At 34.9% G+C, this 114,488-nt stretch overlaps 6 protein-coding genes and 2 pseudogenes across 7 annotated transcripts; 2 read left to right on the top strand and 6 right to left on the bottom strand.

Moving 5' to 3' along the window:
• Positions 1 to 13,060: 13,060 nt before the first annotated feature.
• Positions 13,061 to 28,475, bottom strand: LOC133325265 (probable cytochrome P450 9f2). The gene is made up of 4 exons (XM_061534054.1): positions 28,273 to 28,475; positions 14,010 to 14,517; positions 13,289 to 13,949; positions 13,061 to 13,230 (listed from the first exon to the last, which is right to left on the bottom strand). Exons 1-4 carry the CDS (start codon positions 28,473 to 28,475, stop codon positions 13,061 to 13,063), a joined length of 1,542 nt encoding a protein of 513 aa, XP_061390038.1.
• A 4,942-nt stretch (positions 28,476 to 33,417) lies between these two features.
• LOC133325275 (probable cytochrome P450 9f2) lies at positions 33,418 to 34,302 on the bottom strand. The gene is made up of 2 exons (XM_061534062.1): positions 33,641 to 34,302; positions 33,418 to 33,581 (listed from the first exon to the last, which is right to left on the bottom strand). Exons 1-2 carry the CDS (start codon positions 34,254 to 34,256, stop codon positions 33,418 to 33,420), a joined length of 780 nt encoding a protein of 259 aa, XP_061390046.1. The 5' UTR covers positions 34,257 to 34,302.
• A 4,619-nt stretch (positions 34,303 to 38,921) lies between these two features.
• Positions 38,922 to 42,790, bottom strand: LOC133325274 (probable cytochrome P450 9f2; annotated as a pseudogene).
• Positions 42,791 to 47,410: 4,620 nt separating this feature from the next.
• On the bottom strand, positions 47,411 to 50,548 carry LOC133325273 (probable cytochrome P450 9f2; annotated as a pseudogene).
• Positions 50,549 to 52,784: 2,236 nt separating this feature from the next.
• LOC133325272 (cytochrome P450 3A18-like) lies at positions 52,785 to 60,995 on the bottom strand. The gene is made up of 7 exons (XM_061534060.1): positions 60,501 to 60,995; positions 57,120 to 57,780; positions 56,888 to 57,051; positions 55,557 to 55,570; positions 54,993 to 55,488; positions 53,024 to 53,684; positions 52,785 to 52,954 (listed from the first exon to the last, which is right to left on the bottom strand). The coding sequence occupies exons 1-7, from the start codon at positions 60,978 to 60,980 to the stop codon at positions 52,785 to 52,787; spliced, it is 2,646 nt and encodes an 881-aa protein (XP_061390044.1). The 5' UTR covers positions 60,981 to 60,995.
• A 3,386-nt stretch (positions 60,996 to 64,381) lies between these two features.
• On the bottom strand, positions 64,382 to 68,086 carry LOC133325271 (DNA ligase 3-like). The gene is made up of 7 exons (XM_061534059.1): positions 67,807 to 68,086; positions 67,536 to 67,729; positions 66,725 to 66,919; positions 66,483 to 66,646; positions 66,349 to 66,418; positions 66,115 to 66,296; positions 64,382 to 65,822 (listed from the first exon to the last, which is right to left on the bottom strand). Exons 1-7 carry the CDS (start codon positions 68,084 to 68,086, stop codon positions 64,382 to 64,384), a joined length of 2,526 nt encoding a protein of 841 aa, XP_061390043.1.
• A 1,122-nt stretch (positions 68,087 to 69,208) lies between these two features.
• LOC133325269 (suppressor of lurcher protein 1-like) lies at positions 69,209 to 71,404 on the top strand. Its single transcript, XM_061534058.1, has 4 exons — positions 69,209 to 69,437; positions 70,302 to 70,748; positions 70,809 to 71,013; positions 71,089 to 71,404. Exons 1-4 carry the CDS (start codon positions 69,209 to 69,211, stop codon positions 71,402 to 71,404), a joined length of 1,197 nt encoding a protein of 398 aa, XP_061390042.1.
• Positions 71,405 to 76,630: 5,226 nt separating this feature from the next.
• On the top strand, positions 76,631 to 110,902 carry LOC133325278 (NADP-dependent malic enzyme-like). Of its 2 annotated transcripts, none has more exons than XM_061534065.1 (9): positions 76,631 to 76,682; positions 103,381 to 103,582; positions 103,812 to 104,152; positions 104,339 to 104,894; positions 104,967 to 105,119; positions 105,555 to 105,707; positions 108,462 to 108,756; positions 108,827 to 108,991; positions 110,832 to 110,902. In XM_061534065.1, exons 1-9 carry the CDS (start codon positions 76,666 to 76,668, stop codon positions 110,846 to 110,848), a joined length of 1,899 nt encoding a protein of 632 aa, XP_061390049.1. In that variant the 5' UTR covers positions 76,631 to 76,665; the 3' UTR covers positions 110,849 to 110,902. The 2 variants fall into 2 exon arrangements, with proteins under 2 accessions (XP_061390049.1, XP_061390050.1); XM_061534066.1 differs by lacking the exon at positions 110,832 to 110,902 and adding an exon at positions 109,050 to 109,165 and having other exon boundaries at positions 108,827 to 108,955.
• The last annotated feature ends 3,586 nt before the right edge of the window (positions 110,903 to 114,488 follow it).

The following is a 114,488-nucleotide window of genomic DNA, read 5'->3' as shown; positions in this document are numbered from 1 at the left end:
GTATCTACCGGGGATTTTAATATGTTATTGAAACGATCGGTTATCTCCTGCCCAGCTTTGCGCCGTAACAACACATAAATACACTTAACCTCGGTGCAGCTTAATATTTTTTCAAGTAGTACTGCAAAATAAGTAAAATTGAATGAAAAATTATAAAACAAATTTTAAATCAAGTATTAAAGTAGAAAGGTAATGCTTTATGATAACCTTACCGAAATTCTTGCAATTTTCAACTAGGACGATACCATAGGAGAATCCAAAATCACAGAATAGTAGAAAACAGACTGACATAAAGGTTAAAAAGAGCTGATTTCTTCAAAATAACAATTTTCGTAATTTTCCCAAAAATGTACTGGGCTGTTTGTTCCTCCAATACATTACCCAGAACCAGTTCGATGTTTGAATTATATGTTTATTCGTATCAAGAAAAAAATTCCATATTTGGTACATTTCACTGACGTCATTGGTCGGGACGTTTAAAACGTGTCACATTCAAATATTAGAGTTACAGCCCAAACATCTTGGTGGAGCTTTAAAACTTATGGCTTAGGCGGGTTTTATTTTTATACACTCCACCATAGTATGGAAGGTAGGTGTTTTTTAGCGCATGACCAAATTCGCTGCATTTTAGTATTTCGAGCTCTTATTGGGTAGCAAATTTCCGTTTGCACCGTTTATTGCATAATCGCTTGGTGCCAAGTTCGGATTGTATGGCGGATGCATTAAAATTTCTCAACCAATCTCCCGACGTTTCTGGCGAGTCACTGTAGATGTGTGTGGCCTAGCGTTCTGGTCGTTTCTGGCTATCTTCAAACGGTCCAGTTATCTTCAAAGTTCAAAGTTGTTGGCAGTAGAGATCAGAATTTTACGTTTGGCTATATGGAAATAATATATAATCCCCTTCCAGTCCCACCAAATGCATAGCATGTCCTGGTTTGGCCACCGCTTTTTGCCCAAGATCGTTTTCGCACATGGTTATCGCATGTGATCCATTTCTCATCTGCAGTCACCATCCCTTAAGAAATGGGTCTGTCTCATTCCGTTTGGCTTCGTAAATGGAAATTCGTTCCATCCTATTTTTTTCTGTTAATTGGTGTGGCACCCAAACATCGAGCTTCTTTCTGAATCCAGCTTTTTGTAAATGATTTAAAACAATTTTATGGGCGTTGTAACGAATGACAATATTCCGGTCGACTTCGATCATTTCCTCCCATTTTATCGATTTTTTATACCCTACACAACTATGTTCTCAGGGTATTATAGCTTTGTGCAGCCCCAAGAGTTTGTAACGCCGCGAAATATGGCGCCCCATTAAGTATACCGATCGTCATATCTCGACTAGCTGAGTCGATCTAGACATGTGTGTCCGTCCGTCCGTCTGTCCGCCTGTCCATTATAATTTGTAAACACAATATAGGTCACAGTTATGGACCAATCTTCACGAAATTTTCATGTACAATGGGTTCTCGCCAATGAAGACCCCTATTGTTTTTGAAAAAGATCGGTTAATATTTAGGGGATGAAATGGACCAAAAACTTTATTTTTGTCGGTTTTTCTGGTCGCTCCAGAGGCCGCAATTATGGCCCAAACACTGCGAATTTTTGCATGGAGAAGGGGATCGGGCCAGAGAATAAGCATGCATGTTTTGATAAAGATCGGTCAATATTTAGCGGGTCAAATGGACCCTGACCTTTGTGTGAAAAATTACAAAATTTGTATTCTACACATTTTTCATATGTTATTCAAAACATTTCAATTGCAATTCGAGAATTTCATTTGTAATTCGAAAACTCAATTTGCAATTCATAACATTTCACTTGTAATTCGAGTATGTAATTTGTAATTCACAACGTTGCATTTGTAATTTTAAATTTTTCGTATGAAATTCAAAAAATTCCATTTGAAATTTAAAAAAATTCATTTGTAATTCGAATATTTCCATTTGAATTTCGTAGAGTTTCATTTGAAATTCAAAGAAATGCATTTGAAATTCAAAGAATCCAATTTAAAATTAATAATATTTCACTTGTAATTCATAAAATTTCAGTTGTAATTCATAACAATTCATTTCAACTTCATACATATTCCTTGTGTGTTACCAATAATATTTTTCGAATTTTAAATTTAATGTTATGAAAAACAAATGAAATGTTATGTATTTCAAATCAAGTTTTAAGAATTTCAAAGGGAATTATTTAAATTTCAAATGGAATTTTATTAATTTCAAGTAGAATTTTAAAAATTTCAGATGCAAATCTTAGAATTTCAAATGGAAGTTTATGAATTTCAAATGAAATTCTATGAATTTCGAAAGGTATTTTATGAATTACAAATGAAATTCTCGAATTTCTACCGATATGTTATGAATTACAAATGGAATTCTCGAATTACAAATTGTTTGTTGTGAATTACAAATGGAATTCTCGAATTACATTTGATATGTTTTGAATAACATGTGAAAAAGGTGTATAGCGTATAGGTTTACTCCTGAAGGACCTAGACGCGAGAAGTTGACAACATATTCACGAGGAGTGGTTGGCCATCAAATTGATACCAATTACTTTGTCGTATGTACTCGGATGTGGGGGTTACACTTAAATGTTTACAGGTACTTACGTAATCAGATACTATTTAGCAACCCATTACCACACTAGAGGTCGGAAATATAGCGCTGATCGCTTTGAAATTTTCCATGAGGATCCAGGTATGGTCAAGGACAACTCCTTTAATTTCGACGATGATCAGATAATAATATTGGAATGAAGTGGACCGAAAACTTAATTTTTTGTGTTTTTTCGAGTCGATCTATAGGCCGCAATTGAAAGCCGAACATTACAACACAACTCACGGTGAAGAGCATCTGGACAAGTAATTAAAGGAGCTGTACTGAATATTAGTAATATTTGTTGACCTCTAGTCGGTCAAAATGGTGTAAATATCGCGAAATATTGCCCAAGCTCAGAACATAGAACAACAGAAAGTTAGATTTTCGTGGAAGTTGTGTAGGGTATCATATGGTCGGCCCCGTCCGACTGTACTGCTCCGCTCACTGGTTCATAATGGATTTCTTTTTCCCCAACCTAATATTAGCCCAAGTTTCCGGCACCATTAACCCAGCGAATTTTATCATAGAAGTAGCTATAGTTTGGCATATTGGTTTTCCGGTGAATAAAAAATTCTTTAACAATTATTCAATATAAAATTTATGTTTCGGTCAAGCCGAACTTAACGACGTTTTACTTGTTTTTTGAACTTTAAAACATATTTTTCGTGGGCTCCTATTTCTTTTACTTCATTGGATGCCACGTCTGGGTTGTACATAGGATGACCAATCAATACCTCGTTTTCACTGTGTTGAAAAGGCTATTGTGTCGATGGCTGTGAGCTTGCGTTACTCGTTCTTCGAATTCCTCTGATTACTTTAGATCCAAATATTTGTGGTATACCAATCAGAATTGACCATTCTATTTTGCTCAAGCGGAACAGGTCGCCACATAGATCTATGATCATTTTCAATATCGAATATATTCTAATGGTAGCACAAGGACAACACAATCTCACGGTACGTCACATGATTATCTAGTTTTACCAGTTCATCTACGGAGTAAACCACATTTTCTCTGCTATTACATGCTTCATCACCATAAAACAATTTATTTTCACTCATATCGTAGAATAATATCATTTTTAACTGTATTGAGTGTGTTTATGCTACAAAAAAAGAAATTCGATCGTATTGGCCCCGATTGACAATCCATCCAAAACATTCCACATAGTTCTCTTTATCCGGCCAATTAAAAGTTAAAATTTAAATGCGAATTACCTCTGCCAAGGAATCCTGAGCCGCCAGTAATAAAAATTGTTTTATTACGAAAAAATCTTTGAATGGGACCGCAAATAAGCAAAATTGCCGTTTTTACGCCACTGAAAATCCTCAGGAGATTCAAGAAGTGCCTCTTCATGACGAAAAAGTCACAGTTTGGTGAGGCGTTAGTGCGAAATTATGTCATGCTTTTTCTTCCAAAATGAAAATGGCCATGCTGTTACCATCAATCAGGAGCGTTATCGCGACATGATGACCAATTTTGTGATGCCAATTATTCGTCGAAAGCGTATGAGGCAGTTTTGGTTTCAACAAACCTGTATCTCGACACTAAATCCAATACACGTTATTCTAGGTTCGATTTGGTACGTTGTGCACATTTTATAGCGGACAAACTTTAGTTATTTGGTACATCATTTTGATGAAATCGAATGAAGCTAACTAAACGTCACAATCCTCCTCCTTTTGCATAAAATCGGACTATAGTATGTATGTGAGCTATATTTAAATCTGAACCGATTTCAACCAAACTTAGCATACATCAATTTAGACCTAATTCAATACTCTCTGCAAAATGTTGCCTCAATCGTACCAATATTAGGAGTTTGATGCACCAATTCATTCTAGACTAAATTCAATACACGCTGCAAAATTTCGTGAATATAGAACATTGACTCCTCAGTGCGCCATTTACATAAAATCGGACGAAAATATATATGAGAGCTATATCTAAATCTGAACCGATTTCAACAAAACATCGCATACATCAATCTGGACCTAATTCAGCACTCTGTGCAAAATGTGTCTCAATCGGACAAATATTGGGAGTTTGTTGCACCATTTACCTAAAATCGGACGAAACTATATATGGAAGCTATATCTAAATCTGAACCGATTTCAACCAAACTTATCTTACATCAATCTACACCTTTTTCACATGTTATTCAAAACATATCAAATGTAATTCGAGAATTCCATTTGTAATTCACAACAAATAATTTGCAATTCGAGAATTACATTTGCAATTCATAACATATCAGTTGTAATTCGAGAATTTCATTTGTAATTAACAGAATACCTTTCGAAATGCATAGAATTCCATTTGAAATTCATAAACTTTCATTTGAAATTCCAAGTATTGCATTCGAAATTCATAAAATTCCATTAGAAATTAATAAAATTCCATTTGAAATTCTTAACATTTGATTTGAAATACATAACATTTCATTTGTTTTTCATAACATTTAATTTTAAATTCGAAAAATATTATTGGTAACACAAAAGGAATATGTATGAATTTGAAATGAATTGTTACGAATTACAACTGAAACATTTTGAATTACAAGTGAATTGTTATAAATTTCAAGTTGAATTATTTTAATTTTAAAAGGATTTCTTTGAATTTCAAATGAAACTCTACAAATTTCATATGGAAATATACCAATTACAAATTAATTTTTTTTAATTTCAAATAGAGTTTTTTAAATTTCATATGAACAGTTTAAAATTACAAATGAAAAGTTGTGAATTACGAGTTAAATACTCGAATTACAAGTGAAATGTTATGAATTGCAAATTGAGTTTTCGAATTACAAATGAAATTCTCAAATTGCAATTGAAAGGTTTTGATTAACATTTGAAAAAGATGTAGACCTAATTCAATACTCTATGCAAAATTTTGTATCAATCGGACCAATATTGGGAGTTTGGTGCACTATTTACCTAAAATCGGACGAAACTACATATGGGAGCTATATCTAAATCTGAACCGATTTTCTCCAATTTCAATAGGGTGCGTCCTTGGGCCAAATAAGTGACATGTACCAATATTCATTCAAGTCGGATCATAAATGCGACCTGCACTTTGTTCACAAAAATACATGGACGGACAGACGACCATCCATAAATCGACTCAGAAAGTGATTCTATGCATATTCTCAAAAGGAACCATGTATATATCTCGTTTCCTTTTGCCTGCTACAAACATATGCACAAAGACATAATACCCTGTACCACAGAGTGGTGATGGCTAAAAAAAGTGCAGTTCAAAATCTGGGATGAAACCGCTTGGCCTATATATTAGGAATCCAGATCGACAAATTCCTCATATGCCTAGTATTTGATCCAATTTTTGTACCAATTTTAATCAAACGCCTAAAAAGTGTGTTGCCCAATGTTACTACTATGTAAAATAGGAAACTATTAAAGGACCTAGTTATACCCTACACAACTATGTTGTCAGGGTATTAAGTATACCGATCGTTATATCTCGACTAGCTGAGTCGATCTAGACATGTGTGTCCGTCCATTATAATTTTTAAACAGGTACAGGCCACAGTTATGGACCAATCTTCACGAAATTTTGCAAGTAGGATGGTTTCTGGTCAATGAAGATCCTTATTGTTTTTGGTAAAGATCGGTTAATATTTAGGGGAAGAAATGGACCAAATACAACATTTTTTGCCAGTTTTTCTGGTCGATCCAGAGGCCGCAATTATGGCGCGAACATCGTGAAATTTTACATGGAGAAGGGGATCGGACCAAAGAATAATCATGCCTGTAATCGGCCAAATTCTAGCGGGTCAAATGGACCCTGACTTTTGTGTGACAAATTACAAAATTTGGATTATATGCCGTATATATTTACTCCTAGTTGACATAGACCCGAGAAGTTGATAGTATATCCAAGAGGAGTGGCTGTCCTTTAAATTAATACCAATTGTATGGATGTATGTACTCTGATGTGGGAGTTATACGTAATTTGGTAAAAGTGACTATGTGCATAGTATTACTATTATTCCATTAGAGGACGGAAATATCGCGCTGATCGCTTTGAAATTGTACATGAATTTTCGATTATGGTCAAGGACGACGCCAATAGTTTTCGGTGAAGTTAAGATTTCATTCAGGGATCTGACCAAATACTTAGGGCGGCTGTTTAGATGATGATCGGTCAACTTTTCGAGGGTCAAATCAACCAAAACCAAAAGAGGTCAATTTTTTTATTTTATGGCGTAAAAACTCACTTCAAGAAAAAACATTTTGGAAAATATGCGAGACATAGAAAGTGGAGTTTTTGATCTATAATCGGTAAAAAGGTGCAAATATCACGAAATATTGCCCAGGCTCAGAATGTAGAACCGCCGAAAATTTGCTTTTCGTGGTAGTTGTGTAGGGTATCATATGGTCGGCCCCGTCCGTTTGATATTATTGTTGCAATAATTACATTGTTTGCGGGGTATTTCTCACCACAGTGTGATTTAATATATTACATAAACCAGTAAGGAAAGTAGTAAAGTCGGACGATGATACCCTTCACCAATATGGGTATATTAAACAGGACTATTAACATGAAATTGAATGAAATAATATATCTGATAATGTGAATCTACCTGGATATATCCATAAAGTATGTAAATCGACTTCAAACAAATATAAATAGGTCATACGTTGGGCTATGTCTGTACTTCTAGAAAACGCAACTACAATCTGACTAACATGAGGAGTTTGATGCCCAATTTATTTGAAATCGGGCGAAAATATATATGGAAGCTCTATCCAAATATTAAGCGATTTCAAGCAAACTTGTCACAGCTTAGGTTATACTAATTTCAGAACGTTTTGTTCCTATTGGTTCCTTAAAATATGTGAGCTATATATGTGGGAGCTATTTAGAAATCTGGACCGATTTTCTTGGCAGACATCACTCTAGGCTCAATTCAGTGCGTTATGCCAAATTTCGTGCAAATCGAAGGATATATAGGGACTTAGGTGCACAATTTAAATGAAATCGGACGAAACTATATATGGGAACTATATCTAGATCAGGACGGATTTTCATGAAACTTGGCAGACATCATTCCAGGCTAAATTAAGTACGTTATGCCAAATTTCGTGCAAATCAAAAGCTACATAGGGACTTTGGGGCACCATTACATGAAATCGGACGAAACTATATATGGGAGCTATATCTAAATCTGGACCGATTTTCTCGAAACTTGCCAAATTTCGTGCAAATCGGATTTTCATGAAACTTGGCAGACATCATTCCAGGCTAAATTAAGTACGTTATGCCAAATTTCGTGCAAATCAAAAGCTACATAGGGACTTTGGGGCACCATTACATGAAATCGGACGAAACTATATATGGGAGCTATATCTAAATCTGGACCGATTTTCTCGAAACTTGGCAGACATCATTCTAGGCTCAATTCAGTATGTTATGCCAAATTTCGTGCAAATCGAAAGATATATAGGGACTTTGGAGCACCATTTACATAAAATCGGACAAAACTATATATGGAAGCTATATCTAAATCTGAACCGATTTCAACAAAACTTCGCATATGCCAGTACTCTGTGCAAAATTTTGTCTCAATAGACCAATATTGGGAGTTTGGTGCACCATTTACATAAAGTCGGACCAAACTATATATGGGAGCTATATCTAAATCTGACCCGATTTCAACAAAACTTGGCATACATCAATCTGGACCTATTCCAGTACTCTGTGCAATATTTTGTTTCAATCGGACCAATATTGGGAGTTTGGTGCACCATTTACATAAAGTCGGACCAAACTATATATGGGAGCTATATCTAAATCTGACCCGATTTCAACAAAACTTCGCATACATCAATCCGGACCTATGCCAGTACTCTGTGCAAAATGTTGTATCCATCGGACCAATATTGAGAGTTTGATGTACCATTTACATAAAATCGGACAAAACTATATATGGGAGATATATCTAAATCTGACCCGATTTCAACAAAACTTCGCATACATCAATCCGGACCTATGCCAGTACTCTGTGCAAAATGTTGTATCCATCGGACCAATATTGAGAGTTTGATGTACCATTTACATAAAATCGGACAAAACTATATATGGGAGCTATATCTAAATCTGACCCGATTTCAACAAAACTTGGCATACATCAATCTGGACCTATTCCAGTACTCTGTGCAATATTTTGTTTCAATCGGACCAATATTGGGAGTTTGGTGCACCATTTACATAAAGTCGGACCAAACTATACATGGGAACTATATCTAAATCTTAACCGATTTCAAGAAAACTTGGCATACATCAATCCGGGCCTTTTCCAATACTCTGTGCAAAATTTTATTTCAATCGGACCAATATTGGGAGTTTGTTGCACCATTTACCTAAAATCGGACGAAACTATATATGGGAGCTATATCTAAATCTGAACCGATTTCAACAAAACTTGGCATACATCAATCCGGACCTATGCCAGTACTCTGTGCAAAATTTTGTCTCCATCGGACCAATATTGGGAGTTTGGTGCACCATTTACATAAAATCGGACGAATATATATATGGGAGCTATATCTAAATCTGAACCGATTTTTCCCAATTTCAATAGGGTTCGTCCTTGGGCCAAATAAGTGACATGTGCCAAATTTCATGCAAATCGGATCATAAATGCGACCTGCAATTTGTTCACAAAAATACATGGACGTCCGTCCATGTATTTTTGTGAACAGACGGACAGACGGACGGACGGACAGACGGACATGCATAAATCGACTCAGAAAGTGATTCTATGTATATTCTCAAAAGGAACCATGTGTCTATCTCGTTTCCTTTTGCCTGTTACAAACATATGCACAAAGACATAATACCCTGTACCACAGTGTGGTGAAGGGTATAATTACGTGTGATAAATATAGGGGTTTTGCATAAAAGTTATCTCATATGCATTTGGTGATAAATCAAACGATTTACGTAATAATTGATACATTGTATCATTTTGAAAAATAATTGCAACTAATTTTTTATCAGTCGGTTAATATATGACTTAATATCAGTCCTTCCGTATAGAACATTTATTATAACGATTGTGAATCGAGTAATAATCATTAACCCTGATTTGAGCTTTGTGAAGATATTATCGGCAGGCAAAAAAAACAACAACAATTCAGAAGTCCTATATGTAGTTTTCAAAATGCTTTGAACAGTAATTTAGTTTGTCAGCTCTTCTTGCCAGTCGTCAGCATATTCAAAATACTTTGAACAGAATTTTATGTCACCGAAGATTTGATCGTTGGAGTGTTGTACGACAAGAGTCTAAAATCCCACATGCAACCCTGATGAGACTGTTGGTGTTGAGATTTTATGACCCACACGATGGGAAACTCTCCACAGATCAAATTCTATTATTAGAACAAATAGTTTATTGATAAGTATTTTGTGTTTGAGAATAGGCTCGACAAGAGTTGTTTAAGTAGAACCTAAGGATAAATATTTTAAAATAAAATCAGTGCTTTACAACCACTGGCAAAGAACGGTCGGAGTCACCGTGTCTTCTTATTTGTTAGAGTACAGACGAACTGAGGCTGTCTGCACCGAGTCGTGTCTTACTTTATTTTATTTTAATACTCTCAGAATTTGGTATGTGGTAATCAGAATACGTAGAGCCCCTTAGCTATTTAGATATACCACCCATATTTGAGTATATATATCAACATAATTGGTACTGTCAAATTTTCCGATCTATGCCCTTCAAAAGTCGAAACTTATTGTCATTTTTCACATAAAAGTCTGGGTAAAAATATTGGCCGATCCTAATGAAAAAATCTTGTAATTCCGCTTTCGAGCAAAGAAGTTCTCTATATTATTTTTGGACCACATGGACCAATTTTATTTTGTCTGTTTTCTGGTCATAGTTATAATATCTATGGTAGCTGAGGGCCATTTACACTAGTGGCCAAAACTAATGTAGCTAAAAATGCAAGGTTAATAAATACCGCATAACTGTTTCACAAATAAAGATATCGCTTTGGGGTTTTCAGTTTAAATAAAAAAAACAATTGATACAACTTCATTATGAAATAAATAATTTATGGATAATGAAATTGTCCCAGTTTTATCTTGGAGAAAACTACAGTAGAAACATATGAGCTCTAAAATTGTAGATAGTTTTATAATTACTATGATTTGGTTTCTATAAACATTGCGATTCTCATTGATAATTTGGATTTTATTGCATTGCAGACATGTGTCTGGTTTTCAATTTTGACTTTCATACTGTCGAAAAAACGGGGCCGGCTATATTAAACCCTTTCACCACTTTGCATACATACATGAGATGCTAATATATGCAATATCCTGTAGATAGAACAGACATATAATTTTTAGAGGACCATTGGAATGGAGTCGGGTGAAAATAAATGTGTGATCTACGTAGATATTTGATCCATTTAAAAAAAAAAAAAACATACACATACCATAATGAAATCTATGAAAAATTGCATGTCAATCGGATTCTTTTTTGTATCATTTGTATAAAATCGAGCAAAATAATCTATGTGGAAATATGTATGAATCTGGAACTAATTGAGCAACAGTGGCATATACAATTAGGTATGCTGCAGTACAGTATCCACTCCTCGGTGCACCATTTACATAAAATTAGACGAAAATATATATGGAAGCTATATCTAAATCTGATCAGATTTCAACAAAACTTCGCATACGTCTATCTTGACTCAACTCCGTATATAGAGCAAGATTTCGTCTCAATCGGGCAATTCTTAAGAGTTTTAGATCAAATCGGACGAAACTATATATAATAGCTATATCTAAATCTGAACCAATTTCAACAAAACATAACAAACATTTAAACCGGACTTAATTTAGTACGCTGTGCCAAATTGCCTCTCAATCGGAAAATATATAGGGTTTGGTGCACCACTTCCATAAAAACGGACGAATATATATATATATATGGGAGCTATATTTAAATCTGAACCGATTTCAACAAACTTGGCATACATCATTCTGGACCCAATTCAGTACGCTATGCCAAATTTTGTTTCAATCGGACAAATAATGTGAGTTTGCTGCATTATTCACATAAAATCGGATGAAACTATATATGGAAGCTATATCTAAATCTGAAGCGATTTTAACAAAACTTCGTAAGCATCAGTCTGGACATAATTCAGTACGCAGCAAAATTTTATCTCAATCGGACCAATATTGACAGTATGGTGTTCCATTTAAATAAAATCGTACGAAACTATATATTTTACCTATATCTGAATCTAATATAGCTAATCGAATAATAAATGCGACCTGTACTTTGTTCACAAAAATACAAGAACAGACGGACGGACATGCATAAATCGACACCGAAAGTGATTCTATGCATACTCTCAAAAGGAATATCTATCACTTTTATTTTGCCTGTTACAAACATATGCACAGACATAATACCCTGTACCACTGTGTGGTGATGTGTATAAAAACTATGAATGAAATTATGAAAATATTTATTAATTTTGTTCTTTGTACTTGGAGTCTCCGCTATTTATGTTTATAAATCCCAAATCCTTCAAAATTTTCTTAAATACGTCGTTAAATTCGTTCGGGCCACAATTTTTATACAGTCCACCTTGTGTTGGACATTCGAAATACCTAAAATCAATCGGAGCCTTCAGAAAAAACTCATGTTGGATTTTATATTCGAACCCAATTTGTTAAAAAAAAACATGCTCCAAATCCCTACAAAATATTTAGTAATGGGGGGAGCTACAGCAACATGTAGGCTACCCAGAAACAATTCGAACCCAAAAACCAAATTACATGCAAGCATGTAAAAATAATGTCAATGTCTATGTAAAAGTTCAGAGCTCTAAAATATAGTGATCTATATTGTCACTTCAGACGTATGAACGCCCTTAGCAAGTATAGAAGGACAAATCCGCCATAGGTCAAGTTTTTGAGTTATGCCTTGACACATTTTTGTTCTGGTAACTCTAAACTTCATGAAGAATATGTTTTTATCTCTGTTTGCGGCTATTGCAGTTGATATTTCTTCAGTAAAATGAACTGTGTCTTTTCCAGTCCTTGTGTGCCTTTCGGTCCCTATTTTCTTGAAGTATAAACTAAAAACAGATAGGATATCAATATACGTATGTTTTAATATCTTTTTCCACTTTTAAACAATCCTTCCTCTAATAAATATTACTTCAAAAATACATGAAAAAATAGGTCATGATTATTTTAATATTCCACACCTTCGGACCGCCCAACTTTCTTCCTAATCCCCGACTGTCATTTCCATTGTACGAAAACAAAACATTTTATTTATAATCAATAAAAACATTTGATAAAAAATAAAATAACAAACTAAAATAATTATATAATTTCATATAACATACACGATAATAAAATAACACATTTTTACGAATCGCCCAACCCTCTATTTTGTTCTGCTTATAAATTTAATCCAAAAGCCATCTTTGGGTGCCAATTGGAAACCGGCCGGATTCAATTTCATGGGAATGCAACTCTTTTTGGCTGGTTCAAATTTGAATTCACTTAACAAATAATAAATCAGAACTTTCGTTTCCAACAAAGCAAAACGGGAGCCTAAAATAAAAAATGTATTAAAAATCATATTTAACACTTGATAAAAATATGGTCTTACCAATACAATTCCTGGGACCCACACCAAATGGCAAATATGCAAACGGATGGATTTTATCCTTATTCTCTTCACTAAATCTCTCGGGATCGAATTTTTCGGGATTTTCAAAGTACTTCGGATCATGATGGAAACCAACAACGGGTATCCAAATACCATCACCTTTTTTCAATTCCAACTTTGTGCCATCATCCAAATCGTAGGTAATATCCTTATTACAGATACGATCTATGGCAATGGCACCAGGCCATTTGCGTAGACATTCTTGCACCACCATATCCATATAACGCATACCCATAAGAGCCTCATAGCTAAGTTGTTTACCCTCCAGTTGTTGTTCTACCTCTTGAATTTCTTCATAGAGCTTTTCTTGTACATCGGGATTTTCCATTAACTCATGGGATGTTAAACATGTCAAAGCGGCAGATGTTTCAAATCCAGCGAAAAAGAAAAGGAAACATTGTCCCACAATATCAACATCAGTCCATTCACGATTTGTGGGCTTAAAATTATCATGAGATTTCAACATGCCCCGAGATTCCATCAACATATTGATCATATCGGGACGTATAATATTGTGTTCCTGGCGATATTTCATGGCATCCAAGACGAGGCGCATAAAATAGTCGGTGTCTTTTTTGTCGAATAAATCAATGTCCAATAACTAGAAATTCGGAAAAAAGAGGTTAATATTGTTTGTATGTATGTCAAATATCACCCTTACCTTCATAATTTTCTTAAAATTGGCATACATCACAAATTTTAAATTCTGCACAAATGTAAACGTTGTGACCTTTTTGCCCATTTTATAAAATTCATTATCCATATCCTTATACGAATCGACTTGTAGTCCAAAGGCCGTCGAGGCAATAATATCATTTGTGAAGCGTGTTATAAAATCTTTGACCTCCAATTCTAACCCCTGTTCGGTAAAAACTGTTGGCTGTTTCTTCACATGAGCCAAGGTATGTTGGGCCACTTCATTCATCAGCTGGAACATTGAACGCATTTTACTACCCGTAAATGCAGGACTCAACGTACTACGCATATCCTTCCACTTCGAATCTTTCATCATGAACAGCGAAGCGGCGAACAAGTTTTTTCCTTCCTCTTCACCAAATATCGAACGATGATTAACGAAATGATCGAAATCCTTAATGGCAATTTGCTTCACCAAATCGGGATCACGTACCAGGAACATGGGCTGGCGTTGATCGAAGATGCCATAAATTCTGTAAATATTAAAAAAAATTAAAGAATATTTTTTCCAAGGACTAAATAAAGGTGTGAATTTAAAAAAAAAATATTTTTTTAAGGACTAAATGAAGGGGTGGATTTCAAGGCGCGGATTTTTTAAAGAATAGTTTTTCAAGGACTAAATTAAGGGTTGGATTTTTAAAGAATACATTTTCAAGGACTATATGAAGGCGTGGATTTTTAAAGAATACTTTTTCAACGACTATTACAAGGCGGGGATTTTTAAAGAAATATTTGAAAAAGAAATCCATTATGAAAATGTCGATAAAATCGGAAAAATTATCGAAGTTGACCGGCATGCTAGCAGCCGTAATATCGCCCAGGAGCTAAAATCTACCAAAAAACGGTTTTTAACCGTTTACACAAAACTGCATTCAAAAAGAAGCTCGATGTTTGGGTGCCACATCATTTAACAAAAAAAAAACAGTGAGCGGAGCAGTATAGTCGGACGAGGCCGACCATTTGATACCTTACACAACTTCCACGAAAATCTAACTTTCTGTGGTACTACATTCTGACCTTGGGCAATACTTCGCGATATTTGCACCCTCTTGACGACTAGAGGTCAACAAATATAATTATTACCAATATTCAGTACATGCTTTCTAATTACTTGTCCTGATTTCCATCACCGCGGCCTATTGATCGACTCGAAAAAACACAAAAGATTAAGTTTTCTGTCCACTTCATCCCAAAATTATTATCTGATCATCACCGAAAATTATAGGCGTTGTCCTTTACCATACCTGGATCCTCAGAGAAATTTTCAAAGCGATCCGCGCTATATTTTCGCCATCTAATGTGGAAATGGTTTACTAAATAATATATGAATACGTAAGCACCTGTAAATATTGAAGTATAACTCCTATATCCGAGAACATACGACCTTTAAATTGATACCAATTAAAAGATCAACCACTCCTCTTGTATATACTATCAACCTCTTGGGTCTACATCCTTCAGGGGAAAATATATACGCTATAGAATAAAATTTTTGTCATTTTTTCACACAAAAATCGGGGTCCATTTGGCCCAATTCCCTTCTTCATGTAAAAATTCGCAAAGTTTTGGGCCATAATTGCGGCCTCTAGAGCGACCAGAAAAACCGACAAAAATTAAGAATTTGGTCCATTTCATCTCCTAAATATTAACCGATCTTTACCAAAAACAATAGGGGTCTTCATTGAGCCGAACCCATCCTACATGCAAAATTTCTTGAAGATTGGTCCATAACTGTGGCCTGTATCGTGTTTACAAATTATAATGGACAGAGGGACGGACGGACACACATGTCTAGATCGACTCAGCTAGTCGAGATATGACGATTGGTATACTTAAAGGTGGGTCTAGGACCAATATTTCGCGGCGTTACAAACTCTTGGAGCTGCACAAAGCTATAATACCCTGACAACATAGTTGTGTAGGGTATAAAAAGGATAGATCGAATTTCCTGCGAATCTGCGAAGCCTTGGCCAAACAGAATGAGATAGACCAATTTCTTAAACTATAACCCTGTGCGAAAACAATCGTGGTCAAAGAGTGGTGAAACACCTAAGACGGTGGCCAAACCAGAACTAACGGACAGGAAGGTTCTGCTATGCATTTGGTGGGACTGGAATTGGATTATTTATTATGAGTTGCTTCCATATGGTCAAACACTAAATTCCCGATGTTGACAGTAGAGATCAGAATTGGCCAACAGTAGAGGTGTCGTGTTCCACCAGGACGCTAGGCCACACACATCTATAGTGATTTGCCAGAAACTTCGGTAGCTTGGATGGAAAATTTTAACGCATCCGCCATACAATCCGTACTGGCACCAAGCGATTATCATATTTTTCTTGTATTGCAAAATTTCTTTAGTGAAAAAAAATGATATCTAGGAAGGATTTGTAAATAGAGAGCAGGACTTCCACGAGAGAGGCATTATGAAGTTATCTTTAAAATGGTAACAAATCATACAACAAAACGATGCATTTTTGGCCCAAATCGGTCATTCCGAAGCATGTTAAATAAAGTCATATAGTTCATATAAAAATAATGGATATCTTTTCCCCAACCTAATATAATACTAAAACTATTTCCACTGCGGAATGTATTTTTGACGGCGATAAACCCCAGATAAAACTACTTTGTTTAATTATAACGTTCAAACCCACTTTTTTCAAGCTTTCCTTTTATTTGTTTTAACGATTTTAATAAAATGCGATTTATTTAATTCAATACAATTTCATGGAAAAAGCTTTTGCTAGATAGAGAATGGTACAGCTTTTAAAAAATATATATGGGAGCTATATCTAAATCTGAACCGATTTTCACGAAACTTGGCACACATCACTATAGGCTCAATTCAGTACGCTATGCCAAATTTCGTGCAAATCGAATGATATATAGGGCCTTAGGTGCACCATTTACCTTAAATCAGACGAAAATATATATGGGAGCTATATCTAAATCTGAACCGATGTTTCCCAATTTCAATAGGGTTCGTCCTTGGGCCAAACAAGTGACCTATGCCAATTTTCAATGCAATTCGGATCATAAATGTGACCTGTACTTTGTTTACAATTTAACATGGATCGACTTAGAGAGTGATTCTATGCATATTCTTAAAAGGAACCATGTGTCTATCTCGTCTCCTTTTGCCTGTTACAAACATATACACAAAGACATAATACCATGTACCACAGTGTGGTGAAGGGTATAAAAACTTTGATATAAAATCGGTCATTTACATTCTTTATATAAATATTTAGATGTGTAAAACATAGACCTAAATTAAATTTGACCTAAATCAAATTATTTTTGTTAAGTTAATTATCTTTGTTTTGGTGGTGCTTTAAACGATAAACAAGAAACAATAACAAATTACAACTGGCGTACTTCTGATGTTATACATATATATATATATATATATACGCGACACAAATGCAAACTGTAATCTTTGTATATATGCATGAATAGATGTCCTCACGAATGGTAACATATTAGTATGGGGAAAAAGAAATCCATTATTTTTGTATGAACTATAGGACTTTATTTAACATGCTTCGGAATGTCCGTTTTGTTGTAAGATTTTTTGCCATTTAAATATAACTTCATAATGACTGTCTCATAGAAGTCCTGCTCTCTGTTTGCAAAAAATCTCTAGTAGTCGATTTTCTCAATCCTCCCTAGATATCAATTTTTTATCAATTAAAGACATTTTGCAATGTATGGCGGATGCATTAAAACCTTGAAAATCCTGAACGGTATCTACAAAACCAAAATTACATATAAGTGGCTGTTACAGTATCGGAACCATAAACACCATTCACAATTTTCACCCTAGCAATGAGCATAAATCTGAAGCTGCTTGATCGATACTTTACGGAAATCTATCAGTGCAGCCATCTGCCGGAAAAATAATGGATTTCTTTTTCCCCTATATAATATATTTTGGAATTTAGAATGTACTGCAGGTCCTGCTACAGTAACTAGAAATACTTTTTTTTATAAATTTAATACACTAAACTTTATCAAAATTAGTGGAAATCGGTTCACGTATTTAAATTTTCTAAAATGAATTTTCAATGAAACTAACAGGAGTAATGTTTAAAAATTCAAATCTAGATATGCTCGGTCATATACCTTATACGTAAAGTAACAATCAATAAATATATAAACGTGTAGACCCACTTGTTCAGTGGATCTAATCGAAATTGTTGTTAAATTTGTTATCTTTGTTCTGTTTCTTGGTGCTTTAAACGATAAATGAACAAAATAAATTATGACAAGTGCACTTCTGGGGGATTTCCTTCCTATACATACAAGGGGCAAATATAACGTGTAATCTGTGTAAATATAAATGTTTTTATACCCTACACAACTATGTTGTCAGGGTATTATAGCTTTGTGCAGCCCCAAAAGTTTGTAACGCCGCGAAATATTGGTCCTTGACCCACCTTTAAGTATATACGATCGTCATATCTCGACTAGCTGAGTCAATCTAGACATGTGTGTCCGTCCGTCTGTCCATTATAATTTTTAAACACGATACAGGCCACAGTTATGGAGCAATATTCACGAAATTTTGCATGTAGGATGGGTTCTGGCCAATGAAGACCCCCCATGGTATAGATCGGTTAATATTTAGGGGATGAAATGGACCAAATACTTAATTTTTGTCAGTTTTTGTGGTTGTTCTAGAGGCCGCAATTATGGCCCAAACATCGCGAATTTTTACATGGAGAAGGGGATCGGACCAAAGAATAAGCATACCTGTTTTGATAAAGATCGGTCAATATTTAGCGGGTCAAATGGGCCCTGACTTTTGTGGGGAAAATTACAAAATTTGTATTCTATGGCCAGGGTTACCGTTGTGCGACTAAAGTCGCAATTTGCAACCTTTTTGATGCTCTGTAACTCTGTTTGCAACTTTTTTCAACTTTGTGCGACTTTTCTTTCCTGTTCTTCTTAAGTTTTATTTTCCTTTTTATGTGTAAATTCAAACTTGTTTTCATTCGTCTACTTTGTTTTTGAGGTCCAAGGGAATCTGACATATTCTAGGAAAAGTTTTATTGACGATTTTACTTATCTGTGCGACTTTTTTTCAAGGGAACGACTTTTTGTGCAACTTTTTTAAAATTCCCAACGGTAACACTGTCTATGGCGTATATATTTGCCCATGAAGGACATAGACCCGAACAGTTGATAATATATTCAAGAGGAGTCGTATGTTCCCGGATGTGGGAGTTACGCTTAAATATTTACAGGTGCTTATCAACTCAGATATTATTTAGTAACCCATTACCACACTAGAAGGCGGAAATACGGCGCTGATCGCTTTGCAATTTTCCATGAGGTTCCAGTTAAGGTCAAGGACAACGCCTATAACTTTCGGTGATGATCAGATTATAATTATGGGATGAAGTGGACCGAATACTATTTTTTTTTTTTGTATTTTTTCGAGTCGATGCCAATAATAGGCCGAAAATCACAACACAACCCACGGTGAACGGAATCTGTACTAAATATGAATAGTAATATTCGGAAAATATGTCAGATGCTGTTGACCTGGGCTGTTGATGCTGGGCTAGAGGGAGCAAATATCACGAAATATTGCCCAGGTTCAACATAAATCCACACAAAGATAGAGTTCCATGGTAGTTGTGTAGGGTATCGTATGGTCGGCTCCGTCCGTCTATACTGCTCCGCTCACTGGTTACAAATATGCTAATCATCCTTGCGTATATTGTTTTACATAGTAATAATGTAAACACTTCGGGTTAATAACAATTAAACAAGTTTTTTTTTTTTTTTTTGAACGAGAAATTGATAAAATTATATTAGAAAATGCAATAGATAAAGGGTGCACAACTTCGTACCATTTGCAATTCATTCCCATTGTTGGTAGGAAAAAAAGTAGATATAAAATCGGTCATTTACTTTATGCATATAAATATGTAGATGTGTACACCGATATATACCATTGTTCAATAGACCTAATCAGCATTTTTTATTAATTTAATTATTATCTTTGTTCTGTAGCCTTTCGATAAAACAGCAACAATAATAAATTATGAGCAATGCACTTTTTATTTTTTTATATTATATATGCACGGGACACTTACAATATTCACACAAGACAAACTATATATTTAGAAATTTAGAATTTGCTGTGGCACCTACTCCAATACTTCGAAATAATAGGCATCAAATAGAATGATGTAATAATGAAACTAACAAGAATAATGCCTATAAATTTTAATGATGTCGTAATCTCCCATACATATTGGTCTTTTTATTTATATGACTACCTATAATCTATGTAGACCAATAGATACCATTGTTCGATTGACTTAATCAAAATTATTTTGAATTTTGTTATCTTGGTTCTTTTTGTTTGGTCTTTGTATCGATAAAATCAAGAAACAATATAATAAATTACGAGAAGTGTGCTACTAGGGATTTCGTATGGAAACACGAAACAAATATAACCCGTAACAAGTATATAATTGTGCGAATATATCACTCACGATTTGCTGCAAGACTGACATAAATCTAACAATCGATTTTGCAGTAAATGTGTTTTCAGTTTTCAATTGTCTCACACCTTACGGAAAACAGAGGAACTTATACAGCTTCTCAATCAGAATGTGTAAAAGATATTTATCGGCATTCTTTCCACAACATGATGTCTAAAATGACGAACAATTTTGCATTATTAACTCAAAAATCACGATTTGTAATTAAAGAAAAAATGTCAAAATAAAACCAGTAAGGAAAGTAATAAAGTCGGACGGGGCCGACAATATGATACCCTTCACCACTTTGGGTATATTCAACAGATGAATCCCAATAGACGTCGCATTTTTAAAGGACCAGTAAAATGAAATTGAATCCATAAAAATGACATTCTGCAACCGATACTAAATGTTTCATTTAGTCATATATAGAAGCTATATCCAAATCTGAACCGATTTCAGGAAACCTAACACGTCATTCTAGACCTAACTCAGTACCCTATGCCGAATTTCGTGCAAATCGAAAGTTATATAAAGACTTTGGTGCACCATTTACCTTAAATCGGACGAAAATGTATATGGGAGCTATATCTAAATCTGAACCGATTTTCACGAAACTTAACACACATCTTTCTAGACCTAATTCATTACGCTGTGCCAAATTTCGAGCAAATCGAAAGATATATAGAAGACTTTGGTGCACCATTTACCTTAAATCGGACGAAAATGTATATGGGAGATATATCTTAATCTGAACCGATTTTCACGAAACTTAACACACATCATTCTAGACATTATTCATTACGCTGTTCCAAATTTCGTCGAAATCGAAAGATATATAGGGACTATGGTGCACCATTTACATAAAATCGGACGAAAATATATATGGGAGCTATATCTAAATTTGAACTGACTTTCACGAAACTTTGCACACATCATTCTAGTCCTTATTCATTAAGCTGAGCCAAATTTCGTGCAAATCGAAAGATATATAGGGACTTTGGCGCACCATTTACATTAAATCGGACGAAAATATATAAATCTGAACCGATTTTCAGGAAACTTAACTTAACCGAATAGGCAGTAATTTCGCATACATAATAGATAAATTTTTTCAAATATTCGCCATATAAAGGTATCGCCAAATGTTCGTTATTTTGAGTATATTAATTTAGCATTTATGGATTTTGGAGGCTGGCTAGTTGAAATTTACATTCAACAGAAGAAGTCAATTGTGAAAACTCAACGTGCTTTTAAAACATTAAAAAATGTGAGAAGTGCGCCTTCTAAGAACACCATTAAGCGTTTATACGAAAAATTGTCAACTGGTAAGGCTCTTTCTAATCCGAAGAGGCCATATAAAAGTCGACCAAGGCGATCGGCCGAGAATATCGCTGCCGTACGAGCCAGTGTTGAGAGGTCCCCAAGAACATCCCAAAAACTCCGTTCTCAGCAGTTGGGCATGGCTCGGTCCACTTTACAACGGATTATTCGCATTGATTTGCACTTGTTCCCGTACAAAATTCAATTGACGCAAAGAATGTTGCCTGCGGACAAGCCTCGTCGATTGGAATGGGCCCAAAGAGTCATCGAAATGGCCGAAGATGACGAGCAATTTTGGAACATGTCCGATGAAGCCCATTTCACATTGAATGGGACCGTAAATAAGCAAAATTGGTGTTTTTACGTCACTGAAAATCCTTAGGAGATTCAAAAAGTGCCTCTTCATGACGAAAAGTCACAGTTTGGTGCGGGGTTAGTGCGAAAACGGTCATTGGGCCGTTTTTCTTCCAAAATGAAAATGGTCATGCTGTTACCATCAATCAGGAGCGTTATCGCGACATGATGACCAATTTTGTGATGCCAATTATTCGTCGAAAGCGTATGAGGCAGTTCTGGTTTCAACAAGACGGCGCTCCACCGCACACAAGTAACAATGGATTTTCTGAAGAATTTGTTTCCGGGCCGTTTGATGTCGAAAAGTGGTGATTTGGACTGGCCACCGCGTTCGCCCGATTTGAGGCCACCTGACTTCTTCTTGTGGGATATTTGAAGTCAAAGGTCTACGTTAACAAGCCAAGGACCGTAGAAGAGCTCAAGGACAGCATTCGTGAAGAAATAGCCGCTATTCCGGCCGAAATGTTGGCAAAAACGATGGAAAAAGCAGCAAAAAGGGCACAATACGACATCAACTCCAGAGGCAGGCCATTTGAGAGATATCATATTCAAAAATTGATGTAAACAAATATACTTGAAACAAATTAAGGGGACCCCCCCCCCCCATTCTCGGGGTCAAAAATTTGGTTGATATAATTCGAATCTACACTAATTAAAGAATGTCCCTACAAATTTTCAAATGAAAATCTCAAGAAGTCTTGAAGATATAGCCGATTTATTGTGTGAGCATCAAGTGACGGCTGAAGGGCTTCTCAAACTTTAAACGCGTTTTTCTCTAAACATTTGTTTGCGAATGGCGGGCACGATAACTCAAAAACTAATAACCCAATCGACTTCAAATTTTTACACGTTTCTCTGTGAGTGTGTAGCTATCGTACAACTAGGATAAAGCCAATCGGTGAAGATCTTCCTTATTTTTTGACTTGGGTTTTGGTAAAAAATCGGCGATTTTCCAAAAATATTTTTTAAAGGTCCACCATTTTGTTAATTTTAGAGCGAAGTCAATAATACTAGTTCATACGAGAGCCAGACATGTACTCTTTCTAACACCGTTGGAATTTTCGGATTCCGATGTTCCAGTGAGGAGTTATCGTGCCCGCCATCGAAAAGGACTTTTCTTTAATTACAAAAAACAACAACAAAACAATAACAAAATTTTTTTGTAAATTATTTTTCTTCTCTTTTAAATCTTCAATTATATATGTGTAAAGTTACAAACCTTAACCGTATTGATTTACCAGCCCATTGAAAATATTTAAAAATTAAAATCGAGAATGGGTGGGGTTCCCTTAAATGATTAAAATTGCCAACCGCCGAATTTTTAAAATCATTGAGTGTACGACAGAACAGGTGCCACGAAGTCCTTCATTTAGCACATAAGTGTATAATAGTATTCGTACTGTCTTGGTTGTGGCCTGACACTGTGCGCTACACTGTGCGACCACGACCAAAAACGGTCAAAACCAATTACCTCGGAGGACAAATTTATTGATGAGAATTTTTAGAAAACACTCCAATTAGAATAAATATGAAATTTAATATTGATACGTCAAGTAGGTTTATCTCTATATAGGTTCAAATCTGATAATTGGTTGCAAACATATTTTCACCTCATTTTCGAAAAATGGATATACATATATTTTTTATTCTCAAATATTTAAATTACAGTTTATTATAAAATTGCTTATTTTATTTTGTTTTTCTACATATAAAAAAATTCAGATACGGAGAATTTCGGCCCTAACAGTTAGTTAAAGTTTTGATAATATGGTCATCAAAACTTTAACTAACTGTTAATTAAAAAAATACATACAGACCAACATCCTAATTGCACCATTTATAAGAAGTAAACTGCCAATTATATGTAAATTATAGGCCAAAACTATTTTACAAGACCCATTGTATGTATGGGAGGTATACTAAATGTTGTCCTAAATCTTGGTCCGATCTATCCAATTTTCATTCATTAAATTATAAATAAATTCAAGAGAGTGAAAATTTCAAGATCCCTTATATGGAAGGTATTCCAAATATATATTCAATCTACCTAGTTTTTTGCGACTTGCTTTATAGACCTAAGTAGATGTAATCTTTACCAAATCTTGACCCGAATTTTGGTTACATGCTTTCTGGGCCAACCATAAGCAAATGTACAAAATTTCATCCACCTACCATAACTCCTTCCATTTGTGGCAGCTGTTAATATGAACTCGCGACATAGTGTGGTGTAGCGTATCGAATTGTCGGCACAATATATATATATATATATATATATATATTTTTATTTTTTTCTATAAATAACATTTATATATTTGGGAATTTCATGTCCAATTAGTGCTGCTTACCTATTGATTTGTTATTATAATTTTACAATTCAATGAACCTATCTATCTAACTCATTACTGTGAAACACATGCCTAATTTCAGAATAAATTATATTGTAGGTGCTTCCATATATATTTTTAAAACAAACAGTAATTTGCTCATTTACATAGAACTGATTAAAGTTGGTTGAAGTCATTCGGTGAAGTGTGCCAGGTGCCAATTCAATTACACATTTTCATAATTCTCTAACTGAATAAATTATATTTTTTAAATATCCCTATAAAAATCTATTAGTATATCAAACAAAAAACAACAACTACAGCATCAACGAAATTATTCAATTGTCTTCAAACTAGATTCCGCGGTGCAAAGCGACATACATAGAACTCAAAAACACATTATGATTTTTAACGGTTGTTTGTATTTTTATTAGTTGTCTTGAAATTGTTTTTAATAAATTTGTTATTGAATATACGTATTGCTGCGTAGTATGTTTGTTTGTGTGTGTGTGCACATACAGATGTGTGGACATGGGCCACTGTCTTGCAAACATTTTAAGATGTGCTTAGAAATAATCTAATATGCGATAGCAGAACAAACACTGTACGTACATTATTACAAAGTTCATGATCAAGGTCGTTAATTTGTTTATAAGTAAATATTTATATGTATGATGTGTGAAATGTAATTGACAATAGTTTAAGTGGGGTATCGCAACGTTTTCCATACAAAAAAAAACAATTTTCAATTTGTTTAAAACGCTAGTGATTTTTTATTTCTTTGCCACTACTAAGTTTGAATTTTATGTGAGGCACACTTAATCGTTATGAGATAAGAAATTTTTAATTGTGTTTTAATAAACAATATAAAACATCTGAAGACCACATGAGGTCTTACCCCAATGGTGATTATACAAATAATCTATCCCATGAGACATTACAATGAAAACTATAAACAATTTTTTGGGACACCAGGAGAACAACGATTATAGATAAGAATTTCTCAGAGACAATAAAATTATATACTCTTCTGTAGAAGATCGGACATTGATTCTTCTGAATAAATATTCTGTAGAAGGCCTACTCCAATAGAATGAGTCCATTCTTTTATTCTATAAAATCCCGTTCTTCTATTCTATAGAAATAAGTTCGTATATTTTACAGATTCTATGGAAGGCCAGTACTTCTATTCTTTAAAAAGCCAACTCTATTATTGATAACCAGATCATCTATTCTATTGAAGAACACTATTATTTTGTGTGGAAAATCGGTCTTATATTCCATATCAGATCAGTCTTCTATTTTATAGAAAATCTATAGAAGACTTTTTCTATTCTATAAAAGATCGATCTTCTATTCTATTGAAGATCAATTTCTTGTATAGTAAGATCGGTGATTGAAGAAGAGCTATTATATTCTGTTGAAGATCAATCTTTTATCGGTCTTCTATTCTATAGAAGATCGATCTTCTATTCTATAGAAGATCGGTCTTCTATTCTATAGAAGATCGGTCTTCTATTCTATAGAAGATCGGTCTTCTATTCTATAGAAGATCGGTCTTCTATTCTATAGAAGATCGGTCTTCTATTCTATAGAAGATCGGTCTTCTATTCTATAGAAGATCGGTCTTCTATTCTATAGAAGATCTCTTCTATTCTATAAAGATCGGTCTTCTATTTCTATAGAAGATCGGTTTTATTCATGCGGTCTTCATAGAAGATCGGTCTTCTGTTCTGTTTTGGGTACTTGAAAAAATATTCTTAAAAAAATCCACGCCTGTTTTGGGTACTTGAAAAAATATTCTTAAAAAAATCCACGCCTGTTTTGGGTACTTGAAAAAATATTCTTAAAAAAATCCACGCCTGTTTTGGGTACTTGAAAAAATATTCTTAAAAAAATACACGCCTGTTTTGGGTACTTGAAAAAATATTCTTAAAAAAATCCACGCCTGTTTTGGGTACTTGAAAAAATATTCTTTAAAAAATCCACGCCTGTTTTAGGTACATGAAAAAATATTCTTTAAAAAATCCACGCCAGTTTTGGGTTCTAGAAAAAATCTATATATATATATTAAAAAAAAAAAAGTTGTTTGTTTGTATGTTACCGATAGACGCAAAAACCGCTGAACAGATCTTAATGAGATTTACACTGTATGTCGGGGCATGCCCTGAAAGTAACATAGGCTATATAAACTTCTAAAATTCCGCGTGGATGCAGAGTTATAGCATCAATAGTAAACATACCTCAAAATTTCTGAACATGTAATATGCGTATATTTTAAGAACCGTTACATGTACCGCCTTTAAAATTTGTCTGAATGACGTAGGTGTTAATACACATCATCCATACAAAATTGAGCGTGGAACGATTGGGGGAAAATGCACCCTCCGTTGCACTTAAATAATTTACATGAAGGAAATAAAAACTGTTTCGCTTCTAGACTCAAAACCCGTTAAAATTCCGCGTGGATATAGAGTTATAGCATCGAAAGTAATCGTACATCTGAAATAATATTACATTTTTATGCTTATATATTAAGAAGTGTTACAGATTCCAACTTCAAAATTTGTCTGAGTAACTTGGTGACAAATACGCATCATCCATATAAAAATTGGCGTAACACAATGGGGGGGGGGGGGGGGGGGGTTAATTTATAGCATCAAAAGTAATCATACCTCTGAACTAATATATAGTTTCAATGCATATCTTAAATAAATTGGTTCATATTATACTCAGATAATTACACATCCAATCTTAAATGACCAGGATTTAAAAAATTAATTCAAATCAAGAATTTTCGACTGATAATTTTTGGTCATATTATGTCATTATCAGTAATAACAATAACCAACAGTTAAATAATTCCGTTAACGTCTGCTGATTTTCATCTCTTTATTATCATCGTATAATGGATAAAAATTTGTGTAAAATGAAAAAATATTGACATTATATATTTTTTTTTTCATTTTGTCAGTTTGAAAAAAAAAATTTAATTTTTAGATTTTGTTTTGTTTTTAGGTTTCAAAAAATTTACATCTATTGGTGAAAACGCGTATTAATTCTATAAAAGTATGTATCAACAGTATAAGTGAGATATACAAATGCAAAAAGTCGGATTTTGGATAAAAAGTTATAAGATTCAAAAATCTCTGATGGATTATCATCACAGCTGACTTGAAATGATTATGAGTAACTTAATTGTCACTCCATCTTCGGAATTGATCTTAGTTTCTTAAAAATACCATGGAATTACCATGTAAGTCCAGTTATAAATCTAGGTTCGGTAAAAATATAAAGTTGTGATGTATTCTTTTTGAAACCCTTTTTTGGCAATAAAACAAAAATACAAAATTTCAAGCTAGCAAGGATTATACAGCAAGGATCATTGTGATATTAATCGGAGCGAGAAAGGGATCCAAACCATATTATGGGCAAACTGCTGAAAATACAGAAATAAAAGTAGGTGGTAATGGGAATGAAGGGTACTGCAGTAGGTTTTGCATAAGGGTAAATTCCATCAAATGGTAGGTTCTTTAAAAAAAAAAAAAAACATTGCATTTACGTGGACTATCCTATGTTAATACTTAAGTAGGGGCAGCGAAGCGCCACGGGTTCAGCTAGTATTCTATAAAAATGTCTTAAATTTATATAAAACCACAATTTTGTATTTTTCAAAATTTTTGTATTTTTTTTTTGATTTTCAATACTGTTTTACCCCACTTACTTTCCATCGTATTTATTGTAGATTTCAATGAATATATCAAACATTGATTTGCGACGTAACACCATTTCCATAAAATTGCCAAACATTGGAACGGGTTTGGCATAGGGAATACCACGCTTCTCAAAGAAGTCATAATTCGCAGTGGACCAACGATAGATCAGATACACAACCACCGATAATAATATTGCGAATTCGACCCACATTGTTGTTGTTCTTTATTTTAATTTTTTTCACAAATTTTTCGTTACAACTGCTATTGTTTTGCTATTTATCACATTCGTTGTAGCGATCGCTTGCCCGTTGTCTCTGAAACTGAAACTGGGAATTGTGTGTGGAGAATATTTATTCACAAGCTTGCTGGGTGGCTGACTAGCTCGCTCTCTGTTAAGCGTGTTTTTTGTTTTGATAATAGCCAGTTGAATTTAATCAGCTTGAGGCGAGTGCTAGCCGTTGTCGTCGTCTCGTGAATTGCAGCAGCACTCTCCTCGTACTCGTGAAATGCGTTTATCTTTAGTGGGCGCCAAACAAGTGCACAAAAGCCTAAAGCTTTTTGTACCGATTTCATGTTCTTTCTTTTGTTTTTTAATTATTTATCAATTTTGCACAATGATGATGAAGTTCCTGATGAAAATATTGAAATTCAAAAGTTGTAACGAAATAATATTGACCACTTGTTGAGAATAGATAAGTTGAAAAATAAACAATTGAATTTTTTTATTTCTATAAGGGAGTGCAAATGTTTTGTTTATATGCAAGACATAAATAAAATTAATTTTTTTAAATATTTTATATAAAATAATTAAAAATTTTTGGGCAATTGCAATCGAGTGTGAGCTACTACGCCACAAAAATGCAAATTTATCTACACATATTTTTCGATAACTGTGTGAGGTTCGAAATTAAAACTGTGCAGCATCGGGAAATTTCAACGGATAATGATTGAATTGGTAATAGTTTACGTCGGGATTTAACATAAAAAGGGAGGTTAATATTTCCCCATTTCAAGAAATTCAAACATATTTGGATTAGGATTTCTCTTAATTTTGATACAACATTTTTATCGAATATGTGTAAACCACAATCGACACGCTGCAGGGGTCTTTTCGTCCCTTTTTCCAAAAATTATTGAAAATTCTTAAAAAACGGCGTTTTAGCAGGTCAGAATATTTTACAAAAATGTTCCCCATACAGTTTTACTATAAGTCTCAGAATAGACCAAAAACTTAAAAATCATCGTATACGACAGAAATCTTAAAAATACGGAAACTCATTTTAATCGGTTAAAACCGTGTACACTACGCCAAAAAAAATTCAAATTTAACTATCATTTTCGATAACTGTGCGAACTTCGAATATAACACTGTGCAACATATTCGGATTAGGTTTTCTTTAAATCCTTACATTTTAGGTGTATGGTGCATTTGACTATAATACTGATACAAATATGCCGAATATATTAAAACCTCCATCGAAACGCTGAAGGGGTCTTTATCAGAATATTCTACAAAACTGTTCCCCATAAACTTTTACTATAAGTCTCAGAAGAGACCAAAACTTGTATATCAGTCTAAACGTCAGAAATCCTAAAAATATGAGCACTCATTTTATTCGGTTAAAACCGATCTTATTCCGAATTTGTGGCAATTTATCCCACTAGATTACGTTTTCGAAGGATGATATAAAATACCAAAATATTCTCCATAAAATTTCATTATAAGTCACTGAACAATAGAAATCGGTACATACATATATATTAGGTTGGTGAAAAAGAAATGGGGAAAGAAAAAGAGAGTCGTCGAAAATGTCGATAAAATTGGAGAAATTATCTAAGTTGACCGGCATGTTATCAGTCGTAACATCGCCCAGAAGCTAAAAATCGGTCATAAAACTGTTTTTTACCATTTACACAAAGCTAGATTCAAAAAGAAGTTCGATATTTAGGTGCCACACCAATTAATAAAAAAACAAATAGGATCGAATTTCCATCTGCGAAGCCTTGGCCAAACGGAATGAGATAGACCCATTTCTTAAAAGGATGGTGACTGGAGATATGCAATGGATCAAAGAGCGTTGAAGCACCTCAAACGGAGGCCAACTCAGGATTAACGGCCAGGAAGGTTGCAAATATAGAGCAGGACTTCTATGAGGGAGGCATTATGAATTACTTACTTAGCTGGCTTGTGACATAACTTTCGTTCCATAAGCCGAGCTTAAAAAAAGAATTCCAGGCGCGTCGGTCTTTTGCGCAGTTTTTCCCGTTTAAATGATCGTATTCGGCAATGTTGTCGTCCACTTGATCTATCCATCTTTTTCGTGGCCTTCCCCTTCTGGGTGAGCCATCAGCTGGTTCGCTTTTATATGCCTTTTGGGCTGGGGTATCTTCATCCATTCTCACAACATGACCTGGCGAGATGTGACCTTGCTTTTGAGATGCTTACTCAGACCATAGCAGCATCTGTTGGCCAACACTATTCTCCTCCGGATTTCAAAGCTGATGTTATAAGTTTTGTTTATGGCGGTACCGAGCTATATAAAATCATTGACTACCTCGAAGCTGGAGTTCTCAAGTTCCACAGTTGGTCCGAGTCTACTGGACGTCTTGCGCGTTGATATCATCAACTTGGTCTTTTCGCCATTTACTGCCAGTCCCACTTTGGCAGACTTCTTCTCAATTCGTTCAAAGATGGCTGTTACCGCTCGCAATGTTCGACCCATTATATCGATGTCATCGGCTTAGGCGAGTAACATGTGTTGTTTGGTGTACAGAGTACCATTTCTGTTCATCTTTGCCTCTCGTATGACCTTTTCCAGCTGGATGTTAAATAGTCACATGACATACTGTCGCCTTGTCTGAATCCTCGTTCGGTATTGAACGGGTTCCGAGAGGTCCTTTCCGACTTTAACTGCTGACATAGTACCAGTTAAAGTTATTCTGCATAGCCGCAATTTTGCAGGAATACTAAACGCAGACATTTAAACACCTTTGAACAGATAGGGCTGTCGAATGTGGCTTTATAGTCGACGAATATGTGGAATTTGTCGATGTGTTTTTCGTGTGTCTTTTCCAGGATTTGCGCAGGGTAAAAATCTGGTCAATGGTGGATTTGTCAGGTCTGAATTCGCATTGGTATGGTCTAATAGTGCCATTGACCATTGGCTTTAGTCGTTCACACAGTACGCTGGATAGCACTTTATATGCGATAGGAAGAAGACTTATTACTCTGTAGTTTACACATATCATATTGCTTCCTTTTTTGTGCACGGGGCACAGGATGCTGAGGTTCCAATCGTTGGGCATGCATTCCTCTAGCCAAATTGTACAAATGAGCTGATGCGTGCTCCTGACCAGCATCTGACCACAGATTTTAAATAGTTCCGCTGGTAATCCATCGTCACCTGCTGCTTTATTGTTCTTCAGTCGATTAATTGCTACACTGGCCTCATCTTGGTTAGGGTTTATACACTCTATACCGTCATCTCTTATTGATTCTGGGGTATCCTCTTCACCGCAACTATTTCATACCAGAAGCTTTTCAAAGTGCTCCTTCCAGATCCTCAAGACGCTGTCTGTATCTGTCGCCAGGTTTCCTTCTTCATCTTTACGGGAAGATGTGCCTGCTCCACACTCGTTGGTAAAACTTCTGAACTTCATTCTGACTCCTGTACATCTCGATTTGCTCCCGCTCACTTTCTTCATGTTCTTTCTTTTTTCTGAAAATACGTTTCTCCTCTCTCCTTTTCTCCCGATAATTTTTTATCGCATTACGTGTTGCTACTGCCCGCAGGGTTGCCCTATACGCTGCGTTTTTCATATCAGAAGCATTACGACACTCCTGATCATACCATGGGTTTCTTGGGTGGTTTTTTGTAACCAAGTGTTGATTTTGCCACAGTTTGTAGGGAGTAGGCAATTTGTTGCCATTGTGCTTCTATGTTATTATCGGGACAAGACGTGCTTTCGTCAAGCAAGTGGGTAAGTTGAGCGGAGTAGGCTTCTTCTATATGTTGAGATTGCAGCTTTTCGATGTCGAGTTTACGTGTTGTAATATATGACACCTTTGCTGCTACATTAAGACGCGTCCGAACCTTGACTGCCACAAGGTAATGGGCCGATTCGATATTGGCTCCTCGTCTAAAACACAACATGATCAATTTGATTTCTCGTTGATTGGTCAGGAGAAATCCAGGTGGGATTGTGTATATCGAGATGCTTGAATCTGGTGCTACTAACTACCATGTTTTTTGCTGCAGCGAAGTCACTCAACCTCATGCCATTGTCTGGTGTTTCTTCATGGAGACTGAATTTTCCGAGGGTGGGGCCAAAAACATTTTCCCTTTCGATTTTAGCATTAACATCTCCTAATGTCATGGCCAGGGAAGCACTTATATGTTGTTTCCAGACGATCGTAAAATATGTCTTTGGCATGCTCATCTTTGTCGGAGCATGGAGAAAAATACGACTGATGTGGAAGAACTTCGCTTTTATACGGATTATAGCAATTCGCTCTTCTACTGGAGTGAATTGGGGACGAGGTCTTTCGTGGCAGCTGATCTGATCATCTGATTTACTTACGCCAGTCCCTTTCCATTGCATTTCTTGTAAGGCAATAATATTGACTGTGTACATCCGCCAAAACGAAAACTGCGCCTGTTTTGTACAACGTGCACCCATTCCTAGTGCAGATTCGCAGATCATGGTCCTTTATACAATTGCGGGTGCCGTTGGGTAATTGCTTTCTAATACTAGGAGGGGTTTTCCGAATGTGGGTAACTAACCCTACGCCTCAACTCTTTTTTATAGTTTTTATGGGCGAACTCGCTACACATATCAGCGCACAATGATGAAAGTAGCTAACCCAGGTGACACCGCGGGGTCAGTGTCCACAATTGAGATCTAAGAGGGACCAAGATAAGCCTGGACTTCGCCATTTTAAAGCCACTCAGAGCCGTTGCTTGATATCTCTCACCCCTACGTCACCCATTGCAATAGTTTTTTTCTGAATAAAAACAACTCAGGAATGATTCCTTAATGTTTGATGCAAATATTTTTTTTATTATTTCAAAATAAATAACAAATAAGACTCGAATTTAAATACGGTAACATTTAAAATACAACATGTAACACATTTTTCATTTCACATCCCCCTATTTTGTTGGGCTTATAAATTTCATCCAGAATTTGGGTGCCAATTGCACCCTGGCCGGATTCAATTGCATGGGAATACAACTCTTTTTGGCCGGTTCAAATTTGAATTCTCTCAACAAATAGTAAATTAAAACCTTCGTTTCCAACATGGCAAAACGAGAACCTAAAAAGAATGGTGAATTGAAAAACCTATTCAAAACTTTCATATAAATAACCTCTTACCAATACAATTACGCGGACCCACACCAAACGGCAAATAGGTACATGGTTGTATTTTATCCTTATTATCTTCACTAAATCTCTCCGGATCGAATTTATCGGGATTTTCAAAGTACTTCGGATCACGATGGATACCAACTATGGGTATCCCAATACAATCACCTTTCTTTAATTCCAACTTCGTGCCATCATCCAAATCGTAGGTGATATCCTTACTGCAGACACGATCAGTTGCAATGGCACCGGGCCATTTGCGTAGACATTCCTGCACAACCATATCCATATAACGCATACCCATAAGAGCCTCATAGCTGAGTTGTTTACCCTCCAGTTGTTGTTCTACCTCTTGAATTTCTTCATAGAGCTTCTCTTGTACATCGGGATTTTCCATGAGTTCATGCGATGTGAGACAGGTCAGGGCGGCGGATGCTTCAAATCCAGCGACAAAGAAAACGAAGCATTGGCCGACCATATCATAATCAGTCCATTCACGATTTGTTGGTTTAAAATGATCTAGGGATTTTATCATGCCTCGAGATTCCATCAGCATACTGATCATATCGGGACGTATAATATTATGTTCCTGGCGATATTTCATGGCATCCAAGACGAGGCGCATAAAATAGTCGGTGTCTTTTTTGTCGAATAAATCAATGTCCAATAACTAGAAATTCGGAAAAAAAGGTTAATATTTTTTGTATGTATGTCAAATATGTATTTGTATGTATGTCAAATATGTCAAATTCATAATTTTCTTAAAATTGGCATACATCATAAATTTTAAATTCTGCACAAATGTAAAGTTTGTGACTTTTTTGCCCATTTTATAGAATTCATTATCCAAGTCCTTATACGAATCGACCTGCAGACCAAAGGCCGTCGAGGCAATAATATCATTTGTAAATCGTGTTATAAAATCTTTCACCTCCAATTACCCTCAGTACGTTGTGTCAATCGGTCTACCTATGGATCTTAAGTGCACCATTTACTTTAAATCGAACGAAAATATTGATAGGAGGTGTATGTAAATCTGAACCAAAATTCGTGCAAATCTAAGGATATATAGGCACTTTGGTGCACTATTTACCTCAAATAGGGCGAACCTATATCTATATCTGAACCGATTTTCACGAAACTTAACACACGTCATTGTAGACTTAATTCAGTACGCTATGCCAAAATTCGCGCAAATCGAATGATTTTCAGGGACTTTGATGCACTATTTACCTAAAATCGGACGAGAATATATATGTGAGCTATATCTAAGTCTGAACCGATTTTCACGAAACTTAGCACACTTCATTCTAGACTTAATTCCGTACGCTATGCCAAAATCAAACTATTGTAGGGACTTTGGTGCACCATTTACCTAAAATCGGGCGAAGCTATATATGGGACCTATATCTAAATCTGAACCGATTTTATCAAATTTCTATAGGGTTCGTCCTTAGGCCAAATAAGTGTCTTGTGCCAAATTTCATCCAAATCGTACTATAAATGCGACCTGTATTTTGTTTACAATTTAACATCAACAGACGGACGGACATGCAAAAAATTATTCTATGCATATTCTAAGAAGGAATCATGGGTCTACCTCGATTCCTTTTGCCTGTTACAAACATATGCACAAAGACATAATATCCTGTACCACAGTGTGGTGAAGGGTATAAAAATAAGTGGCTAATTGTCAGAAAACAATGTCCTCCCAAGACAAAATTAAGAATTTGGGTATATATCGCAGGTCATCCTCCAATACCTTGAAAAATATTCTTCAAATAAAATGATGCAATATTGAAACTAACAGGAGTAATACGTATAAATTTGAATGAATTCGTTATCTTCCACACATATCGGTCATTTACTTTAATACTAATAATCTATATTTACCGATAGATATCACTGATAACGGATCAGTAGCCCAACAAAGCCAGACGTTGAAGACTTTAAGATTTTAAGTATATGGAATGTTTATATTTATTTGTAAATAATCACACAAAACGAAATATATTTTTCAGGAATCGAGAATATACTGCAGGTTCTATCCTCAATAACTTGAGAAATTTTTCATCGAAAAAAAAAGATGCAATAATGAAACTAATAAGAATAATGCCTATACATTTGAATGAAATCGTTGCCGATATTGATTATCTGTATGTAGAACGATAGATACCATTGTTCGATAGACTTAATCAAACAAAATTTTGAATTTTATTATCTTTGTTCTGTTTTTCCATTGATAAAAGCATGAAACAATAATAAATTATAAAAAGTTTGCTTCTGGGTGTTTCGGATACATAGACGGACCAATTACAACCAACAATTATGTATGTATTAACTTATATAGAAACTGCTAAGATTGTATCATAAATGTTCTGATAAAATATATATATATATATATATGGAGGAAATTCGAATTTGTCCCAAGTCCTAGTCCAGCATTTTTTTTTTTTTGAAATATATTTTACTAAATCCTAATTCAGTTCTCTCCTTCATTCAGTCCTAAAACTTAGCCTTATTGCTAATGAGGGTTATCGTGATTTAAAATCCATGTGTTTTTAGACCAATTCCGTTTCACACAATTTGGAGTCGATTTAGATTTGTTCGTCCGTCTGTCTAACAGCCTGACTGACAGACGGACGCCCAAAAAATTGTAAGTGTATATATTAATTGATTTAGCCATGTCTGTCTGTTCAAATCATATTTAAGAACTTTGAATATTTGCAAGGAGTAAATATAGGTCCAAGTTTTGATATAGCTTCCATAAAACGATAACGCCCAATTATCAGTATTTTTAAGGTTTCAGGCGCATTATCCCACGGAAAGGGTTATATTTCATCGTATCAGGTTTTTGAAAGTTTACATTAATCTATATAGAAAATTGTCAATACAGGGTCAATATTTTGACATGGCCCCCATATAAACGTCTCTTGCAATTTTCGGTATTTGGAGGGCTTTAGTCGTAATTTGTAACCGAAAAGACTCTAATTTTGGATCTCGGTGTTTTAGAGCTTAACAAATATCAGGCACAGAAAATTATTATTGGTCTATGTTTTGACATAGACCCCTCCCCGTACAAATGTCCCGCCTAATTATACCCTACACAACTCTGTTGTCAGGGTATTATAGCTTTGTGCAGCCCCAAAAGTTTGTAAAGCCGCGAAATATTTTTTTGGACCAATCTTCACGAAATTTTGCATGTGCATGGGTTCTGGCCAATGAAGACCCCTATTGTTTTTGGAAAAGATCGGTTAATATTTAGGGGATGAAATGGACCAAAATCTTTATTTTTGTCGGTTTTTCTGGTCGCTCCAGAGGCCGCAATTATGGTTCAAACAACGCCTTTATGCATGGAGAAGGGGATGGGCCCAAAGAATAAGCATGCATGTTTTGATAAAGATCGGTCAATATTTACCGGGTCAAATGGACCCTATTTTTTGTGTGAAAAATTACAAAATTTGTATTTTATAGCGTATATATTTACCACTGAAGGACATAGACCCGAGAAGTGGATAGTATATCCAAGAGGAGTGGTTGACCTTTAAATTGATACCAATCATATCGTCGTAGGTACTCGGATGCGGCAGTTACAGTTAAATATTTACAGGTACTTACGTATTCATATATTATTTAGTAACCTATTACCACACTGGAGGGCGGAAATATAGCGATGACCGCTTTGAGATGTTCCACGAGGTTCCAGTTATAGTCAAGGACAACGCCTAAAATGTTAGGTTATGATCAGATAATAATTTTTCGGATGAAGTGGACCGAAAACTTAATTATTTGTGCTTTTCGAGTCGAAAGCCGAACATCACAACACAACCCACGGTGAAGGGAATCTGGACAAGTAATTAGAGGGGCTGTACTGATTATTAGTAACATTTGCTGACCTCTAGCCAGTCAAAAGTGTGCAAATATCGCGAAATATTGCCCATTCTCAGAATATGGTACCACAGAAAATAAGATTTTCATGGAAGTTGTGTAGGGTATAGTATGGTCGGCCCCGTCCGACTATACTACTCCGCTCACTGGTTTCCGTTATTTTGTGGGGTTTTGCCACATTTTTTCTACCGATAAAGGCTGTATTTTGGCATTCCGGGGTTTTGAAGCCTGGCATTCAATTTGTTTTCAATATTTTGTGGGGTTAGGTTGAATTTTCAAGCCGAAAAGGCTCAAATTGGTTTTTGCAGGCTGGCATAAATCAGTGCAGAAATTTGATAGATGCATATTTTGAAATGGCTCCCATAAAAATGTCCCGCTAATTTTCTGTATTTTAAGGGGTTTTTTTATTCGCATTTCCCAATCGAAAGGGCTGTAACTTGGCTTTTCGAGTTTCCATTCATTTGCATTCAAATATACAGAAAATTATCATTATAGGTCGTTTGCCTTAATCCAAAGAAAAGTAATTTAAACTAAATCGAAATAAAGAAAATATTTCCTACACCAGAAAAGCTTCTATTCTATTGGAATTAATTGTTTCATTCTATAAAATACCGTTTTTCTATTCTATATAAATAAGGTCGTATATTTCATAGAAAAGCGGTCTCGACTCCATAGAAGACCAGCACTTCTATTCTTTAAAAATCCAACACTTCTATTGAAGAACAGCTATTATATTCTGTTGAAGATCGATATTGTATTTGAGAAAAATATTCTTTAAAAAATCCACGTCTCTTCTGTGGATGCTTGAGAAAAATATTCTTTAAAAAATCCACGTCTCTTCTGTGGATGCTTGAGAAAAATATTCTTTAAAAAATCCACGTCTCTTCTGTGGATGCTTGAGAAAAATATTCTTTAAAAAATCCACGTCTCTTCTGTGGATGCTTGAGAAAAATATTCTTTAAAAAATCCTCGTCTCTTCTGTGGATGCTTGAGAAAAATATTCTTTAAAAAATCCACGCCTCTTCTGTGGATGCTTGAGAAAAATATTCTTTAAAAAATCCACGCCTCTTCTGTGGATGCTTGAGAAAAATATTCTTTAAAAAATCCACGCCTCTTCTGTGGATGCTTGAGAAAACTATTCTTTAAAGAATCCACGCCTCTTCTGTGGATGCTTGAGAAAACTATTCTTTAAAGAATCCACGCCTCTTCTGTGGTGGCTTGAGAAAAATATTCTTTAAAAAATCCACGCCTCTTCTGTGGTGGCTTGAGAAAAATATTCTTTAAAAAATTCAGGCCTGCAGAAAATATTCGTTAAAAAAATTCTCGGTTCCCGGTTTTGGTCCTTAAAAATCCAATTATTAATCAACCGATATATTTATTTTTTTATTCTCCAAATATTTATTTATTTTTCTCTTGGTACCAATTTCAACCAAAATCCTCCTTCCGGTACAAACTCAAAGGACTTGGCGCTTATCCTAAAGGGATTGGACATTTTAGCGGAACGCTCGATACGAAATTGTCTCACCAAGTGGAAGAGAAAGGCTTTGGCTTCCAAAATAGCTAGCCGAGATCCTGTAATCATAATAAAAAAATATTAGTCCCATTTCATTCTTCAAATATCCTCCATGGACTTACCTATACAATTTCTTGGACCCACACCGAATGGCATATAGGTGAATGGTATCTGATTGTATCTGATCCTTATTCTCTGCACTAAATCTCTCGGGTATAAATTTCTCTGGCTCAGGCCAATATTTCTCATCCATGTGCAGAGCAATTATGGGGAACCACACCGAATCGCCAGCTTTTAATTCCAATATTTTACCATCACCCAATTCATAACTAATATCTTTCGTACAAACACGATCTGTGGCCAGAGTGGAGGGCCACTTGCGCAATACTTCCGATGTTATCATATCTAAATAGGGCATTTTGTTTTGTAATTCCTCATAAGACAATTCTTCGCCTTCATTTAGCCCGCCCAAAACTTCTGTGATTTCTTCAAAAACTTTTCCCTGGACCTCAGGATTTTCCATTAATTCATAGGCAGCAAAACTTAGCAGCGATGCAACCGATTCAAACCCGGCAAAGAAAAATAGTAGACATTGAGCGGCAAGTTCTGTATCATCCCATTGATATTTTACAGATTTTTTCATCGAATCTGAATCCCTAGCCTCCATTAGCATATTTATCATATCGGGCCGTAGGATATTGTGCTCTTTGCGATACTGCATTGTCTTGATAACCAAGTCCATATAATAATTGGTTAATCTCGAATTGAAGAGATCAATTTTTAAAATCTAAAATAAAATCCCAATTATTTTATTTTGTATCCATAAATCGTCCTTAGGATTTCCTTACCTTACACAACCATCGAAAATTGGTAACCAAAACAAATTTAATATTTTGCCAAAATGAAATCTTTTAAATCCCAATTATTTTATTTTGTATCCATAAATCGTCCTTAGGATTTCCTTACCTTACACAACCATCGAAAATTGGTAACCAAAACAAATTTAATATTTTGCCAAAATGAAAAATTCGTTATCTTCTTGCCCATCACATAGAATTCGTTATCCTCCTGATCAAAGGAATTCACCTGAATCCCAAAGGCCACCGTGGCAATAATGTCGGTGGTAAAACGTTTGGCAAAATCTTTTAAATCCACCTCAATACCTTCCTTGGAGGTTTTGCGCTCTTCCTCAATCATATAGTTGCATGCCTGTTCCGCCACCTGATTCATCAATATAAAAGTGTTACGTAATTTACTACCCGTAAATGCTGGCGACAATGTCGTTCGCATATCCTTCCACTTGCCATCCCGCATAAATATCAACGATGATCCGAAAATATGACTCTCTTCAGTTTCATCCTTCCGAAAGGTATTCCGATGATTTAGAAAATGATCGAAGTCACGTATGGCCATGTTTTTAATAAGCTCTGGATCACGAACCAGGAGCAGCGGTTGTCGTTGATCGAAAATTCCATAGACTCTGAAAGATAGAAATGGAAAGAGGGTCAATGTTGTTAATTGTGTTCTTAAGGAAATCCGATGGTTCAACAATTAACAACTCTGTTCCCTTTTTATGAGGTGATCTGGCCGAACCGAAGGTTCCAACGATCAACATCGTTGTTTATTAAATGGTCCTTCATGTATAAGTAGACAAACAACCAGTGATATTGGCTGATAGGTTCAGCTTGATACATGATCGCCACTCGCATATCTTCCGATACGCCTGGATGAGCAGCAGGGTCACTAGGCGCCGGTTTTGGCTTCTGAGCTTCTTAAATCGAGGCGGCGGGTTTACCTCTCTTGGCAGTATTCTTTATCGACGTGACCGACGCATACGATCCAGTTTAGCGTGAATCTAGCGACAGCGTGAGTCTCTTTGCAATAGGTGGCTGCTCATTCGAGGAACTCATTTTCTTTACAGCCATATGTTGTGTTCGAGATTCGGTCCCCAGAGTTGCAGCTTTCGAGAGCACTTTTGGCAATTCAGAGGGAGGTTGTCTGGAAGTTATTCTAAGGGCTCAGCTTCGGCCGGCTTTGAACTTCTAGGAGCTTCTACACACTCAGTGATATTTTAGAAAATGCTGAGTGATCGGAAGTGTCAGCCATCATCATCCTGGTTGTGCTCAGACTACTCAGAGTTTTTTTTTCCTCCTTTGATTGACTTCACATGTGAAGTAGGATTTTTTTCAATTAAGAAATCATTCGCAGTGTCATTCGTATAGTTCCAAGAGAACTAGGAATTCTGGATGAATTAGGGATTCCGCTTAATCAGTTGAAATTCCTTGTCAGTAATTGAGTCCTTATCCCGACCGGTTGCAGAAGTTATCTGCTCTCGGGTAAACCTTCTTGTAAGGGGTCTCTTTTGCATTGAGACTTTTGGTAGTTTGATAGGTGGGCTGATGATTCATCCATCATTTCGATGAGAGGGTTATCTGCACCAGCCTCTACTTTAACGGCCAGCTGCCGTGGAAATTGAGTTGAAATCTTTATCCTCGCCAGGTATTGCATCCTTTCTTACCTTCGGGGAATACTCAAGGGTGCGTGATCCCACAGATGAGTCGGCATACTCCACTGACTAAGGCGGAATTAGCCGGTTTCCTCAATAATTTGGAATAGAAGGCCCGTATGGTGTTTGTAGATACAAAAGATTCGGTACATAGACTTTGGTCACCATCGTTTGTGTAAGCTGATTGGAATCTGTCCTTGTAGAGTTTGCCAAGGCTGACACACCAACCTCTGTCGAAAAATCGTATTCCACAACATTTTTATTCTTTGAAGAAGGCTGGATCCATAAAATATTTTTGAAGTGAGGACTTGAGGCCAGCCATTGCATAGCCTCTTAGCATGGTAAGAGGCTTTTGGGCAGCTAAGCTTGAAGGAACTTGATTAAGGCGCCCAGGTATCAACAAGGTTCCGTTTAAATACATTCGGTGTCCTGACTTCAAACCTTCAATTAACTGGCGAAGAAAATTGTTGACCAAGACATTTTCTCTTAAAAAAGTCATTGGATACTACATCAGGGATTTATTAAATGCGATCCATTATTTCGATGTTTTAGCCGATCTAAAAGGTCTTACATTGAACAGATTTGTTAGAGTTTACATTGTCAGGTCTCTCAATGATTCATCTTCTGATGTTTGTTCTTCGAATTTCTTTGAAGACTTCAATCAAACAAATAATGGTGCACACTCAAAATTGACCTATGTTGTCCATGCGGAACAATCACTATCACTCGTTCGTTCAATAACGTTTATCAACCGAACCAATTAGAAGTAATTTTGCATTTTAATATCTCATTGTGTAGAATTTTTTCCTAACAAAATTATCAATTAAGGTCGGTCTTAATTATCGCTATTTTGAGGATCACAGAACATGTTAAAAGGCCACGCGTCGTTTTCGAGCGGTTCAATGTCTTTGACCAATTATCTAACTCGAGTGTTTGTTGATTGGTACTTCGATTTCCCCATGCCGCAATTTACCATATCATAGCCTTCATATGAAAGTTCTGATCATTTCACACTTTTTAGGTCTTAAAATATCAAAATGTATCCTTACTTTCCATCATGTTGGCTGTACAAATCCAATAAAACATTATACAGTGGTTTCTTTCGTCGCAGCAGTTCCACAAAACTACCCATCAAAAATACCGGCTTATCATAGGGTATACCACGCTTGTCAAAATAATCATTGTTTGCTGTTACCCAGCGATAAATAGCAACAACGCCAGCTATTAATAATATTATTAACTCAATCCACATGTTTGGCCATTAATATTTAATAAACGAAACAGAAAAAAACTCAGATATCTCTACGGTTCTACGACTAAACAAATACTAAAATGTTTGAAAACAAACGTTCTTGTTATAGATCAGTTATAATTATTTTTATGACAAGATAACAAGCTACCAGTAAACACAACAAATATTGCTATTGTATCTCTTTACTCACTATCAAATATATAAACAAATTCGTCTTTTTTATTTTGGGAGAGCGATTACTCTCTTATCTATTTTCATATTCTCAGATAATTATCAAAGAGCTTTCACATTAGTTGTATACAACGTTATCTTCCATCTATTTTCACACCATACACCATAAGGTGGAGTGCATATATTGAATTTGTCATTCCGTTTGCAACACCTTGAAATATTCCGCAGAGATCACATAAAGTATATATTCGTGATCAGTATAAAATTCTATTATATATAGCTCGTCTGTTTGTCTTTCGAAATCGTGATAGAGATGTCAGTATCTAACATCCTGATACCCCTAGAAAATGGGATATATATTGAAAATGGGATATATGGATCCACGTTTTGATATAAACCCCATATAACGATACCCTCAAATATTCGATTATTTTGATCGATTTTTTAAACAAATTGGCAGTAAATGGGTATTTTGTGTTCTCTTTGGGTATCACTTTTTATGCTAGGCCCGGAACATTTTTCAATCGAATTGGCTGTAGTCAGCTATTTTGAATTATCGTTGGGGAGTAAATGTTCCTACCAAAAATTAATCAATAATAATCTACATACATTACCTTACCACATGCATTACCTTACCTTCGGAAGGGAATTATGACCATGTTTTTCCACCGAATTGCCTATAGTTTGATATTTCATAGTTCCATTGAGTGCCAAATCGACCTACCAAAAATGTACTTGTCAAAGACACCATATAAAAGTCCCGATGTATTTTAAGTATTTTAGGCATCATGATGGAGGGTGTAAAAAATTCCACCGAAAATAACGATTTTTTATGAATATTTTCATAATTTCATTCATAGCTAATTTTTTTCGTATTGCGCATGTACATATTCTCTTTTTCTTTATTTCAGACACTCGCACTAGTGTTGCAAAATTCACATATGTATTTTCCAATATATTTCGATATGAATGCTAAATTCAAAATAGAAAAATTTAAACGACCAAGAATTTCTCTCTCTCTCTCTCTCTCTCTGACAAGAAACCAGTATTTAAAGTTTTATGAATTGCATTCGTAAAATACAGAAATCCCGACAGTGGCAACACTTTCTGAATACTATTTCTAAAATATGCGAAATATTTTTTCTATGTACGTGATCACCTTTTCGATAACACTTTTCCCGCAATCCGTTCACCTCATTCAGACCTCATTTTACTACTTACTTAGCTGACTTTTGACAGAACGGTTGTTCCATAAGCTAAGCTTAAAAAAGATTTCCTAGCGCGTCGGTCTTGTGCGAATTTCATCCAATTTGAAAGACCGTGCACCGATATGTTGTCTTCTACTTGATCTTTCCTTCGGATTTGTGGCCTTCCTCTTCTGCGTGAAACATTCCTTAGCTCGCTTTTATATGCCCTTTGAGTAGAGGAGTTCTTAACCATTCTCACAACATGTCCTAGCCAACGTAGTCGCTGCAGCTCAATCCGTTTGACTAAGTTGATGTCCGAGAATAGATGGTATAGCTCATGGTTCATTCGACGACGATATTCACCGTCGACGCAGATCGGCCCATAGATCTTCCGGATAATTTTTTTTTCAAACTCTCCACGAGATGTCTCATCTGCTTGCGCTAGTGCCCATGTTGTCTCTCGTATGACCTTTTCAACATGATGTCTGAATCCTCGTTCGGTATTAAAAGGCTCCGAGTGGACCTCTGAGGCTTTAACTACTGACCTTGTGCCAGTTAAAGTTATCCTGAATAACCGTATTAATTTTGCAGGAATGGCGAACGTAGACATGGCTTTAAACACCTCTGACGAAGTTAACAGCCAACGACATTATTGGACCATACCAATGCAGCTTCAGAACTGACAAATCCACCATTGACCAGATTTTCACTCTGCGCCAAATCCTGGAAAAGACCCACGAAAATCACATTGACACATACATAGTGTTTTGTCTTTTCTAGGATTTGGCGCAGAGTGAAAATCTGGTCAGTGGTGGCTTCAATCGTTCACACAGCACCCTGGATAACATTTTATATGCGATGGGAAGGAAACTAATTCTTCTATAGTTGGCATATATCTTCTTGTCTCCTTTTTTATGCACGGGACACAGCATTCCTCCAGCAAAATGGTACGTATCCGCTGGTGTATGCTCCCGACCAGCATCTAACCACCGGTCTTGAATAGTTCGGCTGTTAACTTGAGATACGTAGTCTAGTGCAAAAGTCGACTTTTAGGCATTTCGATTTTTTAGTTTGACTAAAAAGTCGACTTTTCGATCTTATCACACCTGTTCAAAATCGATTTCCGATTAATCGATTAACTGAAAGACAATTTACTTATCCCTGTTACTGTTAACCCATCAACACCAGCTGCCTTATTATTCTTCAGCCAATTAATTGCTATTCTGACCCCATCTCTGCTAGGTGGTGTACACTCTATACAGTCATCTCTTATTGGTTCTGGCTCCTTCCAGATCCTCAATATGCTATATATTAAACTGTTCCCGTATTACAAGAATCTGCTAGATTTTGCTATTTTCTTCGATATCATAAAGGAAAATTCGTTATCGCAGTAAAAAGGTTTCCATCTTCAGGAGGATGTGCCTGCACCTAAGCCTTCGGTTTGGTGGCTTACGGCGTGGATTTCTAAAAAATATTTTTGAAGGCCTACCAAAGGCGTGGATTTCTAAAGAATATTTTTGAAGGCCTACCAGAGGCGTGGATTTTTTAAAGAATTTTTTTGAAGATCTACCAAAGGCGTGGATTTTTTAAAGAATATTTTGACTATCTACCAAATGCGCGGATTTAAATAAAATTCATCATATTTTTCATTTCCCCTTTATGGGATTTTTTTTATTTTCTTGGTACAAATTTCAACCAAAAACCACCCTTGGGTTCAAAATGAAGATTCGATGTCGAAATTGTTGCGATTGCCCCTGAATTAAATAAATTTTAATAAATAAAATACAACCAACCGCATCTCTGTGCGACCGGATATACCGGCCGCAGATAAAACTGATGAGTTTCGGTGTTGCCACTGCGAATGGTAATTAGTGGAGACGGACCGCAAAATACAACCTTGGGAGGGTTTGCAGGTTGGCTAAGTGGGGTAGAGACAAATGAACAATAAATGTCGCAAACCAAAAAAAGAGGGAAAATCGTGCGTCTTTAGGAGGTTATAAAAGGGACTGAAAGGAAAAAACCCTTTCAATTCTAAACCGTGTTTTATAACCTTCCACATTAAAAATCGAAAAAGCGACCAAAAACCAAAAGTACAAAAGGATTACCAAAAAATAAAACAAAGTTTTTTTTTATATTTTATATTTCAATTTTATTTGTATGTGTGTGTGCGGGAATTTGTTTATATCTACGTAAGTGGTAATTTCAACAATAACGTATGTGGACGTAGAGTTAATGTTGTGTTTTTTATGTTCTTTTATGTGTTTAGAAAACCGAAGGCACACTGCTAAAAATTTGATGTCTGGCCTCCTCATTCCATTGCAAAAAAAGGGGGCCAGTGAAAATTATTTTGGGATATAATTGTCGGATCCCCAAAATACCGCCAAAGAAGGTCCACAAAAAAGCCTAAAATCCCCTGGTGCACCAACTGCCAACATTCCACCAAGCAGAGAATTTCGGGATGGTTAAATAAGGCAAGCCTTAGACCAAGTTAAAAAAGAACAATCGTATTTTAATTCCATTTGGTCCATTTTTGTGTGTGGAACACAGCATTTAAGCCGCAAGAACACCGGTTTTACCTAAAATGAAACAAAGAAAATAAGTTACTTTTTTTTAAATATTTGAAGTTTCAAGATATATATAACTATTATAACAAATTAATTTTATTATGAATATTTTAAGTGTTTAGTTTAAGTTGTGTTGTATTGTTTGTATGTGTTCAATTCTTATGTTGTAAGGATTATTAATGCTAAAAGAAAGCGTTAGAGTAGGGTTGCCCTAAAATACCCAAAAGTTTAAAGTGTACAAAAAAAGGCTGTAATAAGTCTTATAATAATCCCACTAACGGAGCTCTCTTAGGCAGGGTGTAATAAATAGTCTAATTACCAATAGGTGAAACTAAGAGGTAAAATCAGGGTAATCTGAGAGATTTGTCTCATGAAATTAGTGTTAGTAATCTAAGGTTTATGTTTGATTGTTTTCTTTTTTTTTTTTGTTAGAATTTTAAGTCAACTATGTTAATAAATGTAGCGTAAATGTTAACTATTTAAAAATGAAGTGCTAAATTTATTAGAAAGAGGGGGAAATTAGTGCAAGTCATCATGTGGTAAGTGTGGAGGATCAGGGGCCCTTATGAATGATATAAATTTTGGATTTTAAGGGTCAAGGTTGGGTGGGCCATGTGTGGAAGCATAAACACCAAGCTTCCTTGTTGATGGTGTATCGTGTTTCTTTTTGTAAGTGTAGTGTTTCTATGTTTTGTGTATCAATTCCAAATGTTTACTTGTTTGTCCCCTCGGGCTGATGGAAAAGGGTTGAGAACCTCCCCAAAGATGGCTGCTGAGCTAGCTGGCCTTAAAACCACAGCGCCACAGTAGGTGGTACATAACAAAATTTCCATGGGTAGGCTTGTGTTATTTGTATTATTTGATAAGGGATTATCCAAGCGATAATCCCTTATCAAATAATACAAAAATGCCTTAACTTCCAATAGGGCAAAACGTAAACCTTTAAAAAAAATCGATTTTGATTTATTTCTTTTTTTTCATATAGAAAATAAGAACTCACCAATACAACTTCTGGGACCCAAACGAATGGTAAATATGCTCCAGCATTTTTGTTTTTCTTATTTTCCTCGTTAAAACGTTCCGGGTCGAAAACCTCGGGATTTTCGTAATATTTTGGATCCCGGTGTAAACCAGACATTATAATACGAACAGCATCTCCTTTGCGAATCTCAATGCTAGCACCAATTCCATCCTCTGTCGTTAGCTCATATGAAAAATCTTTCGGTAAATACATTTACCGGCCATTTACGTAGAACTTCGGATACCACCATATCCATATAGGTCATTTTATGTAATATTTCCGGTGTTATCGTCTCATCAGCTTCCATTTGATTTTCAACATTTTGAATTTCCTCCAATAGTTTCTCTTGTACCTCAGGATATTCCATTAGTTCGTGTGCTGCAAAACTCATCACCAATGAGGATGTTTCGAGGGCGGCAAAAAAGAAAGCAAAACACTGGGCCACCAAATCTAAATCTGACCATTTTCGATTATGGGTTTTGGGTGAATCCGAGGCAATCATACCCCTTGCCTCCATTAGCAGATGAATTATATCGGGACGCTGGATATTATTATCCTTACGATATTGCATGGCATCCATAACGAGACTGGTGAAATAATCGGCATATTTACCAAATATTTTAACATTTAAAAGCTAAAATGAAATAAAATCTAGAAGTGGAACCACAAATTCCATACTCTCTTACTTACATTTGCAGCCGTGGAAATATCATGGTAAACATCAGCTTCATTTGTATCCTAAATGGAAAACTCATTATATACATTGCCTTTGTATAGAATTCATTATCCTTTTCACGAAATGAATTAATTTTCAAACCAAATGCCGTCGATGCAATTATATCATTTGTTAGACGTGTTGTAAAATCCTTTACATCCACCTCTATCCCCTCATCTTGTTTTTGTTCGCTCAAATACCCCATTGCCTCGTGTACCGAATCCAATATTAATTGAAACATTTGTCGCAATTTACTGCCGGTAAATGCTGGACTCAACGTATTCCGCATATCCCGCCATTTATCATTTTTCATAAGAAATAATGAGTTGCCAAACATGTTATCACTACCCTCGGCAAATACACCACGACGATTTACGAAATGATCGAAATCTTTAATGAGAATGCGTTTTACCAGTCCGGGGTCGCGTATTACCAAAATCGGTTCACGATGTTCGAAACTGCCATAAACTCTGAAAAGAAAATGAAAATATATGTTGATTTATATACCCTACACAACTATGTTGTTAGGGTATTATAGCTTTGTGCAGCCACAAGAATTTGTATCGCCGCGAAATATTAGTTCTAGACCATTATAATTTTTAAACACGATACAGGCCACATTTATGGATCAAAATTTCGATATGTAGGATGGACCAAAGAAGATCCCTATTGATTTTATAAAAATCCGTTAATATTTAGGGGATGAAATGGACCAAAAACTGTTTTTTGACTGTTTTTCTGGTAGCTCTAGAGGCCACAATTATGATCCGAACGCCACGAAATTTTACACTGGGAACGGAATGTGGCCAAATAATAAGCATAACAGTCGGGTCAACGACGACGCCTACAGTTTTCGGTTTTCTAGTCGCTCTAGATGTCATTATGATATGCAGAACATCACATATTTTACACGGTGAAGGTGATCTGACCAAATACTTAGAACGGTTGTTTAGATGATTCCGAGGGGCACATCAACCATAACCTAAAGTGATCAAATTTTTATTTTATGGCATAAACATTTACCTCGAAAAATAAGATATGGAAAATATGCCAGCGTTAGAAATTTTAGCTGCTGACCTATAATAGGTCTAGAGGGAAATATTGCAGAGGCTCAATTTTTTCGTACAAAGCCAGTTTTGCATTTCATTAGTAGCGCGATTTTGATCATACTTCTAAATAAGTTAACATAAATCCAATTTGTATCAAATTTAGTACACATAAGTACAAATTTCCAAACCTACATCCACACCCCAATCCTACACTCCAACTGTGATCCTAACTATAATCTATAATGCAGTAGTAATCTTATTTTTAAATTTCAGAGTTCCATCCCTATCGATTCACGTAAATCCAAATTGTTTTGAATATAGTACAATTTCAGGATTCCAGCTCCATATCCGTTCCTCCAAATTCAAATTGTACTAAATTTTGTACCGTTTAGTACTTTTCGTATACATGAGGACACAGTTCCAAAACCACATCCTTATATCGACCCTACTTCTCAACCTTGATTGGCATTCCAAATTTGAAGTTTTTAGCTCTATTCGTTCACATGCTACGAAATTGTACCAAATTTAGTACATTTTAGTACTTTCCGGATACTTATAGTTCAAATTTCCAAAAACCCCAACATCAATCCTACACTCCATCATTAACCCTCATCCGAAATTTAAGAGTTCTAGCTCTACCAGTTAGCCATGAATTTCTTAAAACCCAGCCTTATCTGACACCTTCGGACAAAGAGTGACGACCCTCACCCAAAATTTCAAGATTCTAGCTTCAGTTGATGAAGCTAGAATAAACTTAAATACTCTATAAATGTTTATTATTGAATATTTTCTATCGAACACACCTATTACATTATTCTCTATCGATTAGATACAAACAAAGTACTTACGGCCCGCTATGTTGATTATAGAATTCACACATGGCATCAAATCGGCTCTTCTTATTCAATGTAATTTCCTTAACCGTACCAAAGAGAAACGCCGGCTCGGCATAGGGTATATTACGTCTTTTAAAGAAATCATTATTTTTGATCGCCCAACGATAGAAGAGTATTAAACCGACAAAGGCAATGGCCAAGAATTCTAATAACATTTTGTGGAACACAGAACGCGTGGCAGTGTTTGTCGTTCGACGATCAACGTTTCAAAAAACACTAATCGAATATTGGGAATGCCGCAGAGAGTGATGACTAATTTGCTGTTTACGAAGCACTGCAAACGTTTGGGTGGTTCGTTAAGATATGAAACTAAACACGAAGTACGTATGTATGTTAATATGTACATTATTGTTTAGCGAAGCACTTCAAAAAAAATTAAAATTCATAGTGCCAAATTATTAGCTTTGTAGATAAGGTGTCAGTGATTGAGGACGGATTTTTTCTAGAGAAAAAATCACATACTAATGACATATACTTTTCTGTAGATACTATCACAGACTAAGGCGTGAATTTTTAAAATAATTTATTTCAAGGACTATCACAGCGGTAGGCGTGGATTTTTTTAAATAATTTATTTCAAGGACTGCTACAGGCGAGAATTTTTTAAATAATTTATTTCAAGGACTATCACAGCTACAAGCGTGGATTTTTTAAATAATTTATTTCAAGGACTATCACAGCTACAGGCGTGGATTTTTTAAATAATTTATTTCAAGGACTATCACAGCTACTGGCGTGGATTTTTTAAATAATTTATTTCAAGGACTATCTCAGCTACAGGCGTGGATTTTTTAAATAATTTATTTCAAGGACTATCACAGCTACAGGCGTGGATTTTTTAAATAATTTATTTCAAGGACTATCACACCAACAGGCGTGGATTTTTTAAATAATTGAAGCGGATCAACTTAATTTTTATTCAATTTTAATTTCAATAGTGTAAACACGTTTTAATGATCTTATGATTTCCATATTTAAATGCAACTCTGTTTTAAACATTTGAAATTAACGGTTAACTATGTAAATATTTTGTAAATAGTACTAAAAACTACATCTGTGAATCTACTACATTATTACACAACCAATACTAGACGATGATCTTGCTTCTCATAATTAGTACCTAAGCTCAATCAAATTTCAATAAAATCAGCTTCACTCCGAGTCCTGGACCACCCGGCTCTAATTCGTTTAGCGGACACTGAAGGCTTAAGATCATTACCCACGCTTGCCCAAGTTGATGGACTAGATCATAAGCTGGAAGTAGTTCCTAAACAAGGAGTAGCCAACATTATTTCAAATCTTGGTGTTTCGAGTTGCTTTATTGACGCCCAACGTGGGGCAAGCATCATTGAAACCCAAGGAGTTGCTTTATTGACGCCCAACGTGGGGCCAGCCTCATTGAAACCCAAGGAGTTTCTTTATAATTTATTTTAAGGACTAACACAACTACAGGCGTGGATTTTTTAAATAATCTTTTTCAAGGACTATTAGAGCATTAGGCCTGGATTTTTTAAATAATTTTTTTCAAGGACTATTAGAGCATTAGGCCTGGATTTTTTAAATAATTTTTTTCAAGGACTATTAGAGCATTAGGCGTGGATTTTTTAAATAATTTTTTTCAAGGACTATTAGAGCATTAGGCGTGGATTTTTTAAATAATTTATTTCAAGGACTATTAGAGCATTAGGCCTGGATTTTTTAAATAATTTTTTTCAAGGACTATTAGAGCATTAGGCCTGGATTTTTTAAATAATTTTTTTCAAGGACTATTAGAGCATTAGGCCTGGATTTTTTAAATAATTTTTTTCAAGGACTATTAGAGCATTAGGCCTGGATTTTTTAAATAATTTTTTTCAAGGACTATTAGAGCATTAGGCGTGGATTTTTTAAATAATTTTTTTCAAGGACTATTAGAGCATTAGGCCTGGATTTTTTAAATAATTTATTTCAAGGACTATCACAGCTACAGGCGTGGATTTTTTAAATAATTTATTTCAAGGACTATCACAGCTACAGGCGTGGATTTTTTAAATAATTTATTTCAAGGACTATCACAGCTACGGGCGTGGATTTTTTAAATAATTTATTTCAAGGACTATATCACAGCTACAGGCGTGGATTTTTTAAATAATTTATTTCAAGGACTATCACAGCTACAGGCGTGGATTTTTTAAATAATTTATTTCAAGGACTATCACAGCTACAGGCGTGGATTTTTTAAATAATTTATTTCAAGGACTATCACAGCTACAGGCGTGAATTTTTTAAATAATTTATTTCAAGGACTATCACAGTTACGGGCGTGGATTTTTTAAATATTTTTAAGGGAAAAGTTTACTGAAGAAGTTTTTGTTTATAAAATTTTATTGAAGTAAATTATGAACCTAATATTTAACATTTCCTTGGTATACATTTAAGCCAAAATCCACCTTTAGGAAGCAATTGTATATTGGCAGGATCTAATGTCAGAGGTTGAGAAGTCTTGGGGCTCACTTCCAGACGATAATCACGCAATAGATAGTAGAGGAAAGCCTTCACCTCCAACAATGCAAAACGATTTCCTAGAAATAAAACGTAAATAATTTTGAAAATATTTTTTAAAATTATTTTTAAAATATTCACCAACTCACCAATACAATTACGTGGTCCCAAACCAAATGGTAGATATGTACCAATTTCGATTTTCCCCCTATTCTCCACACTAAATCGCTCCGGATTAAATTGATCAGGATTTTCAAAATATTTCGGATCACGTTGAAGACCACACAGTGACACACGTATTTTTTCACCTTTCTTAATGACAATATTTTCTCCACTCTCAGGTGATTTATATTCAAAATCTTTAGTACAAGTACGATCGGTTACCAAAGTGACAGGCCATTTTCGTAGAACTTCTGATATGACCATATCCATATAGGGCATTTTTTGCAACAGCTCATATGTGACCGATTTACCCTGTAGATCTTTATCAATTCCACGAATTTCTTCATAAAGTTTTTCTTGAACCTGAGGATTTTCCATTAGCTCATGAGCGGCAAAACTCATTACTCCCGATGATGGTTCGAAGCCAGCAAATAAGAAAAGCAAACATTGAGCAACAATTTCAATATCAGACCATTGACGGAAATGTGTTTTCTGTATATCGGTGGGTATCATTCCGCTAGCTTCCATCAGCAGATTTATCATGTCGGGACGATGTATGTTATGTTCCTGACGATATTTCATAGTGTCTAACACCAAATGCATAAAATACTCGGTAAATGATTTTTCAAAAATATCAATAGATAACATCTAGAAAAATGGAAAAAGGTAAACATTTGAATATCGGAAAACAAAATATTTATTTAAAAATCCATGTCTATAACTGTGTTGGCCCTTAAAATAAATTATTTAATAAATCCATGTCTATAACCGTGTTGGTCCTTAACGTAAATTATTTTAAAAATCCATGCCTATAGCTGTGTTGGTCCTTAAAATAAATTATTTAAAAATCCAAGCCTATAGCTGTGTTGGTCCTTAAAGTAAATTATTTTAAAAATCCAAGCCTATAGCTAAGATGGTACTTAAAGTAAATTATTTAAAAAATCGACGTCTATTGCTGTGTTGGTCCTTAATATAAATTATTTAAAAAATCCACGCGTATAGCTGTGTTGGTCCTTAAAATAAATTATTTAATAAATCCATGTCTATAACCGTGTTGGTCCTTAAAATAAATTATTTAAAAAATCAACGCCTATAGCTGTGTTGGTCCTTAAAAAAATTTAAAAATCCACGCCTATAGCTGTGTTGGTCCTTAAAATAAATTATTTAAAAATCCAAGCCTATAGCTAAGATGGTACTTAAAGTAAATTATTTAAAAAATCGACGTCTATTGCTGTGTTGGTCCTTAATATAAATTATTTAAAAAATCCACGCCTATAGCTGTGTTGGTCCTTAAAATAACATTTTTAAATAACCCACGCCTATAGCTTTGTTGGTCCTTAGAATAAATTATTTAAAAAATCCAAGCCCATAGCTGTGTTGGTCCTTAAAGTAAATTATTTTAAAAATCCACGTCTATAGCTGTGTTGGTCCTTAAAATAAATTATTTAAAAAATCAACGCCTATAGTTGTGTTGGTCCTTAAAAAAAAATATTTAAAAAATCCACGCCTATAGCTGTGTTGGTCCTTAACATAAATGTTGGTCTTTAAAATAAATTATTTAAAAACCCACGCCTATAACTGTGTTGGTCCTTAAAATAAATGTTGGTCCCTAAAATAAATTATTTAAAAAATCCATGCCTATAGCTGTGTTGGTCTTTAAAATAAATTATTTAAAAAATCCACGCCTATAGCTGTGTTGGTCCTTAAAATAAATTATTTAAAAAAAAACACGACTGTAGCTGTGTTGGCCCTTCAAATAAATTATTTAAAAAATCCTCGTCTATATCTAAGATGGTCCTTAAAATAAAGTATTTAAAAAATCGACGTCTATTGCTGTGTTGGTCCTTAAAATAAGTTATTTTAAAAATCCACGCCTATAGATGTGGTAGTCCTTCAGAAAACTTCTTGCTTATATAGCCCTCGAAATAAATTATTTTGCTGGTATTATTTACTCACCTCGGCCAATTTCGGAAATATCATAATAAAAATCATTTTCAATTGTTGCAGTCCCGAAAAATTCACAGCATTTTTGGCCTTAATATAAAATTCATTATCTTTGTCACGAAATGAATTGACTTGCAGACCAAATGCCGTTGAGGCAATGATGTCATTTGTCAGCCTAGTAGACAAATCTTTAATATCGACATCGAAACCATGCACCGAATTTTGTTGCACCTTCAAATACGACATTGCCTCATCCACCGTTTGTAACATCAACTGGAACATTTGACGCATTTTACTGCCGGTAAAAGCTGGACTCAAAGTACTTCTCATATCACGCCATTTATCATTTTCCAACATGAATAGGGAATTGGCAAAGAAATTTTCACTGCTGCCCGGAAATGTCTGACGATTGACAAAGTGATCGAAATCTTTAATCATAATTTGTTTAATTAATTCCGGATCTCGGATCATAAGCAGTGGTTGGCGATTATCAAAGGCTCCATAGACCCTGTAATTCGTTTTTTATATAAATTTTTTGGGTGTTGATATGATGTATGTATGTCTCTATGTACTTACATTCCCTTATGCCGCTGATGCATTTCACACAGAACATCAAATCCCGTTTTACGCCGCAATATTATATCCAAACCATTGCCGAATAAAAATATTGGTTTTTCATAGTCCAAATTACGTTTTGCGAAATAGTTATTATTTTTGGTGGCCCAATAATAAAAATATGCGCCGCCAATTAAAATAAATATAAGAAATTCTAATAACATTTTGCTTGTGTGTTGTGTTGTTTGTTCTCCGATTATGTCCGCTCGCTTCAAGCTTCTAACTGAGAATGAAATTCATTTTTTGTCCGGATCACTAGGTTTTGTTAATTACATTTCATTGAAAATAATTGTGAGAGCAATATGGAGGTTGGAGAGATCTATCTCTATTGTAGATTTTTTTGCTCTTGTTTATTCTACACTGAGGTTGTGTAAATATTAATAAAATAAAACAAATAAATTCATATTAAATATATACCTACCTCCCTTACCATCAGGTGGATAATCAATTAGTAATTGATATTAAATATTTGCACCTATTCACGCCTATAACTGTGATGGTCCCTGAAAAAAATTATTTAAAAAATCTACGCCTATAGCTGTGATGGTCCCTGCAAAAAATTATTTAAAAAATCCACGCCTATAGCTGTAATGGTACCTGCAAAAAATTGTTTAAAAAATCCAGGCCTATAGCTGTGATGGTCCCTGCAAAAAATTATTTAAAAAATCCACGCCTATAGCTGTGATGGTCCCTGAAATAAATTATTTAAAAAATCCACGCCTATAACTGTGATGGTCCCTGAAATAAATTATTTAAAAAATCCACGCCTATAGCTGTGATGGTCCTTGAAATAAATTATTTGAAAAATCCACGCCTATAGCTGTGATGGTCCCTGAAATAAATTATTAAAAAAATCCACGCCTATGGCTGTGATGGTCCCCGAAATAAATTATTAAAAAAAATCCACGCCTATAGCTGTGATGGTCCCTGAAATAAATTATTTAAAAAATCCACGCCTATGGCTGTGATGGTCCCTGAAATACATTATTTAAAAAATTCCACGCCTATAGATGTGATGGTCCCCGAAATAAATTATTAAAAAAAATCCACGCCTATAGCTGTGATGGTCCCTGAAATAACTTATTTACAAAATCCACGCCTAAAGCTGTGATGGTCCCTGAAATAAATTATTTCAAAAATCCGCGCACTATTTCTGAATATTTTTTATTTATATTTACATAAATACATATATACATAAATACTTAATATATGTACATATGTATATATGTATATAATATTATTACAAATATTTTACAATTTTTATTGAAAATAATTAAAAGAACAATTTAAGCTTTTCTTGGTTTCAGTTTCAACCAAAAACCTCCTTTTGGCAACAGTTGTATCTTAGTAGGATCTAAGACCAACGGTATACAACTCTTGGCACATGGCTCCAAATGATAATCACGCAACAAATAGTAAAGGAACACCTTTACCTCCAATAAAGCGAAACGAGTACCTATAACAAAAACAACAATTAAATTATACTTTTTCAAAACGAAAAATAATAAAAAATCAAAATATTACCAATACAATTACGTGAACCCACACCAAATGGCAAATAAGTACCATGATCTATTTTCATTTTATTTTCCGCACTAAAACGTTCCGGATCAAAGACATTGGGATTTTCAAAATATGTTGGATCCCTCTGGAAGCCACACATAGAAATGCGTACCTTTTCACCTTTCTTTACGATCACACGTTCACCGGTATCCTTTGACACATATTCAAAATCTTTATTACATATACGATCGGTTACACCCGCCACAGGCCATTTTCTCAACACCTCCGATACAACCATTTCCATATAGGGCATTTTTTGCAACAATTCATATGATACCGGCTTACCGTGTAACTCTTCGTCGACTCCATGAATTTCTTCATAGAGTTTTTCTTGAACCTGAGAATTCTCCATCAGCTCATGGGCGGCAAAACTCATTACACCCGAAGATGGTTCAAAGCCGGCAAAGAGGAAGGCCAAACATTGCGCCACAACTTCCATATCAGTCCATTGACGGAAATGGGTTTTCTGTACCTCTGTGGGTATCATACCTCTGGCTTCCATTAGCAAATTAATCATGTCCGGACGATGTATATTGTGTTCCTGGCGATATTTCATTGTACCCAATACCAGATTCATAAAATAATCGGTAAATGATTTTTCAAAAATATCCATTTTTAGCTTCTGCAAAAAGAAAATATTTTAATAATTTTTTTTAATAAATTATTTAAAAAATCCACGCCTAATGCTCTAATAGTCCTTGAAGAAAATTATTTAAAAAATCCACGCCTAATGCTCTAATAGTCCTTGAAGAAAATTATTTAAAAAATCCACGCCTAATGCTCTAATAGTCCTTGAAGAAAATTATTTAAAAAATCCACGCCTAATGCTCTAATAGTCCTTGAAGAAAATTATTTAAAAAATCCACGCCTAATGCTCTAATAGTCCTTGAAAAAAATTATTTAAAAAATCCACGCCTAATGCTCTAATAGTCCTTGAAAAAAATTATTTAAAAAATCCACGCCTAATGCTCTAATAGTCCTTGAAAAAAATTATTTAAAAAATCCACGCCTAATGCTCTAATAGTCCTTGAAAAAAATTATTTAAAAAATCCACGCCTAATGCTCTAATAGTCCTTGAAAAAAATTATTTAAAAAATCCACGCCTAATGCTCTAATAGTCCTTGAAAAAAATTATTTAAAAAATCCACGCCTAATGCTCTAATAGTCCTTGAAAAAAATTATTTAAAAAATCCACGCCTAATGCTCTAATAGTCCTTGAAAAAAATTATTTAAAAAATCCACGCCTAATGCTCTAATAGTCCTTGAAAAAAATTATTTAAAAAATCCACGCCTAATGCTCTAATAGTCCTTGAAAAAAATTATTTAAAAAATCCACGCCTAATGCTCTAATAGTCCTTGAAAAAAATTATTTAAAAAATCCACGCCTAATGCTCTAATAGTCCTTGAAAAAAATTATTTAAAAAATCCACGCCTAATGCTCTAATAGTCCTTGAAAAAAATTATTTAAAAAATCCACGCCTAATGCTCTAATAGTCCTTGAAAAAAATTATTTAAAAAATCCACGCCTAATGCTCTAATAGTCCTTGAAAAAAATTATTTAAAAAATCCACGCCTAATGCTCTAATAGTCCTTGAAAAAAATTATTTAAAAAATCCACGCCTAATGCTCTAATAGTCCTTGAAAAAAATTATTTAAAAAATCCACGCCTAATGCTCTAATAGTCCTTGAAAAAAATTATTTAAAAAAACCACGTCTGATGCTCTAATAGTCCTTGAAAATTTATCTTTAAAAATCTACGTCTAATGCTCTAATAGTCCTTGAAAAAAATTATTTAAAAAATCCACGCCTAATGCTCTAATAGTCCTTGAAAAAAATTATTTAAAAAATCCACGCCTAATGCTCTAATAGTCCTTGAAAAAAATTATTTAAAAAATCCACGCCTAATGCTCTAATAGTCCTTGAAAAAAATTATTTAAAAAATCCACGCCTAATGCTCTAATAGTCCTTGAAAAAAATTATTTAAAAAATCCACGCCTAATGCTCTAATAGTCCTTGAAAAAATTATTTAAAAAATCCACGCCTAATGCTCTAAAAGTCCTTGAAAAATCTTCTTTAAAAAACACATGCCTATTGCTCTAATAGTCCTTGAAAAAAAAAAAAAATCAATTATTTAAAAAATCCACGCCTAATGCTCTAATAGTCCTTGAAAAAAACAATTATTTAAAAAATCCACGCCTAATGCTCTAATAGTCCTTGAAAAAAACAATTATTTAAAAAATCCACGCCTAATGCTCTAATAGTCCTTGAAAAAAACAATTATTTAAAAAATCCACGCCTAATGCTCTAATAGTCCTTGAAAAAAACAATTATTTAAAAAATCCACGCCTAATGCTCTAATAGTCCTTGAAAAAAACAATTATTTAAAAAATCCACGCCTAATGCTCTAATAGTCCTTGAAAATAACAATTATTTAAAAAATCCACGCCTAATGCTCTAATAGTCCATGAAAAAAAAATTATTTAAAAAATCCACGCCTAATGCTCTGATAGTCCTTGAAAAAAAATTATTTAAAAAATCCACGCCTAATGCTCTAATAGTCCTTGAAAAAAATTATTTAAAAAATCCACGACTAATGCTCTAATAGTCCTTGAAAAAAATTATTTAAAAAATCCACGACTAATGCTCTAATAGTCCTTGAAAAAAAATTATATAAAAAATCCACGCCTAATGCTGTAAAGGTCTTTGAAAAAATTATTTAAAAAATCCACGCCTAATGCTGTAATAGTCCTTGAAAAAAATTATTTAAAAAATCCACGCCTAATGCTGTAATAGTCCTTGAAAAAAAATATTTGAAAAATCCACGCCTAATGCTGTAATAGTCCTTGAAAAAAATATTTAAAAAATCCACGCCTAATGCTCTAATAGTCCTTGAAAGAAAATATTTTGAAAAATCCACGCCTAATGCTCTAATAGTCCTTGAAAAAAAATTATTTAAAAAATCCACGCCTAATGCTGTAATAGTCCTTGAAAAAAATGTTTTTTTAAGAAATCCACTCTTCCAGATCTGATAGTCCTTTAAATAATCCACGCCTAATGATCTAATAGTCCTTGAAATAAACTATTTTAATAATCCAACCCTAATGCTCTAAGATTCCTTGAAATAAATTAAAAAATCCAAGTCTAATGCTGTAATAGTCCTTGAAAAAAATTATTTCAAAAATTCAATCCTTCGGATCTGATAGTCCTTTAAAAAATCCACGCCTAATGCTCTAACAGTCCTTGAAATAAATTATTTTAATAATCCAACACTAATGCTCTAAGAGTCCTTGAAATAAATTATTTAAAAAATTAAAAAAATAATTCCTCCATCCCGCTACTTACCTCCGCCAACTTTGGAAAGATAACAATAAACAGCATTTTCACCTGCTGCAAACCCGTAAAGCTGACAGCCCGCTTTGCCTTAATATAGAATTCATTTTCTTTATCACGAAATGAATTCACCTGCAGACCAAATGCCGTCGAGGCAATTATATCATTTGTCAGACGCGTAGTTAAATCTTTCATGTCGACATCGATACCATCCATCGACCACTGTTGACTTCTTAAATATGCCATGGCCTCATCTACCGTCTGTACCATCAACTGGAACATTTGACGCATTTTACTGCCGGTAAATGCGGGACTCAATGTACTTCTCATATCACGCCATTTATCATTTTCCATCATAAACAACGAATGGGAAAATAAATTCTCCGTGGCCCCTGAACTCGATACCTGGCGGTTTACAAAATGATCGAAATCTTTTATTAAAATTTGTTTAACCAATTCTGGATCACGTATCATGAGGACCGGCTGACGCATATCAAACGCTCCATAGACCCTGTAATTGTACAATGATTGAAATATATTTTTTTATCCACATACAAACAAAACAACTTACATTCCCTTATGTCGTTGATGTACTTCACAGAGAAATTCAAACCCCGTCTTACGTTTCATCAACATCTCCCAACTGTTGCCAAACAAAAACCGCGGCTTTTCATATTCCAAATTTCGTTATTTAAAGAAATTATTATTCTTGGTGGCCCAATAGTAAAACAAAGCACCAGCAATTAAAACAAATGCAATTATTTCCAACAACATGTTTGCCTTTTCCGCAAATTAAACAATTAGTTATTTATTTGCTCCGCTAAACGTTTGCAGCAATGTTTTCGTTCCGACTTATCGATTATTAATACAATTAATAATTGTGTGTAGGATTGCTAACGACTGGCGAAGTCAAGATAATATTTATTTTTTCTTTGTTTGTGAATATGTATATACTATAAACAGATTTTTTATATACCTACAATATAAGAGTTATCGTATTTTCGGCACGTTCGGAATTTCATATCTCCTCCTCCAAACTTGTGATACTTATTTACTTATCAGCAATATCTCTTCATAAGTAAAAACAAAAAATTGTTGTGATTTGCTTAGAAGTACACACAAGCGTACCACAAGAGAGGTCGGACTGCATGTTAGACCCGATCCGATACCCAAATCAAAATACATATTTAAATAGATTTCATAGAAATTACTCATATTCCAATCAATTAAAACGGATCTGTCAAAAATGACAAGTTAACATTTAAAAAAGGTGCTAAGTTCGGCCGGGCCGAACTATTTAGACCCCTACTCAATGAGATCCGCATTCAAAGTACTTCAAATTTGGTAGCGACATTATAAAAGGGGACTTTGTCATGGAGATTTGTTTATCCCCTGAGAAAATGAAACAAACGGAGAAGTACTTAGATAGGGAAATTCGGCTGAAACTTCCAGCATACCGAAAATTGAACGGACCATAATATGAGGCTATATACAAAACTTGACCTTTTTGTTTAAAATTTTTCTGCCAAGAACCAAGGATGCCAAATTACAGACACTACGGCTGAGAAATGTTTATAGGACAAAAAAAAATACCTAAAATGGTCGAGACCTTATTTGATTTGGTCTAGGTCAAAACATGGAACTATACTGGCAAATTTTTCCAAGAAAGTTTCTTAATCCTGAATGTCTGGGCGGAAGAGTCTGATATTATTCCGGGTGTACCGAGGAAGAGCATCTGCACCAAGAGAGTTCAAGGCCTAAAACTTCTCAGTAGACGCCAGCCACTGTTCCTTCTTCCCTCTGGGATCGGTCTGTATAAAAAGCCAGACCGTCCAGAAGAGGGCTACTACGGACCCCGTCGTCTCTACTGAGAATAACGACATCTACATCGTCAAATCTCTGGTGATATATAGTCGCTTAGTTTTCGTTCAGGTTACAAAGATTCTGTCTGGGCGGAAGAGTCTGATATTATTCCGGGTGTACCGAGGAAGAGCATCTGCACCAAGAGAGTTCAAGGCCTAAAACTTCTCAGTAGACGCCAGCCACTGTTCCTTCTTCCCTCTGGGATCGGTCTGTATAAAAAGCCAGACCGTCCAGAAGAGGGCTACTACGGACCCCGTCGTCTCTACTGAGAATAACGACATCTACATCGTCAAATCTCTGGTGATATATAGTCGCTTAGTTTTCGTTCAGGTTACAAAGATTCTGTTCATGCAGCCTTTGGGCCTGACACTTAAGGGCTAAGCAGAATGCTCGCGTTGAGCCATCCGTATGCGTTTGTGTTATCGTTTCCTTGTGGTTGTTGTATTTTCGATAACATAAAACGCGACGGATGGCTCAACGCAAGCATTCTGCTTGGCCCTTTAATGCTGAGACCCAGAGGCCTTAAGTTCAGCATTACATTCAGAGGTGCTTGTGGAGTGCTCCTCGCGGCTCCAGTTATAAAAATCGAGGCTACTCTTTGTACCTTGTCTAGTTTGCTGAATGTCGATATACGCGCAGGTATTGCCACTTTTCCCAAAGGAATTCTTGCATGCGTAGAGTGTAATCTACCCTCTCTTCGTCCTTTCCTCAGAATTCCTGTTCCATCGTAGTTGTCTAAGATCGTGCCAAGGTTCTTTGCTTCGGCCGAGGGATGGAGCTACACCCCATCCAGTGTTGGTGGAGCAAAGACACCGAGCTTATGTTTCCTAGTGAACGTTATTAGTCCTGTCTTTTTTGGATTAACTCCAAGGCTGTTCGCCTTGGCCCAACCTGACAGCGTCGATGAGGCTCTTTACATAAGCTCCGAAGTTGTGGACGGGAATTTACCGGAAATCAATATCACCACGTCGTCCAACTCTATCAACATATTTTGTTGATTACCAATAGCCACAGCAACGATGAGAGCACTCCGCCCTGAGATGTACCTCTAGTTACTATTTTCCTGATTTAAGTCTCCCCCATATTTGAATTTATAATTCTGCTTTTTAGAATTTTATCTAACCAACACGTACGGGTTTCAGGTATGTTGATTTTTTTAAGTCAGTGCTTTATGGATTCAAGTTCTACAGTGTTGAATCTCTCAATATAACCTACCACCATGCAGATTCCACAGATTTGCCTTTAATATATGCGTGCTGCGAATTGCTTAGAGAGGTGGTGTCTACATGATTCCTAATCTCCAGGTCGATCAGTGTTTCGAGAGTCTTGAGGAGAAAGGATGATAGGCTAATGGGTCTATAGTCCATTGTTGCAGAATGGCTTAGTTTTCCCGCTTTGGGTATGTACGGAACACACGAGAGAGTCAAACAGGCCGTATAATGCAACATCTATCAACGTATCATCTGTTGGATAACACTGGTGATGATGGTGAGGTGTAGGGTATCATATAGTCGGAACCACCTGTTTATGGTAATTTCCTTTCCCTTAGAAAAGAAATATTTCATCAGTACACGAAATTCATTATTATCAATTTTTTTGTGTACAACCTAGAAAGAGAATTACTATAATTCATGGAATAATGAATATCATAAGAATATAATTATTATAACACCATGATGACTTCAAATTTTTATTTGATAAAAAAACATTATTCCCCATACATAACCTAAGACATTTTGATAGAAATAGAAACCTTATTCATTCTTACATTCTAATCGGATTAATAACTACATAAACTATTAGCATTGCCTTATCAAATTGCAAAAATAAATGCAGATAACAAAGAATTTATCAATCATCGCCTTATCAATTCCAATTGCTCTTCTATTTGTTATTTTTTTATATCAAAACATATGTATATCGACTTATCTGCTGACAACTGTAAGAAAAACTCAGCTGACCCATAAATGGTGAAATTCAATGGCATTGAAAAAAATTAAACAAATCGATATTATTTTTTGTGATCTTTATTATTTCGTCGTTAGGACAACTGCATAAAGGCCATAATCTAATAGCGAATTTTCTTTGAGACAATCCAAGAGCCATTGTTTACTTAAATGATGACAAGACGCACGATATTTCGATCTACAATAACTTAATGTAATATTGGGTGGATGGCAGGTTTCGTGTATAATTAAATTGGCTAATTTTTTATTTGTGGTAACACTACCACCATTAGCTATAAAACTCTCTCTTAATTTATCAGCATCGTTCACATTATTGAAATAGGCAGTTAGATTTTTAAATAGATTGCTTTTCTTTCGAATGGTTGATACATCAGCCGATTGTCCATAAGTCGTTTTTGTTGAGGTTGAGGGAGATTCATTCAATTGCTGTTTTACGATATTTTTGGAAGACGTCGTGGGTGGCTCATCCACTTCTTTTTTAATTTCCTTTTTCAACACAAAATCAAGTGTCAATTGTTTTTTAGCCGTAGATGTTTTGCTTTCTTTTTTGACGTCTTTTTCCACTTTGATTTTTTTATTTTCCACAAATTCTTCGTCTTGATCTTCATCAGGTGTATTTATGGATTTTCTTTTCTTATTGCTGGTTGACGGTGTTGTTTTTGCTTTCTTTTTACTGCTGCTTTGTGGGCTGTCATCCATGGGTTCTTGTTTTATTTCTCGTTTTGGTGTTGTTGTGGAATCTTTTAAATTAAGTTTACTATTTATTTTCACTTTATCCTCTGATTCCTCATCACACCCCTTTATTAATAAATCCACATTGACATTATTCTTTGAGGCTTCATACATATTTTCCAAATGTTCAAGATTATTGGCCTCCTTGGCTGTTTTATCATCCCGCAAACGTGTTATGCGTGGAAATCGTATTGATATACCCGAGGCGGTATGTTCATTAGATTTTGTATATTCCGCTCCTGTAATTTCCCAAACTGGCATAACCTTCGGATCTTTGGCAATGAAATCCGGTACTAAGGGTTTGTTACACAAAAACCATGTTGGCAAATGTTTTGGATCGGATCTTTCCATTAATTTCATTAAATGATCATGCATCTCAAGGCGTGTCTGATCATCCAACCCTGTATGCACCTTGGTAACAGTTTTCCACAGATGATCACGTTCATCATAGCAACCCATTAGAAAGATGCTAAGAACTCCACCTTTTTTACCCGAACCATATGATGCACCCAATACCACTAAATCTGCTGTATCTGCCATACGACCACCAAATAGATAATCTTTCTTAACCTTAAGCCATCCTCTCTTGCCGGGTTGATATGTACCGGATGGATCTTTTAGCACAACACCTTCTAAATGGGCTTTCAAAACTTTAGCAGTCATTAGGGATAGTTCAGTTTTTGTCTTCAGAAAATGTGATTCGGATAGTTGTACATAGTTACGTATGGGTGTTATATTATCTTCGAGAATTTTTCGACGTTGTCGAAGGGGGCTGTGTGGAAAGAAAAGCAGATATGAAATATATTTTAGGAAATAATGAACAATAAGAATTCCAATGTATAAAAACTCTGTTGAAGGCCAATGTTCACAGAAGACATGTACGAGGTTTACAATTTATAGAAGAACTGTAGGAGTTTTCAATTTATAAAAGCCCTGTCGTAGGTCCCTGTTTATAGATGGCGTATAAAAGTCTTTCATTTCTAAAAAACCATCATGAGTCCTGCAGAAATTATTTTGAAAGAAGATAATTGTGCGGCTTATCTATGCTTCCTTATGTTACTTACGTATTGGTTAGATCTTCTCCCTTAAACAATATGCAATCGAATACAAAAAGACAAACTTCGGCATGTTGATATTCTTTCTTTTTGTGGGCACCCAGTGAACCAAATGGCAACAATTCCCCACTCAAAGTGTCAACCAATATTATTTCCGAATCCAATATCATATCACCAGCTCCAGGAAAGGCCTAAATACACGAAAACATATTATAATGTAAACAGAAAATGCCCCTCAACTACCTTTGGTATCATTTCCTTGAAACGCTTAACTTTGTGATCCATAACTGGCTTTAAATTACGGCTAAAGAATCTATAAATCAAAAATAATATAACAATATTATTAATGAAAGAAATGAAATCAAAAGGAAACTCACTTAAACTCATTTCCCTGTTTGTGTATTTGCACTCGCTCGCCATCATATTTAATTTCACTGAATAGACCCGAAGGACTTTTTCGAAAGGCCTCCTCCACGGAGTTGCAAGCATTAGCCAACATTGGTGCTATGGGTGTCATAACTTGTACAGAACCAGCTGCTGCCTTGCCCTAAGAAATAATATATTTGAATATTTTTTTCTTTTTAATTTTCGTATTAGTTTTGTTTTTGTATTCACTTACTTTCTTGCCTTTGGCTTTTGGCTCGGCTGCAGTGAAGATATTATTGCCCTCGGTTTTCTTAAAAGCAAATTGTTTGACAACTGCTGAGAGATCTCTTGTGGCCTGATATGCAGAATATGCCATGGGGCCAAATGCCGCCAAGACATGACTAGCTTTTGCATTCATTCGTAAATCTTGATTTATTATGCGGATAATCTGAAACAAGATTAAATACACACATACATATTTAAGAAATACAATTTCTAGAAAAACAAATATTTAAATAAAAATTTTAAATAAATAAATAAATCTACGCCTCTAACAGTCCAGTCCAGTACAGTTTCTTAAACCCTCTTAAGTAATCCACGCCTCTGAGAATCCTTCAGAAAATATTTTTAAGAAATCCATGCCCCCACGAGTCTTTAAAAAATATTTTTAGGAAATATATCTTCAAAAAAATATTAACAAATTCAAGATTCCAATTGTCCTTCAAAAAATATTTTAAGAAATCTGCTCATATAAGAGCACAATTTTTTTTAAGAAATCGGTGCTTAATAATCCTCTAATTTATTAGTCCTTCAAAAAAAATATAAAATCCGTAATGACGTCTTTCGATTCGTCTATAAAGACCTCTTCTTTTCGTATATTAAGACTTCCTCCTGTTCGTCTATAAAGACTCCCTTATCTCCCTTCTGTTCATCTAAAAATACTCCCTCCTTAAAATTATTCTTCAAAAAACCACATCTGTAGTAGTCCTTAAAACTATGTATTCTTAAAAATTACACATTTTTCAATTATATTACCCCACATAAATTTTCCCCAAAGGACATACCGTCTTCAAATCCTGTGACGTAGTTTGTTTACACAGCTCCCTCAGCAGTCCGGTTTGTTCATCCTCTTTGGTACGTTGTTCCAATTTCACGAGAAATTCTTCAACATCTTGTAAATACAATGAGCTATCCTTTTGGGGTTTCAGCTTATTCGATGTCTCAAAAAATTTACGCAATGTTTCGGAGACATCACCCTCTTGAAAAAAGAAAATTTAACTTTCTAATTTAAAAACAGAATTTAATAAATTAAACATGTTTCTTATTGTAGCTTACCCTGTTCCAAATCCAATTGCATTTCATGGGCATCCGTTTGAAAGAGTCTTGAAAACAACTTCAACATTTGTTTATTTTTTAAATTGTAGACACGCTGTGAATCGGAGGGTATTAACATGCGAACCCATAACAGCAAATCGCCCTTGAATTCCTTTTTGTTGCATCCTTTCTTAAAGAAATTTTGTAAAATTTGTGCCTTATTTAAATAACTTCGTTCCACTGCTATTTCATCACAGATTCGGGTAAAGGTAAACAGACGGTTGTCTTCAACGCGATACATTCTCGTAGATCCCAAATAAAATTGTTTACAATTATAAAAACCAATTAGACGACACTTTTTAAAAACAAATTGTATCATACAGAACACAAATTACAACAAAACATATATAAACAATTATTTAATTTTTTAAAATATTCAACACTTTACAAATAAATAAAAACAAAACAAATTGAATGAGGAAATGTAGGGTGTGCACAATCGAAAAGGGGAAAATAGCGTTAGGGTTGTAGAACAGAACAGCTGTTTTACATGGGGATTCGACAATTTAAAGTGTTGCCATATTAAAGAATATAAATTCAACAAAAATTTGGGCAAATTAATCATCAATAACAAAAATTTCGAAAAAGTGGTATAAAACAGTATGTACATTAGAACTTTTACCCCACTTTGTCATGGTATAATAATTGAAGGTAACAGCAAGTGTTGTTGTACAACAAACGATACAACAACCACATGGAAATTTGTTGTTGTAAGTTATACTAGTGTCAACGTCATTTGACAGAAAAATGTAAAAAAATAAACAAATTATATTTATTTTGAAAATGTTATATTTTCGAATCCTCGAAAGAAATTTTGAAAAACATGAATGAAAATCTATCAAATTTATATTTCTATCGCTTCCACAACTTTCGTATAATTGAGCCATTGCCATTTATATGTGAAACACATATGGAAATGCTGGGAATTGCGAGTTATTCCATGAAGAAAGATTTGCTTCGTCAAACTTTCCCAGCAGGCAGATTGAGTAAATTGAAAACGGGAGCACATTTAATAAAGAACAATTTCAAATTGTATGCGTTCCTAATTTTCCTGTTGGGTGATTATTAAAAACATAATTTGTCAAATTCATATTGACACTAGTATTACGTTGGAATCAAATCAGCTGGGATTTGCTGTTACCTTTTATAATTGTACCATGCCACTTTGTTAGACAGACAGAGGTCACCATTCAGCACGGTTTCTCATTTATGGGTGCACCTGATAGCTCCCGAATGGGGCTTATTGTCGGTGACTCCGAGGCTTATTAAGGTGTCGGCAGACTCCTTATATCCTGGCCGCTATTTACAGTCTAACGCTATCAAATTGTAGCCGTTCTCATTATCAGACACGCGTGTAACGATAATGATTACCATTGTTCCTTCCATTAGGTCAGCCGAACCGAAACGGCCTTTCTCGGCCAACGTCTGCCACCTCAGCACATTGTGTAAAAGCAAAAGCCCCTCAAAGGGGCTTAAGGTCATTGACTTCCTTAATAAGGTGTCGGAAGAATCGGTCGTCACAGAAGACCTCGAAAGTTGCTGCGAAGACTTATCCGACTTTCGACAGCCTTTGGAACAAACACTGAAAACATGTAAATGGCCTCAGTCTCGTGTTTGGCCCATGCCTTGATGCTATCAGTGGGGTTTTAACTGTACGCGAGGTAGAAATTCGATCTACCGGAAGTTCTTTAGAGGCCTTATGAAGGTAGTTTCTTTTGTGCTTCTTCAGCAAATTGCCCTCGTCTGTCAAAGACCCCCTTCAGCAGACCCTGAAGGTTCCTATAAATACTTGTCAATAGTTTCGGTCTCGTATTTGTCCCATGCCTTAATGCTATACAATGTGTTTCTTTTATTGTCGCCATGGTAGAGGGCCCACTAGAGGTAGACACTGTATGAGAGGTAGAAATCCGATCGCTCGGAAGTTCCCTACAGGCTTTAGATAGTTCATTTCTTTTAAACTTCCTCAAAACCTTCTAAGTGTTCCTTGACCCAGGAGAAATCCTTCTCGCTGATCATGTTGAAGTCCTTATTTACGTATCGATGGCAGTACCGAATTGTCCTCGTCTACAAAAATCCTTTCAGAAGACCCAGAAGTTCCCCGTGAAGACTTTTCAATCATTTCGTTGGTTTTCTTTATTGTTACCTTGGTTGAATCCCTTCTCGCTGACCATGTTTGGGTCCTTATCTACGTATCGTTGGATGTAGCAAATTGCCTCCGAAGACTCCCTTCCGCTGTTGATCGTTTGTGAATACTACCTTCTGCTCGTCTAAGAAAAGGCACCCTTCACCTCGTCTAAGAAAAGACTCCCTTCAGCTCGTCTAAGAAAAGACCCCCTTCAGCTCGCCTTTAAAAACTCCCTTCAGCTCGGGGGAATAAATATCATCGAGAAAATGTTTTACCATCATCAGATTTTTTTTTTTTTTAATTTCAAATAAATGTTATCTCTTCTTTTCAGGCAACTTTCGTGAAATCTTCGAATCTCGTTTCAACAAAACCGGCACATTTGACACAAATCATCTGTTCTCAGCAGTAACGACAGCGGCAGCACGTATGACAAGCCTTAACATGGTGTCCTCGTCGTCCATAAACACAGGGCGTATCGAATGTATTTATGAATTTTTTGCCGCCAAACCAAATGAACGAGTACAAATAAAATTTCTAGATTTTAATATACCGACGGATAAAAATTCCACAGAATGTAAACCGAATGATTCGCTGCAGCTGCTGACTCAAGTCAAGGGGAAATATGAAGTTATGGATTGGTATTGTGGTGCTTTTCTGCCGAAACCTATTATGTCGACGGGACCAAAATTAATGTTGCAATTCATAGGGCGATATCCTCCGAGTGGTCAGGCGAAAATCGGTTACTATGGATTTAAGGCTGAATATACATTTTTAACAAGTAATAGTAACACAAATTCATAAAATTAACCAAAAAACTAATTTGTATATTCTATTTCAGATTATGGCATCACAACTGGCGTCCAATTGGGCAACAACTGCAGCTTTGCCTACAACAGTACGGACAAGAAAATGGGCTATTTTACTTCGCCAAATTTCCCCGGCCTATATCCGAAAAATATCAATTGCCATTATTTCTTTTATGGTGAATTGGATGAGAAGGTTATAATACGTTTTAGTTACTTCGATGTGGAGGGTGTGGGAAGGTATGCAATTTCTTTCATAATAATAAAATTTAATTAATAAATGTGTTTCCTAAATTATTTTCAATTTTAAAGCAGCTGTGAACATCTTACCGCCAGCGATTACGTAGAGTTTTCCAATTTCCTTAGCACCGATCGTAAATTTCCCAAATACTGTGGTAAACGTGACAAATTTGAAATACGTTCCGATGATCGTTTCTTTCGTGTAACATTTTATTCGAATGATCGTTTCGATCGTAGTGGTTTTCGTGCCTATTATGAATTTGAAGGTAAATCAACGCCAGCCGAAAATACCTCAGTACAAAGTTATGTATTTAGCAAAGGATCAACTCTAAATGTAGATTGTATGAATGTTATTGGAATAATGTGTTTAGTAATGCTAAAGTTGTTTTAATTTAAAATAAATTAAGTCGATCATTAATATTATTTGTTGTAGTTTTAGAAATGTGTTATGTGATTTTAACATTTTTGTTGTGAAATACTGTAATAAACTAATCTGTAATACAAAAACTCTGAGATTTAACATCTGAAAGGTTCAAAAGTAGCAAATTTATTACGAGAATCCAATTTACTAAAACAACGGCCAATGTTGGACGCCAATTTTGAAATAATGCAATATCTTGTACTCAGGAAATTTCCTAAAATGATAAATTCTATGTTGGGCGCCAATTCTGAAGTGCGACTTTAAAAAAGAGCTGAGGAGAAATTTATAGATGAGCAAAAGGGATTCTTTGTAAACGAGCTCTATGTTGGGTGCTAACTTGAAAAATGAGAAGCTCCATGTTGGGCACCAATTTGAAAAGAATTAAATTTCACGTACTCACGAAATTTCCTTATTATATTAAAAAACATATGTTTATAACCGCGGCGAAGGGGGTTGGCGTGCGAATTTTTAAACGAGCTGAGGGAGTCTTTGTTAACGGACTAAAGGGGGTTTTAAAGACAAAGTAAAGGGAGTTTATAAAGACGACCTAAAGGTTTATAAAGACGATAGATAGATCTGAAGTTAGTATTTAGTCGTTTCATTCGGATAACATATGTAGATGCTGTTCATCGTAAAAAATTAAAACAGGAAAATAAGAAATAGAATGACAAGAAGAAGATTGTGTTAAGATGATAACTCACCCAATACAGTTTCCCGACAAAGCAAAGGTGATGAGATATATATCAGAGAAAAAGGTCAGTGTCAGTGTGTATTTAACAAATATTCGGCATTGTACATCTACATAGTCGATAGTTTCCGTACCATATTCGTCCTCGCATAAACGACAATAGTCCATATCAATGGCTTCCCATTTTGAAGTGAGAGATTTGATTTTGCAGTGACCTGCTATGATCCCCCACAGTTATATTTATCTCTTTTTCACTAAGAGAAATCGCCGAGAAAACATACAGATCTGTAATAAGAAAGCTGTAAGATTTTATAGAAGAGAGAGGATCTAGATAAGGTTGACCTATAGACCCCAACTTAGAATTTAATGTAGGTTTGGAAAAAATTTTAGATTAGCAAAGTTTGAATCAAATCAGTCATTCTGTTGTCTTGGTATGGGATTAACAAATTTTAAAAATGTTGACACTTTTTCGTAAGGAAAGAAAGATGGGGCCAACGGGTTCATATTTAAGCTTGATATATGTAAGTAAAATATATTACGATGTGCAAACTTTGGATGAAATTGGATATTCTGTCCTCCCTATATGAGATTTACTAATTTTCAAGATGTTGACCTTTGGTGGAGGTGGTACTAGGGGGAGTGGACCGATAAGTCCCATCTTCAATATTATAGTTCAGTTTAGTATGTATGGGATAGTTCGAACGCATGCAGTAAGAAAATTAATTCTCAGCACATTATTGACCATTTTGTGTGGGATGTACCAGAAGGAGTGGACCGGTGGGTCCCATCATCCAAACTGTAATTTAATTTCTAAGAAATATTATGATGTACATATTTGATATCAAATCGGACATTCCACAACATTGGAATAAAAAATTTTCAAAATGTTTAACCAAGGTGTATTTAATAAGGTGTAAGTGACAATCATATGGTTTCAAGCTTTTTTCTTTATTGTTTGTAAAGTAAATTGTCAAAAACATTTTCAATATTATATTTCGATTTCATGAATGGTCTTTAAATTTATGATTTTTTAATAATAAAAATTCATACGCAGAGGCGGACGGAAAGGAAACCTAGGCTTAAATCAGTTATAACACCGTTCGCCGATTGGTCCACATATTTTATATTATGTATGGAAATCTGTCCATTCATAAAATCGAGGAGATTATGTTAGCCTATATTGGAATCGGCCCTTAGTGCTTGTCACAATCCTCGGCGGAGGTTAAATACGACTATGGAAAGATTTTATACGGTCAACACAATTTCCATGATTTAGTCTTTGGTCGGGGATTTATGTCCCTTCGATTTTCTTTAAGAAGGCAAGATTTGAAGCCACTCCATAGAAAAAACTGATGGTAATTCACAATATAAACAACATCACAAAGAGCCATGGGCTGCATGTGGGCAACTTAAAATTAATCGCGACCAGGTCGTAAACTTTATTTTTCACTGACCTAAAAACGCCAATGACCCAAGAATACACAAATTCATTAATTATTCCTCAAAGAATAGTTCTTGGCAAAAATAAATTAATAATTTGTTTTGTTTATATTTGTCAAAAACTTATTGTCAGCATGACAATTTAATTTCTATAACAACAATGTTGTTTTTGTAAAATATTTGTTTTTGTATCTGATGCATACACCTTATTAAATACACCTTGTGTTTGACCTTCGTGAGGGAGGTACCAGAAGGATGGGCCCCATCTTTGGAATCGATCTAGGATAGGTTAAAATATTACGATGTGTTATGTTTCAGGGTGCGCAAAAATTCGGTTGCGGGTGATTCAAAATACATTCCATTCGTTTTGTGCTCATTTTACAAATGAATTTATGGCGATAAATTCTTTACCAAACGAGCATTCGTCAAAGAATGTTCCCACACACATAGCGAAGGAGTGAGTGCACACAACAACGTTAGTTCGTTTGGTGGTTGAAATTCTTTCTGACATTCTCTCACGAATGAAAACAAACATTCCCGAATTCTCGCGATTCCTCAAAACGACTACAACAATAACAACAAACCTTCGTGAACTCAATAGTTGTTGGACATGTGTCTTGTTATTCCACACACTTTCTACTTCATACACATTCTTTCGTTGTTTGTGTGTTTACTTTTTTAAGATATTTTTGCTTGTTGTTGTTTTTAACAGTGCTTGCGAGCATTCACGAACATTTGTTTTTTTTTCAGTTTTTCAAAAGAATTTTCTTTAACAAGCAGTGCTTGCGAACGAATGAATCGACGACGCTTGCAGCGAAATTTTATCGTTTGTGAATTTTTTGTACAATGCGAACATTCGCGAGAGATTACAAATACTTGTTCATTCATTGTAACTTTATCATTCGCGATAAACTTAAAACATTCGAATTCTCGCCCGTTAGCATTCGTGAGAAAGAGCGTATTTTAATAATTCTTCGAACCCTGTTATGTTTGGATACACTTTGGATAATCCTTTCCTTTCATATAAGATTTACAAAATTGTGGTGTTATTTACAAATGACTTCTTTATCTCGAAGTGAGGCACCAGCGAAATTCTCATGCAGTTTATTTCGTTGGTTAGCTAAGTACTTCACTTTGTTACAAGAGACATTTGGGTATAAAAGGTTTTTTTTTGTAAAGAAGCTTTTAATAGCTTCACAAACAAAAAACTAAGGGAACTGATCAGTGGCGAGATCCGAAACTAAGGGAACTGATCAGTGGCGAGATCCGAAACTGTAGGCTTCTCTGCCTTACAATAACAAACAGACCATTTTGCACTCCCCTTTGTAGGGTATTACTAGAAAGTGTGTAAAGATAAGTCCCACCTACCAACAATATACCGGTATGATTAAAATATTTTAGCACAATTTTTTGTGCGAGGTACTAAAAGAAGTGAACCCATTTTCCCCACCTTCGAACTCAGTTTGAGTTGAAATAAATGTTACGGTGTGCACAGTTTAAACTAAATAGGACATTTCATTAGTCTAATATTAAATTTATAAATATTTTAAATGTTGACCTTTTCTGGGGGGAGGTACCCGAAAGAGTGGACCAATGGGTCTCATCTAAGACACGATCTAGACTTGGTAAATATAATAGATTTTGCAACACTTGGTTCGATTCGGTTAGTCGGTTCGCATGATATTACAACATTAATTTTCACCAAATTGTTGACCACGAAATGGATAACTATGTATCATGACCGATCATATGATAGATGGTATTAAAATTACTGGAACACACCAATAATCTCCATTATACCTGATACGGTTAATTTACGACACGTCATTTTCTAATCAGCGATATGCTCTCTCACAATACTCTACTTCTGTTTCCTTCAATACCTCTCATTCGTAAACAAATAAGAGTGCTGCCAATATATGACAATGGTGACAGTAAATGAAGGAAAACACAATTGGAGCAACAACGATTTACGGCAATAACCTTAATTTTTTATTATAATTATTCAGCATTTTAAATATAACATCAAATAAAATTTATTTTTAAACGGCATTTACATTTGAACTTTTTACCGGGTTAACCTACTCTATGAGGATTTATTTGACAAGTATACAATGGAACTTACAGTACGTTTACATTTAACCGGATTTCGTTAACCCAGTGGGTTTCAATAGTCATTTCCTTTGCATATATGTCAAATAAATCCTCATAAAGTAGGTTAACCCGGTAAAAAGTTCCAATGTACAAGGAGTTTTACATTTGAAACCCACTAGGTTAACGAAATCCGGTACAACGTAAACGTACTATTAGAAAATTAATTTACAACTAAAATCTATATACCTGTGTTTGTAATTTTGAATATTATTCTTTGACATTTGTAGGAACTACGCCATTACGAAAAATGGAAAGAACATTTATTTTAAAAAAAGTTTAAATTTTTTGGTTAAATATCAAAAAGGGCACGTCTTATTGCAAAATCCTCTACAACTATATTTTATTTTGAAATTTTATCAACGTTTTGTTTTAATTTTTACCAAAATCGCTAAACATTTTACCCTCGCCACCAATGAAATATCGCCCAAACGTTTTCATTGTGCGTTGAACGTTCAGACGTTTTCTCTTTGACATCGATTCTGTTCAGTGTGCGCTGCTAATGGCAGAAAACTTTTGATAGACGTCAGTCCATCACTGCTCTTCAGTTGAAAAGCTTCTTTCAACGAAAACGGTTGAGTTGGTTCCTGTGCGGAGTTCTAAGTGGTACGTTGTGTTGCAAGGCATATTACATATTTTTTTTAATGTGTGTGGAAAAACCGCAAGTGTTTTGAAAAATATATATAAAAAGTGCAAATAATTATAATAATATAAATATTGTATAATAAAATTAAAAATACAAATTATGTGTCAAAAAAAAGAGTTTAAAAATAAAAGGGAATAATAGTGTTTAAATTTAAAATATTTGAAATTCTTTTTTCGGATTTTCCTATCCCCGCGTTTTGGCAAAAAAGAAATTGGTTAATCGAGCTTTCATTTCTAGCAGTAACAAAAAACGGCAAAACAGCAACAATAACAACAACAACACAAGCAACACATCAAACTTGGCAAAATGTTCTCACGTCCTCTGTAAGTATAAAAAAACAAACAATTTGTTTCATTTTTCTATTTAAAAAAAATTGAAATTATTTTGAAATAATGACACATAGTAGACGAAACAAAAAAATATGAATAACCTAATTTCTAGTGATGGAGATGAAGATGATGTTGGTTGGTTGTGGTGGTGGTGGAGGCTATGAAGGAAGAACTTATGCAATAGCAAAGAAAATAAAAAAGTACATCTGTTTTCTTGCTCTTGGCATTGATGCTTGGTTTTGCCCACCAACCAAACAATTCGGTTAATGTATGTTTGTTCGTGTTTCGTTTTGTTATTTTCTTCGTTTATTTTTTGCAAGGAGTAGCGCAGCTATAGCTTTAGCGCGGACGCATTGCCGTGTTTTGGGGGTAGATGGTGATGATGATGGTGTCTCCACCACAATACACCGTTTGTTGTTGTTGTTCGGTATGTGTGTATATATCTACCAATGTGTGTATACTACCTACCTACCTCTAAGTATTTTAGGTATATGGGGAAAAAGCAGACATAAATAAAAAGTGGTAGCTAGTTGATGGTTCTCACAACATCCATGTCTAGTGCGATAGCATCACAACAACAATCAGGTGTTTGTTTTCAAAGTGCATATTTAGAAGGGATGGATAGCTGTGGATGGGATATCAGCTTTCACCATGATCTCAGCAAAAATTCTATTTACCCAAAAAATAAGAACAAATATTATTTGTTTGTTGTTTTCGTTTGAAGAAAATTATTGAAAAGTGCACGTCATGTCATGTTTATCTACAGATGACAGATAAGTAAAATCTGTCATGTCAAAACAGTAAAACTCAATAGATGAAAATCCATTTATAAGGGTTTATTTTAAAATTATATGTATGTATGTATTTGATTTCCGATTGTTTCATTGTTAAAGAATATTCAAAATCTGTACGAATTGATAACGGATAAATGCTGATAAGGTTTTAAGATAGATACCAAAAAAATATGCGGAAAATTGATGGATTAAATAAGATTAGGCATATAATATGCAAAATCCGTATTCGTACACCGACTTAATATTATAGATTTACAATGTATTGAATCAAATAAGAAGATATTCCAGAACTACATATAGATCTATTATTTTTATGGAAGAAAAACAACAAAATTTTTGGCATTATATTGTCTGGACTGAGCTTACCGAAGTTATGTATACAGTAGATATTGGATATAAGCACATCTCATATAAGAAAAAATCGCATATAAAAAAGATTATCAAAAACACCGAGCTTATACTTTCTTATATCCGATAATTAAATATGAGAAAAAACGAATATAAGAAAGAAATCTCCAGCTTTTTTTGAGGTTCTTATATCCGATATCTACTGTACCAATTTCATTATTCAGCCGGCGGATGGCGGAGTTTTCATTATATGGATGACAAAAAAACCGAATTCGTACAGAGTAAATTAAAAAAATTAAACTTATTAAGCATTCTAATCAAATATTTTATTGGATATCCCTTTTGTTTCGATTCGATTAGTTTGGAGATTAAATCGGATGATATTTGATTCCATTCCGTTGGTATTTGATCCCATTCCGCGTTTAAGACTTTTTCAGGTGCCTCACGTTTCTGATGCTATAATGTTTTTTTTTTTTTTAATTGAACACAAATTCCCAAAAGGATTGAGATTTGGGCTATGAAGTCGTGTTTTGAGGTTTTTGGGAAAGTTATACAGGATCCATAGCCTGCAATATAGAACAGAATGTTAGGAATAATTATCCGGTTGAAAGTAAAATCTCACGAGATCCCCATTTTCACTGCACTATAATCCTTTACTGTCACGATTGTTTCAACAAAATGGAGGTTTTCAACTCCAGCTGCAGAAAAACAAACCCATACCATCACCATGCTTGAATATTTTTTTACGCGTCCATCCGATATTTATACCCCTGACCACACTTGTAGTATTTGTAATAGGCAAAAGAAAAAGAGATAGACACATGGTTCCTTTTGAGAATATGCAAAGAATCATTTTTTGAGTCAATCTGTGCATGTACGTCCGTCTGCCTGACCATGTTAAATTTTAAACAAAGTACAGGTCGCATTTACAATCCTCATTGGATGAAATTTGGCACAGCTCATTAATTTTACCCAAGGACGAACCCTATTGAATTTGGGGAAAATAGTTTCAGATTTAAATATAGGTGCACCAAAGTCGCTATATATCATTCGATTTTGGCCATGGTATAATAATAGAAGGTAACAGCAAGTGTTGTTGTACAAAAAACGATACAACAACCACATGGAAATTTGTTGTTGTAAGTTCTACTAGTGTCAACTCATTTGACAGAAAAATGTAAACAAACAAACAAATTATCACCAAATTATTTTTATTTTGAAAATGAAATATTTTCGAATCCTCAAAATAAAAATTGAAAAACATGAATGAAAATCTATCAAATTTATATTTCTATCTATTCCACATCTTTCCTATAATTGAGCCATTGTCATATATATGTCTAACACATATGAAAATGCTGGGAAATAGCGAGTTATTCCTTGAAGAAAGATTTGCTTCCTCAAACTTTCCCAGCAGGCAGATTGAATAAATTGAATACAGGAGCACATTTAATAAAGAACAATTTTAAATTGTATGAGTTCCCAATTTTCCTGTTGAGTGATTTTTAAAAACATAATTTGTCAAATTCATATTGACACTAGTATTACGTTGGAATCAAATCAGCTGGAATTTGCTGTTACCTTTTATAATTATACCATGGATTTTGGCATAGCGTACTGAATTATGCCATATTACACTTTTCCTGAGAAGAATTGACACCCAATGAGCCAAGTCGGTTAAAAAAGTTACCAAAATATCGAATAATGAAGATATCGTTATAAAAAATTACAAATTATCCGTTATCTGCAGGATACACCAAAACGCGAAAACGAGCGATATATTCTTAATCACAGTTTTTAGAATATATAATTTATAAGGTCTCCAGCGAATATTTTGAGGTGTTGCAAACGGAATGACAAACGAATATTTTCAAATGTCTGTATTTTTATAATAATACCTTTTTATATATCTGTTCCTACATAATTATATGTAGAACAGTCATACTTCCGCAGATATGGGGTTTCCAAGATAACAAAAAACCCACTATTTACATTCTAGGTTTTTCCCAACCTGATAAGGGCTATATTTGAGTCACATCGCACCAGAGGATATATCGTTCGGTTATTGCATTCACGCAACAAAAAAGCAAACATTTTCATAAGTCAATTTTTCCTAGTATATGTATATGTAACCAATAGACAAGATCCCTGGTGGAAGGCTGACTTTGATCTTTCTATTATGGGCAATTGGATACTTGGAATACATGAAGAAGTATTTAAAGATGTTATATTCAAGAATATATAATTTATGTACAGTCGAAATCGTTTATAACGACGTCTAGGGGACCGACAAAGTCGATCGCTATCAAATAAAGGGCAAAACCTTTCTCGGCACTCTGGATACAGTCGATATAACCAATATATTGTTATAAATGGCGTTGTTATAAACGATTTCGACAGCACGTCCAATATTTCGTACGATATCAAAATATCTACATTAACATTTGGATTTCTGTTTAATCGTTGTTGGAAACAAATGCATAATTCGGTGTTCCTTTTTTGAACACTATATTTGATTATTTTTCGACATTTCCAATCATATCAAAATTCAAATACATCCGAAATGCCTGAATGACAAATGTAGACAGACAGAAAGTCTGAAAATTAAACTAAATTTGTTGTTATACTATTCGGATAAATCCAGTTGCCAAAAATGTTCGGCTAAATTGAGCAGAGTGATTTTTCTATACATACATATGTTACTGACATATATATGCACATTACTATTCTATGCAAAAATGTCAACCTTTGATTTCACACATAATTTTGCCAAAATATAATTTCATTTCATTTCTGTTTTGTTTTTATTTTTTATGGCAAATGCCTTTTCTAAACAACGCAAGGTCATAATGGACGTTTATATATATATATATATATATGTCACTGTGCCAAATTGCCAAAAAATAATAAACAATAAATATTTTCAAATTATATTGCTATACATTTGTTCATATATGTATGTACATATATAACATAACAAATTGTATTTATTTTTTAATAATCAAATTCATTGATGTAAGAAAAAAACACAAGTTTTACGATAATAACTATTGACAATGATTATGATTCAAAATGGCCAATAGTTTCCTTATATATTGGCCTTCAATAGATTATAAACATATGTACATGTTTGCAGGTATGTTAGTATGATAGCGCCATCGATTGTGTGCTATCCCATAATGTTGTGTCTTATTTAATTTACAGTGTCATAAGAATTTTAATTACACTAGAATAAAAATTGTCATGAGTATAAAAGGAACAGCGTAATTAGATTAATTGTGATTATATCATTTCTTTGCAAGATATATATTTTATACATTCGAATTAATTATATTATAAAATTACGTTTCTATATTGGCATCTTTATTAAAAGTGAAATAACAAAGAATTCACGGGGTATTCATTTTTATCGTTAAAAACCTCTTATTGAAGATTTTATTTTATGTCACTTCATGCACCAATATGTTTCCATTAGACGGGGTGGACCGATGGACCTATGTTCCAACATTATGCAGACAAGTTTAAAATATTGGGTTGGGGAAAAGGAAATCCATTATTTTTCCGCAGATGGCTGTACTGATAGATTTCTTGTAAAGTATCGATCAAACAGTTTCAGAATTATGCTCGTTAGAAGGGTGACATTTCGCAGTAAAAAAATGTTTTTTGTTTGGTGCATTCAGTGGTACGTTACAGGGGAGTTGCCAAACTCCTAATGGGCCCGTCTGGCCCGGGTGGATCTTCGGATCCCCCGTGGACTGAAATAATTAATTAAGATGGTTAGAAAGAACAGGAGAAATAATTATACGGTGCAGTGAGTTAAAAACCCAGTACCAGCGACAATCGTTTCTGAGACCACAAGCCACATGTCGTCGAGATCAAGCGATTGTGATGGATTCTTTTGCACCTGCAGCTGTACCAAAATTCAAATGGAAAACGAGCTAGCCAAGACTGATACTAATCAGACTAGGAATGACAGGACTGTAGTTCTGGGAGGGAACGACCTACATGTGACCCTTAGTGCTATTCGAGATAGTCTAGAGGAGCAGAGTAGGGAACTCTTCTACCGACTGGACTGGCTTATACCGGGAAGAGTAAAGTGTGGATACACTTCCGGGGGAACTGCTGCTAAATCTTACCCTCAATATTACTAAATCTTACCCTCAATCTTACTAAATCTTATCGGTGATTTCGACCAATCTTATCGGTGATTTCTACACATGAGGATTGCTGTGGCATCAACGAAGGAAATGTAGACCCTGTTGACCAACTGAATACAAGTCTGACTCCAACAGGTGCTGTGACAATAAGCTTCAAAGGCAGACCGCGACTGAAGCGATGTCCGACGATTGGGGAATCTATCGAGGTCGGAACTGCCCGAGAAGCATCCGATGCGAAGCAATATAAACGTGCCGTATATTATCTCCGCAATCTCATCATTGTCAAGATTAATTTTCGTAAGGAAGTTCTAAAGAACTTGCCCACATGAGCTCTAGATGGACAGGATCTCCCTCCCGAAACAGACAGCTCGATCAAAAGTCTCCAAGGAGAGCTCGGAACCGAGCAAAGTAGTAGAGTCGGCGAAGCCCACTGTCTCTGACAAATGTGTGAAACTGACTTCTGATCCGAAGCCTAATCCGAGTCAAAAGACTATGAAAAAGCTGTTGAGCATACCCTGACACAAACAGTCATCCATAAGGGTGATCGATGTGTGGAGGCTCTGTCTCAAAGCCCGATTCTACGCCGATTGACAAAGGTGAAGTGGTTGGTGAAGCGTTGGTCGGAATGGGAAGAAGGGCAAGTCTGGCAAGGAACAATCATATTCTGGAAGAGCGAATACTGCCCCGCAGAACAAATCTGAGAAGCGCATTCGCTCATCAGAAGATTCACATCCTTCACCCAAGAAGACGATGACTTGACGTCTGACTGACCCATTGACCTCGTGTGCAGCTTTCGTTGAGCAACAAACTGCGTAGAAGAAACCTAGTACAGAGAAGGCATCAGCCTCCTATGGAAAAGCTAACTCCAAATTCAAGGTCAAAGGCAGAAAAAGTCATACGACAGACCAATTACGGTAGCTGCTGACGAAGACCTTCAAGTGGCAATCATCGACAAATCTGATATTTATGGTAAAATTAGCAATAGTCACTGGTTGCTCTTTGAAGTAAGCCTTCGGTCGGCTATCGTCTGTGGATCGGACCAAGGGGATTAGTTTGGCAGTGCCACATGCAGAGGTGTGCTAAAGTAATAAACTGCTTGAACAGCAAATCGAGGGATTTACTTGTGAGAACTGTTGACGGCTTTGGGGCACTCTGGAAAGGGGTCAACCTTGCTGCGATCTTCTTATCTGAGATCCCATCCAGACAGATTCTCTCAGCCTGGGTTGCCCACCTTCGGTGGACAAGGAACTTCTGCTGAAAATGTTAACGCTGCATAATCCCAGCCTCCAGGTCTGTTGTCAGTCTTACTTCTTGTAATGAGGATGTAGGGATGGTTGCAAAAGTGGCAGTTGACCCACATGGGAGGCTTACATCAGATAGCGTGGGGGAAAATTGAACATTGATTCAGGATGGGTTCGGTTTCAACTGAGCACATCTCATGAAACTCAATAAGAGTGGGAAAGCGGCAAAGGTTGCGCATCTTGCAGATTAATCTGTTTTAAACCATTTACAATTGACCAGAAACGGTCAGAATTCGCCAACAGGAGAGGTGTCGTGTTCCACTAGGACAATGGGGCATATTTGGCCCAAATCGGACATCTTTTTCCCCAACCTAATATTAAGTTGTGCAAAGTTTGGTTCAAATCGAAAATAGTCCGTTCGTCTGATATTATAAAATGAATTTTCAACAAATTGTTGACCATTTTTATAATAGTTACCGTAGGGAGTGAACGGATGGGTCCTATTTTTTAATTTCAATATAGTTTGAAAGTTTGGATCCGATCTTTGGATTGGATCTAAGCTTGCTGAAAATATTACGATGTGCAAAGTTTGGATGCAATTTGGATATTCCGTTCATTTCATATAAGATTTACTAAGTTTCAAAATTTTGACCCTTAGTGGGGGAGGTACTAGAAGAAGTGGACCAATATACAGGCATAATGAATATATTAGGTTGTAAATGCATTTTCAGGACACTTTTTGACTATTTTGTGGAGGAGGTACCAGAAGAAGTGGACCTATATTTCCCATATACGAACTTGAACTATTTTTGAAATAAATATTGCGATGTGTTTGGACGAAATCGCTTACTCGGATTTGGTCCAAAGAAACATGCGATCTAAAACCAATATTTCGACGAGGCACATTTTCTTCCGTAGCATTGGTCATAAGACTGATGTTGTAAACGCTGTGAGACATTCAATATACTTAAAAAAATCTGTTAAGTTATAGCGATACTACAGTGGAAATGCTCTTCTGTGAGGTAACTATACAATTCGTGGGATCGAGTGAAAAATGCAGGACTTACAAATATTTTAATGTAATATTTATAGCATGACCATTTAGATAATTTAATATCAAGCAATCTTGTTTTATTTCAACACTTTTTTCAAACATTGCAAAATGTTTTCCAGCCTCTGTATAATGTTGTGGCAATCTGTCCTGCCCCCAATTCGGCATCACGTAAGCATTTTGTTACGTAGTTTCTACTTTATAGGTCTCTTCCTTGCAACGAATGTCGATTTCATGCTGCCACATGACAAAATAAACGCAACAAATTGCATGCCATTACAATTTTGCTATTTCCTTACACTTCCCTGTGAAAATGTGTCTGGAGCGCGCATCACGTGTGCATATACAGGTTTTCAAGCTGACCTACTACGATTATATTCCTGTTTGTGTGTGTGTGTGTATGTATTTGTGTTACAATTGTACATTGTGGACAAATTGTACGATTATTTCATTACACACAATGTGCAAAAGTTGTTGGGGCCATAGAACAGCTGTTTTTGCCACCATCTCCTCCTTCTCCGAAGCCAAAGAACAAGAGATACAGGTGCTACAGCCATAGTGTCTGGTTATTATGTAGGCCATGAACAAGTTTTCTGTTTGCAAAAGAAAATTTATTTTGTGGTCTTCTTTCAGCGACACGTTTTGCATTGTAATGCAGAAACATAGAACGAAAGAAAAAATAACATCACGCGAATGAACATTTTGGTTGGGGGAGTGTTCTTCAACTTTCGTTTTCTATTATCACAATTGTTTTTGTTATTCAATTGTCACTAAGTTTTTTTTTCTTCTTCAAATCAATCAATTATTTTCGTTTTTTTCCTTCTTTTTTCATCTACTGACAATTCTCAAAATTTTTGTTGTATGTGGTCAGTCTTGTTGGGTTTATGTTTTCGAATACACAATTTCTTTTTTTTTTGGCTGACATCCCAGTTTTAACAAATATGTTATTACATAAGAAGTTTTAGAATATGTCTTGCGTACTGCTGTTGTCTGATACAGAATTCCTAAAAAAAATGTTATGACAAACAATTATTACGAAATTTTATGAAATGGTAATCGAATTGAAATGTTTGTATGTGTGTTTGTTCTAGGGCGAATGTAATGGAGGATAACAAAATATTGTAATGTTTTTGTTTTCACTTTCACTTGGTTTTTATCTAAATGTCCTTGCTTCGGGTGTATTTGGGTCACACAATTTTTATTTGACTCCTTGGTGACCTCTATTGATAACATTGTTGCGGGCAATGGTTAAATCTTCAAATACGGAGAATAATACATTCCCACAGGCAACAAAATGTTTTTGAGCTTATATTATGCTAATAGATATATTAGGTTGGGGAAAAATAAATCCATTCTTTTTTCGGGAGATGGATGTACTGAAGATTTCTCGTAAAGTATCGATCCAACAATTTCAGATTTATGCTCGCTGGAAAGTTGACATTTCGCAGTAAAAAAAATATTTTGCTGTTTTTTGTTTGGCGCATTCAGTTGTGAGTTACAGGGTGTTAAAAATTTAAGTAAACAAAGAGAAAATATTACAGTTTTTCTTTGACAATGCCGAAAATGCAATCCAAGCGTCTAAAATTGTGAATGGTGTTTAGGGTTCTGATGGATGTCCATTTCCCCAACCTAATATTTCTATAGAGCAACCTCTTCTGGAACCTCTCTACAAATTATCATGTCCCAATACTATTCCTCAAGAGGAATCCTAACACAAAATTACAGGATTTTAGCTCTGTTTTCCCCAAATTTAAATTGTACTAAATTTAGTAACATTTAGTACGAATATGTACGAATTTACAAAACTATATACATAATTAAATTCTACACTCCAATAGTAATGTCCTATTCCAGCTCTAAGTGCGGCCCACCAAAAATTCAAATTTAGTACTATTTAGTACCCATTAGTATGAATTTCCAAAAATACATCCATACCCCAATCATACATTCCAAAAGTAACCATATTTCCAAATTTCACTGTTCCAGCTGTACCGGTTTACCCAAATGAAAATTGTACCAATTAAAGTACGATTTAGTACTTTTTGTACATATAAGTAAAACATTTCCAACCACATTTAGTACTGTTTAGTACTTTTCGTACACATGAGTACACACTTTCAAACCCATCTCCGTATATCGACCCTAATTCGCATTCCAAATTTCAAGTTTTTAGCTTTATCCATTCACATGCTACGAAATTGTACCAAATTTAGTACACTTATAGTTCGCATACTTATAGTTCGAATCTCCAAAAACCCCTTTGCTGTATCTATTCTATACTCCATCGTGACCCTCATTTAAAATTTAAGAGTTCTAGGTCAACAGGATCAGTAAATACAAATGGTATCAAATTTAGTACTTTTCGTACAATTCTAGTACGAATTTCTAAAAACCCAACCTTACTGTAATTTAGAATTACGTATTCTTGGAGAGCTAACAATAAAATTTAGGCATATTTCCAGGTTCTGACAAAGTCCACACATAAGGTTGCACCTAAACATTATTATGAGCAAATGTTGGGTCAAATCGGATGCTCCATTTGCATTATATTATAAATTTACTAGATATCTCCTAGCTTCGCACTTGATTTAACTGAGTTAGAAAGAGCACATGTCTGTCTCTCGTATGAACTAGGGTTATTGACTTCGCTCTAAAATTAACAAAATGGCGGACCTTTGAAAAAATATTTTTGGAAAATCGCCGATTTTTTACCAAAAACCAAGTTAAAAAATAAGGAAGATCTTCACCGATTGCCTTTATCCGATAGCTGTACACTCACAGAGAAGCGGGTAACAATTTAGAATCGATTGGGTCATTAGTTTTTGAGTTATCGTGCCCGCCATTCACCAAAAAGAAAAACCGCGTTTAAAGTTTGAGAAGCCCTTCAGCCGTCACTTGATGCTGACACAATAAATCGGCTATATCTTCAGAGTTCTTGAGATTTTCTCTTGAAATTGTAGGGACATTCTTGAATGAGTGCAGATTCGAATTAAATAGAAAAAAATTTTTTGACCCCGAGAATGGGGTCAAATGGTCCCCTTAGTAAGGAATATTTAAAAAAATCACACTTATAGAGTAAAATGTTAAACCACGTAGGCCTATTTTTTATTTTAAAAAAATCTCAATTTTTTCTATAGAATAAAATCTGTTCCCATTTATTGAAGATGTTTTAGCTATAAGAAAAAAATTAATCCTTTGTTATTACGAATGTTTTCCATAGAATTGTCGAGAATTTTTCTATAGAAAAAATGAGACTTCAGTTATTGAGGTTTTTTTTTTCCAAAATTTGTTTTATTTTGTCAGGAGTAATCCCAGTTTGTTGTGTCATAAAAATCAAATATTTATTTGTGGGGAAAGTATGGTATTGTCCACCAGGGATAAAGCAGGGAAGACTATAGTCGCGATGTGACGACACATAGCAGGGGCAAGTGAGGCAACAGGCACAAGAGTAATTTGGGTATAAAAGGGATTTTTTAAAGAATATATAAATAGCTTCTGGGGAGTATATCCCCAACAAAAAGCTAAGGGAACTGGCGAGATTCGAAACTATAGTCTTCCCTGCTTACCACGTGGTAGACATTATCGTACTTTCCCCATTAATAAATTGTTTGTATAAAACAACAAACTGGTATAACGCCTAACTATTTTGCAATAACAAAATACAAATCCCAAATACACTACCAACACAACAGAACATTTTTTATTGGATTTTTTCTATAGAAAACATTTTTATTTCTTTAAAAAAAGATATTTATTGACGTTTATTTTGCAATACAAAAGATATCTGTCCACAGCAATTTATTCTTAGCTAATTTGAGTTAGATCAATGTATCTATCTATTATGTATATTCATCCCACATTTTTCGCCCCCTACACTTTTCTTAATTTCAATTTCTATTTTGTTTAGCTTTTCTTTTCTAATGCATTAACACGAAATATATATATTTTCACTTTTTTGTCTTAACGCAGGCATTGACAATAAAATAATTATTGTGGTCTTCGCCTTCAGTATTTTTTGTTTGTCAAGTTTACTTATTTTTGGCCAAGGTATTATCAAATATTCATATAATATATTAAAAAGAAAACGAAATAACATAAAAATATAACATTTTTTATATTTGTGACAATAAAATAAAACGACATTCTAATTAGAAAAAATATATATATATAGTTGTTTCGTAAACAAATTGTTCTTTGTCTTTATTTTTTGCAAAATTGGTTTGCTAATGGCAAATCAAAACAGCTGTTGATTATATTATATGAATATTTATATATTTCATTATAACAATTTGTATGGATATTTTTAGTTAAAACCAGTAAGGAAAGTAGTAGAGTCGGACGGGGCCGACTATATGATACCCTTCACCACTATGTGTATATTAAACAGGACTATTAACATGAAATTGGATGAAATAAAATATGTGATATTTATCTAAATGTAAATCTACCTAGATCTATCCATAAACATGTCATTCGTTTGTTACAATGGGACAAAAGTATGTAAATCGACTTCAAACAAATATAAATAGGTCATCTGTTGTCCTATGTCTGTACTTCTAGAAAACGCAACTAAGTAATTCTATGCTCAATTTTATACGTTGTGCAAAATTTGATGTCAATCTGACTAACATGAGGAGTTTGATGTCCAATTTACTTGAAATCGGGCGAAAATATATATGGAAGCTCTATCCAAATATTAAGCGATTTCAAACAAACTTGTCACAGCTTAGGTTATACTAATTTCACAGCTTAGGTTATACCTATCAGCCTATTGGTTCCTTGGTGCGTCGATTACCTTAAATCGATTTATAATAAAAGGGAGCTATATCTAAATCTGGACCGATTTTCTCGAAACTTGGCAGACATCACTCTAGGCTCATTTCAGTACGTTATGCCAAATTTCGTGCAAATCGAAGGAAACATAGGGACTTTGGTGCACCATTTACATAAAATCGGACGAAACTATATATGGGAGCTATATCTAAATCAGGACCGATTTTTACGAAACTTGGCAGACATCATTCTAGGCTCATTTCAGTACGTTATGCCAAATTTCGTGCAAATCGAAGGATATTCAGGGACTTTGGTGCACCATTTACATGTAATCGGACGACACTATATATGGGAGCTATATCTAAATCTGGAGCGATTTTCACGAAACTTGGTAGACATCATTCTAGGCTCTATTCGGTACTTTATCCAAATTTCGTGCAAATCGAATTATATATAGGGACTTTGGGGCACCATTTCCCATATATATGGGAGCTATATCTAAATCAGGACCGATTTTTACGAAACTTGGCAGACATCATTCTAGGCTCATTTCAGTACGTTATGCCAAATTTCGTGCAAATCGAAGGATATTCAGGGACTTTGGTGCACCATTTACATGTAATCGGACGACACTATATATGGGAGCTATATCTAAATCTGGAGCGATTTTCACGAAACTTGGTAGACATCATTCTAGGCTCTATTCGGTACGTTATCCAAATTTCGTGCAAATCGAATTATATATAGGGACTTTGGGGCACCATTTCCCATATATATGGGAGCTATATCTAAATCTGGACCGATTTTCACGAAACTTGGCAGACATCATTCTAGGCTCAATTCAGTACGTTATGCCAAATTTCGTGCAAATCGAAAGATATATAGGGACTTTGGTGCACCATTTACATGAAATCGTACGAAACTATATATGGGAGCTATATCTAAATCTGGACCGATTTTCTCGAAACTTGGCACACATCACTCTAGGCTTAATTCAATACGTTATGCCAAAGTTCGTGCAAATCGAATCATATATAGGGATTTTGGGGCATCATTTACATGAAATCGGACGAAACTATATATGGGAGCTATATCTAAATCTGGACCGATTTTCACGAAACTTGGCAGACATCATTCTAGGCTCAATTTAGTACGTTATGCCAAATTTCGGGCAAATCGAAAGATATATAGGGACTTTGGGGCTCCATTTACATGAAATCGGACGAAACTATATATAGGAGCTATATCTAAATCTATACCGATTTCCTCGAAACTTGGCAGACATCACTCTAGGCTCAATTCAGTACGTTATGCCAAATTTCGTGCAAATCGAATCATATATAGGGATTTTGGGGCACCATTTACATGAAATCGGACGAAACTATATATGGGAGCTATATCTAAATCTGGACCGATTTTCTCGAAACTTGGCAGACATCACTCTAGGCTTAATTCAATACGTTGTGCCAAATTTCGGGCAAATCGAAAGATATATAGGGACTTTGGGGCTCCATTTACATGAAATCGGACGAAACTATATATGGGAGCTATATCTAAATCTGGACCGATTTTCACGAAACTTGGCAGACATCATTCTTGACCTAAATGATTAGGCTGTACCAAATTTCGTGCAAATCGGAAGATATATAGGGACCGTTTACATTAAATCGGTTAAATATATATATGGGAGCTATATCTAAATCTGAACCGATTTTTCCCAATTTCAATAGGGTTCGTCCTTGGGCCAAAGAAATATATATATAGTGCCAAATTTCATCCAAATCGGATCATAAATGCGATCTGTACTTTGCTCACAAAAATACATGGACAGACAGACAGACAGACGGACACGGAATGCATAAATCGACTTAGAAAGTGATTTTGCATATATCAAAAGGAATCATGTTATATATATTTCCTTATGTTACAAACATATGCACAAAGATATTTGTATACAGTGTGTAGTTTGAAATAACTCCAGTTGTTTTATGTTTCAAAGTAGTTCTTCTTGTTATCTATTTCACATCTGTTCACCATGGGGAAAGCATTCTCTTGGAAATTAAAATACACTATTTATCACTTATTAATTGTTTATAATTATTGAAATAGTCGATATATATTTTTTTAATTTTAATTATTTTGTGAATCAATAAAGTAATACGACTACTGACGTTCCCAAAAAATTGAGATAACAGAGAGTGTATTAACAAAAAATAAATCGCCGATAACAAAGAATGTCAATAACAAATTATTGATTTGAGATAAATTTTATTTCAAAACAATACAACAAATAACAATGTTTATTATTATCTGACCTAAATTTAATTATCTAATTTAAAGTAAATCACTTATTGTACTTTTTAATATTATCATGTATAATATTATGTTTTTGTGCGTATGTTTGTAACAGGCAAAAGGAAACGAGATAGATACATGGTTCTTTTTGAGAATATGCATAGAATTTCGAATTCTGAGTCGATTTATTCATGTTCTTCCGTCTGACCATGTTATATTGTAAACAAAGTACATGTCACATTTATGATCCGAATTGGATGAAATTTGGCACAGCTCATCCACTGAAAATGAATGAACCCTATTGAAATTGAAAAAATCGGTTCAGATTTAGATATAGCTCCCATATGAAATGATGCACCAAAGTCCTTATATATCTTTCGATTTGCACGAAATTTGGCATAGAGTCTAGAATGATATGTGTTAATTTTCCTGAAAATCAGTTCAGATTTAGATATAGCTCCCATATATACAGGGTGAGATAAACAAAAAAACTTCAAAAAACTTCAGACTGCTGTCATTTCTAAGCCACTCATCCGACAGCTGTTAAAATAATTCAAGTGACAGCTCATTATATTATTTACAAGCGTACAAAATCATTTGTGTGAGAATTTTCCAGAAAAAAGTTATTCGTGATGAAATTCCAGCGTCATAGTGTGATTTCTTTAGTTTTGGCTGAAAAACCACAAGTGACGATCGTTAGAGCACTCCAGCATTTAAATGTGAATAAATCTTTTGTGTCTCGCATTTATGAACCGAATTGGATGAAATTTGGCACAGCTCATCTATTAACCCTTTGAGCCTCGAATTTTTTTCCGCAATCTTTGAACAAATTTCTGTTCAGAGATTTAAAGCAACTATCCTAAATAGGATATGCACAAAATTTGACATCGCTACATCCTTGCATTCGGGAGATACAGTACATTCTTTTTATTAATTAAAGTCCAATATCAAGAAAACCAAATGCAAAATCTACAGAAAAATCATTTTAAATTATTCTCTATATTCATTTTTACAAGAATCAAAAACAATTCTGATGGTAGAATTCCTACAATTTGAAAAGGAAGCGATTTAAATACTTTGGACTGTATACACAAATTTGTACTGTACACAAATTTACCTTCTTCTCTATATTGAAAAGCTCATAACATTGCCAAAATTTGGAATTTTTAGATTTTTCTTTTGATATGTGTTGTCCATAATCAGGTCCTGACATATGAAATCCAAAAAATATACAGTGGCTCCATCGAATAATCGGACAAGTGTTTGTCAGATATAATAATGCTATACATTTCAAAAAAATGTCTACATGTGTAGTTTTTTTTCGCTTTTAGTTACACATTACTTACTTATATTTCTGAACTATACAAAAAGCAACAACTTTCCTAGTGATAAAAGTAAATGCAAATATGAACTTCAAAGCTGTATTTTGTTTGTCGTATTCATTTGTAAATTGCATTTAGATCAAGAAAGTGGTAAAACTTAATAAAAATAAATTTAAATGGCTCCAAAAGGGAAAAAATTCAGTGTGGAAATCAGACAATTAATAGATAAATTGAATTATGAAGGTAAAACAGTAAGAGAAATTGCCGTATTGGTTGGAATGAATAAATCTACTGTCCACGACATTATAAAGAGGTTCCGTGATGAGTTCAGATTGACCAATAAAAGCAGAGAAGGTCAATGGAAGATATTGAATGAGCGAGAAGAGCGTTCGATATTAAAAGAAATAAAACAATATCCATTTAAAAGCGCAAAAGAACTTAAAATAAATTTAAAAACTCGCACTTGAAAAGTTGTGTGCCTAAATACTATTCGCAATACATTACATAAATATGATTATTATGGAAGAGTTGCAAGAAAAAAAGCATTTATAAGCCTTAAAAATAAAAACAGTAGAATAAAATATGCCAAGGAGTTTTACTAAAATTAGAAGATTTTTGGAAGCAGGTAATTTGATGATAGATCATCTTAAAATACATTTCTATTGATAGTTTCCATTATATTAAGGATCTGTTTACTGACGAAAGCAAATTTAATTCGCACGGATCAGATGGAAAGATGTATGTGTGGCGTAAGCCAAATGCTGAATTTAATCATAAGAATACAAAAGCCACTGTTAAGCACGGATGAGGTTCTGTTATGTCTGCATGTCGAGTGCGGGAATATACAATTTGCATTTTATTGATGGTAAAATGGACAAATTTGTCTACCTCAACATTTTAAAACAAAATGTAAATCAAAGTGCAGACAAATTGGGTATCGCGAACAACTTTGCCTTTTATCAAGACAACGATCCCAAGCACACATCAGGTGTTGCAAAGCTTTGGTTGATCCATAACTGTCCCAAACTTATACAAACACCTGCACAGAGCCCAGACCTTAACGTAATTGAGCATCTTTGCGAAGAATTAGCTAGAAGAGTGTATGAAAAAAATGTAACTCCTTGGTACAGCTTAAGGAGGCTTTACTGAAATCGTGGAACTCCATAGAGCCGGAGGTATGCCAGAATTTGGTCAAATCAATACCGAAGCGTTTACAGGCCGTTCTGGACAACAAAGAATATGCAACTAAATATTAATTTCTCGATTTTTTGCATTTTTTGACATTGATACTTTGCATTGTCCGATTTTGCGTTGAGCACAATAAATTGAGTTAATTTTGTTTTTCTGGCGAAATTTACTGTTATCACTAGGAAAGTTGTTGTTTTTTGTATTGTTCAGAAATATAAGTAAGTAATGTGTAAATAAAAGCGAAAAAAACTACACATTTAAACAATTTTTTTGAAATGTATAGCATTATTATATCTGACAACCACTTGTCCGATTATTCGATGGAGCCACTGTATATCTACTAGGTGCTTATTAAATATAAGCTCTAAAACATGTTGTTGCCTGTTGGTAACATTGGGCCACAAAAGGTTAAAAATGAACGAACTCTATTAAAATTGGAAAAAATCGGTTCAGATTTGGATATAGCTCCCACATATATATTCGTCCGATTTAATGTAAATGGTGTACCAAAGTCCCTATATATTTTTCGATTTGCACGAAATTTGGCACAGCGTACTGAATTAAGTCTAGAATGATGTGTTTAGATTCCTGAAAATCAGTTTAGATTTGGATATAGCTTCCCTATATATAGGGTCCGATGAAAAAAATGCAACCAACTTCAGACTACTGTAATTTCTAAGCCACTCTTCCGACAGCTGTTAAACTTATTCCAGTGATAGCCCATTATATTGTTTATGTTATTCGTTATGGAATTCAAGATAGTGTGATTTCTTTATATTTGGCTGGAAAAACACAAGTAACCATCGTTAGAGCACTCCAGCATTTAAATGTGAATAAATCTGTTGTGTCTCGTACCATCGCTCGTTACCGTGATACTGGTAGCGTCCAAGGAATTGGACGGAAGAAAACAGCAACATCAGCAGAAATGGTTCGAAATGTAAAGAAGCGACTTGATCGAAACCCGCGTCGCAGTGGCCGAAAAATGGCTCGTGAGCTGAACATATCGCATTATTGCATTCGGCAAATACTGAAAAATGAGCTCGGGGTAATGGCAAGAACTTACACCGCAACAGAAAGAAAATAGACTCATAAGAGCTAAAGATTTGCTTTGCTTGACCGAAAGTGGTGAATTGCCCTTGAAACTGAATTTGGTTTTCTCTGACGAGAAAACATTCGTTGTCCAGCGGTTTGTAAACAAACAAAATGATCGTGTTTACTAGTCAAAGAGGTCAGCTGAAAATGTGCACCTTCGGTTGGCCACCTGAACTCAAGCGCGGGTCATCGTGATGGTATGGGCCGCCATAACAGCCGATGGTCGCTCTCCGCTCGTATTAATCGACCAGAATAAATGCCGAATATTATTGCGAAAATATTCTGGAGGGTGTATTAAAACCTTGGACACCCAAACATTTTGGTGGCAGATCTTGGACATTCTAACAGGACTCAGCACGCTCCACCCAAGAATGGTTACAAAATGAGGTTTCTCGCTTTATTTCCAGCGCACAATGGTCACCAAAATCTCCGGATACCAATCCGTTGGACTATTGTGTCTGGAGTATTTTGGAAAGCAAGGTTGACACTAAAAAATACAAAAGAGCAACCTTCATGCAGCGTGTGACGGTTTCATTGGCCGTTTGAAGGTCATAATACGTGCAAAAGGTGACCAATCGAACAAATCTAAACTTATTCTAAAATGTCATGTTATTTCCGATATTTTTGCTTTCATTCAATAAAATTAAAAAAATATATGGCATTTGACATTGTTGCTTTTTTTTATCTCACCCTGTTTTCAGAGAATTGAAGACTTCAGACCTCGATAAAGGTCCATGCTTTGACATAGCGCTCATATACGATGAGTGAAAATTTTCAAAAAAGGCTCCATATTTTGAAGTAGTTCCCATGTAGGGGTCGTCGACAATTTTATGCATTTTAAGGTCCTTGACGTACTTGCCAACGGAAGATCGTGTTATTTGGCATGTCGTCTTCTCAGAGTATACAAAACTTCCAGGCACAAAATTGTCGGTGGCATTTGAAGGTCCGAGACGTAATTACTTATCGAAGTGGCTGTCATTTTGTATTTCGTGTGTCCAGGCAGAAAATTGTCGGCTACACGTTCTCGCTTTGAAAATTTCTCCTATATTTTATGTACAGGGATTTTCCAATTGAAGAAACTGTAATTTGTTCCTTAATGGTTTCGGAGGTTTAAAGATTCAGAGGATAACAGAAAATTTGCAAAATAGGTCGATATTTTGAAATAGTTTCCATGTAAGAGTTGTGTCCGATTTAATTTATTTTAAGATCCTAGACGTAACCACAACCCGAAGTGGCTTTAATTTGGCATTTCGTGGGTAAGATATGAATAACCTCAAGGTAATATATCGATTAGTAGATTTTTTTCATAAAATATAGCTGTCATGTGGTGGCAAAGTTCTAACCGAACTTTTCGTCATTTTTACAACTTGATATTAATATTTTTTTGCTATTTAACCGGTATTCAGAATAGCTTTAAAACAATTTATCTTGATTTTGTAATACATTACAAGTTCAATGTCACTAAGAAAATTCTTTTCCAAGGGAAATACGTCATAATAATCAATTTTAGGGGACTCTATAATTATTTTATAATTATTAAATATTTTATTGGTCTTTTTTATCTTTATATCATGCGGTGTGAATTTTTTGTTTTGTTTTTTTACTACAAACAACAACAACAAAAAGTTGTGATAATGAAATTACCCCCGAAAAAACGGTAGTTGTCAGCTGACTTTGTCGGTGGTTATTTCAATGTTATCACATTTTTTGAAAAAAAAAAAATTGAATTTCATCACAAGATATCATCAAATTGTTTGGGCTGTTAAAACGAAAAGCTTCTTAATGTGAAGGGGTAAATCAGGTGAAAAAGAAAATCGTTGAGAGCAACTACTTTGTTGCTACATTGCTAGATTTAATCTAGCAGTCAGTCAGACCGTCATCCAAGCGATTATCTATTTTTTTTGCGTAAATTGTTTTGCTATTCTCAGGGCTTGGCTAATTAGAGTCATTTGTTTGGTGCGTTCTGTTCCGTTTTTCTGTTTTCTTTTGGGTCATAATTTCCCATTCACCGCCCCAATGTGATTCATAAAAACGAAAAACCGAACAGAATTGCTTGATTACACCCGGATAGTTTCAGCTGACTGTTCAGTCAGTCAGCCAGTGTCGATTTTTTCAGTTTATACAACTGGAACATATCGGCTGTTTGCTCTAGTTCAAAGTGGTTAACAACAACTACAAATAAAAAAATAAAAGCTGGAAACAAGTACTTATGGCAACCACTTGACATTCATTCATTCCATGATATCATTGACAACAACAGAAATTAGTTTGTGGGGGGTAGTTGCTGGGATTTAGACAAGAAATGAAATTTATGACGTTATTATCGAGAAATAGTAAAACTAAACAAATCGATTACTTATTTTGTTTTTGGGTGGAATGATATATGTATGTATGGTATATACATATATAAATTGGGAAATTTATGTGAATTGTTTTGTATTGGTAGATAATTATGGTTGTTGTTTTTTTTATTATTTTAAAGTTTTTTTTCGATTTATAGTAACAAATATTGGTTATCAGGTAAAATACATGTGCAATTTATTTACGCACATCTTTAATGTTAGCTAATTATTAAATACTAAAATATATAAAAATCGTGTACTATTCGCCAAAATTGCATACGATATCAGTCCATCGAAAATGTGACTTCTGTCTGTCCGCCTGTCTATTGCAATCTCTATATAGACCGAAATATTTGAAATAGAGCTTCGAAAGTTTGTACTGGCAATGTTATTACTCGTAGGATGATTGGTATTGCAAAGGGGGTATATCTGTCCACGTTTTGGTATGTCCCCCATATAATGGTATCCACAAATATTCGGAATTATGGGATTTTGTACACATTTATCAACCGAATTGGCTGACATTTTTTACGATTGGTTCTCTGTGGGTAGAAAATCTTCCTAATATTATCAATATTGATTCACTCTTTAGTGAATGCCTCATATAACGCTACATCCAAAATACGTTTTTTGGGAGCTTTGACGCTTTGGAATTACACACAGATTTTACCATTAGCTTTATATAAGATATATATCTGTTTTTATCAAAGAAGTTTAAGATTTAATACTGAAATCGGTTATTCAATTCGCTGCAAATTCAATGTATAAGTTTATACAATATTGACCATTTGTGAGGGAGGTACTGGAAGGAATGGACCAATGGTTACCATCTCTGGACTCAATCTAAGCCAGATAAAGACTATATATTGTCCAAAGTGTGGTTCAAATCGTTCAAACTGTTAATTTTTGCCATTTGTGGGGGAGATAACAGAAAGAGGTTCCTATCTCTGGACTTAATCTAGGCTAGATAAAGGTAATAGATTGTACAAAATGTGCTTAAAATCGAACATTCCATTCGCCTGTTAGAGGATTTATAAATATTGAACATTATTACCATTTGTGGGGAAGGTACCAGAAGGAGTGAACCAATGGGTCCCATCTTCACAGTTGATTTAGACTTCGTAAAGATATTGAGTTGTGCAAAGTTTAGTTCAAATCGGATAGTCCGTTCACATGATATTATAAAATTATATTTTAGTACTATTTTGACCATTTTCTGGGGGAGCTACCAGAAGGAGTGGGCCGATATTCTCCATCTTCGAACTTAAACTAAATTTAGAAGAAATATTACGATGAGCAAAGTTTGGATAGAATCGATTTCTCCTATATCCGCCGTTTTATTGGACGGAATTGAATATGAATGAGCTCATTAGATCTGGCACGTAAAAAAACTAAAATCACGCGGGGTTCCACGGAATTTGAATGGACTTTCTTAATTTTAGACTCAAAAAATATGTTTTTTATAAAAATTTACGCACCAAATTTTCGTCTTTGGAACCCAATTGCAAGGAAGCTACAGTGAGCACATTCATGAGATATACACTAAACAAAGCAGAATCACGAGTTCTACAATCCTATAATTAGTTTATTCTATTATCTGGATGCGCATCCTAATTATAAGAAGAAGAAAACACGGAAAATCCGGCTTCCACATGTCAGCATCCATTTTGAGTGGATGCAGTGATTATATCGAAAAATCTTACATTAGAACCATATTGTCCATGGGGTATTCTGCAACTTAGTCACTGATCACATGTGCGTGCGTTGTGTAGTTTAGCCACACATCGGGAATGAACACAAAAAAACTCGTTGGCTTCAACACATTTTCACCCATTTTTTTTTTTTACATTACCACCATCACAGCTTCCACGCAACTTATTATTTATTACCAATATTTTAAGATTTTGACAAAAACACTTCATTTTAAAGAATTGAATTTAAATTTTATGCAATATGTTCATATTTCGCGAGTTATAACCTTGCAAACCTCAGCTTATAGGAATTTAAAAGATTTTTGTAATTTCCCGTATATATTTGGCAAAAATATTAGCTTTTTTCTGGTTATGGGAATTTTTACATGTATTCTAAGCGAAATTCATTTAAAATATGGACAAAAATAAACTATAAAAAAAATGTTATTTAAAATATAAAAAAAAAAATAAACTGTGAATGAATCAAACAAATATCCCGCCAATTTTACACATTTTAATAGTTTCTGAACCGAATGACTATTGGTATTGATTTCATAGTCCTAATCTCATTTCTCCTGGAACGTTTTGCCATAAATGACCCATCCTTGTTAGTATTTTAAATGTCCATATAAAGGGTATTATACCACCTATTGGAGCAGATTTATATTTTTCATTCATTTTTTATTTTACTTAAAATTTATTTAATTTAATAAATTTTTGTTTTGTTTTATTATATTATATTTATTTTATAAATTAAATATGAATTAATAATTTTAATGTAAACATAATATGAAGTTCTTAGTTGTAAAAATTAGTATTTAAATAGTATGTAAAATTACAATTAGATGTAGAATAATAAGATAATGGAATAGAATGAAATAAAGTTATTGGTGTGAATTAAACCGCCAATGAAACACATCTTTCTTTTCGCTGTCCGAAAATTTGCCATTACGGAATTTCAGACGGAAAGACCAACTAATTCTATATAGTTGGTCTTTCCGTTACTTAATAGCGGTGAAAAAATAGGGCCATTATTTCATATAGACTGCAGCGTATGCATACATTTCATACCAAATTTCATTTTTTGTTTTTGTCCAATGAGGCTGTGATCGATTCGCTTACGAAAACTTCTTTTGAAAACTTTTGTTTGAAACAATAAGTATATTAATTTAATAACGCATTACATCATTTCTTATTTAATAATAAATATTTAACCGGTTTGAACACGATTAAATGTTTGTGAAGTATCTAGAATAATGTTCCCAGCTTTTGTGTACCAACAGAAGCATTCGCATAGAATATTTCTAGATTTGTCGTAATAAACAAATACGATCGTAAACTTCCTCAAAACATATTATGTAGAACATCATCATATGTTTACCTTGTGATTTCGACGAATTTTTACACATCATGGGAATTTGTTCGGCAGCAAAAACAAACCATATCCATAAACTCTGCTAACACCATAGCACTCATTATTTGTTTTAGATGTCCGAATTAAAATGGGAAGAGAGACAATATCATCATAGATAAGAATGTTTTTATTTGTTACTATTTACTTTATTCATTAACAAATAAATAACTATGTACTCTTCGTATGTTGTTTTTTGATTTGATTCGCTTGCATTCGTCAGAATTTTGTTTCATCATATTTTTTTTAGAGTTGTGACGAAGTTTTGCTTTCATGAATGATGGACGGAAAGATTCATATCAGCAGCTAATTGACATTAGACGCGTTAAAAATGTGTTTTTGCTGTTGTCTAAACATAAGAGGTGTGTTTTTTTTTATTTTTTATTCATTTGGTTATAACGATATTTAATGGGTTTGTACATTATTTAATTATTTTAGTTAGGGAAGTACTATATGCTTTTTAATATCATAAAGTAGTTTATTTTTACAAACAATGCTATTTACCACATTCCGTCAATTTAATTTATGTCTATGTGTAGTGTATATTAAAATTGTCATTCGGTTTAAAACACCGCGAAATATTTGTCGAAGTCCTTATAAAGTATATACACTTGACCAGAATAAAACTTGTAGAGCTAGTCATGTCCATATGTATGTTTAAATTACGATGCAGATCGAAATAATTGAGACGGATTTTAAAATGTGCACATATTGAATAGATCGGTCCCCATTTTAGTATAGTCCCACTAATGGGTACTATGCATGTTTCATTAGGATTTTCCAATGAAAGTGGCCATAATTTAGCATTTCGAGTTCTTGGAGAGTACAAAATATCTTTCCAGAACGTTTTCAATATGTTTCAATATATGTTTCCGCCCCATTGTAGGTTTGCTGAAGACGCACAACTCATTTTCCAACCGAAGTGTCATTCAATACTCTTGGTGGTTAAATAATACCCTCTACCCTCTAATTTGTTATTTCGTTTATAGTAACTTCAAATATTCACGATAATTCCAGAAATGTTACAAGTAGCCTAGTTGCATTTTCGATGTCCTTTTCGAAAATTCATACCAAAAAGTTGTAACCCTCAGTGGGACCTAACCTATTTTCCCTTTATATGGAATTAAAGTCAGGCCATTGTGCAGTGGATGGAACATATGCAGAACAAAGAAAGATCACCATATTAATAACAAAATTCCAATCCCCAGATATGATGAAAAGACTACTAGAAATCCAAGCAACACACGAGAGGCGAAGAAAGAAAACTCCCGAAGTGGAAATAATCCCTGAACAGTTTTGGAAGTGGGGTATAAGTTTTGCAGGATAAAATAAACCTCTCTAACTCAATATGATCACTGTGATGCCAGAAGCATTCCATGGACGGTTCCGGAAAGTTATGAAAATTTGTCCTTCCGATATTTATGGATAACTTAGAGGACGAAATTCGAGGGCAGAAGCCTGGTAGCCATTCTAGTCGAGTTCTTCTAAGTCGAGACTGGAATAAGTACTCTTGGCGGGGAAAGTAACGGCATGCTTTAGAGTTAGAGACCTGAATAAGTATTAAAAAAGGAATCTGCGACAAGAGACCTTAGTAGAACTCAAATAAGGATATCACAGGATTCGACAAAGGAGTTGAAATATTCTGGGATATAGAGACCGGGATAAGTACTCTTCGACTAGCTTCTTACTTACTTCGTTGGCTCGAGACAGAACATTAGTTCAATAAGCCGAACTTAAAAAATATTTCCAGGCGCGTCGATCTTGTGCGCAGTTTTTCCAATTTAAATGACCGTGCTTCGAGATATTACCTTTCACTTGGCCTTTTCCTCCCCAATTGGCTTTCATATGCCTTTTAGCTTGGGCGATCCTCATCCAATCGCACAACATGACCTAGCCACCGCAGTCGCTGCAGCTCGAATCGTCTATGTCGATGTCCGTGTACATATGGTATAGTTCGTGGTTCATTCGACACCGATATTCCGCATCGACGCAGATCGGTATATAGATTTGTCGGAAAATCGCTCTCTCTCAAGGATGTTAAATATGTAACACAATAGGAGCTTATCTTGTCTAAGCCCTAGTTCGGTGTTAAAGGGTTTCAAAAATGGCTTTCCGACTTAACTGCTGATCTGTGTCAGTTAAAGTTATCCTGCATAGACGTATTAACGCAGACCCTTTAGAGCGGATAGTACTATTGAATGCGGCTTCATTGCTGACGAATATGTGATGTGTTTTTCGTGTGCCTTTTCCAGGATTTAGCGCAGTGTAAATATCTGGTCTATTGTGAATTTGACAGGTCTTAAATCGCATTGGTACGGTCCAATTATGTCATTGACCATTGCCTTCAGTCGTTCACACCGTACGATGAATAACATTTATATGCGATGGAAAGGAGACTAATTCCTAGTCTCCTTTTTTTTGTGTACAGGGCACAGAATGCTGATATTCCAATCATTGGGAACGTATTCTTCTAGCCATATTGTACTTATCAGCTGGTGCGTATTACTGATCAATATTTGCCCACCGGTCTTGAAAAAGTTCAACAGGTAACACATCGGCAACTGCTGCTTTATTATTCATTGATTGCTATTCTGACCTCATCTCGGCTAGGTGGTATACACTCTATACCGGAATATATTATTGGTTCTGGGGGAAGATATCCAAAACCGCCACTATTTGATACCAGAAGCTTTGCAAAATGCTTCCTTCATATCCTCAACCCGCTATCTGTATATGCACGAGATATCCTTTTTCATCGTTAGAGGAGGATGTGCTTGCACAAATATCTTCAGTTCGATGTTTAAATGAACTTTAGAAGCCTTAAGACTTTTTTCATTTAAACTTTTAATTCAAAATACGGTAAAGTGCCATAGTTATTTCCGATCTACAAATTTTTGTCATATTTCAATATTACTATAACACTTATTTTTCATACTAATATTAAAATGTTATATACTAATTTTATTCTGTATGCCTTTTCTTTACAGTTTATATGGCAATTTAACAAAAATATGTGCCTCCGCTGCTGCACGCCAACCCCACCAGTCAGTCACAAATCCCACAACTGCCAGCACTGCTGTGGCGATCAACGACACACAAACTCGCGAATATCATGAAGTGGTCGGTGATATTCTCTGCCCCTCGCAAGTGATGGGTATCGATCACATTCGAGATCCACGTCTAAATAAAGTGAGTACAACAATTTGTATAATGGCTGGCCAATCAGGCATGACACTCAAAAAACGTTAGTCCAGTGCTGCCCTTGGTCATTATCATCCATGACACATGGATTACATTGCATCTATGTGGCATGCGGCGGCGTTTATGTCATTTGAGAGCGTTTGTAAAACTGACACTAAATTTAAATTTTATTCAAATTTTTGTGTTTTTTTTAATTTTTGCATTCAACCCCATGTAGGGTTTAGCTTTCACCCTCGAAGAACGACAAGTATTAGGCATCCATGGCCTGCAGCCTGCCCGCTTTAAAACTCAGGAAGAACAATTGGAATTGTGTAAAATAGCTGTGAATCGTTATAGCGAAGCGTTGAACAAGTATTTGTATTTGAGCGATTTGCAAGATCGTAATGAACGTCTGTTTTTCCGTTTTCTCTCCGAGAATATTGAAGAAATGATGCCAATTATTTATACACCAACTGTCGGTTTGGCATGTCAACGTTTCGGTTTGATTTATCGTCGGCCACGTGGTCTATTTGTAACAATAAATGATCGTGGTCATGTCTTTGATGTTATTAAGAATTGGTAAGTAATAGAATAATCGCATAATATATGATTCGGAAAGGGTCGAATATGCGATACTGGTCACATTAGACTTTAGTCCTTTCCTTACCAACAATGGAATGGGTTTATGCCCAAAAATGTTTACACCACCAACCTACTGTCAGTTTTACCCTTTTTACTAACATTTCTTTTCTTTCTTCCCCTTAGGCCCGAACCCGATGTCCGTGCCATTGTCGTAACCGATGGTGAACGTATTCTCGGCTTGGGTGATTTGGGTGCATCTGGTATGGGTATACCTGTCGGCAAGTTGGCCCTATACACCGCTTTGGCTGGCATCAAACCTCACCAATGTCTACCAATTTTGATTGATGTCGGCACAAATAACATTGATCTCCTCGAAGATCCTCTGTATGTGGGTCTGCGACAAAAACGTGTTGTTGGCCGTGAATATGATGATTTCATTGATGAATTCATGCAAGCCGTGGTCAAACGTTACGGTCAAAATACTTTGATCCAATTTGAAGATTTTGGCAATCATAATGCATTTAGGTTCCTCGATAAATATCGCAATACTTATTGTACCTTTAACGATGATATTCAGGGTACTGCCTCCGTGGCGGTGGCTGGCTTATATGCCAGTAAACGTATTACGGGTAGAAGTTTTGCCGAATATACTTTCCTATTTGCCGGTGCCGGTGAAGCTGCTATTGGTATTGCTGATTTGGTGGTGAAAGCTATGGTTGCCGAAGGTGTTTCATTGGAGGTGGGTTTGGAAAATGATGTCGATTTTTTTTTTTGGGATATTTTGTGATTATTTTTGTTTATTATATTCTAGGAAGCCCGTAGCAAAATCTGGATGGTGGATATTGATGGTCTCTTGACAACCACTCGCAAAGATGGCAACCTTGAGGGCCACAAATGCAACTATGCCAAAGATGTTGAACCCATGAAGAATTTAGAAGATATTGTTGAAAAAGTTAAACCTAATGTAGGTGTATTTTGTTATAAAAAATCTGAGAATATTTAAGTGAGCTTTTTTCTCATTCGAGTCGAGCTCACTCACACACTTAAAATCCATGCAAATGATCATCGCCCTTACTGGCAAAATTCGAATAAAGAAATATGATTACAACTGAGCATGGCTACGATTCGAACCTTTGTTCCAGAGCCATAGAAATGTTGCCAGACCACATAGCGTTCTGAACCACTAAGGCACTTCCGACGTCGAAACGCGTCGCATTATGGTGCATACATAGGTTCTTCCCCTGACTTTCCTTTGCATTTCAAAACTACGATCACTAAGCTCGACTTGAGAGAGAAAAAAAAACTTACTTAAAAACTATTTAAATAATCATTGTCCTTACAAGAAAAAATAAAATAAATAATAAATATTTTAATTCCATAACATTTTACTTAATTTCAGGTATTAATTGGTGCTTCAGCCGCTGCCGGTATTTTCACTCCTAAAATCCTACAAACAATGGCTGCCAATAATGAACGCCCCGTTGTATTCGCTTTGTCAAATCCTACAAGCAAAGCTGAATGTACTGCCGAGCAGGCATATCAAAATACGGAGGTAAGTCAACTTTTTGTCAAGATCGTTTTATAATTTCTAGTTTTATTTTTTACTCAAAAGGAGAATATAATACTTAGATTCACCCTTTTGTAGGATTAAATATTTGAATGATATTTATGGAAGATGCTTTCCTCGTGGAAGCAAAAATGTATCAATTATTTCCTAGGTATATTGAGTATGGCTCTAAAACTTCTTATCTTTAACATAGCCTTTGGTCCATGTTGTACTAGTATTTAGTATGTAGAAGAATTTGAAAATGTCTATCACAAGTCGTTAAAAGGGCATCTTCAAGGATTGATCCCAATGTCAGTAAATATTCTCAGGAATGCTCCAGGATTATTTCATTGGTCGCAGAACATAAATTGAACAAATGGTTAGAGCATCTAAACTCAGAAAAAAATATCATAGAAATCTGTAATTACGTTAAACGAGGAATGACGACTGATCTGAAAAGTAGCTTCCTATTGAATGGCAATAACCGCCTGGTACTAGAGGATTTCATAAGCATCCGACATCATCTCTCAACGCTTCACTTTTCTTAGCCATAGGACTTCTAAACTCAAAAGAAAGGATGATAAAACTCTTCAGTCACGTTAAACGAGGAATTGTTTAGCTTCCTATTGGAGGCAATAACCTTCTGGTACTAGGGAATTTCAATGCTCACCATGAGTTGTGGCATTCCGTCCTAGGTAATGGACCAGAGGGAAAAAGTGCTGGCAGAGAAAATTGATAGCTCCACGTTCTGCTCGTTTAATGAGGATGCCCCCACCAGAATAAGGGTAGAGTGTCACAGTTCGCCAGACATAACCATTGTGTCACCCGGTCTGATAATTACGTCTACTGGCAGCCTGTCCTTTCTCTTGGGTCAGACAACCACCCTATAATCGTCTCCTTCAGCAGACCGACCGATTTCATGGCCTCTGAACGGCACCCTTTCCCTAACCATAGGAAAGTCAGTTGGCAAGGATTCAGAGAGCTTATCAACCAGCGTTTCAGATAAGCTATGAAAGCTTTTGATGTACGGGTAGCAGAAAGGGAATTCCGAGACATCATTGCAACTGCAGCCCCTAGGTTGATACCTGCTGTGACCGAATACCTGAGATGGAGACATAAGACGTGATGTGATCCGACGATCTAACCCAGCAGATCCCACAATCAGGGAACTCACGTTGTAGATCAGCAGATTAGTCGCGGAATAAATAGTTCAAGCATCTGAAGAGTTGCAACATCAGAACCGGTGTGAGTAAACTGTGGGCAACGGTTACATCGCTTTCAACCCTGGTAAGAAGGATGATAGGACGTCAGTCTCATTTAACCACAAAACTGTGACTGATCAGAAGCGATGAAAGTGACAGGGTCAAGTGTACTACGTCGTATATGATCTCTTTCCATCGAGGAGGTACCACCACTGTTTACAATGGGTTATGTTACATGTGTTATCCGTATGTCGTTCTGCGCGCTTTGGGTCCTGATGGAATATCCATGGTTATGCTGAAACAACTGGACGAATAGCCACGCACATCATTCCCGAAGCCTGGACAATGGAGGATGGTTCCACAACTGAAGCCAGGCAATGATGCCAACAAAGGTGAATCATACAGACCGATTTTACTTTTGTAAGCAGCAGCGAAGACTTTTGAGGCATTACTCTTACCCAGGGTTCCGGAGACGAAGATCTCTTCCTTACGTCCGCATAGCATTATGCTTTCCACCATCATATGGTGGATTAAAATTCCCCACCCAGACGTGTCCTTTTGAGCAGGTCTAAAAAGTATTCATAGTGATGCAGTAAATGCAGGGCTGAATAAATACAGTGTGAATGTCGTCCTCGGTGCTCACGCCCACCCTTCGCAGCTGAAGGACAGTAGCTGCTGAGACTAATTTTGTAGCCTTCTCCAACCTGGGGATTATGAAAATACCTTCCATGAAATGTGACCACATGGAATGGTAAGATAAAAATGCCACTGAATTAAAAGATCGATGGACAAACAAATTCCGTCCACCAACTACAACATGCTGGCACAAAAAAGATAGAAACAGAGACCTCCAGTAACTCGGCGTAGCACCTGGGGAGTTGGTAAATTAATCTTATTGATGGGTTTGATGGCATATGTTGGAACTGTAAACTGGGTTTCACATCAAGCCCGTTTCCATGAGGAGACCTTGTATTACCTGCCTAGTTGTTACCGAGAAATTGACCAAATTATTATATAGCGGAATCTGCATGATCAAAAAAGGGATATTTGGTCCAAAGTTAAAATAAAGTGTGAATTTGTAGCCATGAGTACAGTGCAATCATCATCACTAGCACTGGGCGAATTGATGATATCCCAACATGAGCTACAAGTCCATACACTAACTTATATAATTTCGATATCTAGCCAAATCAAGAGGATCTAATAGAACTGCTGTCGAAGTCATGAGGATCTAATAGTACAGCTGTCGAAGTCAACGTTTTATGATCGAAATTCAGATTATATATTTTCAATAGCCTCACCAATACTACCCACATAACATTAAGGGATTTCGAAGATACAAGCAATTTAGTAAAGATCGAAATAAACATAGGAAGAATGTAAAATATATATCTACCACATTGGCCGCTACCAATCCCGTTTCTGCAACAGTGGGTTCTACAATCTAAAACCTTCGATACTAATTAAGCCTCATATTATTACGTGGACAATATATAAAAGATTCTCTTGCTTTTTTTAACTCAATATTTTTACAAAATTATGTACATTTTATTTCCAGGGACGTGTTATCTTCTCTTCGGGTTCACCCTTCCCTCCCGTGACCATTGGCGATAAGACTTTCTATCCTGGCCAAGGTAACAATGCCTATATTTTCCCAGGTGTTGCTTTGGGTGTAATTGCCACCGGTACACATCATATTCCCGATGATATGTTCCTAATTGCCTCACAAGAACTTGCCAATTACGTCTCGGATACCGATTTGGAACGTGGCTCTCTGTATCCACCTCTATCATCGATTCGTGAAATTTCGATGCGTATTGCTATGGGTGTTACCAAGTGTGCATATGACAAAGGTATGATTTATTTCTTCGGAATTTTGGAATTGAATGCTAAAAAATAAAATATTTATATTTTTTAAAACAGGTCTTGCCTCAACCTATCCCGAACCACAGGACAAACGCAAATGGTTGGAAGAACAATTGTACAATTTCAATTATGAAAGCTCATTGCCAGTGACCTGGGTGTGGCCCCGGATGCCCTACATTAAGACCCGTGACTTAAATCCCACAAAACTCTTTGGAGACTCAAGTGATTAATTTTGCATTTTTTCTTTCTTTTTTCTCTCTTTCTCTGTGTATTATTGCAGGCGATGAAAGTCCTCTCTTAGCTGCCATTAAATAAATGTTTTGGCTAACACCATTCACAACTGCATCTAAATATTGAAACTAATCCACACAAATTCTAGAACCAAAGAAACCAATAACCAATTAGTTGCCATCTCCTATACAACTTGATCTATCTATCTCTCTAACAACTATATTATTTTTCTCAAAGCGTTTTGATTTGTTTTCGATTACAACACCACCAAAAACACCGAGTATTACTACTACCCATCATAGTTTTTGTTCGACTATCCTATGTTTGACAACACTTCTACTTCAAACTACACGCCTAACTAATTTTAATTCTTCACATTAAAATATTTCTTATTTACTTTGGCCTTTGGAAGTGGATTCCAAACGATTTTACACCAAAACAAAATACTATTTTAATTTAAAGTGTAGTTTTTAGTTTATTAGCCACATTTATTAAAACGAAACGAACGAATGCAAAAAATCAACTATTTAAAAAAATGAATGCCAACTATTTACAAACAAAATTTATTGTAATAATGACAATGTGCCTGTGTGTTTGTGTTCCTAAAAGAGAATTTAAATGTATTTTCGAGAAATCTTAATTTATCAAGAGCTAGATATGTTAATGAAAAAGATTATGCCACTGGATCCTAGAATGAAGCCTGGAATTGGCAAAATTTCGTATCAATTGAACAAACATTAGGTGTTTAGTGCTATTTAGCGTGTTGTGTCAACGACTGAAGCCAATGGTGAATGACATTATCAGACCATTTAATTTGAATAAAAAATGTGATCTTTATACTTTTAAAATACAAGGACGGCCGGAGAGACATTCATTAAAATCGACTCAGAAAGTAAATCTATATTCAACCGTTTAAATAAGTTGTTGTTGTAGCAGCCCACAATGGCACAATGGACTGAGGTGGCAGACGTTGGCCGAGTAAGACTCGGGTCTTTTCGGATCGTAGACCCCTCTGACGTGGAAACGACCGTCTTGTGTTCGTCCTTTCCCCACAGAATATTTCAGTGGCATAACAAAGACTTAAAATATTGTTCGAATGATCCTAATTTTGATTTTTTTGAAAATACAATTACACTACTACTACCACACACCACATTGTTATTAAACAAGAAAATTAAATTAATTAACTAAATAATAATTATATATATATTGTATGTCATCTAGTCAAACAAAAATTAGAAGACTTTAAAACAGTATTTCAATGCATAGAATAGAAAATTTGTGTGGGTTGTTTTACTTTTTTTCTGTATTATTAGTTTTAAACAATTATTTAATTTATATATTTATAAAAAAAAATAACATCATATATACTTTGTAAGCTTTGCTTTCTCGCCTAGAAAGTAGATACTTGCAATTGATTGTAAACAACAACAAAAAATAATAACATTTTGTATATGCTTTTTTTAACATTATTTTCATTTTTTCCTTTTTTTTTTTGTATTTTCATATAATAGTTATTTTTTCTTTTCTTTCATCTAATTCCACGCTTTTATTTGGCTTGCTTTTTTTGTTTGGCATGGTATTTATAAAATGGATCTTTTTTAACCTCTCTATTTAACCCACTTCCTTCCTGACTTCTTCGCCTTCGCCTAGCTTTATGGAATTCCTTTCCATCTTCTACTTGCTACCTTTCGTCGTTACGTTTTTTCCTCTATTGTTTTTTGTCTAAATGAAAGAAATGTTGACTGACTGTTGTTTTATTTTTCTCGTTTTTTTTTTCTTCTCCTTCTCTACCAAAAAAATATCTCTTTTTTTGTATTTCTTTTTCTAGAAGATACACAGAAGTAAAAAACTTGTAATCATACCTTGAGTTGTACAGAAAAACTTAAATAAATCTCTGCAACAAAAAACATCGCTCGTTGTTCGTTCATACAAATAAAAAAATTAAACAAATCCTCCTTAGAAACGAATGCGAAACAAAATATCTGCCGCTTGATGAATTATCAAAATACACCACACTTTGCAACCAACACAATCACCAACTACATCCATACGTAAAGGAAAAAAAGATTCATTGTCTTATTTTTTAAATTTTAATTCATACATTTATTTTAATTTCCTATTTTTTCTATATTTTCTTTAGTTAGCCTCATTATTTATATATGTATGTATATATTTCAAAGAAAACAAAACAAAAACACAAAATGTCCATTTAATTTAATTTTAAATACGAATGTAATTTTAATTTTATTAGTTCAATTTTGAAATTGTCAACAACAACAAATGAAAGTTACAAACAAACAAACTAACCTCACAAAATAGCGAAAACCCACAAAACATTATTAATTATAAGTTACCTAACATGTGTATGCCGGACATAGTAAATTGACGTCATTGAAGTTGAAATAAAATGAAAAACAAAAAAAAATTAAAAAATATAAACATATGTGGTTTTATTTATAAATGAGAGCCGATTTTTTAATATCGTTTTTCAAAACCTACACACAAATACCTGTAGCCGTTCAGAGAAATTCAGTTTCAGAAGTAGGTATTGTCGGTGTGCCAACTATAGAGGTATTAGCCGTCTTCCCATCGCATATAAAGTGCTATCCAGTGTGCTGTGTTAACGATTGAAGCCAATGGTCAATGACATTATTGGACCATACCAATGCGGCTTCAGACCTGGCAAATCCACCATTGATCATATTTTCACTCTGCGCCAAATCCAGGAAAAGACCCTCATATTCGTGACTATAAACCCGCATTCGACAGCCTTATCTGTTCAGAGGTGTTGAAAGACATGTCTACTTTCGGCTGATGGTATCAACGCGCAAGACGTCCAGTAGACTCGGACCAACTGTGGAACTTGAGAACTACAGCTTCGAGGTAGTTAAAGATTTTATACCTTGGTACCGCCATTAATAAAACGAATGACATCAGTTTTGAAATTCGAAGAAGTATTGTGATGGCCAAAAGATGTTACTATGGTCTGAGTAAGCAACTCATAAGCAAGGCCACCTCACGCCAGACCAAACTCACACTCTACAATACGCTGATACTACCCGTGCTATTATATGGATCTGAAGCTTGGGTACTTACTCAAGCAGATGAGGCAGCTCTTGGAGTGTTCGAGAGAAAAATTCTTCGAAAGATCTATGGGCCGATCTGCGTTGATGGTGAATATCGCAGTCGAATGAACCACGAACTTTACAATTTATACGCGGACATCGACATAGTCAGTCGTATTGAGCTGTAGAGACTACGTGTTTTAAAATACCTAGATTTTTTCAAAGTTTCTATTAAACCATGCGCAAAACCATGGCCAATTACGGGAAATATTCAAGATACATAAAATGGGGCGAAATAGGTTTCTAACCTTCAATGACCCGAAATGCCAAATTAATGTCATTTCGATTGGAAAATATAGAAGCGGGATGAAGCGGTACCTTTATATGGAAGCTGCAAAAACCTATGTCCCATATCACAAGAAGTTTGTTTTCATTTTTTTTTATTCTATGAGAAAGTGAAATACCAAAACACAGCCACTTTGGTTGAAATATACGGCTAGGACCTACAAAATATCTAAAATCATTCGGGACACCTATATTTTTGGGGACTACACGTCAAAACATATACCCCATATTTATTAATATATATCTGCCAAGAGGTGGCATTTTATGCTTCGAAGTCTGTAATATTACAAATTACAACCATTTTGATTGGAAAATCGGTGAATGGGAACAGCATTTTACCCATTTGAAATGATACCAAATTGCTAAACTTGCACCACAACATGTTTTCTTTATTTCCTACAAATGTCCTTAATAGCCCTATTTTTTCGCAAAATGAGTTTATTTCCCAATGACAACAAGCATTCAACAACAATCGAATATCAAAATTTTCTCAAATACACCAATTTCCAGTAATTTAAAGCCAATTTAACGTTTTTGCAAATTATCACGAATTCCCTAGTTCTCCATTGTGAACATTTTTTTTATCGATACACATTCAAACTACACAATTTCCCGTTACACATACAAACAACACAAATTCCCCTAATCAACGATAAAATTTTGATGTCTATACGTTCATTCGTTACGGAGTTATAGCTATTTCAAGTTGACCTTGTGTCAAAATATAGCGGCTACACGATTCTGTTGGCCTGGTATCTCAAATTGGAAATTGGCATTTTCACAAAAGCGAAAAAGTACAAAAACAGCAGCATCATTGCCACACTGTTCGATTTTTCTTCGATTTAATGGTTTGGTTTACAAATTCTGAGCATACTTTCAGGTGCATCATTTAAAATGATATCCATGTGAATGTTATACGGCTCGTTATTTTAATGTAACTCCTAAAGGTATGCTCAGGATTTATAAACCAACCATTAAAACATTATGGTAGCGATCTGGTACCATTGCAGCAAGCATTATTTTATGTTTTTGTCCATGTTCGATTTCTTCATTTTTCCAATTTTAGGTACCAGGCCAACAGAATCGTGTAGCCGCTATATTTTGACACAAGGTCAACTTGAAATGGCTATAACTCAGTAATAAATATAGGTATAGATATAAAACTTTTACCGTTGGTTAAGGGAGATTTTGTAGTTGTTATCGATGTATCGATAAACAAGTATTTCATCACACGGAGAACTAGGGAAATTGTAATCATTGTAATCACATTAAATTAGCTTTGAATGACTGGAAATCGGTTTATTTGAGAAAATTTTGATATTCAATTGTTGCTGAATGTTTGTTGTCATTGGGAAATTAATTCATTTTGAGAAAAATTAAGGAAATAAAGAAAACATGCAATTTTATCAAGTGGAGGACATCATTTAAAAATTGGCAAAATGCTGTTCGCATTTACCGAATTTCCAATCAAAGTGGTTCAAATTTGATATTTAATATTTCAGAGGATAAAATACCTCGTTTTGGCAGATATTTGTTAGTATAGGAGCATGTGTTTTGACGGGTAGTTCCTATAAAAAATAAATATCCCGAATGATTTTCGATATTTTAAAGGTCCTCACCGTAGTTTCCTATCCAAAGTGTTTGTAATTGGGTATTTCGGTTTTTCAAGGTATAAATAAGCTTCTCATAGGACTACAGGGGCCCATGTTTTTTTATATAATAGCTACATAGAATAAAAATGCAATTTTAAAGTTGTTTTTTTTTAACAATATATTTAATGTTTTTTTATTATTAAAAAAGGAGAATACATTGAAGAAGATACAAGAAAAACAAGACATGAAATAAAAATAAATATTAAATATATAAATAATAATATACATATGGGCAATAACGTTAGGGGGTAAGATAACATAATATTTCACAATATCATATATCATAATAATGAATATCTAGGTCATCGAATCTTTATACAGTAGTTAGCATATTTATTTTCTACATGATTGTATGTTTGATCTAATTAGTGGTGTATTTTTCATTTATTCATTGTATATTTTATTACAAAAAGTCCTTTTGCA

The sequence above is a fragment of the Musca vetustissima genome, unplaced genomic scaffold (genome assembly GCF_032173495.1).
Source record: "Musca vetustissima isolate MV318-11 ecotype Yass unplaced genomic scaffold, APGP_CSIRO_Mvet_v1 utg10441, whole genome shotgun sequence".
NCBI classification, from domain to species: Eukaryota; Metazoa; Arthropoda; class Insecta; order Diptera; family Muscidae; genus Musca; species Musca vetustissima.
Note: the sequence above shows the minus strand (reverse complement) of the source record. Positions and strands in the feature narration are given on the sequence as shown.

Coding starts and splice junctions, on each gene's coding strand:
- LOC133325265 (XM_061534054.1), bottom strand. CDS start 28,475: ATGTGGGTCGAATTCGCAATATTATTATCGGTGGTTGTGTATCTGATC. Junction 14,518..28,272: donor TACAATAAATACGATGGAAA/GTAAGTGGGGTA, acceptor TAATATTTACAG/AATTTATGGCATCTTCGATC. Junction 13,231..13,288: donor GGGTCCCAGGAATTGTATTG/GTAAGACCATAT, acceptor TTTTTATTTTAG/GCTCCCGTTTTGCTTTGTTG.
- LOC133325275 (XM_061534062.1), bottom strand. CDS start 34,256: ATGCGCCTCGTCTTGGATGCCATGAAATATCGCCAGGAACATAATATT. Junction 33,582..33,640: donor GGGTCCGCGTAATTGTATTG/GTAAGAGGTTAT, acceptor CATTCTTTTTAG/GTTCTCGTTTTGCCATGTTG.
- LOC133325272 (XM_061534060.1), bottom strand. CDS start 60,980: ATGCGTCAGCCGGTCCTCATGATACGTGATCCAGAATTGGTTAAACAA. Junction 53,685..54,992: donor TATTTCCGAAATTGGCCGAG/GTGAGTAAATAA, acceptor CCATTTTTCTAG/ATGTTATCTATTGATATTTT. Junction 52,955..53,023: donor GGGACCACGTAATTGTATTG/GTGAGTTGGTGA, acceptor TTTTATTTCTAG/GAAATCGTTTTGCATTGTTG.
- LOC133325271 (XM_061534059.1), bottom strand. CDS start 68,086: ATGTATCGCGTTGAAGACAACCGTCTGTTTACCTTTACCCGAATCTGT. Junction 66,647..66,724: donor CAAAAGCCAAAGGCAAGAAA/GTAAGTGAATAC, acceptor TCTTAGGGCAAG/GCAGCAGCTGGTTCTGTACA. Junction 65,823..66,114: donor GGAGAAGATCTAACCAATAC/GTAAGTAACATA, acceptor CTTTCCACACAG/CCCCCTTCGACAACGTCGAA.
- LOC133325269 (XM_061534058.1), top strand. CDS start 69,209: ATGATTACCATTGTTCCTTCCATTAGGTCAGCCGAACCGAAACGGCCT. Junction 69,438..70,301: donor GGAACAAACACTGAAAACAT/GTAAATGGCCTC, acceptor TCTTCTTTTCAG/GCAACTTTCGTGAAATCTTC. Junction 71,014..71,088: donor GATGTGGAGGGTGTGGGAAG/GTATGCAATTTC, acceptor ATTTTAAAGCAG/CTGTGAACATCTTACCGCCA.
- LOC133325278 (XM_061534065.1), top strand. Junction 104,895..104,966: donor CCGAAGGTGTTTCATTGGAG/GTGGGTTTGGAA, acceptor ATTATATTCTAG/GAAGCCCGTAGCAAAATCTG. Junction 108,757..108,826: donor CAAGTGTGCATATGACAAAG/GTATGATTTATT, acceptor TTTTTAAAACAG/GTCTTGCCTCAACCTATCCC.